The sequence below is a fragment of the Camelus bactrianus genome, chromosome 15 (assembly GCF_048773025.1).
Source record: "Camelus bactrianus isolate YW-2024 breed Bactrian camel chromosome 15, ASM4877302v1, whole genome shotgun sequence".
Taxonomy (NCBI): Eukaryota; Metazoa; Chordata; class Mammalia; order Artiodactyla; family Camelidae; genus Camelus; species Camelus bactrianus.
Window position 1 is genome coordinate 60078211 of NC_133553.1, and position 144179 is coordinate 60222389.

Genomic DNA, 144179 nt, shown 5'->3' on the forward strand with positions numbered 1-144179 from the left:
ATAAAACACATGTATGGCACAATCCCATCTATGTGAAAAGGAACCACTGTATTTCTCTTTGTATGTGTGTGTTTATAAATACATGAATTAAAATCAGGAAGGATCAAACTGTTAACATTGGTTAATTCTGAGGAGTAGAATTGGGGCTGTGTAAAAGGGGGTTTCGCTGTTTCACTCACAAGCATCCGGACTGTTTGGGTATTTGGGGGCAGGGGTGAGAAAGGTAAGGAATGTGATGGTGGAAGGCACCCTTCTGTCTTAAGAGGCTGTGATCTGCAAACAAGGCTTTGCCAAGGTCTCGTCTCAGCACTTACTTGTCGAAGAACCTCATGTGTGTCCTTGGGTAACACTCACTGGGCTTTCTCACCGTGGGTGGTACCGTTTTTAAGGCACACACTGCATGCCCTCCTTCTTTTGTTTAGTGGCCTTTCTTTCCCCTTGGCCAGGGCCACCTGCCTGAGTTGGCCCCAGCCAGGGACTAGCCCAGTTCAGGCTCCACACCAATCTAGAACCCAACTGAGAAAATCTGAAGAGCTGGAGACAAATTCTTTGAGACCCAGCATTAGGTGAGGCTGGTTGCATTGACCAGAGTTTCCTAATTCTGATTGCTGGGGTGTTACAGAGCCCCTTTTCTCCTTTTTCCTTTCAGTAATTGAATGCCCCTGTAGTAGTCTGAATAATCCCCCAGACCTGGAATATCAGGTCCTAATCCCTGGGACCTGTAAATGTGACCTTATTTGGGAAAAAGATCTTTGCAGATATAATTGAGGATCTTGATTGTCTGGATGGGCTCTAAAAATGCAATCACATGTATATTTATAAGACAGAGGTAGAGGGAGATTTCACCCAGATAGAAGAGAAGGGGGTTGGGGAAAAATTAAAAAAGAAGACAAGGGGATGTGACCACTGAGGCAGGGATTGGAGTGATACCGTGCGGCCACAAATCACAGAATGCTGGTGGCCATCAGGAGTTGAAAGAGACAAGGAAGGGATTTTCCCCTAGAGCTTCTAGAGGAAGTACAGCCTTCACAACACCTTGATTTTGACCAAGTGATACTGATTTTGGACTTCTGGCCTCCAGAACTGTAAGAGGATACATTATTGTTATTTTAAGCCACCAAGTTTTTGATAACCTGTTACAATACTCACAGGAAACTAATAGAACTTTCCTGCCTGAATTTTAGCTAGACACATGATCACATTAAGTAGAGACTACATTTCCCAATTTCCCTAACAACTGAGAGTAGCCATAGGACTGGGTTTGGCCAATGGGTAGAAACAATGTGTGTAACTTCTGCTTCTTGAGTTTCAAATAAAGTTTCTTGCCCTCCATGTTCTCTTTCACCCGTCCTACAGGCTGGACTCCCACATGGTGCTGGTAAGCCAGCTGCCCCAAGACAAGTGGATAGCAGGAGCAATAACCTCAGACACAAAGAAGAGAGCAGGGAGCAGAAGATGGGTTCCTGGGTTCCTGGACAACCTCTTGGAGCTATGGTTTCCCAGTGTTGCATGAGAGAGTAGTAAAATTCTATATTATGTAAGCCATGTTCCATTCAATCTTTTTGTTGTAGCAGCTATACCCAGCTACACCCTAACTAAAATGCTCAGTTTCTGTCTTGTTCTGATAATCTCAGCCTCTACCTGCCTATAAACCCTCCCTACAGCCTATGCCTGGGTCCTGGCTCCTGCTGACCTATCTCCCCAGTGTAGACCACATGTTCCTAGATTTCTGAATATCACCAACTCCAGGATTATCGATTGTCATACTTTGCCTGTCTGTTGAGACACCCCCACTGCTCTGCATAAAACTGCCTATTGTTAATTCCTTGCTGGCACTATCAAAGTTTGCCTGCAACCATACCCTCTGATGCCAAGCTCTACCATTACTGCTCCTTTGGCTGGCTGTGTCTCCCCAGGACCTGTCCATTCCAGGAGGGAAGTTTGCTTCTAGCTCCTGATTCCTCGTTGTCCATCCTGTCCAATAGCAGTTAAAAAGGCCATGTCTGGCTCTGTCCTGAGATACGTGGGAAAACGGTTGCCGGGCTTCTGACAGGAAATACACAATATGAGTGCTGAGTTTCCCCTGACACTTCCTTAGCTAGCACCGATGCCAGCTAGAGTGTCTGTTTAAACAGCAGTGTCCAACCAGCAAAGGAGATATATTTCACTGATGACTTACTTCGTGTTTGTTTTCCTTCACACAACTTTACCATCGATAATGTGTCATCAGATACTAAGGTTGGCCTGAGGATGTGTACTGCTTGAGGAACACACACTTCAAATTTGGAATGTGCACAGGTCTGACTTCAGGTAAAGAATTACTTGGACTCCTAGTGAGAAATGCATTTGATTAATCCTGAGCTGTGCAAGAAAACTTATCCAGGGTCCCAGATTCAGATTTTACTTACGTAAAACATTAAGACAAAGTCATTAATGCCCCCATTCCTGGTAATTGTCTCAGAAATTGCATCCCCTGGCCTAGCAATTAGTTTTATACAAAGCAAGAAGATATTTGAGTTAATAATCTTGAGTTTTTGTAACTCAATCAATTTTGGGGTTGCTGTAGGCCGCTTTGCTACTGTAAATTTTGAATACAGTGCTTGTAGGGTATATAAATATTTAGCTAACCATTGAAACATCAATTAATGAAATCATTTCTTCCATCCTTTAGTTTAAAAGGTATCATTATCAGTGTACTAGTGTGAGGTGTCTATTTTAGCTCCTATGATAGATTGGGAAACTAAATTGCTATTGTGCTGTACGGTGTATTATTTTGCCCCTTTGCATATCTATACTGCAAACATCTCTTTTAGATGCATCTCCTTTAATTAGATCTTGAATAACCTAGTCACTTGCTTCAGATGATTTTGACCTGATTTTAACTTTACAGCCATGCTGCTCTGTTTTAAGATTTGCAATATCGTGTGTGTGTGTGTGTTAATATCACAGATGTACTAGGAGTCACAACCAGCACTGATTACTAAGCCCTTCCTTTTAGAATGTGATGACTTTAAAAGAGACAAAAAAAACCTGTATAATCAGAATCTAAAGCTATAACTATTAAATACAAAAATAGTCAAGTAAAATGAAGACTTCTTTCAACTGGCTGTTTTGTCTAAATCAAGGTTTCCCAAAATGTGTTCCTCAGCATATGTATTCATGGGATGCAGAAAGGATTCTCTTTTGTTTCTATTTGGAAAGTTAAGTGAAAAAAAAAATGTAGTCAATTTGGTTATTAGTCTCTTCTCAAGCCAAGAGACATCTTGAGCATGAACGCCTAAGCATCCTCCATCCTGTATTTTTCAGGCTGAATTATTAAGGGGGTCTTAACTCTTTAACAGTGTCCCAAAAAAGAACTATCAACTATCATATATTTTTCTAACATATGATTGCTTGATACTGGCACTTGGCTGTAAAACTGAATCAATATAACAAGCAGAGAGTTCCCAGGGTCTTTACTAAAAAAAAGAGAGCTCTGATTTTTTTTTAAAGATAATCAGGGACATTGAATATAAACTGGGTATTAAGTTATATTAAGAAGGTATTTTAATCTTGTTAGGCATGATAACGACACTTTATGTAAGAAAATCTCCCCCTTTTTTGGGAGATGCACACTGAAGTATTTAAGGATAGAATAGCATGCCGTCTGGAGTTTCCTTTAAAATACTTCAGTAGAAAAAGAAAAGGGAAAAAAGGCGGACATAGATGAAACAAGCAGGAAGAGTAGTGATGGTTGTCAAAACTGGGTGATAAGTATGTAAATGTTTTTATAGTCTCCACTTTTATTTACTTTCAACAATTTTTATAATGCAAAGTTTAAAAAATGTTCTGTGGTCAAATAAGTTTGAGAAATTCTAGCTTTAATAAAATTAAATTAAGCCTGTTTATTCACGAGAGGCCTTCTTAAGGCCTTTATATGTTAGTGTGTATGTGAATCTTTTTTTTTTTTCTTGGCTCAACATCTCTAAAGACTGATATTCTGCCAAATATTCTAACATGTTTTAAGAAATATTTGCCTAAATTCTACCTAACAACCAGTTTGGATTAAGTTGCCTGAACTGACCACTGTTGGACTTTGTGATCAAAGTGAATGGCTAGTGTTTTTCTTCCGATCTCATCCATTTCAGTCCCAGGCAGCCAAGCCCTGGGGTGGAGTTTTAGGGACACCAGATGAAGTGAGGTTCAGTCTTTGGCTCAGTCACTTACTAGGTCTCTCATCTCAGGCATGTCATTTAACCCCTTTGCCCCTCTGTGATTTCACCTGTAAAACAGGGATAATCATAGTACCTACCTCACAGAACTGATGTATAGAATAAAGTAGATACTGCCTGTAAAGCATTAATCTGACTTATGATTGTTATAATTCATTCTTTAAAGGCCAGCTTAGGTTGTATCCTCTCTATGAAGCCTTCTGGGTTTCTTTCACTCAGAATTAATTCTCTTTTCTTCTGTATTCTGGCAGTTTATATCTTTAATGTGTGATTAATTGCAAAGGCCTCAAAGATAGGGACAACACTTCATTCAGCTCTGTATTGCACCAGCATTTAGCAGCCCAAAACAGACCACCAAACCCAAAAGCATGAGAAAAGGGCTCATCCCAGCAGATGTCTTCTTTTAAGTCCTTGAAAGACCCACAGAACATCATTTACTTATCATTGCTTAGCCACATCTAGCTGCAAGAGAGGCTAGAAAATATAGTCTTCATTCCATACCTCCCTTTGTTAAGGCAATGCTCTATCTATGTACATATCAGTCTTCTGTGTATGTATGTTTCTATCTGTCTGTCTATCTACATACCTGAGATGAAGCCAAAGGGTATAGGCTAGTCCTGCAAAGAGCCCATTGCCTGCCCTCTGGTAAGTGGAAAACACTCTCCCTGTCTTTAAAATAGTGATTTCAGGATGAGAAATGTTATAAAAATATCATTGGATGTTTGTCACACTAGAAAACATCTTTTGTATTGACACATTTGAATACTATTTAGAAAAAAGCCTTCAAATCAAGGGAAAAATAACACAAATTCCTCTGTAGTAGTAATATCCCCACTGAGGCACAGTCAGCATAACACTGAGCATTCTGACAGGAAAACATGCAGATATTTACTTTGGCAACACTCAGATGTCACAGTTACTACTTCCCAGATTTAAGCTATACAATCATACTTCTTCCAAAAGAACATTCAGGTAGCAAGGTGATACCCGGGATTTAATCAAATTATACCTGTTTCTTTAGCATGAGCAAGCTCTCTGCCAATTTATAAGCATCTTTTCATTTGATTTTCCTGATGTGGTATGTAAGTGAGAAATCAGATTAATCCAGTAGTGAGGACATGCAAATGGCAGAGACTTGATCAGAATAAGCTTTGAGCAGACAGAGCTTAATTGAGTATCTTTTCGTTTCTAGCTGAGGTAGAAAGAAGCTAATACAATCAAGAACCCACAACTCTTCATATCCCATGGAATAGCTAACTAATTCAGGGAGAATAACAAAAAATCCACAGATGATCTAAAACCATCCTACTGACTGTCAGATTTCACTTTCTCCTTTGATGAAATTTCACCCAACTGGCAAACAAATGTAAATGATTACTTGTCTACTTTCCCTTTGTCCCTCTTTCCTTTATCACTTAGGACATTTTTTTCTTACTAATATTAATAAAAATATATTAAGTGAGCACTTGCTGTGCAACATGAGAAAGACAGGCTATATGAGGGCATTGCTCTTAGTTAACAGTCCAGTTGGTTTTATATATAGCATTTGTTCATTTTCAACACAAAGTATGGCATGTTATATAACTACTGTGTACCTTGGACTTTTGCTTATATATCATGGAAAGGGTTCCATATTACTATAGATAGAAATATCAAATATATAGAAATATGGAATATTCTTACAATAGGAATATGGAACAGTCCACATATAGGAATATGGAATTCAAAAGAACTATCCCATTCTTTTTTTAATAGCTACATAATATCACAATGTATAAAAATACCATAATTTACTTCACCTGTCCCTAAATGATGCAGATTACATCTTTTCCTGTTACAAATAATGCTACGATGAATAACTGTACATTCTGTTTCCCACCTGGGCAAATATATCTGTAGGATAAATACCTAAAATTTGAACTGCTGGGTTGGATTTCAGAGAGAATGTGCTCTTGTGATTTGGTAGCTATTGCAATCGAATAGCTATTGTCAAACGGTCCTCCATGAAGGAAGACAATTTGCATACTCCACAAATACTCAATTGTTCACTCTCACATATTTAGCACTCACCATTGAGTGCCCTCATCAAGAGAGGAAATTACCAAATTTTACCAATTGGAAAAATAAAAAAGTCACCTTATATTTTAAATAAATTTTAAATTTACTTTACTGTGAATGAGGATGAATATTTTTCACATAGGGAAGCAGGTATTCAGGTCTATTTCTGTATTCGGGTTCATTGATCTGCCTGTTATTTGTCTTTTTCAGAATTAAGAAGGATGATTCTTTAAAAAATGATAGAAGGTATACCTGTGCTCTACCAATGACTAGCTATCTCAAATGAATCCCTTAATCACTTTAATCTTAGCTTCTCCATCTGTAAAAGAAGAGTGTTTCCTCCCTTAAGTTGCTTTTACTCAGTGTATGTTTGCAGAGCGTTAGGCTCTGTGCAGAGGATGCAAAGGAGAACCAAAGATGCCACCTCTGCCCTCACAGAGTTTACAGTCATTGTGGGGAGGAGGCAGATGCTATTCAAATCCTGACACAGACCACTGAGAAACCCTAGCAAAGGAAACAGGAGATGTGAGGGAGGAGGGAGCAGGGAAAGGGCCATAGAGGTTTCTTTTGGAAGGAAGTAACACGGAAACTGAGATCTGGTGGAAAAGGAGTTAGCTGAGTAAAGCCAGGGGGAAAGAGTTTTCCAGATAAACTTTCTGACATGTGGGGAATCGGCATGAATGAATGATCTCTCTACTGTAGCTGGAGATAGAAAAATGATGGTAAAGTTGGAAGAGGCTAATAAAGTAAACAGAAATCCATCCACATAGAGTCCTGGGTAGATATTTTGGTCTTTCTCCTAAGCATTTGTCTTGCCTGGGACCTGTTTCAGGAAGTAAAGTCTGAGTTAAAGACTAAAGTAGTAGGTGGGGTGGGTATAGCTCAGTGGTAGAGCACATGTTTAGCAGGCATGATGTCCTGGGTTCAATGCCCAGTACTTCCATTAAAAAACAAAACAAAACAAAACAAAAAAACCTTGGAATTATAACTAATTCCAGATTAAAAAAAAAAAAAAACAACTACAGTAGTGATACTCTGTTGGGAGTGAGACAGTGAGAGTAAGGGAAAACGGAGGAGGCGAGGTGAGGTGAGACAATGCAGTACTGTGTGTTATCACTCTGGTCACTGGGTCACAAGGAGCAGCAGCTGCAAAGAAACACAATTGATCAATTGCCAGGTGTGTTGTTGTTCAGCCCACAGGGTTTCTCCAGGAAGCTTACAAGGAAATCCATATTTCAGAGTGATTCTTAGTAGGGAGAAAGGAGGGAGTCATTTATCTGCTTCATATTCTCCCATCTTTTCTTGCCCGTTGTTCACATTTACAGCGCAGAAGACTAACTCCTCTGCACTACCAGAGGGCATCACCCAGCCCCTCAGTGGTCAGGCATGAGGTGTGGCGCTTTATCTGAACCTGGAAGTTGAGGTGTGGGTGGAACACCAAACAAGAGAAAAAGAAGGATGACGCAGTCAAGGGAATCCGAGAAGAACATGGAGTTTGTGTCCAACACAACAATAAGGGATCTCCTGCAAGAGAGTGACATAGTCTCTCAACATGGGGAGAAGAGTTTAAAGAAAGTTGATAATGGATATATGGAGACCAGCTAGGAAGCAATTGCAACGGTCCAGAAGAGAGCATATGGTGTCTAGGGTTGGGAGTGGCAGGTATGGAAGCAGAAGTGAATGAATGTGAGAAATTTTAGGAGGTAAAATTGCAGAGACTAAGGGAATGGTTAGATCTGAGAAATAAGGAAAAATATCAAGGATGTCTGGTTTATGACCTGAGCAACCCAGTGGATGGTGGCATCATTTGCTGACATAGGAATCTGAGATAAAAAAACCAAGTCTGTAAACAACAACTTTACACTGTATAGCATATTCAGTATCTTGTAGTAACTTATGGTGAAAGAGAATATGAAAACAAGTATATGTATGTTCCTATGTGACTGAACTATTATGCTGTACCCCAGAAATTGACACAATACTGAAAACTGACTACTCTTCAATAAAAATATGTGTAATAATAATAATAATAATAATAATAATAATAATAATAATAATAATGAAAACCAAGTTGGAGGAGGAAAGATCCTGACTTGCAGCTTGGACTTGCGCCTATGAGAAACCCCACTGGAGATTTTGAGTAGGCAAATGAATGTATGAGTCTGGTTGTTGGAGCTGTATGTGTGGATGGTAGGGGCTGAGTATAGAATAAGAAAGGGAAGCTTAAAAAACTTAAACATTTAATAGCTCTGTGGAGAAGGCTGGGCTTGGAAAGAAGAGAAAGAAAGAGCAGGCAGAGAGGTAGGAGGAAAGTAAGAAGAGCTTCAGGTCCTTGAAGCTCAGGGAAGAGGGTTTCAGGAGAGGAGTCCCAGGAAGGTCTGGGGAAGTGAGGACCAAGCCCTTGGCTTGACCAGCAACGTGGTGCTCACTAGTCATTTTCGCCAAAGTGATGGGACTGAGGAGTGAGGGGAGCTGATGAAAAGGAAGGGGAGTATGTACAACGTATTTGAGAAGTTTCACTGGGAAGGAGAGAGGAAGGCATAATAGCAGAAAGGGGCTGTGAGCTGAGACAGGTGTTTTTGTTTTATCTTAAGAGAGACTTGAGTGTGTTTAAATGTCAATGGGAAGGGTTCAGATTCCAGGAGGGAAGAGAAGGCAGGTTATAGTGTGAGGCTCCAGAGAGAGCAGGAGGGCTGGGATCCAGGACATGGGGCCTGACCTCAGGATAGGAAGCATCCGCCGGGTGATGGGAGGAAAGGAAGGGAGGTGGCGCCAGGGAAGGTGGGGCTGTAGCAGGAAGTTGAGGGTCTGGTTCAATGGCTTCAATTTTTTTAAAGTAGGAGGTAGGTCATATGCAGAAAAGAGGCGGGGGTCAGGAAGGAGAGCAGAGAGGGTTTGAAATAGAAGAAACCTCCAACTTAGTGATTTTGAGAGAACTTCCCTCATGGGCAAGTTGGAGGAAAGATTATCAGGTGGAGGGAAGAGGGGAAATGCAGCTGGAGGAAGGAGGGAAGGGGGTCAGAGACAACCCTCCCACTTCTGCCTCCCTGCTTACCTTTCAGCCAGTCTTGGCCCTCATCATCCAGCTCATAAACAAGGAGGCAAACCAGGTGGGTCTGACAGAGCAACCCACAGCTTTTGGCTTCCAGATAACTGAAGTGGAAGTGGGTGTCATTTTTATGACCCACCAATATTAGCTTAACACAAGAACCAATCCAGTTTTGAAAATTCTCCTTTTATTGTGGCATCACTGTGATACTTCCCAGTGTTGACACTGGAAAATAAAATATTGTGAGCATCCACTAAAATGTTAATACAGAAGTGTGTTAAAAGTCTTTTGTTCCCCAGGCTTTTCTTTTCGGCTAGAACAGGACCTGACTGTTTAACTTGTGGTTAAGGATTATTTGCGCGGGGCACCTTGGTAGGTGAAATGTAGTGGATTTGGCGTTTTGCCCGCGGAACACTGGGCAGGAGCTCCAGTTACAAATTGCAGCTGTATAAAATAACAGGAAATGTGGGGCTTTGAAAGATTCCACTGGAAAGATTAATTATTTGGAAAAGAGTTATGCTGCAGCTTCATGTGTTTTTGGAGAAAAGGTGGCCCACGCCATTTTTAATAGCACAAAAGAAAATTCTGCGACTAGGTGAAAAGAGGGGAAGAGAGAAGCTCTTGTTTCCTGGAAGGGCTCACATTTAGTTTTAAAACCATTTTATTCTCTTTGTTGGAAGACAAGGAGTTAGAAATGAAAGCCAGATGGAGTCTCAAAAAGATCTGAGGCTTAGAAAAGAAAAAATTGAGATTTCCTAATTCTCTGAGATGACCTCCTTGTTTGTTTTTTCCATAACTTTTCTCCCTCCCAATCCCCCACCCTGCCCCTCAACATCTAATAATTTCCTATACATCAGTCCACCATGGACATTCGTTTTCCTGCAGGCGTGAGAATGTTATTCAAATAAACTCACAACTTCTGGGGGGACATTGACTGGATTTAGGGATTCTGTGATGCCCAGAAAGATAGACCAACATTTACTGCAAGACTGGGACAACCCCAGATGATCAGACAAGCTAACGCACAGGTAGACTTGAGCAGTTTTCTGAGAACAACGTATTTCTACACATTTGAAGTAAAATAATTGTCTTCCCAGTGTACTCTGACTGTGAACTGCCAAGAAATTGTAGGGGGGGTTGGTGTTTTGGGAAAAAATAGCATTTTTTTCAAGTTTCTAAGATATCCAACTATAAATGTCTATGGAAAAGGGTTATGTGTTTTCTTCCAGGTTAATCAGTTTGAACATCTTGAACATCATTCATATGAAGTCAACTCTGGAGAGATTTATTTGGCTTGAAGGTTGACTTGAGCAATGGAGGGAAGAAATTTTCTCCCTCTATTTCTACATCTCTCATAATTGAGCCTGACCACAAAATATGTGAAATGTTTGCTATCCGACATGATGGGAAATGGGATGTTTAGGTCAATTAACTATTTGGAGTCATAAAGAGCAACCACTTGATGGCTCTGTGGGCAGTAATATATTCTTCATACCCAGTTCTGAAGCTATGAAACTCAGGCTTTCTGAGACAACCAGGACTTCAAGACTTTAGAATCTGTCAGTGTCTTGGGTCATCACCACAGTCAGTCTCATGGAAAGTAGGTGGGTGGTAAACTGGGCATTTCTAGTTAATAGAGGGCCAAGAAAATATAGCTTTCCCTATAATTCTGTTAAGTTTCTAATTGAATTTTCAAATCAGAGAAGTGTGGTTTTGGAGAGATTATGATGGAAGTGCATGGTTTCTCCTCATTCCTAAAATCTAAGAGCATAGTCTTGTGGCTGTCTCAGTAATAAAGGGAGAGGAGGAGCATGAACCTTGTCTGCTTATGCATCATCTCCATTTTCTGTACTCCCTCCCCACCCCCATCCTCTTCTGTACACCTTGACTCTGGTACCCAGGATCTCTCATCCTCTTCAATAATAAACTTTTGGGGGGGTTATAATTAGAGTTATTTATTTATTTAATGGAGATACTGGGGATTGAACCCAGGACCTCGTGCATGCCAAGCATGCACTCTACCACTGAGCTAACCCTCCCCCAATAATAAACTTTTAATGGCCTTTGTGCTAAGGGTTTAGGATGAGAAGAGACACAGTTGCTGCCTTCAGAGGACATTCATTTTATGTGGAGAGTCATAAGCACATGTCAATCCAGGGAGGCGGAAGCTTGGAGCAGAAAGCACAGCCTTGGGCAGGCTTTCCTGGCCAGAGCCTGGAAGGAAATAAGCTGGAGAGGGAGAGAGCAGAAGCAGCACTGCCCGTCACCCATCCAGCTGGGCCCAAGGACTGAACTCTGGAAAAGGTTTTGTTTTTGTCACATCTGCTATATTGGTTCCCCCCAGCCCCCATCCCAGATGATAGCAGAGCACAGATACCAGTGCTTTTCCAGCCTTACTTAGGTGTTACTCCAGAGCCTCCTGCCTGCCCAACCTGTCAGTCCCTCACTCTCTCACGTAGTTTAAAGCTTCTTTGCTTCTCCCAGTCTTGGCAATCCTAAATGTCTCACATTTTTCTATCTATTCTTCTGTTCCTCCTCCAGCCTCTGGTTCCTCCAGGACGGGGTATGGGTAAAGAACAGGAATTGTCTCCCTGACTGGGGCCATTATAAAGAGCCATTGGGAAATGGTGCGGGTGAGCCCTCAGGATGTGTTGGGTTCTTCTGAGACCCCCGTGGGGATGGGGGGCAGTCTGCATGCGCTCAGCTTTTCTTAGAAAGGGCTATACCCCTACAGCCCACCACTCCAACTCCCTGGCTCCCACTTTGGTTGATACAGCATCCCCCCAACACACGCCGCCCCTACCCCTATCCCGTGGTTCATGTGCCCTGGCAAGCAGAGCTTAACCAATCTTAAAAGAAATTTGAAAGCAATTCAAGTCAATTCTTTTTTCACTGTGTCCATTCTGGCTCTCTTCTGCTGGAGAGATCCTCTGAGACCCTCGGTAGGACACACTGTCCCTCTGCAGTGCTCCCCTGGCTCTGAGCACCTCTGCTTTGAACTCCTCCAATCTCCCCTGAACTGCAGGAATCCCATGCCAAGCACACTGGGTCTATCTCTTGGGTCCCCTCCCTTGGCGAGAGGGGGAAAGAAACACCCAGGACTCCTGGGCAACTCTGCTTGGTATCTGCACCACTTAGAACAAATCCTTTGAAGGTGAGTGAGTGACAGGCTCAGAAAGGTGGAACTCAGGTTGTGGTTTTTCGAGTTGTTTCTGTTTTCATTTTGTTTAAATTTAACAACTCCTGTCCAGATAGTTTAGCACCTTCTTTTTAAAAAAGCATGGTCTTGTGAACTATTTCATCAATTTAGGGGACCTCAACTGTGCCTAAAGTAACAAGATAAGTCCTGTACTACCTTTCTGTTGTTCTTAATTCAAGAAACATCTAAAATTTGTATAGTGCTTTCTCAGGGCACCACTAGACATTGTGTTCCAGGTGGACAGCACCCCCTGGAGTTGTGTAGCGGACAGCTTGCACAGCTGAGCTGGCAGCCTTGTGATGTGTGGTTTTCCTTTAAGAGCAATAAACCCTTTCACATACATAGCAGTAGTAATTATCATAGCAAGCATCACTACTGTGGAGCCAACTGGCTTCCTTCAAAGCCCAACGACCCCCATTCCTGGGCTCTCAGATGTCTGCCTGTGATCCCTCAACAGATAGAGTACATTCTTTACTGGGCGTGTTTGCCCTAACAAACTAATAGCCGGAGGCAATGTCTAATCTTACAATAGTTCAGGCTGGCTTATTTCAGCCCACCTTATCAGAGTCATAAACCCCACTGCCCTTCACAGATCCTAAATTTCTTACCTCATCTACAACCAATTTGTGCACAAACTGATCAGCTACCTTGTGAGCCAGCCGTATAAAAGACCCCCAACAACCGACCCTCGGGGCTCACACAGGCTCCTCCCGTGTGTGTGGCTCGCTGTTGTCTATGGCAGCGTAATCCAATACGCTCCTTGTCTATCTTCATCCTTTGCCTTCAGTAAATTCTTTTTCTTTCTCTTTTTTTTTTTTTGGTACTAGTTTTATTTATTTATTTATTTTTATTGATGTATAGACAGTTTACAATGCTGTGTCAGCCTTTGGTAAATTCTTTTACCAACCTGCATCACCGCCCCACCACTGCATTGTGTCCCACAACCACCACCATGTTTTTAGCACATAGCATGTACTAGTATATATTATACAGTATAGAGTACACGTTACATTTAATCTTCAAAGAAGCCTGCTTTCAAATGAAGAAACTAAAGCTCAACTTTTTCCCCAGCACTACGCAGTCAGGATTTGAATCTGTCTCCCCAGGCCATACTCTTTCTCCTCTGGGATCTGATCACCTATTTTACAGATGAGCAAACTCCAGCTCAGAGAGGTTGCACAGCTGGCTTTGAGTCACACAGGGTCTTCCACTTTATTTCAGACGATGTATCTGCAAGAATGTGACCCTAAAGGAGACTCTCAGGGAGAAACATAAGAATATTGAACACACACAGCGAAGACATGGCTTAAGCTCCCTTGGCATTTTTCTGTTCCTTTTTCTCTGTCTATAATTGTCTGGGCATCTTGAGGGAAGGTGGCAGGCAGATCCTAAGAGGGGAGCCCAGAAAGTATTACCTACAGACAAGTGCTTGGTTCTCTTAGCTTGGATTAAAAAGAAAGAAAGACGTTAAATGTGAGGTGGACTCAGTAAAATTCTGTAAACCCAATACTAATGTGTTTTCAAAAATTAATATTTACTGATTTTTTTATGATTAAAGATAAGACATACTCATGTAGAAAATTTATGTGATATTGCAGAGTTGTTACCAAACAAAATTCATGCCCCTGGTGCACAGGGAGGCCAAATTTCCTACAAACAAGAAACATGTAAAATCGTGCTGCCCAAAGATTAATGGGGTTCCTTTATTATTTTAAAGCTGACAAAGGGAAACTGCACGTTTATTCGCTCCTTGCGACTGTCCTACTGAGGCTGAGTTTACAGGCATTTTTTTATTCTTCTCAGGATGTAAGCCAGAAGACAGAGAAGACTAGAACTCATGTTGCATCACAGAGAGAATGGCCTACATAAACCCGAATCCAGTGCTATTCTTAGTCAAAACTACTTTTTCCTCAATCTTCAGTTAAAAATCAGTCTTTTCTCCCTTAGTTCAGTACTAAAAGTGATTTACAGACTGGAAAAACAATTCCTCCATTATATTGAGGGTTCAGTAAACGCTCTGAGTTGAAACGGAATTAAATGGACAGTGGGGGCAGGGACCATTGTCTCAGAGTTTATAAAATCTGGTCTGATGGAGGAATGAAAGCAAATGCATGGGTGGGTCAGACGGATCTTGCTCTGCCCTTCCTAATTATTTGACTTTGGGCACAAGGTTCCACATGTGCCCAAATGGAAGTTGGCATCAAATATAAGGCAGCACTAAATTTTCCAGCAGGAAAATCTTCCCCTAATATTTTGGTCAACCTAAGCACATAAAACTTTTAGTGAGATAGGTGAAATCATGGTGTAACTTTCAAAACATGAATTCAGTTATATGTACATATTTAACACCATTTACACAATATAATAAATTAATTCATAAATACTGTTTTTTCCCCCACTGTCATATTCCATTAAAAAAAATCTATTTAGTGGGGAAGGTATAGCTCCGTGGTAGAGTGCATGCTTAGCACGCACAAGGTCCTGGGTTCAATCCCCAGTACCGCCATTAAAATAAATAAATAAATAAACTGAATTACTTACCCCTCCTCAAAAAAATCTGTTTAAATTCTTCATATACCTCTTGGTCATCAGGGTCCTCACAGTCACTAGACCCATTTGTTCGGCATTGTCACTCCCATCTGGATTGTTGGAGATTCTCTTGGACCCTTTATGAGATGCTTTCACTGGAAATTTTATCCCAAACCACAAAGTGCCCATTCGAATAGCATTAGTCAGTTCATGCTTTCACTGGTCTCTCCAACATAACTACTCACTGTTCTGCTTTTTAAAGTGATCATAAAAGTCTTGTTTATAGCAACTTCCAGCATTGCATATGTGAAGTCACATTCCCAGGAATAACTAACAATTCTGTGCTACATTTTCTCACCTCCTTTTGTACTGAGTTGGTGATCTCCCTAAGCTTTCATAACTAGGAATTCAGAAAGCATTGGTGTAACATGAGAGGCATTGCAAGGACCCTGTGATATTGTGATTTATGTTAAGAAATATGTGTTTGGTCTTTGTTCCCATTTCTGGCTCAGAGCTCCTAAAACCCTTGGAATTTCCTAAGTGATGAGAGAGAGCCATAAAGGTGAAATGGGTGTCTTTTGTTAGTCCTATAATAAACCCCTTTCAACCACACCTGAATGTGTGTTAATGAGCTGATTTTGGGGAAGCCCCAAGATAACCTAAGGATGGGGGCTGGTTGCCAGGGGAACCAACCTTCTGATTACAGAGATGAAACTTTCACTCCCACCAACTTGACCTCTGGGGAGGGGAGAGGAGCTGAGGGCTAAATCACAGACAGCCAGCGGTTGATCAAATATGTATATGTAACAAAGCCATCCATGAGTGGCACGCCCAGAGAAGGCTTGGAGGCTCTGGTGCCCCTTCCCATGTAACTGGCCCTGTGCACCTCTCCCATCTGGCTGTTCCTGAGTTTTATCCTTTTATAATAAATGAATAATCTATTAAGTAAAGTGTTTTCCTGAGTTATGTGACCCACTCTATATTTTTTTTTTAGGTTTTCTTGGGGGGGGCAATAATTAGGTTTATCTATTTATTTATTTTTAGAGGCAGTACTGGGGATTGAACCCAGGACCTTGTACATGCTAAGCATGCACTCTACCACTTGAGTTATACCCTCCCCCACATGACCCACTCTAGAAAATTAATCGAACCTGAGGAGGGGTCATGGGAACCTCTAATTTATAGCCAGTAGGTCAGAAGCACAGGGGACAGCCTGGATTGTGATTGGCATCTGAAGTGGGGGCAGTTTTATGGGACTGAGCTCTTAAGCTGTGAGAACTGCTATCTCCAGGTAGACAGTGCCAGAATTGAGTTGAACTGTAAGCACCTAGCTGGTGTCACACAATCACTTGATGTGTGGAAATCCCACACATCTGGTAACCAGAAGTGTCAGAAGTATTAAGTGTGAGGAGGAAAGGAGGCACACAAGAGTGCATTTTTCCTTTACAGACCCCAAAATAAAGTACTTCCCTCTTTTCTGGGCAATAATTTTAGGGGAAAAAAAAAACTTGTCTCATTGGTAGACATATATAGAGGTTAACATCTTTAGAATTTACATGCCCAGGTATAAAATGTAGGTAATAACTATTATACTGCACTGTGGGCAGGGATTTATTCCTGCATCTAATTTATTAATCTTTATCCTCTGTGCCCAGCACAGCGACTGGCTCATAACAAATGCTCAATTACATATTTCTTAGACAAGCAAATGAATCCAAAAGCATTATTTTGTTTATAAGGCACACATCCACTTCTACCTGCAAGACCATCCTAACCTCAGGCTCTTCTCACAGGTCTGAGGGTGGGAAGTGGCCCAAACTGAGTGATTATTTAGACTAATGTGTCACACCTGTGACTGTAGTCCAGCGCTCAGGCCCCGCTGCCACATGGCCTAGACTGGAACCCCAGCTCTCCTGCTGACCAGCTGGCCAACCTTCGCCAGGTTAGTAACATCTCTGCTCTCAGTCTCCTACCTTCAGGTGTGGACAATACCAGTACCCACCTGGTGGAGTGGTGGTGAGGATTGCATGGGTGGATGTATAGACTGGTGGGTTTAAGAGCCCCAAAAGTTTGCTGCTTCTCCCATCAATAATGGAGTCTCTTTTCCCTCCCCTTGAGCCTGGGCTGTCCCTGTCACTGATTTTGACCACATGATCAGCAGAATAATGGCTCCCCCAAGAGAGTGTAGAAGTTGGGTGGCAGTTTCATGGATGCAACAAAACCTCCATAGAGAGAAATCATAAGAAAACTTTAAGACCTAAAAAGGACATGGTCAGAAAATCAAAACTGAATTTATAGTCACTTAAATAGGCATTATTCCACCACCTGACAGCAAGGCACTGGCAGATTTGGTGTCTGGTGACAGCCTGCTTCCTGGTTCATGGATAGCTATCTTTTCCCTATGTCCTTATGTGGCAGAAGGGGTGAGGGAGCTCTCTGGGGTCTCTTGGGTCCCTTTTATAAAGGCACTAGTCTCACTTATAAGGCTCCACCCTCATGACCTAAACACCTCCCAAAGGCTTCACCTCCAAACACCATCTCATCGGGGACTGGGCTCCAGTTATGGGTTTGGGGGGACACAACCGTCTATAGCAACAGGTGTTACCCCATCAGTAATAGTTGGGATTATTGTTGAGCAATATTCACTCCTCCCCCCTCTCACTGAGCTCAGAGTGGACTTGGTCTTGTGACTTGATTTGGCCAGTGGGATGTTAGCAGTGATGATACCAAACCAAACTTGCTTGCCTGCGGTGAAGCCAATCTACTGACCCCAGGGTTGTGGTGAAGGAAAGTGCTGCGTTTATTGCAGGGGGCCACGCCAGGAGTCCAGGGCAACTAGTGCTCAAAACGCCTGAACGCCCCAGTGGGTTTCAGGAAGGCATTTTTAAAGGCCAGGTGAAGGAGGGTTGTCTCAGGGTGTGTGATCAGCTCGTGCAGAATCCTCTGATTGGTTGATAGTGAAGTTAGCAAGGCGGTGTCACATTATCAGTCCTCAGGCTCCAGTAGGTCTGGGGGCTATGTGCTCATGGTCATCAGGTAGTTAATTTCCTCCATTTGGCGGGGGTTTTAGCATCTGCAGAACAGCTCAGGACACGTGCATCAGATACTGTTATCTAGGTACTTGAGAGAGGAGCTAAAGCAGAGGATGTGGGGGAGGGGCCTGTCCCGGGAAGGCCCCATAGGTCCCACGTGGTTACAGTGACACAGCAGAAGCTTTAAATGTCAGCTTGGGCTTCTGCCATCACCACAAGATGCCCAGGAGGCCTGTAGGTCTCAGAAGAACAAGGGGTGTGTGGAGCAGAGCCGCCCTGCCACCCCACAGACCTTCGAGTGTGGTAATACAGGATCGTTGTTTTATGCCACTGAAATGTGGGGCGCTTTTAATGCGGCAGTAACTGACTAATACACAATTTTTAGGTGATAAAATTAAGGCTCAGAGAGTCTTGTGTAAAAACAAGAAAATCTCATGGAACTGTTCCTAGTAAAGGAAGCTTTTTAATCTGAAGGGTTGAATGAGGGTCCCTGAGTTGGTTTCCCAGGGCTGCCATAACAAAGTGCCACAGACAGTGTGGCTTAAAGCACCAGAAGAGGACTGTCTCACAGTTCTGGAGGCCAGGAGCCTGCAACCAAGGTGTCAGCCCGGCCATAGTCCTTTGAAGGCTCTAGGGGAGGGTCCTTCCTGGCCTCTTTCTAGTTTTTGGTGGTTCCCGTCAATCCTTGGTGTCCCTTTGCTTGTACGAGTATCCCCAGCTTTTCAAAAGTTCACTTTATGCCACTTCACTTTTACGGAAGACCTATATTAGTACTTGCTTTCACAAACCTACCTGTTTTTGCAAATCTGAAGAAACCTGAAGAGGAATTTTGCTTTTACCAAAAAAAGGCCAAAAGCAAAAACACCGTTCAGCAGTGGTTTTGCAGGGGCTGTTGTAGAGGGAGCACCCGCCCCCACAACACACACACCAAGCAGTGACAGTGGCACCGTCCAGCTCCTTCCCCAGGAACAATACTCAGCATCTCGGCGTCAAACCACCATAGCTTTGCACCGTGTCTGTGAGCATCAGTGCTTAATCACAATTTATTTTGTGCATCTGTTAACAAGGTGTGTCCTGAGGTAATTGCTTCTTTGCTTTACGTGATCTCAGCTTACGAAAGGCTTCCCAGGAACTCTGTACTTCAGATGGGGGGAAAACTGGTAGCTGCCTCACTCCACTCTCTGCCCCCATCATCACATGGCCTTTTTCCTTGCCCGTGTCTATATGTCTGCTTCTCCTCCTTTCTCTTAGAAGGACACCAGTCACTAGGTTTAGAGCTCAGCCTAACCCAGGATGACTTCACCTTGACTAATTACATCCGCAAAGACCCTATTTCCAAATAAGGTCACATTCTGAGGTTGTGGATGGACATCAACTTTGGGGGGACACTACTCAACCCAGTGTAGTTCCTCTGTCTAGCACTAGAAAACTAGCGATATCATTAGGCAGACTATGTTCAAAAGAGCTTCAAGCAAAAATTCGGAGAAGGAATAGTTTAAACCTTGAGAGGAACAAGTTGGGAAGACCTGGGGTGGAAGTTAAGGCTGAACTTCTACTTAGACATTTCATAAATTGGTGACAGTTTTGGAGCTACAAAAGAACAATGTTGAGGGGTGCATATAGCTTAGTGCTAAGCATGCACGAGGTCCTGAGTTCAATCACCAGTACCGCCATCAAAAAAAAAAAAAAAAAGAACAACAATGTTGAGTGCTATTGCTCTAGGTCATGTGAAGGTGAGCATTGTTCACTTCAAATAAAATTCTCAAGCCATTTTAGATGCTCACAAGATGAGGTGCCATTTTCCATCCATTGGTTTCTCTGTCAGAGCCTTTTCTGATGTGCTTCTGTCCCGATGAGCCCCTCTCTGGAGGAGGGGAGCCCTGGATGCCACCTCCCTAATACCTGCTGTCCTCTGGGTGATTAATTTATGGAGGAATGTATTTCAGAAGTGTGGGAAAACAAACGTACTGTGTGAGTCTTGGCAAGAATACTTTTGAACATCTACAAACTAGCTATTTCAAAATCAAATCTATGTGTGGGCAAGACAAAGCTTGAAGTCCTTGGCTAAGACATTGTGTGTGCCAAGTTCAAAAGTAGAAGACACCACTTCTCGGGCTAGTTGATCCAAATGCAAAACAGAATGCAAAATGTTACTACTATCTCAAGTCCTGCTGGCTTAAATTTTCTTTAACATGCACGGGCTCTGGGGTCAGGCAGACCTGGGTGCAAATCCCATTTCTGCTCCGCAGGAGTGATGAGACCTTGATGTGTACCTGCTCTGAGCCTCAGTTTGAAACTCTCTGGAGTGGTCTTAATACCCATGTCAGAGAGCTGCCGTGAGGAGTAAACAAAAAGGGCCTAAAACAGAACAGAGCCAGGTCCATAGTGCCGAGGGCCAGGGATGTGACACCATCACTGATCTCAGGAGAGTCCCCAGGGGTCAGGATTGTTCGTCCTTCTCTTCTACCACCAGACTTTGTCTCGGTGCGTACAAAGGGCTGAAGCAGGGAGACTCGCCAATGCAAGACAAAAGAGACACAAAAGCACCAGGGAAAGAAGTATTTGTTTCTCCCCTGGTACCTGGTGGGCTTTTTGTCCCTTCTGAAAGGAGGCTGAGGCAGTGATGGTCCTGTGGAGGAAGAAGGGAAGAGTGAAGGCTCCCTGGCTAAGGCGGCAGGCTCAAGGAAGGGGCGGGAAGGAGTCTGCAGAGACTAGAAGATGGGTCGGGCATCGGGTGGAAGAGCCTGGACTGTCCCCTCGGGCTGAGTCGGGAGAGCAGGGCAAGTTGGAGGAGGAGAAATAGAGTGGGGACAGAGCTAATCTGGTCCCTTGTAACAGGAAGTGGGGCCGCCGTGTCGTCTCTGGCCACCTCACATAATTAGAGCTAACATTTACAGAGCACATGCCATGGCTAATATCAACGCCTTTACTCCACATTACAACTCAATGAGGAGGTTACTGAGGCCAGAGAAGGTGTGGTTGCCAGTTCCCAAAGGTGATCCAGTGATTCTTACCTCCTGGTGTGACAGCCCTGAGGATTTCCCCCCTCCGCTGAACCAGGGCTACCCTGTCCCTGAAACTTACCTGTGACCTGGCCTTTGGGGGACATGTTTCTGCAGCTCAGCTTTGGCACCCCTGTGCGCAGGCTGGTGGCATTTGCCCCTCCGCCAGAGGAAACACATACTGAGATGCTCCTACCTCACCCTGAGGTCCTCAACCATCCAGGCCTGCCCCTTTCTGTCTGTCGTCAGGGCTGGGAGAAGACAGGCATGACTCTGGTCCTGAAGGAGGACAGTGAGAAGATTGACCCAACTCCTGAATACACAACAATTTCCTGCTGTCAGGAAACTGAAAAGTCTTAAGGAGGCAAAGCTTTTTGTTCTACAATTATGGAAGGTAAGAAATTTAGGGGGGTGGGTACAGCTCAGTGGTAGAGTGCATGCTTAGCATGCATGAGGTCCTGGGTTCAATCCTCAGAACCTCCATTAAAAAATAAATCAAATAAATATACCTAATTACCTTCCCCTACCGAAAAAAAAAAAAAAATTGAAGGGCAAATACCACTAGGAGCAAGCAGTAGGCACTGACTTGAACTCCCATTAGGTCTAGACGATTCTGCGAGCTGAGTTCAGAGCAGGAAGAGACCAGAGACTGGGGCTGGGTTGGAAGTGAGGAATGAAAAGAATCTCCAGACAGAAGACAAGGCAGGCAGAAAAGGAAGGCTTGGTTTAAGCAGAATGTACAACAGTTCCTCAAACAAAACCGCTGTTGAGGTCCATTTCCTAAAATCTCCAGATTTCAGCCCGGACAATGCTGGCCAAGCAGCTGACTAGAGGAAGGGGGTGGGTGAAAGTAGTTGGATTCACTCACCGGACACAGATCTGCCAGAAAAGGAAGTAGGGGCGTCAGGGACATGCTTTCCACTTCCTGGATACACGTTCAAACATGGAACAACTGAGTCCTAACAATCGACCACCCCGGGTGGTACCACACCCAACACAACTCAGAAGAGAGTAAGAACTAGTAGTCCTATTTTTAAGGCTACCAAAGAGCAGTGCCTAGCTGCCACCTTAAATCTAAAGGACAGTAAAGATACCTCAAGAATACTTTTTTAAAAAAAGCCAGCTCTGAAAAGGTTGGACACAACCTCTTTGCCTTTTAATAAAATTAAATAAACATTCAGACAATGGAATACTATGTGACTTCTCCAGAAACAGGGCTGTTTTCTAGGTAGTGGCATGGAATGATCATCACCATACATCTGAAAAAACCCAGGGGCAGAGCAATCTGGATAATCTGCCACATAGTGTGCAAAATACATTTTGCTACATTTGCACAAAATAATAACATATCCGTGTTCTTGTATATGCATAGAATGTCTCTAGAAGAACACACAAGAATGCATATGAGCTTCTAAAAATAATGCTGGGTTATAAGTCAGGATAGCTATTTTCCTGATGTGGGTCCTGCAGGGGGCTTTGGGATGCCGCTAATGTTCTGTCCTTGACCTAGGTGCGGCTTACGCGATGTGTTTGGTTTGTGATCACTCACTGGTCTGTACTTACGATTTGTGCACTTTTCTACATTGTACTTCAAAAAAGCTGAGGGGAAATTTTTTTTGAATAACAAATAAGTAAAGTAATATAAAATAAATTTTAAAATAATGTTGAGTAATAATGAAAACATAACTTCAAAGTCCAGCAATGCAAGAGGGCCTCAGTGCCTTTCCCAGCAGATTAGTCCTGACTGTCGCCCGCCTGCCCGATTCAGGACAGAGGATGAAAGAGGCTCACGTGGCAGCGGTCCCCAATCTGGCCTCATTTACTCTTCCTTCACGCTGACCTCAGCCTCCTGTTTATCAATTGCTTCAGGACTTTTTTCCCCCCTCAAAACAGATTAAGCCACAGTTGTTCATCTGTTCAACAGAGCCAGCCCGCTGTGCCGTCTGTGGCTCTGCAGGGCTGGGGTGTTGCAGAAAACCTGCTGGCTGTGAAACAGAAGGGGAGTTGTTTTATTTCAAGCCGGTACTTTTCAGTGTGGGCAAGCATATTTCTTGTTTGAAAAAGAAAAAAGAAAAAAAGGCCAGGGGAGGGGATGGAGATGAAGACTTAATTCCTTGATCTCTTAAACTGAAGAGAAAGAAAAAAAAAAAAAAATACATTTTTCCTACTACAGGGTGGGGATCTTTTTCTTAAAAGGGTCACAGATTGTCCCAGAAAGAAAAAAAATCAAGTGCTCTCCAACCCCACTTTCAAATTTGATCCTAGCCATTCTCTTTGACGAAGTTGGGTGTCTGCTCAGGAATTTTGGAGTAGGGGCCAAGATTCAAACCTGGGATATGTAGCCTCCTGGAGAAGGGGCAGGATGGAGCCTGGCATTTACTGAAGACCTATTGTATGTCGGGCGCTGAGCTTGGCATTTCCACCCTTACTACATTCATATCACAGTAACTCTAGAAAGTGGATACTGCTATTTTGCCCATTTTACAGAGGAAACTAAACCTGTGAGTGGTGAACTATCTCACCTGAGGTCATACTCTATACACACCCCAAAATATAGTGGCTTAAAACAACACTTTATTATTATTGCTTATGGTTGGTTCTCTGGGGCTCAACTGAATGGGTTTCACTTGGGGTCTCCCATGCAGCCATGGTTACTCACTGATTGCGGCTACAGTTATTTATCTGAAAGTTCCACTGAGCTGGATGTCCAAACATAGCTTTGTTGGACAGACGCTGGCTGGGGCTATTGCCCGGAGTGCCTCCACATAGCCTCTCCCAGAACGAATGTCTCAGGAACATGCGTGCTGACAGAGCCAGGCGGGAGCAGCAGGTCTGCTTCCATCCCAGCATCACTTCCACTGCACCTTCTTGGTCCACGGAAAGGGGGCATTGGGTCTGTCTCTCCGTGGGAGGAGAAGGAAAGAATTTGCAGCCATCTTTAATCTACCGTACCTGAAAGTGGTGAAGCCAGGTTGGCCTGACCCCTTCCTTCACAGTCACCTTCAGCTTAATTAACTCCTGGAAACGGCCATTACTGGTTCTGGTGTTTGAAAAGTAAGATAGGTGGCAATGTCAACACCACTTAGATACATCTTGTTGAAGATGCCAGTGCAGGCTGCACCGCGCTCTAACAAGAAAGGCCTCTGTCTTCCCTTTACCCACAGGCAGCTGCTATCTTCTTACAGGCGGAGAGCGTCTTGGGGACCATTGAGCCCAATGCCTGCAAAGCTTCAGAGATGCCAGGCTTCCACCATTACATGATGCGTCCCAGTTGAACCTGGACACATCACTTAGGGGTTCTCTGGAGGCTCTCTAATAAGTGCTATTTGGAATCCTCAGCAAAGATCTGTGAGCTTCAAAAATAACTTTTTACCATGGTTCCTTTTAAAACAGAGAGCCCTCAGCCCATTCCCCTGCCACCCATCCTTGGCTACTGTCCCCAGAGTAACCCAGCCTCTACACAGTCATCTTTGCTTCATCTCTGCTGTGGTGTCTGATGCTTCTCTGGATTTTTCTGTGCTGTCTGGCGCAATGAGACTCAGTTTCCAGTAGGCTTCTCCGGGGAATCAGACAAGCCCAGTCAACCTGGGGCACCAAGGTTCAGTCAAGGTCAGTCAGAGAAGGACCTTCCCTGGGAAATTGAGGTTCTCCCAAGAGTGCCTGGACAGGGTGTTTCATTCCTGCAGCACCCCTGCAGCTGTTAGTCACTCCTCAAACACTTTACTGGTGCCTGCCCCTCACCAGGCACTGCTTTCACCCACTTCTCATCCTATGCACCTTTTCCCTGACCTCACCTACCTTCGCTCCTGGGAGAGGCTCCCAGGCCCCACCTCCAGCGCAGAGTCATCTGCTTCAAGCATTCACTGAATAAAGAAATTCACTCTTAGATTTTAGAAAAAGATTTTAAAGTTGAGGAGACGAGGTAGCTTAAAGAATCTGGATGCTGCAAATTGGGGAATTCAAAACCTTATTATTCTTTAGACGTGGATCTGGAAATGGCCTCAATCAATATTTATTGAATGATTAAGCAAGCTTTACATTCATACTGTTAGTAAATAAAAGTATTTTTCTAATAAGCTAATCATTAGACGAGACTGCAAGAGGGAGTTAAACTTAATTATGAGGATAGTTCCCGAACCTTTTGTTTTATCTACTCCAAATAATAATGGTCTCCTTACAAATTTCAAGCGCTTCTTAGGTATTTGTTAAAGAAAGTCTAAGACTTGTCTTCATTAGACAATATTTCATATCAGTTAGTTTGTGTTGGAGCTTAAAAGTAATAACAGTCAGTAGCTTTTAAATAGCACTTCTAATTTTTTTTTTAACCAATTCAAAATGATCTTTAAACCTTTCACCCATCCTACACCAAAAAGTGTCCTGGCAAAATAGATCTTAAGAATAAAGTTTAGCATCTCCATCTGTCAAACAGAGATAATAATGGCCACATCACTACTGCATCATTGAGTGGTCATTGAAGCTTACATGAGAGTGGGGCAGAAAAATATTTTTGAAAAATTTACAGATTTCCCCCCCATTTCCTGGTGTCCCTTGCCCTACTCCTGGTTCAGTCTGTAGTCTTCCCTTGAAGTCAGTAGCATTTATTGCCTCAGGGGAGGAGTGTGATAAGGCAGGAAAACCAGAAAACTTAGGAGTGGTAAGAATGAGGCCTTTTGAACTGCAAAAATTTAACTCTTGAATAACTGAAGCATCAATTTGTTGCCATAAATATTAGGACTAGAAAAACTGAGACCTAGGCAGATAAGGATTATCCAGTCTCTGGAAGAGGGGAGAGAAGCAGAGGGGAGGCAAAACGGTGGTAGTAGGTTTCTGAGACAGGGGCTTGCTCCCCGGGAGGAGGGTGAAGGTGCCCTCCCTGGAGGCTGAGCAATTTGTGAGGCAGAAGGGCCCAGCAGGGAAATGGGGGTGTGTGTGTTTCTCTCCAGGTGCTGGGAACAGTGGCTTGTTCTCGGTGTGAACGAAAATACAGCAACCATATCAGTAAACAAAGAATGCTGAAACTAAGTCATCAGCAGCTGCCGCCACCCCCCAGTGAGGACAAGCCTGCAGCCCAGCCTCTGCAGCCACTCACAGTGGTGCCCTCTGAGGGGACTCAGAATAAGAGAGGACAGGATACTGGCCCTAGATAGCTAGATGCTTGTCAAAGGAATGAATTCAATGAGCCCAAATGTTTGCTTCGTCCCATACATAGAAAAGCACCAAATTCTTTAACTTGAGATGCCTGGTTTTATTTAGATAACAAGCAATCTTTTATTGTTCCAACTACCTGGGCTTGTTGTAAAGCTCCTATGTATCCTAGCTCTTCCCCTACCTCTTCGGAGCAGTCCCTCAGAGGGTTCTGAGGGGCTGTCATCCTGGCTGGAGTCCTCCCGCCAAATAAAACCTAATTTTCAACTTTTAGGCTGCACATTTATTTCAGTTGACAGTTTTGGTGACCCAGATGGGACCCAGAGCAGACTTCTCTCCTTTGCCTGAACTCTATGAGGAACCGGAGCCTTGGCACCAGCATTGGCCCTTTGTGCCCATCCACCTCCTCAGGGATTCCAGATGAATTTGGGTGAGTCTCTCCTGGTTCTCGTATCTCCCATATTGGTTGATGATCCTGAGTTTTATTTGGCGGTGTATCCAGGTACCTGGCCCTCCAGGTGAAAGATACCGGAAAATACCCACCTTGAGGAGACGTCCGAGGTGGGGCTGGTTGAGAGATACCAGGGAAATACCCACTCAGTGGAGACATCCCGGGTGGGGCCCGGTTGAAAGATACTGGGGTCTGGACTGAGTGGTTAGGTAAGAGTCTGGTCTAACGTTTTCCTCAATTTGGCTACCTCCATTGAAGTCATTGGGATAAAAGTAAAAATCTTAATAGGAACCTTTCAACTCCAAAAGTGGGACCCTCCTCCTGGCTGGCAACAGCTTTCTCAGGTGACTGAGAAACTTGCAGGAGTGGTAGAGGCAAAGACCTCATGCCGTGCAGCTGTCCCTGCAGGAAAACCTACTAGTGATTTTATTCTGACAACCCAACCTTAGAATGGGAAATAGAACTCTCAAAACAAAAGAAAAAGAAATGACAGATTGCCAGCCTCCAACTAATACCCCAGCCAGGTTCATGTACGTACAAAATTTACAACTTTAATTGGGAATTAAAAAAAAAATCTCACCCTGAAAATAACTAGCCAGGCCCGATGAAAACATTTTTTGGAATTCTGACCTTATAAAAACGAAAGCCCCTTTTGGGGGAACTTGGATTTCTCTTCCTGTGTCCTTGAAATATAAATATTTTATCTTTCTCTGGGCATTTTATGTGTCTGTATGTATGTATATATGTGTTTCCTTTTTTTAAAAGAAAACTTGGATTCTGCTATCCAAAAGGTACAAGTATTGTGTACATATGGCGGCCAAGCAAATAAGATGGGATTCTCAACAATCCTTTGATTGTACCAATTCTCAGGCATTTTGCCATCGTAACCTTTGTTGCATCAGCCTGGACCACAAAGGCCTTTACCTTTTGGGGAGTAAACTTCTGAATTTCATTTAGGCAACACCCCCCACTCTCATGTGGAAAAGCCTCTTCATCTTATTGGTTTAAAATCACTATATATATATATATATACACACATACACACATACATACATATACACACACACACACATACATACATATACACACGTAAATATTACTGATGGCCGTATGATGGATCCTTTAATTTGGAGAAACTTCTAAATTGGTCAAAGTTGAGAGCTCTCATTATAAACAGCTGTTTTATTGGTACCTATTAAAATCAATCAAATTTAAAGGTGGAAAAATATATCTAATGGTTAACCCAAGAACTTAGTTTAAAAAAAAATAACTGGTTTGGAAAGCTACATTTGTGTCTTCCCTTTCCCCTCAATGGGTTTTAGAGATGCTAATAAAAACATTAGAATAATTAATGTTAATTAGGTTGAGTAACTGGAAAAAGGAATGTAAAAAATGTTGAAAGATTTGTTTCTTAACAAGAAAAAAATAAGGGACTTACCCCAAATGAATAAATATTTTTAGATGGTTATTTTGAATGGGATAAATAAAATGGACATTTTTGGATTAAGATACAAGGTTTTGATACTACACTATGTAAAGTTAATTAAAAAAAGGGCAAAGAGATCACCAACATTGAAGTTCAAACAAGTCCGCTTTATTTACCCCAGCTTAAAATGTATATATTTATAGAGCTGGAAAAAATATATATAGACTGAGATACTTGATCAATGATTGGGGCAACAGACAAATTAAATTAAAAGTTGACAAGGCCTAAGTCCTTTGGCTCAAACTTGGGGATCCCAGAGACTTTTATATAAAATTAGATAAAGTGGACAAGAAATAAAAGCAAAAGGCTTCTAGCACTCCTTCTAGAAATAAGACTTATTGATTAAACCTAATAAATATTAAAATTAAAGGTATAAGAGTTGATAAAATTGAGATAAATTTTGTAAAATTGGTATATTTAAATGGGCTTTATATAAACCTCTTTTGCTAAATTATGTTGTGGCATAGATATGTTTCAATGGAAAAACACTTTCCCTTCTTGGTATTATAAGTCTGGGCACATATCTGTCCCTCAGAAAATATTAATTAAACAAACTAAAGGAAACCTGAGCCATCCAATATAAAGTAAAACTAAAAACTAACATTCAGGGGCTAATAAAAAAAAAATAGTAAGAGATTTACCCTGGGTTTAACTTATAACTCAAGGAAAAGAGACCTTACTAAATGCCTTATGCAAGCTTTTGAAGACATGATAAAGTAAACCTTAAACTTTTAAAACATGGAAATCTTTGTTTAGAGCTCTTCTCACTGATACAGAAAAGCAAATTAAGAAGATACAATTGGGCCTAGGTGACAGACCAGTTCTTTGGGGAATTGGAAGTAGCAACTGTCTTTATCTTGCAGATCAGAAATGTAAATACAGCAAACAATGATCTAGGACTTAGCCTAATTAGCTCAATGAGATAAAACTTAAGGCCAAAAAATTTTTGGCATCTTAGAACTGAGAACTCTGACAGGTCCTTCAGACTTTGTCAAGAACTCTTAAATGTCTTTTTCATAAATAGTAAGCCTTAGTGATTTGAGCAAGCAAATGCAGCTTACTCCAACTGTTGTATATAAGCAGTAAATTTATATTGTAATACCTAACTCATAAGTAAGTTGTAAAGTGAAGCTATGAAACCTCTAGCTTTTGTCTGTTTATAAGTCTGTGTACACATTATAGATATGAGATATTTCTACGCTAAAAAAAAAAATCAAAATTAAAGCGCTCTGCTTAATTGACTTAAAAATAAGAACTTACAAATTAAATATTTCTAAAATAAAAACTAACCAAGTTGACGTTCAGGTTCATGTGAACTGGAAAACATTCAATATTAAGTTCATACGTGGTATTAACTTTAAGTTTGTTCTAATTAATATAGACATCTTTAGAGTCATCAATATTAAGTATAATACCTTTATTGTAGCTAGGTTTAATGAAAGTCAAATAAGATCCTGTTATATCTGTTGCAGATTTGTCAAAAAAACAATAGTAATGTGGTGTGATAAAATTCTAAGTAAATTAAATGCAAATGAGATGAGCTTTTGGGTAAATTCTTTAAAAATATATTTTTAGAAATGTATGCTTAATGGAATGTATAATCTCTGTAAATATCTGGTATCTTTAAATTCTAGAGTTGTGCTAAATTAAGTTAAATGTTGGGAGTTTATTAAATAGCTATGCCATTTTCAGATAAAATAAGATTGAAATATTAATTACTTAACATTTGACTTCCTGTTACAGAGAAACTAAAGGTGTTTAGAAATATTAATAAATGGTTGGTGCTGCCCTAAAATATTCTCTACTATTAAGGGAAACATCTCAGTATCCTAGGAGAGTAAGATGAATGTGTAAAGAAAGATATAAGGAATGGAATTATATTTTGTTAATGGAAAATAGTGACTTTGTCCTGAAGCTGGTTACTTCTGAAGGGAAGAGAAAATAAGGGACAAAATAATATGAATATAGAAAGTTGTGGAAAGCTTGTGGAAGAGGAACCCTGAGGAAAGAGTTTTGTACATGGTCGGGATTGGCTAAGTTTAGAATACATTTGGTCAAAGTAAATGAATCTTAGAAGTAAGCCAGTACAAGACTAGATTTGGTTTTCTCTCTGTTAAGAGGACAAAGTTTTCTTAAAATGTTAATCTGCCTTCAGTAACAGATTGTAAAGCTTCTTATACCCCTTAAGTGATCTGTTCTGCCTTTACCTTTGAAATATTTTCTTATTAATGAATAAGTACTATTTCACAGTGATCTATACTTTTATGTGACCAAGTGTTTTGAAACCTTTTAATAAGCTTCCCAAATACCAATTTCTGATTAAAGTTCTTTTGACCTCCATTTAACTCTGGGATGCTATGAGGGCCCCTGAAACATTCCAAAGAGACATTTTAAACTAGTAAGTTTCATTTGGTATGTTAAATAACAAGGGAAGTATTGTCAAATGAATAATAAATCTTCCTAGGTTATATTGTATGAGAAAATATTATTATAGATATTCTAGAAATTGTATGTAATCCTTAAAATTATGTATACCTGAATGTTATATCTGAAATGTTACCAGTCATAATTCTGGTTATTGTGACCAGGTTTCTTTATTGATTACAGTGTAACTAGGTGTTTAACCAGGCTTTTAAATCTTTTGCCATTTATAGACAGTTACTGTTTTATTCTGATGATTTTGCAAAATGCTTCTCTTCAAGGAGATTTACTGGTTTCTAATAAATTTCAAACTATAACACCGAACTAAATTGGGTAAGAAATTTTAAAGTTGTGATGAAAACTCTGATTTCATAAAACTGTTAACAAAAGGATTAGTTACATGGGACTGAGTAAACTGATGAATATGGTTATAATTTTGGATTTTGCCTGAAATATTACTGGCTTTTAATCTGTTTCCCAGACATAAACTCTTCTCCTTAGGCTAATTATAATTCACAGCAATTTGATAAATTATACCTATGTAAGCAGACTTGGAACAGTTATCGATTCTCTCTATCTGATCCCTCCAGAGACTGGAAACTCTTAGGTCCCCAGTGCTCTATCAGATAAATTAGGAAGATCATCTCCTAACAGGTATAGAAATGTCAAGGTATTTTGAGGACCTTAAAGAGAAAAGAATTTACCTAAATCTGTAAGGCAAAAATCTATGATAAGCCCTTGACGTGGCTTTCCTGGCCTTAGAAAACCTTATTAAAATTCTAGCCTGAGACTCCTTATTAAAAGTTCCAACACAGCCAATTTAAAAGAGCCTATATGATTAAATAATCAGACTTGTAAACAAATCAATTTTGATTTAGCTATATTTGATAAAAATGAGGGTAACTTTAGAGAGAAAAAGATTATATTTTAGTGGATATTAAATTCTAGTTTTGTTAATTGAGGTCTATATTTACTAAGACACTTCCCAGATCATTTCTTGCTGTTACATTGCTGCAAAGTTTAATTGAATTATTAAATGGACACTCTAGCTTTGTTTCTGAAGCTCAGTAATATTTCCTTGGATGAAGGTCTGATGCCCCATCACCTGCAACCAGGGGATTATACATATTGGAACAGGCGTGACTTAAAGAATTATCTCCAACCTGAATGGAAGGACCCTTTATCAAATACTCTTAACTAGACCATGCATGGCAAAAGCTGAAGGAAACGGGCTTTTGGATTTGTTTCCAGTCAGAAAGAGCCCCTGCAGTGGAGTAGCCTATAGAGTACTGCTCACCTTAAAACAGTGCTCAAATGGAGAAGAAGCTACCAGGCCAGGAAGAGAAGAAGATGACATCTGAGGTAGACAGCTGACCCAAGACATAGGACCAGGCCTGTATACCAATTACTTTGCTAATTGCGCATACCTTTGATTATGAACTAATCCAACTGTTAGGTTGATGGTAAATTACCTACATCTAGTACTTCTGTGTTACCTTGGTGGGTTTCCCTACTCCAAGGCTCTAACTAGATAGCCCTCAGCAAATTTATTCTAAAAAGAAATTACAGTTGTGTTTAGGCCACTATTGACATTACAAGGTGGGAGACCTCACCTGGCCAATTAATAATACCTGCTCTGAGCCTGACCATGAATATGAATTTTCTTATAAGATCACTCAAGCTCAATCAGAAACACAAACAAAATTTTAACCCCAAAATATAACTTCTTGACTATTAAATTCTTACGCGTGACTTTATTAACGTGACTAGCTGTATTACTGATATCCTGTCTATTTTATAAGATTGTTGTCTCTTACATTTCCCAGTGTGTAACTAGGCTCCAACAAGATTGACAATGGCTAAACATCTTGAGGATAAAGATAGAATTTATAACCCTGCATAGAATAATTGTAATAGTGTGATTCTAGGTATGGGAATGAGCAACAAGGGGTAAACATTTCCTGGATCATAATAGACTAGTAAGACAGGTGATCCAGAGAATTTTTAGTATCAATAGGGCCTGATCCAAAAACTAGCACTTTGAGTGGCATGTCAACAGATCCTTCACCTGATCTAGGAATGAGCCTTCCTAGCATCATGGGACGAAATTGGTCATGAAATGTCTCCCAAAATATTGGTCGAATTTAGGACCAAGGGGAAGCACTGTGAACGAAAATACCGCAATCATATCAGTAAACAAAGAATGCTGAAACTAAGTCATCAGCAGCTGCCGCCACCCCCCAGTGAGGACAAGCCTGCAGCCCAGCCTCTGCAGCCACTCACAGTGGTGCCCTCTGAGGGGACTCAGAATAAGAAAGGACAGGATACTGGCCCTAGATAGCTAGATGCTTGTCAAAGGAATGAATTCAATGAGCCCAAATGTTTGCTTGTCCCATGCATAGAAAAGCACTAAATTCTTTAACTTGAGATGCCTGGTTTTCTTTAGATAACAAGCAATCTTTTATTGTTCCAACTACCTGGTCTTTGTTGTAAAGCTCCTATATATCCTAGCTCCTCCCCTACCTCTTCAGAGCAGTCCCTCAGAGTGATCTGAGGGGCTGTCATCCTGGCTGGAGTCCTCCCGCCAAATAAAACCTAACTCTCAACTTTTAGACTGCGCATTTATTTCAGTCAATATCGGTGAAGTGGGAGGTGGTTTTGAGGTAGCAGAGAGAACCATGGCTTTGAGGTGTGGAGCAAGGGAGCAACCCAGGCAGAGGTCAGATGGAGCGTCAAGTCCATTTGGCAATTCGGATTGATACAATTAATTTGTATATCACAGACCCACAGGATGGAGGCCTCTCCAGGGGCCCCACCCACATCTCAAATCTCATCCTAAATCAGCTTCAAATCCTAAATCAGATATTTCCCAGAAACAAACGCCCGTCAAGGAATACTAGTATCTACCAATCACAATCTTCCAACTCAGCTTTAACCATCTCACCTCACCCTAGAAAACAAGACCTGCTCGCCTTTTAAGGAAGTCTCTGCCCTCCTAGTCAATCATGCCTGTCTCCACGCTGCCTCTTCTAATGTCTATAAACTCACTCTTGCCCAAACATCCTCTGGCAGAGTGGTCCCCTGTTTGGGAGGCACTGCACCCCCACCCCCACCCCCAGTCCGTGGATTGGTTTCCCTTGAGTAAAGGACATCAGACTCAAATTATTTCACTTTTGTCATTTGACAGGATATAAAGCCAGATGCCACAGGTGGAGAGATGAATAATCAGGATGTTGAGAAACAGCTACTTCCCATCACCTGGGAACTTAGACAAAACCTGAGACAGAGAAGGGGCCAAATCAAGTGAAATTGTTTCTGGTACCCAGCAGAATGGGCATGAAAAATAGAAATTGAAGCCTTTTATAGAAAAGGTAAATTAAATGGCATTATTCAATCCCACATATGTCATCCAGACCTTGAGATTTGCTCCCACTCTAAGATAATGGGTTTAAGTGCCTGACATATAAGTTGTGCTCAGTAAGTGCTAGTTACTATTATTGTTATAACCTTTGATCCCAGGAGAATACACTGAAAAAAGTCCTATTACCTTCTCTAAGAGAACCAAAGGAGAGGCATTCACTTTATTCCTGCCCAGGGATACTAGTAAGACTATGAACAGTCATGGTGGGAAAATGAACATAAACAGCTCAGAAGGACAGCACTGCAGAGTCTCCATGACCGATAGGGTATATTCCCTCCTTTCTTTCTCAAGATTAACTTGACTACTCATGGAATTATAGAGACTACTATGTATTCATCCAGATCAACCTCCTTTGGGGCACACACTGAAACTGTATTTGCAAACTTTTCCTGGAAAGTTATGAGGGACCACATGACCAATTCTGGCCAGTGGAAGGGGGCAAAAGTAAGAGATGCTACTTCTTGCATCCTCAAAGCCTCTTGTGTGATTCTCTACAACTGGAAGCAAAGTACTCTGAGGACCTAGGAGAGCCAAAGATGGGCAGAGCCTGGGTTCCTGAGAAGCCTTTTGGAGGAGAGCCATAGAACTAGGACACTTGGGTTGGATTGTTCCTAAGCGAGATAAACTTGGATTAAGCCATTGAAATGTGGGGCTGTTTGACATAGCAGTCAACCCTAACACACGTTGTATAAAAGTAAATTTCAGAGGGAGGGTACAGCTCGGTGGTAGAGCATGTGCTTAGCATGTATGAGGTCCTGGATTCAATCCCCATTGCCTCCATTAAGAAAAAAATAGTAGGTTTGTTGAATTCCTTTCAAACGTGACTGTGGCTCCCTACTTCTGTACCCTCACCTTTGTTCCCTGTCACGGCACTCAGACATTTTTAGCATCTAGCATCCTTCCCAAAAGTCAGAGAGACATGAGTGCAACAGCAGCTTACTTGCCTCCTAAATATTCTTTGGGATTTATTAAAAGAGTGAGCATGAGATGGTTTCATTTAAGAACTTGAAAATCCTAGGTTGAGGGAATTTTAGAAATGGAAGGCACATTTGTAATCTTCTGGTTCAACCATTAGAACAAGTGAGGAGGCTTGGGGACAAAGTAATGACATAAATCCACAGGCTGGATAGTACTGGAGCTAGAATCAGCACCCACTTCCTCAGAGCCCTTGTTATCATGCCTGTCCAAACATCTGGACGTCTAGCCCAGCATTATACTTTACTTACAACTCAAGCTTCAGAATGGAACCAAACTGGGTTAAAATTCTGGATCCCCTGCTCTTACCAGATGGACCATAGGGATAGCATTTGACATCTCTAAACAGCATCTAACCTCATCTGTAAAACATAGATAACAATAATAATAATACTCTCCTCTTAGCGCTGTTATATCAACTAAACAGATTAATGCATTTAGAGTGCTTAGCACACATCTGACCCTAATAAAATTTTATGATGTTAGTTTCTGCTGTTATTTAAAAGAACACCAAAGTTGTATAAACCAATGCAGTGGCCTTAACAGAACAGCATCCCACACAGCTTCAGGATTACTTCTGTCTTCTCTACTCATGCTATTGAAGGAGTTAAGGGCATGCCACCCAAAAATATACTGCGTTGGTATATTGATTATTTTGAGCTGAAGGCACTTGAAATGCAGGGAGAGGCTTTCTCTGAATTCCTCTTGTCTGCCTAAAGACAGATTCTCCAAAAGGAACTCAATTGTCATAAAGCCCCTCATTCAAGAAGATGTTTCATTAACTTAGGAAGAGAGAGCAATTCCTATCACAGGAGAGGAGACTAGAAGTCCACATCACACCTGGACAAACTTTGTCACAAACTATCCCCTCTCTCATCTGTTCCTTTAAGGGCCCATTCATCTTTCCTAAAACTCATTTACTCTCCCCTAAGAGACCTATATCCCTCTCCCCCTCCCCATAAGATGACACATAAGCTCTCAAGTCCTACCAATTTTGGGGGTTTTCACTTTTTTCCCTGTGATGCCTCTGTCTACATAATATTAAAAATCAATGTTTGTATACCTTTTCTTCCATTAATTTGCCTGTTGCCCATTTATTTCATGGACCCACCTATTGAAACTGCAGTAGAGAATAACCTTTGTTTTGCTAGAGGTTTACAGGGGCACCATGAGCTAGCCCACGGGGATACCTGCAGCAAGAAGATTACAACAATCAACCACACCCACTCCCTTATTTTTTGTATAAAAGGACCCTGTATTTTGACTAGAGCAGGATGGTTCTCCAAGACATTAGTCTGCCATCCTCTCGGTCTGCTGGCTTTCCGAATAAGGTTGCTGTTCCTTGCCCCAACGCCTCGTCTCCTCAACACCTCGTCTCCCAATTTATTGGCCTGTTGTGCGGCGAGCAGAACGAGTTTGGACTCGGCAACAAAACTAGGAGGGGAAAGGGAAGTCTTTCCTCCCATATTGTTCTGAGGGCATCGATTCATCACTTTATATGCCTGACTCTCTCCTCTACCAGATGGTAAATTTGTTGCCTCTCTCTCTCTCTCTGTCCCTCAGGGGACTTGCACAAAATAGTTCCTCCCTTGAAGCTTGTTGGGGAGCAGAGCCTGACATGGGGAAGATAAACTTAAGAGCTTCTGAGTTTCTTTTTCTTTTTTTTTTTTTGAGCTTGTGAGTTTCTAACGCCCCATTCTTGGCCAGGGTTGACCGAGCTCCATGCCTACCTCCCTCTTCAGGGCTCTAACTCCTGTTTTGATGAAGAGAAGGCAGCCACTCTGGAATAGCTGGATGGCCTTTATTAGAGAAGACCTTGACCTTGAAAAGCTTCTAGAAAAGGTGGTGGCCCCAGAAATGCCCAAACAGTTCTGGTCACTAGCAGGCAGACCTAATTTGTTGGGCTCTTAATGTCTAACAGCTTCATCCTCGGGACAAGAACTGCTTCATGCAAACCAGAAGGCTGGAAAGTCTTGACAAGTCTAACTCCTGGCTGTGGGGCCTACAATTCCCATTTTCAGACATCCTCCTCTAGCGAGTGCCTTTGCTTTCAGAATCCTGACCATTTCACTTTCTATCAGCAGCCCCTAGAGCAGGAAGTGCTGGGATCATGAAACTCAAATATTAAACTGATTGTAGCTCTGGGAAATGGGGAGATTTGAAACTGCTTTTCTAAGAATCAGTCTTGAAATGGAGCAGAGATCTGTAGGGTCCTCCCTGGTTCAAATCCTTTCCATGTCTCCTGTTTCTTGTTTGTAGGAAGTAGAACTCATTCAGCCTCCTTGACCTTCCCTGAGTTCCAAAGGGAAGATTCAAACAGCTGCTAATCAGAGAAGTGAGGGAATGCAGAGACAAAGGAGGAACAACCAAGAAACAACACTGCAGCCTTGTGGCAGGGTCCTGGTTCCTCCTTAAAGAGGAACCAATAATATCTCTGAGTTCTTCTGCAGGAACTAAGGTCCTGCCCAGGTGGAGGGTGGCAACTTGAGGCTGAGCACAAGATTCCTGGAACACCACCCTGTGACCTCACCACCAACCAATCAGAAGAAAGTCACACCATGCAGCCCTCACCCCAAATTTTGCCTTTAAAAACTCCTCCCTGATAACCACTGGGGAGTTTGTTTTTCCTGAGCATGAGCTTCCTGTTCTCCTTGTTTGGCTCTGCAATAACATTTATCTGCTCCAGACTCCAACGTTTTGGTTTGTTTGGCCTCATTGTGCTTTGGGCACATGAACTTTTGTTTGGAAACAGGGGAAAGGGTTTAATATGATGGGTACCACTTCAGTCTGGGATGCTTAAAAAGTTCTGGAAAATGGATAGTGGTGATGGTTTGCAACAGAAAGATGCTGGACCTTCTAAACAGGACTTATTAAATGAAAAACAAAAAGACCCAAGGCAGGGGTGGCAAAAGGCCCTAAAAACCAGAAATCCCCCAAAACCTACTAGAGCTCTGTTTTCATGATCCCATCAGGCATTCTGTGCTGCAGATAATAGGGAGAGAGTTGTCCTGGAGTCCTGTTCATTTTTCTCCCCCTCAAGCCAAGTGAGGGGACCCAAGAGGTGGACCCAGAGTGCTTGACATGGGTTTCCTGTCAAGGGTTGCACTGTCACCCCAAAAAATGCACTTTGGCATGAGAATTATTTTGAGCTAAAGTCAATTGAGATGAAACAGATCCAAGAAAATCTTGCTCTTCCTCAAGTTGCCTAGAAAAGTAGGATAGAAATTTGTAAAGGTGTTCCCTCCAGTCCCTACCGGGAAGGTCAGACGTTAATCAGTGGAGACAACTCTAGACCCTTATCAACCTTTAGCCTCACAAACGTTGCCAATACTAGTCCTTATCTTCTAGTAGTTTCCCCATATATTTGCCTTCCCACAGTTTGCCCTTTGAAGTTCAAAGTCCTTTCCCTTTGTCTTGTCACTTCTAGAAAATGTTATCTTTTATTCTTCTGTCATCTGAGTGCTCTACACGTATGTGTAATGCATGTGTTAATTAATGTGTTGGTTTCTCTCCTGTTATTCTGTCTTTTGTTAGTCTAATTTACAGAGCCACAACCAATGAACCTAAGATGGATGAAAGGAAAAATTTTTTCCCTCTCCTACACCAGCAGTTGGGAGAACCAGAAAAGTTTAAAAGAGAGGTGCTGGCTGCCCCGGCTTCTGATCTGATGGGCCCTCATCTATCTATCTATCTATCTATCTATCTATCTATCTATCTATCTATCAGAAAGGAGCCTTCAGAGGGGCTGGAAGCTTTCCACATTTTGAATATTGATCTCAGTGGTAGTTACCCAGGTGCAAAAATGCATTAAGCTTTATACTTATGATTTGTGTACTTTGCTATATCTAAATTATACCTCAAGGAGGGGAGGGTATAGTTCGTGGTTAGAGTTCATTCTTAGCACGCACACGTCCTGGGTTTAATCCCCAGTACTTCCATTAAAACAACTAACTAAATGAACCTAATTACCTCCCCCCACCCAAAAAAAAAAAAAAAAAAAAAAAAGAGGCAGGAAAATCCTCAACAACAATAAGTTATATACCTCAATTTAAAAATACCAAGCTTACCTTACTCCCCAGAAATTCTAGATTTAAATGGTCTGAGGCAGAGCTCAAGCATCAGGATTTCTAAAGTTCCCCAGCTAGTTCTGATATTGCAGCCGTCCCAGGACACACAAGTAGGGCCTCACAGCTTATCCTTGTAGGCCCTGGCTAGTGACTGGTCTATGCCTGGCTTTTGGAACCAGCTAGCTGTTGCCAAAAGATCAGCCCCCTTTTCTGACGAGTCAAACTGAAACTCAGAGACAGGGTCTTAGAGCATAGAAGGAAAGAGGCAGCTTTATTACCTGGCTGAGCAAAGGGGACTCACAGCAGGCTAGTGCCTTCAAAACTGTGGACCCACTGTGGGAATGGGGTCCCCACAGTGGTTATACAGCCATAGCTCAAACAGTAAAACATGGATAACAATCAACAGGATCATTTTCTTGTCATAAGACTTAGAGTGGCATCTTGGTGTCCCCAGGCGACAAGTTCTATAGAGGCCAGCAGTTGTCACTTTTTCCATCTCTTTATCTCATAAGCGCCCAAGGCGTGGTCTTCTTGGTAATTCAGGCTATTTTGTAAGGTTACAGTTCCATGACCTTCTTTCTGGAGAACAACCCAGAAACCAAGTATGATTATTACTTTTGATTACTGGAATAAAGCAGAAACAGTAAAATCAATAGTTTTATTTTAACAACAGGCCTGGAGCTGTGAGTAGCAACCGGTCAGTCAGGTCGGTTGACTGTTCTAAGGGCAGGCATAAGAATATGCAATCTGTTAGCCTAAGTGCGGCAATTTTACTAATTCTCCTTCATAGCCTTCACGGACTAAGTGAAATCCAGGGGTTAGAGGACAGCTCATAGAGTGAGGGAGAGGAGCACTATAATATGTGAACTCACACCAGTTTTCTTCTGTCCTTCTAAGACCTCCCTCTTGCTTCTCCTCATGCAAATCAGCTTTACAAATCCACCCTGCAGGTCACTGCCAGGGAATCCTCAGCTCTGCCTGGACATCTGAGCTGCAGTAGCAAGGAACTACCATTGTAAAAGCCATAAGTCCCAGGTTTCAGCCCCCATTGCCTCTGGCCAGAGCATCACCCCATGGTAAGCCAGGGAGCCAGAAACTTTTTACTGCAGGAAATCGGGGCCCACAGCTTCAACCTGGCATCTAGATACCAGGCCTGCAAGGAAGGAGGTACACAGTGAGGAGGGTGGGGGCGGCGTGTGCGCAGACATTTCCAAGGACCCTGGAGAAGAATAAATGAGATGATTTTGGCTGGGGAGCCCTGAGTAAATGCAATGTAAAAGCTTTGTGACTATGGCCTGGGGAATCATTGGAATGAGTATTTATGGTTGTATTTTTCATTGAGCTTGGCTAGGAGTCTTCAGAAGTGAAAGATTTTTTGGCACCAGAAGACTCGTGCCAACCAGTATATCTCTAAATTAAGTAGTGAAGCAGACAGGCTTTGAGTTACTGGACACTAATTTCGTGACTTGGCATGAGAATTCAAGCTTCTTAGAACAAGTTCTCGCAATTAGACATGTAAAAATATCTTACGAATACCAATGAAGAAAGAAAAAATGAAGTGATATCTACTCAAGTAGCTGCTTAATGGCAGAAAAAGAGAGTGTGGAGTTCACGGCAGGGCAGCCCACGACAGAGACCTTTTTTTCCCTTCCTTGAAGGTCAAAGCCACCCTAAACCATGCCCAGTTTTCCTGAAGAACTTCCCGTTGTCTCCTAAGCAGTGGGGATATATTTGAGACACTAATACTCCTTTTGACTCCTCTTGACCAATACTCATCTTTTTTTTTTTTTAATTGAAGTATAGTCAATTACAATGTGTCAGTTTCTGGTATACAGCATGATGTCCCAGTCATTCACATATATACATATATTTGTTTTCATATTCTTTTTCATTAAAGGTTATTACAAGATATTGAATATAGTTCCTTGTACTATATAGAAAAAGTTTGGTTTTTTTTTTTATCTATTTTTATATGTAGTAGTTAACATTTGCAAATCTCAAACTCCCAAATTTTTCCCTTCCCACACCCTTTCCCCCAATAACCATAAGATTGTTTACTATGCCTGCAAGTGTTTCTGTTTTATGCATGAGTTCATTAGTATTTTCTTTTTTCTTTTTTTTTTTTTTTTAGATTCCTCATATGAGTGTTATCACATGATATTTTTCTTTCTATTTCTGGCTTACTTCACTTAGAATGATGATCTCCAGATCGATCCATGTTGCTGCAAATGGCATTATTTTATTCTTTTTTTATGCCTGAGTAGTCTTCCATTGTATAAATACACCACAACTTCTTTATCCAGTCATCTGTCAATGGATATTTAAGTTGTTTCCATGTCTTGTCTATTGTAAATAGTGCTGCTATGAACATCAGGATGCATGTGATGAAAGAAAACGGATGTGGGGTGTGTGGAGGGCCATGTCCCAGGTCTTGGTTGAGCCCCTGGGATGTGCCCCGCCAAGTGTGGGTCCTTGGTTTCATGCAGGAAAGAATTCAAGTGTGAGCCACAGTTGAGTAAATTCATTTAGAGAGATGCATATTGCATAGAGTGTAAGGCAAGAGAAAGGCAAGGAAAGAGGTGTGGGAATTGGGTGCTCAGGTTAAAGTAAAAGTAGGTACACACTCCAGAGACAGAGTCCGGGCCGTCTCCAAAGAAGAGGGAGTGAAAAGGGGCTGCTAGGCATGGTGTTGCCAGTTTTTATGGGCTCAGTAGCTTCACATGCCTACAAGTGGGACCATTCCAACTATCCTGGGGAAGGGGCTGGAACTCCCAGAAATTGGGCCACTGCCCATTCTTTGGCCTTTTGCAGTTAGCCTTGGGACTGTTATGGCGCCTGCAAGCATGTTATTTATGTTACAATGAGCATATAATGAAGCTCAAGGTCTACTAGAAGTCAAACCTTTTAATCCTCAAGGCCAACTGAAAGTTGAATCTTCCACCATTTTGGTGAATCTTCCACCATTTTGGTGTTAAATTGCTGTCATTCTTTGAGTGGCTGTCCCCTGCCCCCTTCCCTCCTGTCTCACATGTATGACCAACACTCATCCTTACCTCAAACCCCAAATACAAAAGCAGCCCTTCCTCCCACTCCTCTTGGTCCTGCTCTTGTCTGTCAGCCCCAGCCTAGTTTCACTTCTCTCACCCTTACTGATTTTCTCCTTTCTTGTCTTCTTCCCTTTCCTTCTCCACATCAGTCCCCAATTCCAGTCATTTTGCACCATTCTCATGATTTTTGCATACCCTAATATTAACTTAATTTTTCTGACATTAGTGTTTTTCTCTTGACTCCCTTTTAAAAACTTAAATAAAATTATTATTTTTTTTTGGTTGGGGGTAATAAGATTCATTTTTTTTTTAATGGAGGTACTGGAGATTGGACTTCCTGCATGCTAAGCATGCCGCATTTTACCACCAATCTATACCCTCCCCCTAAATAAAATTACTTATAATGAAGCTTAGTATCAATGGAAAACCAGTATCCTTTGCTATAACAGGAGAAAATTATAAAGCAGTCAAATAAATACAATGAAAACAGAACAATGGTATGAAGTTCCAGCTAGATACTGTTGGTAACTGCAGGCTCTGAAGACAGACTAGCACCCTACTCAGGCTTTCGCCTTCACACAGTCGTGAGTGGCCAGGCAATAGCCTCATCACGTTACCCAACAAACTTTCATGTGCATGAAGCACAGTGAGACCAAACAAACGGAAACGTCAGAGCTTGGAGCATAGAAAGGTTTACTGCAGAACCAAGCAAGAAGAACAGGTGGCTCGTGCTTAAAAACACGAACTCCCCGATGGTTTTTGGGGAGGAGTTTTTAAAAGCAAAATTTGGGGTGAGGGGTGCAGGGTGTGTGACTTTCTTCTGATTGGTTGGTGAGATCACAAGGCAGTGTTCCAGAAACCTGTGCTCAGCCAGAAGTTGTCATCCTCCACCTGGGTTGGGGGCCTTAGTTACTGCAGAACTCAGAGGTATTACTGTGTCTACTCCTTGAGGAGGAACCAGGACCCTGCCCCAAGTCTGTACTATTGTTTCCTGACTGTTCCTCCCTTGTCTCTGCATCCCCTCCCTTCCCTGATTAGCAGCTGTTTGAACCTGCCCTTTGGAACTTGGGGAAGGTCAAGGAGGCTGAATGAAGCCTATTTCCTACAAACAAGAAACGGGGTCACAGAAAGGCTTTTGTGCCCAGGAGGGCCCCACAGGGTCCTGCTCGATTTCACTCACTGTGTTATTCGTGTAAAGCCGTGTCTTAGACCATTTTGTGCAGCCCAGAGGATCCTGGTGGGAAGACCACTCTGGTCTGATCTCTGTGCCTTCCCCTTTGCTCTCACTCTCTCATTTCTCCCATTTCCATTTGTCCCCTCACTTCTGTTGCTGAAAAACCAGCCTCTCTACCCCAAGAGCCAAACTGAGAGTCGGAGGCAGAGTCTGGGGGGGATAGAAAAGAACAGCTTTATTGCTGTGCCAGACAAAGGCAGGCACGGCAGGCTGATGCCTTAGAGACTGGGAGCCCGTCTTGGGGTAAAGGTCCTGGGGCTTTACAGGAAAATGGGAACAGGAGGGTGATAACAGGGTGTGAGCAGGGGCGACATTCCTTTCATCTTGATGAGAACTTGCTGTTGTTATGGAGGAATTTAGGAGGGTCTGCCCATTTTCTTGGGGTTCAGTCCATGACCTTCTTTCAAGATCTCTAGGGTAAAAGGCTGAGTTATTCTAAGAAAAGAGGCGCAGGGAGGGGAGCGTGGTGGCCATAAGACCAGCTTAGCTAGAAGTACAGGCTGAGCAACTCAGTGGCCACCTTGTTCATTTTCTCCGCTTTCGCTTCCTCCCTTCTCCTCCCCCACCTCTTTTTAGTGGAGTAGGTAAGTACTCCTATTATCTTCAATGTCCTAACTACCCATAAGAAAAAAGGCAGAAAAGAATTCCAATTTAGAAAAGATGACCCAAAGAGGCTTCCAGCCAGGCTATCTCCGTGCCGTGTGTAAGCCTTACTCCCAGGGGCTGGCCCTCTGCCTCTCTTCCAGGGCAGCCTCCTGCTCTCAGAAGCCATTAGGACCACTTCCCTGACAGTTTTTCGATACAGTGTTGATAGAGGAACACAAATGAGTGAGTGGGGATGCGGGGCCCAGGTCAGCCACCCCGGACCAGCCTACCAGCCGTCCCTGGACACACTGTCCCCCCTTGTAAACCCAGAGAAGAGTAGCTCTGGCTGGATTCATTTAGACACAGAAACAGACTCATCCAGCAGCTCCTTACGGGCTAACACAGTGGGATGGCTGGGTCTAGTGGACAAGGTATGACATTGTTATAAGGTAAAATCATGATTTCCATAAAAATATAAAAAAGACCACGTGCTAATTTACTTTGCTCAAATGATATGATAGGACCAGGCAGATAGATGTTATAATTGTTTCAAAGGAAAAGTCAAAACAGCACACAAATTTACGCTGAGTTCTTCTGTTGAGATGAATTGCAAATGAAGACAGAAGTGTTTTTTTTTTTTCCCTGCCAGCGGGGTGGGGGTGGGAGGAAGTCAAATCTCTACCAGACAGGACAAAATTTACAGATCTATCAATTACTTACAATTTATAGAGTTGAAAAATAGCTGAAAGACAATGGACAGAGCTTGAACCTCATAAACTTGGAGGATGTGCTATGCTTGATACAAACAGATGATTCAGTTTTCTGCTGAAACACAAAATTGTTTCTACATAAAGTTTTAACCTAAGGGAAATCCCATTCCTTTGGTTAATGCTTCCCTAACAGCAGCTCCTTAGCATATATACCACACTCACGGCCTCCCCACCTGGCAGGTGAGGCTCACTGGACAATAGATGGAAGGAGAGTGAGGGACTTGGGTTGCAGGTGTGACTCATCGCTAACTAACAGCAAGAACCGCACGGCCTCAATCAAGTCACCTGACGCACTAGGACTCTCCCTTAAAATGAGGGCTGACAGTGACAGGTGTTCTCTAGGTTTCTCTAGCTCTAAGTTCTAGAACTCCAGGGAGGAAGAAGCTGATGTTCATAAGCCACAAACTAGCCCAGGCTGATTGATTCATGTCCCCACCGTGTCAGTCACTGCTCTGGGGTTAACAGCAAGTAAGATACTATCCTTATGGTTCTTCCTTGGTTTGTTTGGTATTCTTACCCACCCCTCTCCCTCCACCACTCTGACAGTTTGGGGCCCCTGATCAATACTGTCCTTTTGACTGACTGAGAAGATCTCTTTCCCCTTTTCACGTGGTTTTCCAGGAAGTGAGTGGCTGGAGAGCAAGCCAGGTCTTTGGGCCATCTCTCATCCCACTCCAGATTCGGTGTTTTTCTCCAGCAGGGGCAGGCGAAACGACTCCAAAATGTGGTGTGGGGACTGGGAGACATCCAAAGAAACCTCAGACAGGCTGTGTGGCCGGCTCGGGGCTACACACCGGGTGAGCCCGGCACCACCCCAGGAATGACCAGGACATGTGCCACTTAAGGGGCGCGCCCAGCAGGCCCCCGCTGCTGTGCAGGAAAAAGCAGGAGTCACCCTGGGAGCGGGGGCGGGCGGGTGTGGAATGGAATGGGGGGTGGAATGCCCCAGGAGCAATGAACATGACAACGCTCCCCTAGCCTGTGTCGGTGCCCGGGCCGGTGGTGGGGAGCACCCAGGAAGCCAAGTTTGGACCCCGTTCCTCCTAGCCTGTAGTCTCCTGGCTGCAAGAGCAAGACTAGGAGAAAGGAAAAACCAATCTGGTTTCCAGTTGCTTCAGTCCTAAATTCTCCTGGAGACTGCCAGAAAAGATGCTAATGAAAGACCAATTGTGTGGCTGGAGTGTTTTCTTCGGACTCCTGCCCAGGCAACTGGATAGGAAGCCCAGAAGCAGGGTCACCAACCCCAGTCCTGTGGCAACATGGCCACACCTTTTGCTCACTACTGACCCCTCCTGGGAAGAAGGGGACAACACGTGGAGGGCTGGGATGCCGATCAGTTAGACCTGGAAACGACTGTTGGGTTCTTAAACCCAGCATCTGTTGGAGGATGAATCCTACCTGAACCTCAGGCCACAGATTCAGAGGCCCAGACCTTGGCAATGCCCTTTCCTTCAAGGGGCCCCCAGAACTTATACACAGGACTTTTCTTTGGCCTGAATCTTGTTTCTCCATTTTGTCCTGGGGAAATGGGGAGGGGGGAGGGCATTGAGGACCTTCAGGAGAATGAAGTGAACATAGTTAGGTGTTAGCAATGTCACCCTAGCAGTGGAGCCAAGGGTGGATTTGGGGGCAAGACTAGGGTCAGCCAGTCCTTAACAGTTATTTATGGGTGCCCTGCTAGGTACCGACTCCGGCAGGGGCTGCAGCGATGGCCCCACTGGAAGAGCTGGAGGGGCTGCAGGCGGACAAGGGCCGTGGGTGGAGAAAAGAGGATGGGGCCCCCGGTGGGTTAGATGGGGGGGGGGGTTGGGGCTGCAGGGAGAGAGACTAGCACCACCCTCCCCCTCCACATCCTTCCTTTCCCCGGAGGGTTGATTTTTCTGACGAGGTAAATATTGGTAGTCTTCTGGCAAAATGAGATTTTAAGCAGAAGGGCAAGTGTTGGGACACGGAAAAGAGAATGAATTTTGACTTGATTGTGTTGAAAGATGGGCTGATTGTAGTGGCTGAGAAGAAGGATTTTGGCATCAGTCTATTCAAAGTTTGGTTTAGCTGCTGCCAGGTGATGCTTTTTCTGTGAGCCTCAGTTTCATCACCTATAAAGAGAGAGTACAGCAACTACCTTATGGTTTTTTGTTTTGTTTTGTTTTTAATGAGTAAATGATTTTAATTGCCCAGTGCCTCACAATTCAGGAAATAAAAGCTTGGGGCAAAAAAAGCTGAGTAAAGGCAACTAAATGCTATATATATAAAATAATGCTATAATATATATGTATTAAAAAAAACACGTTGATTGTTACTATGAGCCAGACATTTTACTAAGCATTCTACATAATCTCATTTAGCCTTCTCAACAGCTTCATACATAAGGTAAGTACATTTTGAAATCTGGTTTACAATTGAGAATGAAGAACAGAGAGCTTAAGATACCTGACCGAGGTCATACAGCTAATAAGTGGTAGAGCCAGGACTCAGACCTGGATCTGTCTGACTCCAAAACCGTGGACCTTAACAGTCACACTGATGGCTTCATGGCATGTGGAGGTCAAAGCACAGAGGAAAGGTCCTGGCCTGAGCTGCAGACTGAGGAGTTGTGGGGATTTGATAATAGTTGAAACCATGATTACAGAAGGAATCATCCAAAATAAGTGTATACAGTTGAGAAGGAGAGAAGGAAACAGTGCAGACGGAGGAAGAGAAGCCCTAGACAGAGACTGAGCAGGGACAGCCAGAGAAGGAGAAGGGCATGAGGCCAAGGGAGGAGGGCAGGCTTCAAGGAGCGGGTGGAGGACAGGAATGTACTGGGCAGCTGTGGCTTGAGATGTGGCCCAGTAATGGGTCCTATGGGTCCTTGCAGAGTCTGGCAAAAGCAGCGGTGGAGCAGAGTCCAGGCTGAAGGGAGACTTAGGAAGAGACAGCAAGTGAGACCTGAATCATCATGGACGGAGGAGGAGAGCATGGTAACTGGAGGTGGGCGCAGAGGAAGGGAGAGGTGGCCTCTGGATTTCTGATGACTGCATTGGGATGGAGAGAGGCTTCCTCCAGCAGCAGGAAAGGAGATGCATTCTGAGCAAGCATGCAGGAGGGTGAGGGGCTTTGTGGCTAACAGTCTCTCTTTTCTCTGTGAAATTGGAAGTCAGCTGCAAAGGGAGTGTGGTGGGACCTAGGTAGGCAGGTTGAGAGCCATGGGAAACAGTTAAAACCAGCCCTGGGATGAAGGGGGTGGATTGTCCCAGGCTAGCCAGGCTGGGTAATAGGACTGCCAGGCTGGGTAAGCTAAGGTGGAAACTGGAAAGCAATGCACTGAGAATAGCCATTGACCACATTGTTGGGTGGTTTCCCTAGCAGCCTCACCAGCCACCATTTGGGTCAGCCACCATCCCAGTTTGCCCAGGATAGTTCTAGTTTTAGCATCTTAAAGTCTGGAATCCCAGGAAGCCCCTAGTCTCAGGCAAACCTGGACAAGACTTTGTTACTCTAGCTCAGGGCTGGGGGAGTAGCAAAGACAGAGATGGATGGACCTGTGGCTGGGGACTCACTGGGTCAGTATGCAGGGGCTGGTGAGGAGTGAGGATTGCAGGGAGCTGGCAAGAGAAGAGTGAAGGTGAACTACTGTGCAAAAATTCTGGGATGATGTGGAAGATAGTAGTGACAGGAGAGAGTAGATAGAACTGAAGAAACTGGAAGGGTCATGGGACTAGAGTTCCCAGTGAAAGTGGAGAGTGGGCTTAATGGGGGGGGGAAGGATTCCAAGAGCTGGGAGGAACAAGTGAGGATGCTTTGGGCTGCAGGTAACAAAAACCTGACTCAAAGCAACTTAAACAATGTGGAAGTGTATTAAGTCACGTAACAGGAAGGGCAGGGTTCAGGGTGGCTGATTCAGTGGCTCAACAGTATAATCAGAGAATCAAGTTCTTTCCATCTCTCTTCCCTGCTACCTTCATTGCTGGCTTCATCCTCAGACTAGAGGCAAAAGGGCCACCTCCAGATGTGACAATGTCTGGGGTAAGAAGAAAGACTATGTCTTCTTATGAGTGTCTCTTAGAAACAAGGACATTTTTCTCAGAGTTTCCCTAGTGGACTCTCCTTTACCACTCACTGGCCAGGACTGGGCCACGTGCTCATTCCAGAACCAATTGTTGGCAAGATAGGCCAGTCAGACCTACTCTGGAGCACAGAGTGGGGCCAGCTTCCCTTGAGGCACATGGCAACATCGGGGAATGAGTAGATCTTAAGTAAAATTAAAGTTCTGATAGAAAGACAGAAGTGGGGGTGATTGCTGAGTGCAAAACCAACAGTGTCCATTGCAGAGGCAGCAGTGGGCAAGTGGGATATGAATGCTATTATGAACACTCAACTTTAGTTCAACTTTAGTTTTTTATCTGCTCAAATTCTTCCTGGCTCGCTTCTGTCTATGAGATACATTACACACTCATTATCTTTAACTAATATTGCACTAAATCTATTATTCCTAAAAATCCTCTGCTCTGGCCAAAGCATGAACATACTGAGTATCTTCCTATTTCCTCACCTCTCCCAGTCCTTGGACTATAATCTCTCCCACCGCACCTGCCTCTTAGCAGATAGCCAGATGCTACCCATCCACCAGGGCCTCACCCAAACCCAATCGCTTAGTCTATAACCACATAATATTAGTGCCTCAAAGAACCTTCAAGACCATCCAGTCCAGTATCATCTGTCTTCAGGGGTGTCTGTGTGTAGACATAGCTCCTGGAGGGTTGGTCCATTTTTACACTTCTCAGGGGTCCTCTTGGCTCCCAGCACAATGTCTGGTACACATAACAGATGCTCACTAAGTACTTATCGACTGACAGATTAATCAATGACTGCTCACAGACTGAGTGAGTGTAACCCGCCCTGCTTTGAATCTGCAGACTGGCTCTCAGAAGAGAGAGCCGGGGAAGATGGGGAGGAGAGGCTGGCAGTGAGGTGAGGCGAGGAGGCAGTGCTGGGCAGCCCTGGGATGTCAGGGTGGGGAACAAGAGCGATTATAAAACTGAAAGGCATGGAAATTATCACTCCTCAAACCGGCACGTTAAATGACAAATTATAACCCTTGACTGTCTTCTAAGATACACTCTGGTATCATCTCTGCTAAAGTGAATGAGCCTGCTACCACCCCCATCACTGGCCAATTTTACTCCAGCCCTTAAGGTCAGGATCTTTGGTGGGAGGGAAATGAACACAGATCCTTGGAATGGCCCACAGAGACCTCCCCGTGAAAGCCGCCTTTCCCTGCCCTGGGAGAGGGGAGGAGGAGGGGAGCGCTGGGTAGAAAGGTCCCTTCTGTTCTTGATGGCAGCACAGCAGGTCTGGACTTCCCCTGATTATCCTGGATTTCCAAAGAGCCCAAAAGTTCCCGAGGGTTGTGGACCCACTCTAAACTTCACTGGTAGGTTTGAGGGATTAGTGGTCCTGGCCAGGCTCGTTAGTTTTAAGGGTTAATTAAACAGTGAGCAAACATTTATTGAGGGCCTGCTTAATGGGGAACAGCAGGACAAGCATAGGAGAGGATCCCCTGTGAGGAGCTCACCTGCAACCATTAGCAGATGATACAGCATTGATGATCTGTGCGGCTCAGACTGCCCTGGTCTTCCCAGCACCATCTTCCTCCAAATTCTATTCAAAGACGTCACCGCCTGTGAGGCTGAGGTGGTTGCCACCACCCAGAGGAGCTTCTCCTGGTTACAAGGTTGTAAGGGGAGAAGCAGTGAGCAACAAGGCCATGTTCCAGTCCTAGGGGGAAGAAAAAGACCTAAAGAGAAGAACATACCAGGGATGGAGGAATGGGGTCTAAGTCCCTAGTCCTCCAAGGCTCCCCAGGGCTGCTGGCTCTGGCTTGGAATTTCCCTCATATTGGGTATGACGGGGTTCAGGACATGCTACCCCCAAATATGGCACCTTGACATACTGAGTATTTTAAGCTGAAGGAGTTTGAGAAAACGGCAGAGCTGGAAAGTCACTCTGACCACCCCTCACCCCTTCTTCTCTGAAACAAGTCACAAAATCCTCATATGAGAGATGCCCTCCCTCTATCTGGAGGAAAGGAGCATCCTTATGGCCAAAGACAGAGGGACACCAAGAAGCACCCTAATAAACAGGCCTTGTAAATCCCCCCAGTTTGCTACATCGCCTCCTCCTGAACCTACCCTGTCCCTCCATGACTGTCCACTCTTCATCAAACCTAGCATCAAATGCTCAGGTCTAACTGTTCCTTTGGGTCTTCATTTCCTTTATGAAGGCTCCCACGTTATGTAAAACTTATATTAAATCAAAGTGTATGATTTTCTCCTGTGAATCTGACTCAGGTTAATTTTCAGACCTAGCCAGGAACCCTAAGAGGGTTAAGAAAACTGTTTTCCTCCCCTGCAGCCCCTGCAGTTACATGAGCCAACACATTCCCCCATCTTTCCTTTCCGTTAGTGCAGCCTGAGTCCCCACCTTTGTGCAGTCAAAAGACCCCCAGGAACGAACATCTAGCACTTGTGCAGCGAGGGCTGGAGTCATTCCAGGGGGCAGCCTTGAAGGATGGAGAGAAGATAGGCGTGAACAGGGACAGTGGCCAGAGAGGGCAGCAGAGGGTTCTGAGGGGATGAATGTGGAGGTTGGGGCCCAGCTGGGCAGAGTGTGTGAGTGAACCCTTGCTCTAGGGGTCCCCGATGGGGGAGTTTGGGCTTCTGCTCATGGAGGCAGGACCCTGACTGGCCAGCCTGGCCTCAGAGCTTGGCAGGAGGCCAGAAGCTGTCTGACTGGCCTCTGGCACACTTCCTCCGCGCGGTAATCCCTCTTCACTTTATAACGCAGAGCCGGGACTCCATGCTCAGCTAATGCCATGAATGACCAGCAACATCCTCCTCTAGCTGGCTCTATTTCATGTTCATATTTTGTCCTCATCCCCTCCAACCATTCTGTTCTTTCTACTACCTGCTAACCCTCAGCTTTTCTTATTTCCCATTTTTTAGAAGTCTGAAAACTTGCTTACCCTTGCTCTGGAAAGGAGTTAGAGCTAAAGGATCCTAATTCTTGACTCTTAAGAATAAAGTATTGGGCGCCCCAGTCAGCAGCTTCTGAATTTCAAACCAGACAAAAGCAAGGTTCTGGGTGTTCTCATGGCCACCCCGACGTACATCCCAGAAGGAGCTTTCTGGATCGCCAGCTGGACCCTGGGTGGGGCGGTGTTTGCATCAGAGGCCTGTTTGCCAGCCACCTCAGGGATCTGCTGGGACCTGAGACAGCCTTCCTTCTCCTCCCTGCCCCACCCAACCTCTGACTCTTCCCGACCTTGCTCCTTCCTGCTGCGCCAAGGTGGGGCCCGCTGCCCTCCCCAGCTCAGCTCTTTGTGACTCAGTGGCAGCCGGTGACCACTTCCCCCCACCCCACCCACACTCACATTCCGATGGCCAGCTCACTCACTTCTTGGCACCTGACCCACACGCACCAGGCCTCTGCTTAGAGTAAATAGTCCTTCTAACGGGGTGATTTACGACTAGGGCCAGCCCTGTATTGGACAGGGTCACGTGTATCTTAGCCTCTGAGTGCATGCCTTTCTCTACACAGCTAATAGCTGGCCTCTGGGAATCTCCCTTTTGACCCATGACTGATCTGGGATATTTTGTTTAAGGGAGCTAGAGACTTACTCTTCAGTGCTGTACCTAGCGCAGTGCTGGCTCAACATGTGTTTAAAGAAAAGAATCTTTTAAAAAGACAGATTAATAAATGGAGAGTAATTTAAGGGTCCTCTGGGCTTCCCCAGGACCCGAGAGATCCTACATAAGGCCTTGTTCTGACCAGGTTAAAGGTGGAGTTGGTGATACCTGGGCCGAAGCCCCAGGTCTGCCCCTCTGAGGTTTCAGGCACCTTGTGTGACCCATGTAAGTGTCCATTCCTCACCTGGCTACTGGGGATGAAAGTTCCATATTTCATCAATTCCAGGATGTGCTGTTTTTCACCTGTGAGTCTCTGAAATCAGGATGTGCCTTTCAATTGATATAGGAATAGGAAATTGTACTGCTGTTTGCTGCCGTAGCCGTCCCTGCAGGAGGAGCCCAGGGGTGGCCATGCTCTGGCCACTGCAGTGTGAAGGGAAGTGACGTATCACTTCTGGCTGAGCTTTAAAAGGATCACCTCAACAATGAGCAAAGTTCCAAAGGGAGGCTGCTCTGTGGGCCTGGATCTCACGTGTAAAGGTCGTGTGGAGCTAAGCTGTGGTCAGTGGGCATTTCAGGAGACAGGAGCATAAACCTTTCTTCTTTAGCCATTGAACTTTCGGTGTCTATGTTTCGACAGCACAATCTAGCATATGCTGACTGGTGCTGCATCTTTCAGCTGGTTGACAGGTTTTTTTCTTTCTTTCTTAGCGGTGCATAATGGTGCAACCTACAACTGAGAGCAGTGTGGATTCAGTGGAACCCAGTGTAACCTTTCCCAGGCTGAATGAATTAATCCAGGTGAACGACTTCGCACACTTGTCTTGAGTGTTCTATTCGTGTTGGTCATTGTTATATTTCCAGCCCTCTAGAAATATGACAGTGTTTGCTATGAGTTTGGTATAACGATCTGATGACACAGAAAGTTGGCAGCCCCCTCAGGTCCCTTGTGGAATGAGAGAGGGTATAAGTAAGTTCAAGTAAACAAGAATGTGGCTTGGGCACTTGCTGTTGGAGGCTCTTTGAGGGCGTAGGTGTTTCAGATGGACTTCCCGAAAGCCAGCCACTGAAAAAGCCACTTGTTTGGGTAGGTACCGAAGAATGCTGACTTTCTTCTGATGAATTAACAGTTTATTGTCTGGGATGTGACTACTCAAGTGTGAGGCGTCAAGTTTTTGGGGCAACGGAATGAAGATACACCAGGCTCTTTTAGACAGAGCAAATATAAGAATCTTAAATTTTTGCAGAATGAGGAATGGCTCATAGATCCGATCTGAAGATACCAGACTTCCAGCTAATTCTTTAACCTTTTGTAGTATACCCCTGTGCTTTGGAACAGCTCTCCCCAGGAATTTTACAGCCAGCCCCTGCAAACCCAAAGGCAGCAAGAGCGTTTCTGCACGCTGGGCTGGGCCGAAGTGCGATTGTCAGGGCCACCAGGTCTGTCTCTGCCTTTTCACAGCCACTGGCCCCCCCTTCAGCATCCTCTCCCCTGCAGCTCGTGCTCCTGGCCAGCCACCTCCTACATTTCCTCCACTTGGGAAGATGATGCAAGCCATTTATCCTAAAGTATTAGCAATATAAGCATTACTTTCTCAGGAGCATTTGTATTTTAAAAGGGAACCTAGAAAGTGAAAAAGAAAATTACAGGACAGTGTGTAAGGCTGTGTTAGAGGTCTGTTAATTCCAGGAAATAGAAACTCACTCAAGTTGGCTTAAGTTAGAAAAGGAAACAAGAAAAAAAAAAAAAAAAAAAAAGGACGTGCTAGAAAACTGCTTGGTTGCAGGTAGTGTGGCGTGGCCTCAAGGAACTGAAAAGTTCTCAGGCAACTGCTGTCTCCAACTCTCCACTCTCCAGGGTGCCCTGGTCTCGCATCTCTCCTGCCTGTGTCTACCTCAGTCTTTTCTCCCAGCAGCCAGCTTTCTCTGCTCTGTGCTCAGCTTGTGCACGGCCCCACCGTGGCTGCCCTGATGTGGCGGCCTCGGAGAGGTGGTGTTTAAGAAGTGGGTGTAGAGACTGGGCCAGAGACCCCTGTCATCCCACGTGAGCACACAGAAGGCCTATCCAGTCAGTGAGTGTTTTGTAGGTCTGGGGGTCCATTCCCTCCTACACTTGAAGCCAAAGTTGGTCTACATGTCTGTCCTCCCTTCTGTCCTCCACTTCATAATGTCCCTGACAGTGCTGACCTGACATGTGAGACTCACGGTCCACTTGGATGCAGCTCTCTCTTCAGCCTGCACCCCCACTTCCCCTCCCCACCCCACAACCTGCAATCACCCCTTATGCAACTACCTGAGAGCTCTTTCTAAAATGCAAAGCAAGCCTGCCCCTTCACTGTGTAAATCCATCTCAGGCCCCCTGACCAAGGCAGTGAGACTCCCTTCCCTTGGGGCCCCTTCCTTTATTTTCAGCCCTGCCTTTTGCCTCCTTCCTTCCCCCCAGATCCAGCCTCCAGGAAGTTTCTGCTCCCTGGGATGCCCTGCCTCCTTTTTGCCTACCTAGCCAACTCCTACTTTCCCTCCAATGCCTTGCTCAAAGCCACCTCCTCTGAGAAGCCTTCCTTGATTACCCACAGGCAGGGGCCTTTTTTCTTTCTTTTGTGTTTCTGTGATGCTTTGTTTACCCCTCTCTGCCAGCAGATATGTCTTTTCCACCAGAGTATGAACTCTTTCAGGGCAGGAACTGGGCTTTATTCTTGCCTGTGCCAAGAACAGAGCCTGGCATCAACTAGATATTCAGTGTAAGGCAGCTGCCAGGCAGAGAAGCATAATGGTTATGAGTACAGATGCTGGTACTACTCAACCTGGGTTCAGAGTCAGGCTCTGCTACATACTGTGACTTAACATCTTCATGCCTCAGTTTTTCTACCTGTAAAAAGGGGATAATGTTACTTCCTATCCCATACATTTTTGCTGAAGTTTAAATGAGGGAACATATGCAAAGGGTATGCCACTCATTGTGTGTGAGTTATTATTGTTATTTTTATTATTTCTGAATGGTGTTCGTGTAGAAGGAGGGGCACACAGAGCCTTGCACCAGCCCAATGATTTTGGTTAGGAAAAACTCTCTCTGAGACATGCAGGCTAATATTACTTTAAAATATTTTGTGGCAATGGCACACTGGCATGTCCTCTTCCTGGAGAAATTCAGGGAAGTTGCAAAATACCATCCCTTTCCTTGAAGAATCCTCCATATTTCCTCACCTCTTGTCCATTTGCAGGGAGCACATTTAATAACCCAAACAGAGTGTTGGAATAGACTTGGCTGGAAAGGGTTAATTCTGAAGGAACTGGGCTCTGGGGAAAGAGAGGTTTCTAGGGATGGTGGAGCATCAGGCTTTCCCGGGTCCATCTGAGGTGCTGGGAGGCATCACCATGGTGATGCAGAGTGGGGGTCCACTTTACATTTTTGTGGGGCTTTTTATTTCTTCATTTCTGGTGAGGTTCAGTTGAACTACATTATGGAGACAAGGGGCACAGAGAAAGGTAAATGCTTTGCTCAGCCAGGGTGTATGGCAAGTTATTGGAAAGGCAGGGACTAAGTCACTGAGTCATTCAATGTAGTAACCTGTAATGAAAAAGAATATGAAAATGAATATATGTATATATATGTATGACTGAAACATTATGCTGTACACCAGAAATTGACACAACATCGTAAACTGACTCTACTTCAATTTTTTAGCAACTCAATTTTTTATTGGAAAAAAAAATTCTATGGAGCCTGCTCTGTGCCAGGCTCAATTCCAGGTGTGGAGGACTCAGCAGAAAGCAAAGCCAACAGGATCTTTGACCTAATGGGGATACAAGCAATAGTCAACGAAGCAAACATACGTCGTATGTCACTGATTCTAAGACCCCCCCCCATTAAAAAAAAAACTCTGAAATCGAAGCAAATGCATCTTAAAACCAGTGGCATGTCTCAAGAACATTTTCCCTCTCGTAGTGATACATAAAATAATGCTGCGCCTTACAGTGGATGGCATCTGAGATTTAATGAAATATAATAATATGATTTAGGTGATGGCATTCTAACTCTCCTTGATACGGACTTATTTTCCTTCCGAGCGAGTTACAGTAAAATCCTGAAGCCTGAAATGGACAATGATTTCTCTGACTAATCTATTCTTGGGACTTTTTGAAGAAATACTCAGCTCTCTCAGTTGTATTTGTGTGAATCCACCTTTCTTTGAAACCAATAAGGATCCTGCCTATATCAGTAAAGAATTTGTTTAGCTGCAAATAAGAGAAAATCCAACCAACAGTGACTTACACTAATATGCATAATCCTAGGACTGGTGCAGCTGCTTAAATAAGTCATCGTGGTGCTGGCTTCGGCAGCACGTATACTAAAATTAGAACAATACAGAGAAGATTAGCAGGGCCCCTGCGCAAGATGACACGCAAATTTGTGAAGTGTCCCATATTTTTGGTAGATACTAACTACTATATATAAAGTAGATAAACAACAAGTTTCTACTGTATAGCACAGGGAACTATATTCAATATCTTGTAGTAACCACTAATGAAAAAGAATATGAAAAGGAAAATATATATGTATGTGTGACTGAAACTTTATGCTGTACACCAGAAATTGACACAACATTGTAAATTGACTATACTTCAGAAAAAAAAGTCATCGTGTATACAGGTTTCTTCTATCATTTTGCTCTACCACCCTCAGCTCATGATTAGTCCTCATGGTCACAAGATGGCTGCTGCACATTGTAGTCTCACATCCATGTTCCAGGTAGGATGAAGGAGGAAGGGCAAAGGGCTTGTCAGCATTTTTTTTTTTTTCAAAGTCAGAGAAACAAGCTTTCCTGGAAGTCTCACTTGGCTGACTTTGCCTACATCTCATAAGCTCAGTGTGCTGTCACATGCTCACCCTGAGTGAGAAGGTGGCTATGGAAAACGGAGTTGTGGATGGAGAAGCAACAGTGTCTGCTCTGCTGAGGAAAGAGAAGAATGCAGTTCCCATGTGTACATGTGTACAATGGGCTGGACAGTGGGACTCAGAAGGAGGAGAGAATACATTTCATTTACTACTCCTGCATGGAAATCGCTAAACAGATTTGTCTCACCTGAAAATGTGACAGAAGCCAGTTAGCACACATTGAAACAAAGCTGGGTTTCTTCACACTTGCCTCCAAATATCCAGCCAGCACAAGGAACAGGATGAGTTCATGGACACCGGCCACATATCACTAACCACTTACTAACACCCAAAATAAGGGGGAAATAAACATTCCACATCAGGATAATGAGCCCCCAGCTCTCAGAACAGAGCCTCCATTCTTCCCGGAGAGACTGAAATGACCCCCTTGAGAAGACGAGTAACTCACAAGGGAACAGGATTGCTAGACAAGGAGCCAGAAGATGCAGAAAGCCTCCTGAGCCACATGCCAGGATCCTGAGGACAGGGTTCTGGACTTGAGCAAGGTCCAGCCAGGTTCTCACATGAAGGGGAGGGGAGGTGGGTCAGGATCAGGAGAGGGACCCTGTGGAGGGGGTTGGCTGTTGGGGGAGCAAGCACATTAACAAAGGGGTCACCTTGTACCCTCATACCAGTCTGATGGTCTTGCTTTTCCAGATGTTTTTTTCATCCGAGGTTGTCAACTAACATGGCAACATAATTCTTTTTGGAAATGATTGAAAATTATATACACTCGGAGTTTACTGCTACCTACGGTGGTACATTGCAAAAATGGCCTTGATCCTTCACCTATCCCGACGCTTACTGCTCAGCAAGATGGCTTTGCAGCCCTTCCCAGCAAGCGCAGAGGCTGTTTCTCCACTCCTTGAATTCGGGCTGCCCCAGACTTGCTTGGCCCAGAAGAATGCCGTAGGTGTTACTTGCACAGTTCTGCGCTTAAGCCTAGAAAGAACATGCCTGCTTCTTCTCTCCTGGGAACTCAGGTGAATGGGCCAGGCCAGCCTGCCAGGGACTGATGGGCCACGTGGAGCAGAGGAGCTGCCCCAGCTGAGGCCACTGCACACCAGCCAGCCCCAGCCGTCGGGGCAGCTGACGGCAGAGCGTGAGAGGGCCAGCCTCATACACCCACCTGCAGAACTGTGAGCTAAATAATGCTGTTGTTTTAAGCCAGTAAGTTTTGGATGGTTAGTTAAACAGAAAGAGCTGAGAGGCTTACTATGCGCCAGGCACTGGCTGTGGACTTCATGTAATTGTCTACGTCTTTAAACTATATCAGTATCTATCAGTGTGTAGAATATGTGTTTGGGGGAGAAATAGCCCTCAGCCCACCCCTCAGTTTGCTTCTGCCTGAAATTCTGCTTGCATTTCCGTGTAGTCATTTGCTCCAAGGAGCTTCCAGGCTCTGACAAGGAGATCAGAACATTCTGCAATAATCCCTTCTCTTTCCTCGGTCTCCCGTCACTTAAAGGTTTGTGGGGTTACAGAAGTGGCACTCCTGTTGGAATCCATCCAACCTCTCATTCTGCCAGCAGCTCTTTGGGGAACTTTCTTGCTGTTTTTAAGCATATGTAGGTTCCTAGATGTCAAGGACCAAGAGATGATCCTTTAGTGCATTTACCAGACAGTCCTAGGGGAGCCAAGGGGAGAAGGCAGGCTGCTCAGTTCTTTCTATGATGGTAGCTTAAAGCCCTTGGCAGGGTGACAGGCACCAAAGCAGAGACCGTGGTCAGTGCAGTGCGGCAGCCTCATGCCAAGGAGGAAGGTGTGGCCACAGGTCCTGCCCGGTGTCTGTACTCTAGTGTGGATAACCCCGCTCTGGATCTTATGGTGGGATTCAAGGCACAGTTTGCTGCAGTCCCTTGGGGTAACAGACACTTATTTAAAGTCAAGGTGTCTGCAAAAAGAGAATAGCTTTAAACATAAAATTACAAATCATTATGGGTAATGTGATGCAAATTGCAACAGAAGCATTGGCAGTGTTTCCCTTTGATTTCTTTTTTGCTTTTCGTTCATTGCCAGCCTTGTCTAAAGTTGCTGCTGCAGACACCTTATTCACACACCATCTACCCTTCAGCCATGGCATTGATATTGTCCACTGGAGGAGGACATAGGCGGAGGCCAAGGGGACTGTGGAGGGCGTCTCCTTAGCCACACACACTGGGGTTCTTTCTAAGAAACCCAGAGTTAACTTTTTCATTGTTGGTTTCTTCATTTACCCTCTGGGCAGTGCCTGGACATATTCAATTTCCACTGGGAACTGAAAGTCAATTTTCATAGTTAATCCAAAGGGCATCCTTCATCAAATGCTTAAGTGAAGGCTTTTAAGTAACCAATGGGCTGGATTTGCTTCCTTTACCGTCTGTGGGCCTCTGCTGGGGGAAAGTCTTGGAAGCCCCTTAGTCCTGAAACTTAGTCCTCAGACTTACTCTTTTTTCCCAAGGGACATGGAAAAATTGAAAAGTGGTCATTTCTCAACTGCTTCTCCTGATAGCCTTCGGGGTGGGAGATATTGCTGGATTTAAGGTCTGTCTCTAAGCAGCAAAACCAGAAAAGGAAGAAGCAGCAAAAAAATCAAGAAGTGTTAAAACACTCTTTAAAACATTTTACATCAAATTTCTTCAAGGGAAAGGGGTTCAAATGGGTGGACCATTTAGTCACTGAGGGAAGCCCTGCCCAATGTACTCCCCCCAAAACCGTAGATGTCTCCAAGGGGTGACTGCTGAGAGGGTCTTTAATGAAGGTTTCCAGAGGCTTCGGGTTGAGAACTGCCTCCTGCCAGGCTGTGTGGGTCTCGCTTCATCTTCCTCTTTTTTCAGCTCCCCTGGGGCCACCTGTTTCCGAGGAGCTCAGCTCTCATAATGACAAGGAAACCTAGAGGCTGAAAATAGAGCAGATTTCCCAGAATCTCAGGTACCGAGAGAGTGGAGAGGGGTGGGGACTTCTTGTACATGAGCTCACATTAGCTGATGAAATGCGGCTGTCATGTGCCCACAGCTCCATCCAGCTCCTGGTGACAGGGGAGGAAACCAGTTTTGCTGGGAAATACTGCAGAGGTTTTCACCGGGTTTTCAGCGGGAAGGGCTGAGCTTCCTGCACGCTGGAAACGGGGGCCAGACTCAAAAGAACCTGAGGCTGGGACTGCTTTTTCTAATGAAAGTGCTCAATCAATTCCTAACCCTGGGAACTCCATTAGATCAATAGCCCCATAACTCTCCTTTAGATGTTTGTCACCTGAGCACTTCAGGTCACCTGTGAACGAGGTCTGTCAGCCCAGGCAGCTCCTCTCCGAGATCACTGGCTTCTGAAGCACACTTCTGATTGGTGTGAAACTCACCATGTCAGCAGAAGCTTTTTTAACTTGTCCGGATGGTCCTTAGCCCATTTCATTATGCACAACCTAGGAGCAAGGCTTCCTCAGTTAATACTGTTCACAGCCCACTTGGGTCAGAATATCTCCTTCCCCAGCCTCTTTGCTCAGGGTTCTGACCCAAGAAAATAATCATAGTAAACATTATGTGTTAGTTCTCTATCTCTGTTTAATAATAAATTATCCCCAAACTTAACTGCTTCAAACAATAATCACTTATTCCCACATACAGTTTCTGTGGGTCAGAAATTTAGGAGAAACTTAGTTTGGCAGTTCTGGTTCAGGGTCTCTCACGAGGTTTTAGCCAAGACGTCAGCAGACGCTGCAGGTATCTGAAAGCTTGACTGGGGCTGGAGGGCCCACTGCCAAGACGGCTCCCGCACTTGGCTGGCAACATGGTGTTGCTGTTGGTGGGAGGTCTCAGTTCCTAAACTGTGTGAAGGTGTTACTTTGACTAAATTTTTAAAATGCATAGTAAACTAAGTAAATACATAGTCACTAGGAGGGATCTAAAACCAAATTTCCCTACCACTGTAATTTTGTCTGCTCTGCTTCATGCTGCCTGTCTCCTCTGGGTACATGTCTATCTTCCCACTGAGCTGCATGGCCTAAGGGCCAGAAGCCTTGGGTGATTCGTATTTCCAGTGCCCCGCCACCTCGGGTCCCTGCTCAGCTCCTCTTCCTCTGTTGCCTAGGAGTTTGCACACCATGACACACTAAGAAGGCCTTCAACACAAAGAGAAGTCAATAAAATTGCTTCCTACCTGCAGTCTGTTCCATAGTGGGGAAGGTACTGACTCTGTGGAGAATCTCAAACCATGTTCAATTACACTGAGCAAAAACATGGCTCTCTATTGTCCTGGGTGGACCCCTCAAAGATGACTTTGGGGTGCCAAGAGTGGTTAGTGGTGGGAATGAAGGAACAGGAGCAGAGGCCTCAGTGATTCTTTTTCTAAGCTGGGTCAGGGGCTTCTCTTTGCTTACAGTTCCAGGCAGAGTACACAGTTGTTTTGTTTGTTTGGTTTTTTGTTTTTGTTTTCAAGGGGGGCATAATTAAGTTTATTTACTTATTTACTTATTTTAATGGAGATGCTGGGGATTGAACCCAGGACCTCGTGCACGCTACCACTGAGCCCTACCCTCCCTGCCCAGAGTGGACAGGTCTGAAGGTGGCTGGCCACTCTCAAACGTGGTCCCAGGGGCAGACCTGTGTCTCATCACAATGGAGAAAACTGATCCCTGGCAGAGCTGTGGGAGGCACAGAGTGAAACAAACCCTTCTCCTTGAAGAAAGAAAATGTGTTCTTTCCCACCCGGACCGTGCATCCTGCACAGGCGTTGGCAGGAAGGGGGCGGGAGGAATAAAAAGAGGAAAGAGGGGCATTTCCTCTCACAGACTGGGTTGCCAAAGTAGCTGCTCCAAGATTCCTCTTTTCTGTGGGCCTTCCAGACAATGTGGCCCTGCTGCTTGTCCAGAAAAGACTTTGTCATGTGGCACACCCATTCGAGACTGTTCTTCCTCCCTGCTCTGTTTCCCACGTCTCCGCTGCTCCTTGCCCACTCTTTTCAGGCCACTTTCCTCACTGCTCCCCATTTTGGCCAGGCTGGGTTTGTCTTTTGAAGCCTGAGTAAGTCAAGACACCTCTGGTTGCCCAGAAAAGAAACTCTCTCCACATTGGCTTAAACTAGAAAAGGAACGTATGGGCTTAGAATTACCATAGGACTCAGCAATTCCACTCCTTCGTATACATCTCGATGAACTGAAAACAGATATTCATACAAATACTTAGACATGAGTGTTCATAGCACCGCTATCCGTAATAGCCGAAAGGTAGAAGCAACTCAAGTGTTCATCAGAATGGACAAACAAAATGTGGTACGTATATCCTTACAGTGGAATGTTAGTCAGTGGAATTAGACAGTGAAAAAGCATCATGCTAAGTGAAAGCAACCAGATGCAAAAGGTCACATGCTGTATGACTCTATTTATATGAAACTTCCCGAGAGGGGGAGGGAATAGGGAGGGACTGCTTGACAGGTACGGGGTTTCCTTTTGGGGTGATGGGAATGTCCTGGAATTGGATAGAGGCAACGGTTGCACAGTATTGTGACTGTACTAAATGCCACTAAACTGTGCACATTGAAATGGTTAATGGTTAATGGTTTATTTTATGTTATGTGAAATTTACCTCCATTAAAAAAAAAAACAATGCTTAAAAAATAAAATCTAATGACAATTTGGGAGGGGGAGACATTTTTGTTGTAAACAAAAGTTCAGGATGAACCCTGCTGGCTTCAGACCTGGCTGAGTCCTGGGGCTCTGCAAAGCTACTGAGGTTTTTTCTTCTTCTCTCAGCATCTCTTTTATCTCGGCAGCCCTCACAGGATAGGAGGAGAGGGCCCCTGCCAGTTCTGGTGTCCCATGTTGCTCAGTGAGCAAGAAAGACTTCTTCCTGGGTTGGACCAATCACCCTGACCAGGGTCTGGAGACCTCTAACTGATCTGGCTCCAGTCATATGGCCACCCCTGCTGCCAGCTCAGGATGGCGGTCTGGGAGAATGTGTGAGGTTGGCACTACCCAAAGGTCGTAGGCCAAACAGAGTACTGTGGAAGGGGAAGGGTGATTCCCTCAAGGGAAAGATGCTGGGTAGCGAAAGTAACTTCCATAGACCCTTCACTGGCTTTCTCTCCATTTTCCCTGGAAGACCCTCCCTTTTCCCCCAACCCTGTGCCACAGCGCAGCTCCTTCCCAAAGTATCTTTGCTCCCTTGGCCCACTGGGACCTCCCTTGCCAGCAGTACCACATTTAGGGGCAGAATCCAGCCCTGTAGGTGGTCATTTTAATTTGTTCAGTCTTTACAGAGAGCAACATGGCATTGTGCACTAAAATTTGAATGTTCTTCTCTTTTGACCCTGTAGTTATACTTTTAGAAATATAGCCTAAGGATAAATCCAGCAAGAGTGCAAAAGTGTACACACAAAGGGTTAGCCTCTGGGTGACTGTTGATAACAGTGAACACGGAATAACATAAATGATCATCAACAGGGGTGGGTTAAATAAGTTACGGTAGAGAAAGGGCAGTCATGCTGCTGTTTAAAAGGATAACAAATATCTCCATTTATTGACTTGACCATGAAATTTAATTAAAAAAAAAAGGATATAAAAAGGAAACGTAGTATGACTCCATATTTAAAAAATGTCACCCTTGTAAATGAGAGGGGAGACCATAAGTTTCAGTCTCTACGTGGACTTCACACACAGCTTAATGGCCAAAATTAATGCAAAATAAATTCCATTGTTTAATTACATTTCCAGGAGAACATTAAGAGGGTTCTAGGTCGTAAGAGCCCATCTCAGAAGCCCAGTCCTCCAAGCCCTCTATTCCCTGTGCCCTCTGTGTCTTTTTTTTTCTTTATAATCATTTATTTCACTAGTATCAACACCTGAAGTTATTTTATACTTTAGGTTGTAATTCAGTGGTACAGTATTTGGCTGCTTAGTTCATTCTTGTTTTGGCTTTGGAGCACTTTCTACATTGTCTCGTGCTTTCATTTGACATAATTCCATTTTGTGTGTGTGTGTGTGTGTGTGTGTGTTTTTTTCCTGGGTACTTCTTCACAGTCTGATCCTTGAAGATTATCCTGGCTCATCTGTTTACTCTCTGAGTCCTCATAACAGCCATTTCTCCCCAACAGCCTCGAATGTGCTTCAGTCTGAACACTACTGAATTCTAGTCCATAAGGCTCTTCCCTCCTCTGGACATGACGCCGCCCACTGCATTCCTTTACTGTGTAGATCAATTTAGCTCTTCTCAGCAAGCAATAACTCTTCCTCTCTCTAGAAGAGACAAGTAAGGGGAAACCAGAGAGGCAAATTCAGGATTTTCTTCAGTGGGCAAGGTGAGGAAGAAAGCTAAGACACTCCGATATTAATAATAATAAATAATAATAATAATAATGATTTTATTTATTATTGTATTATTTTAATTATCATTTTTTATTGGGGGGAAGGCAGTAATTAGATTTATTTATTCTTAGAGGAGGTACTGGGGATTGAACCCAGGACCTCGTGCATGCTAAGTATGCGCTCTACCACTTGAGCTAGACCCTCCCCCAATAATAGTAATTGTATCTCATGTAAACATATATCTGCATGCAAAGAAAATACGCAGAGGCATACAGAAAAATATACCGAATGGTATCAGGACTATTGCTGGGTGGTGGATTAATAGGTGATATTTTGCTCTCTTCTTTATACTTTTTGACTGAAATTCTTTTTATAGAGCATGTTCTAGTTTTATATTGAGAAAGCTTTTTTTTTTTTTTTAAACAAGAAGCCTTCATGCTGTGGCATATTTCTTTTTATTTTTTTTTCTTTTATTCTTTGTTTTTCAAGATCCAGCAAAGGATAAAGAGAATTGAGACCGTGAATCCAACCTCAACACAAGATAATTTTTCTTTAATTTTAGAACATTTAAAAAGTAACCCTTCCTTCACATATTAACAAGAAATATGAATAAAAGAACATTCCTTAGTGGGTTTATAAATATTACCCATAACACGCTACTGTGCAGATTCATTTAAAGTAAGGTTACGGCCTGTGGTGTAAGGGCTGAGCTTGTCCCGAGGGCCAAGGTCAGTCCCTCCGCAGCCTGGGGCTGGGCTGGTCTGGGCAGTGGTGGGGGTGCTGGCCACCCTCAGCAGCTGCCCCCACAAACTCCTCTTCTGGAAACTGACCCCTGCAGCCTGGCCACTGCGTGTTGGCAACTCCACGCTGCCACGCTGGAGTTTCCAGAGCCCCTTGTGAGAGCCTCCAGAGGATCTGAGTGACCTTGGCCTTGAGTGAAGCCAAGCGAGACTTCTCCCCTCTGCAGACTTGCCGTGTGAGAGCTCTGGGGTCTGAGCAGGGTGAAAACGACCCCCATTCCTGCTGGGTCCCTCCCAGGCTCTTCTGCCACATCCCCTGGGTCCTCTCTGGCCAGCTCAATTTTTGTGTCTGGGCCAGGCCGGGGGAAAGCATTGGCTCAGCCCCTGTTTGTCAGGAGTCCAACATCACCCGGGGTCTCGCCTGGTTTCAAGTATTTCCCGGTGCCTTGCCTTGCTCCGTAGTCAAGTTTCTAGCCAGGATTTCTTGGCTCTGGGAAAGATTGAGTGCCTGTCGGAGTCTTCGAGGCCTGTGTTTCATTTGCAGCTGCCTGGCTGACTGGGTGACGGTCCTGGCCCTGCCTGGTTAGCCCGTCCCCTTCTGCTTGGCCAGCAGAGGAGGGCTTTTGTGTCGTCTGTCCTGAGTCTTAGGAGGGAGGAGGCTCCCAGTTTCAGTCCTCAGCCCTACAGGGTTTATTGCAGCTCCAGCCCAGGCTCGGGGGTGGCACTGCCTTCCAAAAGCCAGCATTTCCTGCCTGTCTGGAAAAAGCAAGAATGCCAACCCCAAACAGCCCTGGCTCCTAACTGTTTCTAAGTCAGACTAGGACCTGTTCAGCACCTGGCGCTCTCCTGCTAGAAATTTCCAGCTGTTCTGATCTTTCACACAGGGCTTGGCAAGGCTGAAAGGGTCTGGAAGCAAGTGAATTCAGGAAGCCTGCAGAACATTAGGCCTGGGCTGGTGGACGCCTCTCCCCCTCCCTGCTTAAGGACCCCCTCTTAGACTTGTCGATCACACCCTACCTTTGGATTCACCTGGGGCAGAAGTTGGGGTGCTGGCCCTGAAGTCCAAGTGCCAGGGAAGAAAGAAAGTTCACCATGTACCACTGTGCCCCAGGCAAGGTGCCCGAGGTTTGCCAGCCCAGTGTGGAGAAAGCGTGTGAGCCAAGGCTGTAGGTTTCAGAAGCCGACTTAGGAGCCTGTTCAGGACCTGGACATTGAAGCATAGAACTCAGGGGACCCCCAACGTGTCCTCATCTCGGTAGGTGACCCATGCCCTGCCATAGTGTGCGAAAGCTGTGAATGTTAAAATAATGCATCTTTGACAAAGACGTCTTCTCTTCCTCTTTTTTCAGACCATAATGTACTTCCTGAGCTCTTGTTTGCTTTTTTTGAGCGACCAGGATCAAAGGTACACAGACAAACACTTGCGTATTTGTAGCCTGTGGCAGGCAATCGTCAGGCTCAGGCGTGTGTCGTTGCCATCATGCGAGGAGGAAAAGTGCATTGTTGGTGAGAGTTTGTTCTTTACACTTCTTTCTCTCTAATAAGCGTACAGGAGATAAGATAGGCAGTTGGAAAGGCGCCCTGCCTGTGCTCCATCCTTCCAGCCCAGCGTATATTTCTCACTCCCTTCCCCCAGAGTTGCTAAACCCCACCAGCTGACCTCTGCCTTGGGAGTGAGGAGCTGCACCCTGACTGGGGGGGTTAAGGAAAGTTGTGTTAGGCGCTTCCTTGGAACCCAGGGAAGTCCCTGGATGGTGCATAGGTTGGTGGGTGGGAGGAGCTGCAGTTCTCACCTGCTGCAGGGCAGGTGGTGACAGGTCCCGATGACTTGGGTTTGGCCCATCATCTGGCTAACATAGGAGGGCCTGCACTGTTTTCATCTGGTTGGGCCCGCACACCACCCCACTCTGAGGGACAGGAACTAGCCTCATGCACAGATGAGGACACTGAGGCCCAGAAATTCCACGACTGCCCAAGGTCTTTCAGTCAGTCAAAACCTCCAAGAACACAAGTGTCCTGACTCCTGGGCTGGGGATGGGACCCGACTTGTCCTTCTGGAGGCCCCGGTTTGCGCTGATGGGCCAGTCCCTTGGCATAGCCTCGGGGCCTCCCAGGCTTGGGGCAGAGAGCGGGTGTGGCTGGGCTGGGCTGGGCGGGGGCGGACGGCACAGCACGCAGGGCACGGAGAGCACAGGCTGGGAGCGGGAGCGGGAGGCCCGGCCCGCAGACGGGCAGGCCTTCGCTCCCGGTGCCCCAGCTGCAGCCTGGCCAGGGTGGCGCCGGGAGGGCCCCGCGGCTCCCAGCGGAGGCTCCGGCCACGGCCATTGGCCACTGAGCCCTGGGTCGGGAGGGGGAGCGGGCCCAGGAGTCGGGTTACTTGGATCAAGCGGCTGCGGGGGAGGGGGAGGGGCGGCCACGGCAGCTGGCCCGGGTTGGGGGTGGGGGCGGGAGCCTCGGGCAGAAGGACCCCCTCCCCCTAGGATGGGCCCCATTCTTGGCCTTAAAGGGAAACCATTACTGCTTTTGTATCCAACTCTAGCAACAAACATTTGTGAAGCGCACATTACGTGTCAGGTGCTGTGCTGGACTTGAGCGCGTGCAAAATGGCATAGCTGGGGTTCTGCCCAAACTTGCGTCTAATTGAGGAAATCCAGGAGGAAGAAGAACGCTGAAGACATCAGGAAGTAGATAAGGCCTAACTGAGAAACATGAGCAACCAGAGTTTAGGGGTTCCTGGAAAAGGAAGTCTTCCCTGTCCCCCCTTCCACTCCCCTCCTCTCCCCCCAGGTAATCTGGGAAGCTTCCACAAAGGGGCCAGGTGTGGCCGACTCCCCCCCCCCCCCACCTCCCTGGGGTACTGGGCCATCAGTGCATATCTCCCTTGCAAACACTCTTAACCCAGTCTCTCTCCATTGCATTCACCTGGCAAAAACCCAACTGTGGTTAAATCCAACTGCTTACTTCACGCCTGCAATGAAGCAGTTGCACACTGCTGAAGAAAATTAGCCAGCTACTCTGGATGGACTCCTATCAAATTTATGGCCATACATTTTCAGTGTACATTTGAATTTCTGGGTAATGCTACGACCAGTGTTTCTTAGAAAATTCCTCCTTTCTCTCCATGGGCAACAACGTCACACTTTCTCCTCTTCTGCATATTTTCAACACTCCTTCCTCTTTCAGTCTGGCCTCGACTATCCTTAATAGAGAAAATAGGCACAGACAGAAGAAATACCTGTTCTTCCTCCCACCAAAGCCACCAGAACGCTTGCAGCTCTGCGTTCCCTCCGCCTATCTGCGGCCTGGGCCCTTTCGCCTTCCAACAGCGCAAATATTTCTTTCATGCATCATCATTTTCTTCCTCTTTACTCTACTAATATCCATCAATTTAAAGACATATTAGCCTTAGCCTCCTGACTCCTTCAGGCAATGCACTATTTTTCATTCGCCCCTCTGCAGAGCGAATGTTCGTGGGAGAGTTGTCCAAAAACTCACACTTCTCTTCCCCAACTCCCATTCTCACCTCCACCCACTCCAGCTGGCCTTTTATCCTTGCCATTCCCTTGTAATAGCTCTTAAGAGGATGCCAGTGACCTGTATCTTAACTAGATTAGTGGCCAGTTCATAGTCCCCATTTCACCTGGTCTCCCCTTTGGCATTGAACATGTTTGACCATTCTGTGGTAGACTGAATTATTAGACCTAATTCTTGCCACTCCTCCCTGAGTTCTTATTCTGTGTGACTCTGAAGTCCCTCTTTGCACTAGAGGTGGAGTATACATTCTTGCCCCTTGACTTTGGACATGGCTCAGTGACCCATTTTGGCCCATGAAAGGAGGAGGAAGTGATATGGCACCAATTCTAAGCCTAGGCCTTAAGAGGCATTTCCACCTGCCTCCCTATTTGTGCCAATGTTATCACCATTGAACAACCTGCCCTCACTGGCCTAGTGGTGCAAGGATGATGAGGGATGTGTATCTGAGAGCTGCCCAGACAAGGTCAGCATCAGCTGCTGAGCCCCAGCTGGGCCATAGATGCATGAGTAAAACAAATATTTACTGTTGTATGCCATTGAAATTTTTGTGGCTGTTTGTTACCTAGCAATAGCAGATTGATACATCCTCCTTCTTGAAACACTTCCTTTGCTCAGTTTCCTTAGAATCACCATCTTTCTGGTTTTTTCTAACTTCACACATTTTTTCATCTCAGTCTCCTCTGCTCGCTTTTCCTCTATCAGATCTCTAAATGTTGGAGTGGCTGCAGTCTCATCCTTCTCTCTTCTAGCTTTACTCTTTCCCTAAGTGGAATTATCCAGATCCACAGCTTTGAACACCATCTGTATGCTGGATCTCAAATTTAAATCCGAAGGAGATGCCCCTGAACTCCAAACTCAAACCTGTCCTCACACATTCACCTGACATCTGACAGGTCTTGGCATGGCCAAAACAGAATTGCTGATCTACCCACCCCTCCCCTCTGACATGGGCATCCTGTCCACTCAGTTATCCTACAAATGGAGGTGTCATCCTTGACTCTTCTGTCATTGGTCCAGAAACCTCACCATCGCCATAGCCACAATCCTGCTTTGACCTCCTCTTGCCAGGACTTCTGCAATCACATCTTCATTGTTCTATGTTCCTAGTCCATGCTCTGCCAAGCAGCCAGAGTGACCTTTCTAAAGGGTAAATGGAATCTCTTCTCTCCTGGCTTAAAATCCTCCAAAGTTTTCCCACTGCAACCAAAATAAAACCCACACTCCTTATTTTGGCCCATGAGGAAGTGATGGTCTAATCCTTGCCTGTGTCTCCAGAGCCCTTGAAATCTCCTTGTTCACATTGGTCCAACAACAGTGACCTTCACGTTGTCTCCTGAACTTAGCAAGTGCATTCCTGCATCAGGGATTCTGCGCTTACACCCCTTCTGCTTGGAGTATTCTTCCCACATCTTCACATGGCCACCTCCTTCCTGCCCAAGAGGTTTCAAAGAGACCTTCCCTGGCTAAATAAAGCAGTACTCAAAAGCCTCCCATTCCCACCACAATTCCATCACATTGATTAGCTCTGTATCAACATGTGAAATTGTTTGGCTTTATTCTCTTCTATTAGGCCATAAAATCCTTAAGGGCAGGTATTTGTCTTGGTCTCTGATATAATTCCAGGGCCAGAACATGCCTTGCACATAAGGGGCTCTCAGTAAATGCATGTTGACTGACTGAGGCCAGAAGTGAATGGAGAAGTAAATAACCAACTAGATGGGGAGTGTTTCCCAGGAAGGCAACCGCAGGGCCAGAGATAGGGAGCCTGGTGAATTCAAGATACACCAAGGGACCCTGAGGGGCCATGCTTTCTAAGGAGAGGATGCACTAGGGAGTGGGAGGAGCAAAGTCTGCATGGTGGGAGGGCTTGAAGACTGTCACCCCAAGTCCTTTGAATTAGTGGATGCTGCTGACAATTATGACTCAAGGAGGTATGTTCAAACGAAGATTTTAAGATAATTAATATGGTTGAAGGGTATACATTTCTGAGTGTCCTTAACTAAATGCTGTCGCATGGGAGCACAGAATTTTAGAAGACAAAGACATCTAGAATAATGTGGGAGCCTAGGGGAGCTGGAGATCTGTCCCCTTGGATCGAGGTGCAAGAAAAACCCATTTATCCAACCTTCTAGGGACTCATATTGAGTTCCCAGTTTTGGAAGGTCTCCCTGGGTAATTAAGGGTTTGCTGAGCTGCACGGCAGGTACTCATACACGTGTTAACGAGCTGGTGCCCTGTGTCTTAGGCTTCCTAACACCTTACACCCGCGCGCGCACACGCGCACACACACACACACACACACACACACACAACCAAATTGCTTTTTTTCACCCTGTGACTAAACACAGCTTCATCAGACTCCCACCCCACGGATACACCCCAGACCCAGCTCCTTGCCTTCCCAGCCCCCTCCACCCAATTCCATTGTCAGAGCGGAACAAAAGGCCCAAGGCATCCTGGGTTAAAGGATTTTAACTCTGCCAATCCCAGGAGGCTCCAACAAGCAGCAGCTTCCTGCAGGAGAAAAGTGACTGAGAAATCTCCCCAGGAGACAGGGAATTTTTTTTTTCCGGTCTGAACAACAACCTAGCCGTCAGTCCGACACTCCCCCCAGGCTCCCACCCCAGCCCCCACCCCGGGATTTGGCGCTCTCCCTCCCAGAGACCAAACGCGTCTTTAGGTTTCTTTGCTGATGACTTCTCTTTGTGGTGGTCAAGCTTCCACCCAAGCCCAAGGGACCGTCCCCGCCACTCCCATCAGGCAGGACTCCCCCTCTGCTCCCCTCCTCGTCCTCCTGCCCCTGCCTTCACCGTGTGCGGGTACTGCTGCCCCGAGCGCCCGCCCTGTTCCTCCTTCCGCGTCCCCCTCCCCATCCGCGGTCCGCGCGTCTGCTCCCCGGGCGCCGCCCCCCGCGCCGCGCCCGCCCCCGGCAAGGCGGGAAGTCGGGCTGGTAGCCCGCTCGGGGCCGCGTTCGGGCCGCGGGTGGCCACTCGGCCGTCCCGCCCGGCGCCCTCCTCGGCCACCAGCTCCTCCTGAACTTGGCCGGAAACAAACCCGTCTTCTGGGGCGGGAAGCTGCGGGCTTGTTGGTTGCTAGCAAGAGCATTTCCAGGGCCGAGGGTGAGTTTGTTCTCACGTGCCTCTGTCCTAACCGGGAAGTAGCGTCTGGGGAGCCCTTGTTGGCTGCTCTGCCCCAGTCCCAGAGGTTTCTGGAACAAAACTGCATTCGGTGTCAAACCCCTTTTGCTCACCCTGGAACTAAAGTTAAATATGCATTTCTTTTTTATTTCTTAAGTTTTTCACGTAGAAGAGATACCCGGTAAATTAGAAACATGTTAGAGAAAGGAGTGAGCAATCAATGCTGGCATTTAAACAACACAAAAATGCCCACGCCAGGCCACACGCCCAAGGCGGCCGCAAGCGCCGGGCGACGGAGCAGCGCCCTCTGGCGGCCGCATGGGGGATCGGCCGCCCCCACCCTCCACGATCCGGAGCGGAGAGAGCCGCTTCCCCAAGTGTGAGAAACATTGGGACAATTTGGGGGGAAGGGAATTCAAGGTGTGCGACGCCAAGGTCCTGAGAGATGATTTTTGCGGTTCTGGGGCTGGTGCCTAGGCCAAGAACCCCAAGAATGAGCCAACATAAAAGAAAAACCCTTGTTCCACTCTCAATGGCTGCCTCAAATTCTGTGAATACAGCGTCATCCCTTACCTTCGGGCTTTTATTCTTTGTAAAACTCAAATGCCTCAAGGAAGGGTAACCCTTTAAAACAAGGGCAGGTAGCAGGCAATGTCAAAAGATAACAGCGTCATCACCAAAAGGCATTATTATACCATAAGATGTACATTTTATACAGTGATGACATTTAGTAAGTATCATAGAATCTTTTTTTTCCCCTATTAGTTCTGGGGGCATTCTTTTGTACTCTGAACAGCTGTGTTATTTTAGGCTGCCCCACCCTCAGTGGCCATTCCTTTCATTTCCATTTGCTCCAAGATTTCTTGTCCCTGGTACATCCTAAAAGTTTCTCCTCTTCCCGCTCCTCACTCTCACAGCTGCTACTGGAGTTGAGGCTCACGCAGCGTGTTGTCTGAGTCGGGGCTGCTCCAATGGGAGCAGCTGGAGCCCGTCCACAGCACACAGGATCCTGGGTGCACAGGACTGTCTCGGAGCCTCTCTCTGCCCCACAGGCGACACCCTGTGTCTGCCAAGAGGCGGCCACCTCGAGCTGGCTAGGGACGCCCTTCCCACAGGCAGCAGAGTACGCCTGCTTGTTTCTTTTCTATCTGGAGTTTCTCTCCAGGAGAGTATGGCCACTCCCCCATCTGGTGCAAGCCGGAAGAGGTGAGGGTGCTGGGTTTCTGAGGAACCAGGCCGGTTTCCCCCTCCCCGCAACCCCCACTGTTCTTCCTCTGAATCTCTTTTCCCTGCCGAAAGGGTTTCCACTTATTCCTACTGTCTGGTGGGAATTCCTCCAACTTCATACCTTCCATCTCTCTGAGGCATTTTCTGCTGTATTTATTGCTACACAACAAGCCACCCAGAGGCTTAAAACAAGAAACACACTTTTAGTGCGCCTGACTCTGCAAGTCAGCTGGGCAGTTTCTAGCCTGGCTCTGCTGGGCTTGGGTATGTGTCTGTGGTGAGCTGGCAGGTCCCTGGGTGGTTTGGGACAACCTCACTCACACATCTGGGGGTTAGCAGGCTGGCAGCTGGGGTGAAAGGGCGACAGGGCCGTGAACCTCTCATTGCCCAGCAGAGGCAAGCCTACCCCCAGCTTCTTGCTGCAGCTGCAGGGGTCCTGGGATGGAAGAAAGCAGAAGCCACAAGGCTTCTTGAGGCCCAGGCTTGGCACTGGCCACCCTCGTTTCTGCCACGTTCTCTGGTCAGAGCAAGTCACGAGGCCAGGCCAGACTCAAGAGTGGGGAAACGGCCTTTAACTCCTGAAGGAACGAGTCACAGAGTATTGTGGCCATTTTTGCGATCCAGACAGTAGCCCGCTTCTTCCTTGGGCACCCTACCAGTAAAGTAAACACTTCAAGAGTATAAAGTCCCTTATAGGCACCTAGGACAGGCAGCGGAGCACAGCGCTGGAGCACGGCGCCTGAGCACGCCAGCCCCGCAGTCACCGCACCTGGGTTCAAATCTGGGCGCCCCGTGTGGCAGGTGCGTGACTTGAGAATGTTACCTTAGCTCTCTGGGCCTCGGTTTCCTAATCTTTAAAAATAGGAGTTGTTGTAAACATTAAATAAGTTAATCCATATTAAGTACTTATACAGTGTCCAATAAATGTCAGCTATGGTTGCCAAAAAACTGGCCTCTGTACCCCGATAGCCAAACTGAGAGTCAGAGGCAGAGTCTGGGAGGGATAGAAAAGAACAGCTTTATTGCTGTGCCAGGCAAAGGCAGGCGCGGCAGGCTGATGCCTTAGAGACTGGGAGCCCGTCTTGGGGTAAAGGTCCTGGGGCTTTACAGGAAAATGGGAACAGGAGGGTGATAACAGTCAGGGTGTGAGCAGGGGCGACATTCCTTTCATCTTGATGAGAACTTGCTGTTGTTATGGAGGAATTTAGGAGGGTCTGCCCATTTTCTTGGGGTTCAGTCCATGACCTTCTTTCAAGACCCTTAGGGTAAAAGGCTAAGTTATTCTCAGAAAAAGGGTGCAGGGAGGGGAGCGTGGTGGCCATAAGACCAGCTTAGCTAGAAGTACAGGCTGAGCAACTCAGTGGCCACCTTGTTCATTTTCTCCGCTTCCACTGTTGTGCCACGAGGTGACTGCTGGCTGCCCCCCCCCCAATTGCTGAGGTCCCCAGCACCATCTTCCACAGATGCCCCAAAGCCCCCTCCCGCCAGTGCCGACACCGGCAGCCCCGAGCCGCCAGCTCTGCTGGTGGCCCCTGGTGTGTACAGTGCCCCCCTGAGACGCTAGTGAAATTGCCCTGTCAGTTTTTACCAGCTCCTTCCATGAAGCCCATCTATCTCTCTAGGGCTATGATGGGCTAGCTATTAAAAAAAGGGCTCTTGAGTCAGACAGAACTGAGGTTTGCTTCCAGCTCTTCTTCCTGAGGGATTTAGAGGAGCAAACTCATCTCTCTGAGTTTCTGTTTCCACACTGTCTGCTGCAGAGCATCTAAGGCATAATAATATGAAGAACTGAAGACCCTGTGCTTAAAAAGTTGCTGGCACTCTCAGGACACAGAGCCGTGTTGTCCCCGAAAGTGCCCCTCCCATAGGTGCTGAGAAATTGCCATGGATGAATGGTTTTTCCCAGAAATCTCCTTAGTCACTCAGAATGCCCTCCCTCCCTCAGTCCACCCAGACGGGCCAGGATCCTGGGGAACAGGCAGAGTGCTCCCTGCAGCTGCTGGCTTAGTGTCTGGTCCCTCCGCTCTGCTTCCTGAGGCCTGACCCCTGTTCCATTTTCAGTGGTATCTCTAATACTTAGCATACGACTTGGCATGGTAGACACTCAATAAATATTTGATGAAAGAATGAATGGATGAGGATGTAGGAGAGGAAAGACTCTCCCTGTACCCTCCTAGGTTCAATAGCTGTGAAATAAACTTACAACAGGCAGATTAACAGGAGGAAAGATACACACATTCATTGATTTTTTTTTTAAATATGGAACGCTTCACAAATGTGCGTGCCATCCTTGCGCAGGGGCCATGCTAATTTTCTCTGTGTGGTTCCAGTTTTAGTATATGTGCTGCTGAAGTGAGCACGGCATTCACTGATTTTTAACATTACGTGGATGGGGACATCACAGGGAAAAAAGTGAATATCCAGAAAGGAGAGGAGATTTGAGAGCTTATATACCCTCTTGTAGGGGAGGGGCAGTTTAGGGGGAAGACAAACAGGCCCTTTGAAGAACAGACGGGTCACGTGATAATTTGTGACAAAGTTTGCCTGGGTGTGGGGTGAACTTCCAGTGTCCACTCCTGTGACAAGAGTCAGTCTTCCCTCGCTGGTGAAACTCCCGGTGGGGGGATTCATGATAATTGAGTTCCTTGTGGTGCATCTGTCTTTAGGCAGATGAGGGGATTTTGGAAAAAGTCTCTCCCTGCATTTGCTGTGTTTAAAAGTGCCTTCAGTTCAAAGTAATCAAAATAGCAAAGCAGCGTATTTTGGGGTGTCCTGAGCTCCTTCAGGAATTTCACTTCAAGGACTTCTGATAGTTCTTCTCCTTGGGTGAAACCAGCTTTTCTGGGATGACTTCTAAGCCAAGCCAGCTTGTTAGGTGGAAGGGATGATGTTCTCAAGAGCTGGGAGGGGTGGCCCTCCTCAACCTGGCTGCCAGGTGCAATCACAGAAGCCCAGGCTCACCCAGGGACTCGGGAGCAACTGGCATGGGACCTGCTTCAGTGTCCAGAACTGGGCATTAGCCCTGATTTTTGCACATTAATCATTTTCATTGAGTATCTCCCAGGATTGAATCTTCTCAAGCTGACAGTGAAGTGCCCCAAATTCCAATAATGGTTCTCACAGAGTTCAGACCCCAGTGGAAGATGGATGAGGCTAGGCAGAGGTTAAAAAGCCAATTCCATTCCTGAGTGTGTGTTTCTGTGTGTCTAGACACAAGTGAAAAAAAAAAAGTCTCTCATTGCAACTTGATACTTTAAGCGATTCATGAAATGAGTTAATATTCACTAACATGTGCCAGGCAGAGTAAATGTGAAAGCCAGGGGCAAAGGCAGAGGATGAGGATGGGGATGAGGGTGACGGTGAGGGTGAGGCTGGCTGCAGAGCTGATCCCAGGTCACGGACTGGCCTTAGGGAGCCAGGGTCCAGGAGTCTTGTTAGTAAGTCAGTGAGCCAGTCAGACAGGCCCCATTCAAACCCCTGGCCTGGGGAAGGGGGCAGGTGGAGAGGGAGCAGCAGCTCCTTCTGTGATGGTGGAACTAAAATATCCGCTACAAAATTGCAGGAGAAGGTGGGGGTGGGGCTCCTGGTATGAAGAAGGCTGAGTTCATGAGTTTTTTGTTTTTGTTTTTGTTTTTGTTTTTTTGCCTGCTGCACCTTTAGCCTGGTTCTTTTGAAAGACGGATGTGTACCCATCCGCAAACACATCGACCATGCCCATCTTTGAAGGATGGTAGAAAATCGTGGAGGAGGTGAGTGGGCAGCGCTTGGAGCCTAGTTGGAGCCTGAGAAGGCGAGGATCTTCTTGGGACACACAGTTCTGGGACGGGGGAAGAAGATTATCACCTTCATCAAATGAGACTTGTAAACCCTGGATCTTAATTTCGTTTCCCAGGAAGAGGTCTGATTGTTCAAAGGATAATGGAAGTGAGGCTAAGGGTGTACTGATTCTGAGCTGGGCCCTAAAGTTCCTTTGTGACACTCAGACTGTCACACAGGCTGCAAAACCCACCAGGCAAAGGGTGGTCTTTGGCCACTGACAGCAGAGTGAACTGGGCTGCGTGCTCAGAACTTGTCCCAGGACCCATCCCAGATCTGCCTGATCTCCAGCTACTGGGCTCTCTCGGGATTGAGCCAGGGACTCCAGATTTTAAATATGTTTCCCAAGTGACCCCAAGGTGCCTAAAGACTGGGGCCCTTGTAAAGTAGGTGGATGGGGGTGGAGGAGGCCAGCGGCTCCCAAGCCTGTCGGCTTGAGAATGGACCTGGAGCTTTAAGAGACAGCCTCCGCCCCTGGTTGATGTGAGGTGGGCCCAGGAATCAGTATTCTCATCCCATTCCTCAGATGATTATGATCATCAGCCAGATTAGGTATCCTTGGAGGGACCTAACTGGGAAGAAACTTTCCTGATCTGTTACTTGACTCTGGAAATCTCCCCACAGCATCTCTTCAGTGAGACTGCGACCTTCCGCACAGACCCCAGCGCAGGCTGAGGGCGTGGAGATGCTGGGGTCATCATGTTGTTACCCCTGCCCTAGGCTGATTGGGATATAATTGGCATATAACATTGTAGAAGTTTCAGGCCTCCCACATTTTAATACTAACTTAATGCAAAACGATTAAATTCAGAGTGTTAGCTAACACTTCTATCATGTCTCAGATTTAGTATTTCTTTTTTTGTGGTGAGAACATTTAAGATCTACTCTCTCAGCAACTTTCAAGTGCACAGTATGGCATTATTAACTGTAATCACCATCCTGCACAATAGATTCCTCAGGACTTACTCATCTTCCAACTGGAAGTTTGTTCCCTTTCATCAACATCTCCTTGTTTTCTTCTGTCCACTGCCCCCAGCATTCTACTTTTAGTTTCTATGCACTTGGCTTTTTTAGATTCCACATATATAAGTGGTGACATCCAGTATTTGTCTTTCTGTCTGACATCTCACTTAGCATAATGCCCTCAAGGTCCATCCATGTTGTTGCAAATGGCAGGATTTCCTTCTTTCTTGTGCTGTGTAATATTCTATTGTATATCTGTACACCACATCTTCTTTATTCATCTGTTGATGGGCGCTCAGATTATTTCCATATCTTGGCTGTTGTGAATAATGCTACAATGAACATGGGAGTGCAACTGTTTCTTCAAGATTCTATTTTCATTTTCTTTGGATACCCGGAAGTGGGATTGTTGCATCATATGGTAGTTTTATTTTTAATTTTTTTGAGAAAACTCCATACTATTTTCCATAGTGGCTGCACCAATTTACATTCCCACCAACAAGCGCACCAGTGTTCCCTTTTCTCCACATCCTTGCCAACACTTGTTATTCTCATCTTTTTGGTGATAGCAGTTCTAACAGGTGTAAGGTGAGTGGAACCATTGTTTTGAAATATTTTTGGATTGATAAAAACCCCAAACATAGCCTCAAAGTTAGCAGAGTATTTGAATCCCAAAAGCAAGGACTTCCCCAAGGAGAATCACCTTTTTCATATGCTTTTGGCCTCAGGAGAGGGCATCTGACCACCATTCTGCCCCCTGCAATTCAGAACAGCTGACGTGAAAAGCCAGCTATAATAGAGTTCTAACACACACACAGCACACGTGTCTACATCGGCGAGGCTCTGCTTTCTGGTACCATCAGCCATGGAGGCCGCATTTTGCCAGTGGGTGAACTTTAAGACAACCTGGCCTCAGGCCTCAGCCATCACCTAAGGCAACCTTCCTCTTACAAAAAGCCTCTCTATTTTATCCCAAAACAACACTGCGTGTAATTTACATTCTAATTAATATCAAAATGGACAGGGGGTCCACAAGAGGAAAACTATTTTCATAATAAGATGTCATTTGCCTTTTTCATTCTCATTTTCTCATGAACGTATGAAGCTATGTGCTTTGGGAAAACTCAGTCTGATATCACAACAGAGTGAGCTCAGAAGCAGATATGAGACTCCATCTGTCTTTTATTAAGCTAAACATTTAAAAAAAATTGCAGGAATGTAAAGTCGTGCCACCCTTCTCACTAACACTTTTTATTTTGGAAAATAAGTTATTTTAAAAAAACATGTTAGCAGAGTGCATTTATTATTGTAATTTTAAGTAAATAAATACAGTAAAAATTAGAGTTTGATTTCTACTATGGTAAATAGAAAGCTCTTTGAGGTCCTCAATAATGTTGAGTATAAAGGAATCTGGAGAGCAAGAAGTTTGAGAACCTCTGCCTTATTTCTTAACCAAACTGTAGATTGCTCCTTGGGCTTCACCCAAAGTTTTCAAGTGTCTAAGCTCCCCTTCTACACCAACGGTTGGACTCCACTTTGGTGACAGTGTGTCTCTCAAACAGCTGCCTCAAAGCTCCCTACAGCCCTGAGCGTCCCTCCTCCTGGTCTCCCCTCCCGCCTTCCAGGGTGAGAAAGCCATCCTTTGACCCTCAGCAAACTTAGGATGGGGACAAGGGACTCACGTGCAGTTGGGGGAGCAAGGGAATGAAAACACAGTCATTGACCTCAAGGGATTTCTGATTTTGTGGGCGATACGGACAGGTAAGCAGTTGCCCAGAAGATACCTGTCATTGCTGTTTGCCAGTAACACCCCAAGAGGAAAGCAGGTATTGAGCCAACCCTCCCGCCTCTTTCCCTCCCGCCTCTTTCCCTCCCGCAGCCCCAGGTTCGCGAGATCCCCGGCCCCGCGCGCCCCCTGGTGGTCGTGCCTCGTCTGCGCAGCATTTTCCCTCCGCAGCTGCAGGACGCGCACTAGGGTTAGACCTCTAGTCTGGTGGCGGCCGCTCTGGGGCCCCATCACTGAGGATCTACCTCGGTCCTCCGCGGCCTTCTGTCTGTAACTCTGGGCACGTTTACCCCTTGGTGACTAATTCCAGCCCGCTTCTGCCTCTTTCCCAGCCCTTTCTGAGTGCTAGGCATCTTGTGGCTTCCTGCCCCCCACCAATGCCATTTGTAGGTGACAGAGAGTATATGCCACTGTAGAAATGTTATGTGGTGCGGATTGGATCCAAGTCCAAGGAGTGCGATGCCAAAGTTTCACTTCTTACTGATATGCCTCACAGCAAATTATCTGATGTCTAAAGCAGCTCTGGATATCGGCGATTGTGGGACATTCTTTGTTGGGGGATTCCTTCAGGAGGGGGAAAGGGAGTCTGGACCTTCTGAATCTCATCGGCTTTGGGTGGATTCTTTGCTACGCGAAGTACATGATCGTACTTTCCGCATTCTAAGGTGGGCATCGGTACTCCAACACCTTCACCAGCCCTTAGAGGGCTTTTTTTCAGGGGCATAGGGACCCTCCTATTGTAAACAGGACTTCAGTGAGCTACTGTAAAATCCCCCAACACCTCAAAGTGAGTGTGCAGATGAACGCTTTGACCCTGGCTTGCTCAATACAAAATGAAACCCTAAAATCCAGGAATGAAACACCCAGGTGTCTTTCTTTTAATCAAACCCTAGAAATTCAGGATGAGAATATCCTCAAACTGAATAGTATTGGAGGTTGAAAGGGAGTTTCAGAGGCAGAAAGGTACCCTTGGGGACCTGCCTAAGGGCTCTCCTGCTGTTCTGACCCACAGTCCATTAGCAGGAACCTCATTGCCCCATAAGCAGACTCAACCATCTTACCTAGTGGTTTCCATGGTAACCATCAAAGACTGATCCCCTTTTCCTTCCTACAGATGTTTCTTTCCCCCCTCCCCCCCAATAGTCACTGTCAGACATGCCCTAGAACTGGAGTCTATTGAAATACTATTTGCAAAGATATTGTTTTCCCCTTTCCATCCATGTTTTAGGAAAGTAGAAACCGTTTCATTAATGTCCACTAAAATGCCCTTTAAAAATAAACCAGTAATGTCAGGTACATGGGGTTTATTTTATTATATTATTCTTATTACTTTTGTCTAATAATTTTAAATTTAAAAACTTTAAAAATTTGTTTCTAAAAAAATTTCAAACGAAGAAGAAAGAAACATTCCAAACGTTCTTCTTTCAACATTTCTGGGGAAAATCTGGTCTTTGTGGAGAATAAGAGGTTATGAAATAAATACCGTTTTCTACAAAAGGAACTCAGAGGTTGTAAAACCTCAGTCCTTATTAAGGGCATGGAAGATGGCATAGCTGAAGACTTCAGCTTTGAAGCACAAGAAGAATATAAATAAACCTTTAAAGGATAATAAAATATAGATATTTAGGGGATTTTTTTTTCTATTTTTTTAATTAAAATTTTTTTCTTAGTTTTTTTTTCCTTAGGGGATATTTTTAAAAATCAATTAATCACACGGTCCTTCCTCAGTCCTCTTCCCATCTTTTCCCCAGCAGTCTTCTTACCCTTCACAGCCTTTCAAACTTCCTCTCCGAGAAACCCAGCCAGCGTGATCACCTACTGCTTTTGTCCCAGACAAGGGTTGGGTAAACTATGGTCCTTGGGCCAGTTCTGGCCCAGGGCTTGCTTTTGTCTGGCTAGTCAGCTAAGAATGTTTTTTACATTATTCAAGGGCTGTAAAACAAGCAAACACACGAAGCAGAGCATGGACAGAGACTGGATGTCCACCCTCTGGCCGTGTCTGATCAGTGGACCATCTCTGCCGCCGGCTGCTGGAGTCCTGGTGAAAGGTGGCTTTTCTTCCATCCAGGCAGCAATGACAAGAGGTAGAGCCGAAGTTGCCATGCCGACAGGGAATTCAGTTCTTAAAATAGACGACTGTGCTCAGGCATTTTCGGGGTGGGTGGGTTTGGAGGGAGGGGGTTAGGGAGAGGGGTGGGGAGAGATGATCAACGAATGAGTCAGACCCAACTGGTGACAGCTGTTCCATCCTCCCTCTGGTAAGACGGCGGGGAGGAGCCTCTCTAAAACGAGGTCTGAAAGAGACATTTTCCTTTCAAAGGGTAGGGATGGCTCTGTTTCCTCACACGGTTTTCCTGCCTGGCAGAAGGAAATTCCCCTCACCGCCTCTCCAGCGTCCCCTGCCCCCCGCAGCCTCCTCCCTGCGGAGAACAGAAGTAGGAACACGCCCATCTCACAAAGCCTGCCCCGTCCCGCGATTTCGAGGGCCTGGGTGTGCGGGGCGCCAGCCTGGCCGGGGATGGGAGGAGCCGCTGTCGCGCGCGGCGGCCTCGGGGCTGCCTCCGTGCGAGGCGTGAGTCTTGCCATCAACTTCGTCATCAAAATCATCGTCATGGAACCAAAACTAGAGTGTATCACTAAAAGTGTGTCTTTTATCCGGATAGAACAAGTAGCCAGCAGTCGTTCTTTGAGAATCTCCTGTCACCCCTTTGCGGTGCCCTCAATGCTTCAAAAGGTGAACTAAGTCATTTTTTTTTTAAATTTTGGTAAAATATATATAACATAAACTTTACCATTTAAGCTGTATTTTAACCAGCAACTCAGTGACATTAAATACATTCACATTATTTTGGCGCTATCACCACCATTCACCTTCAGAGCTGCTTCATTACCCCAGATTCTGAAAGTCTACAGGAAACTGTGGGTTCGGTACCTGTCCCCCCCAGCCCCTGGCAACCACTACTCTACTTTTCTGTCTCTATGAGTTTGGCTGTTCTAGGAACCTTGTATAATTGGAATCGTACATTATTTGTTCTTTTGCGTCCAGCTTATTTCCTATCTTTAAGGTTCATCCATGTTGAAGCGTGTGTCAGAATTCCATTCCTTTTTAAGGCTGAATAATATTCTATTGTATGTATGTACACATTTTCTTTAATCCATTCAACCATCAATGGACATTTGGTTTGTTTCCACCTTTTGGCTACTGTGAGTAATGTTGCCATGAACTTTGGTGTACAGGGAGCTGTTCGAGTTCCTGATTTCAATTCTTTTGTCGGCCAAGTTCATTTTCAGAAAGAAACTAAGCCGATTGAGATTCCCACCCAGGGTGCACAAGATGCTACAGCAGCATGTTCCTATCTTTTCCATCTCACCCATTCAGGATCCATCTCTTATGAAGCCAGCAGCCCCTGGTCCCCTGTCCTCCTCCCTCCCTCCTCCAGGCTCCAGCCCACCTGCTCTTACCACTCATTACCATGAGATCAAGGCCCTGGGGACCTCTGGTCTCAGGTCCTTCATCAAGGGGTGGAGAACTTTAAGATTGATAGTTAGTTCCTTCCTATTTTTCACAGTTCAGCATCAACAAAGTAAAACTCTCTAGGTTTAATGCCAGTTGTATCTTTTAGCATCCTTTCAATGTTTTTGTGCTAAAGGCCTCATTTCCCACCAGGAGCAGGATGGGAAGGACTCGGTGGATAGGAGCTTTTTGGTTGGGAATGGGGTCATGGACTCAGTTGGCTCACCTGGGCTGAAAGGAAGGAATTTTATTTCATGGCTGGGCAAGATGTTCTTTTTTTTTTTTTCCTGGAGGTGCTCTACTTGATGCTGATCAAAAGAAAGTGGGGCTGTGGATAAAGCTCACACCTAGGGAGGAAGACAGAGCTGAGAGAATAGCAGAATGTGGTGCTAGAGTCCTGATCCTGCAATGCCTGACGTTTACTCTACTCCAGTTACCTGATAATAAGCTAATGAATTGCCTTGTATTTTAAATCTGTTTTGGTAGGGCTTTCAGACCCTCAGGACCAAAAACTTCCTTTGTTTCTTTACCTCAAGAACAGTGGGAAGTCATTATAAGGTGTAAGCAGGGAGAATCCGGGAAAGGGTGACATGATCAGATCTGCATAATATGATCACCCTGAAATCTGGTTGTAGGGTAGAAATGGGTTAGTGGGGAGCTGGAGTGGTTATGGTTAGAGTGGTGATGCTGGACTGTTCTGGTGAGAGGTTATGGAGAAGGAGAGAGGGGAGCAGATCCGGGAGATTTTAAGGAAGTTAGGTAAGTTTGGCAGAAGTTAGTAAGTTTTCTATATGAAATCACTTTGATACCAACCCCCCACCCCCAAACACACCAAACACACCCAGACACATAGATTCCAATGCCAATGGTTATCCAAAGCCCCCACCCCATTCCTACTAATTTTGGGGAGCAGGGGAGAAGTTTTCATTTCTCGGGGATGTTTCTGCCTCTTAGTCTCCCAAGTCTTAGAGTGGTTTCGTTGTTCTGCCAAGTCATGGCTGGTATGAAACTCAATTCTTCATTGGTTTCCATAAAAACGGCCCCTCACTTAGACAGTTGGGCATTTGTGAAACTTGTTCCGAAGCAGCCTGGCCACAGGCCACAGCCAGATCAACCCAGTGTCTTCAGGAGGACGAGAGGTTTAAGAGACACTGATTGATTGAGGCCTCCTTTGCGTAGGAAAGACTTAAAATGATTTCATGAAGGAAACATGCGTTGGGCATTTCCTGCGTGTGTTATGCAGTGGCCTGTGGCGCTGGGGCAAACAAAGATGAAATCAGCCCTCCGTCCTCAAGGGTCCCACTGTGGAGGGGAAGACCCACACACTGCTGACTGCTGAGCAGTGGACCAAAGCCACTGAGTCTGTGCTGTTAACTGAGTACAGACTACGGGTTCCCAGAAGGAAGGGATTCTTTTGGGGTAGGAAGGTGGGTTGAGTGATTAGAGGACACGACACTATTGTGGGCATTTGAGGCACAGTGAGAGGTGAGGAAGTGCCTGGCCCCCTCCGAGAGTGGAGAGTGGGGAGTGGTCAGCAGAGGAAGTGTGCCCAGAGCTGGGACAGAGGGGCGGGAGCAGGCTGGGCAGGTCTTGCCATGCGGTGCCCAGGAGACGTGCTGCTTTTCTGGAGGTGATGGTTGGGCACCCATCAAGTGTGTTAACTTGATTCCTTATGTCCATTCCTCCTTCCATCCACGCCAGGGAAGAGCAGAGGGCGGGATGGGTGAAAATCTTTAGAGTGCTTGCTTCCCTTAATCAGCCCAAGGCTACCGACCTTCTGGCTCCTTGGAGTCTAAGAGAGAAGAAAAGAGTGGCTTAAAACTGAGAAAATACTTGCGTGAAGGATTAAAAAGCGGCTTCCAGTACAACACTCATTTGGAGGTGGAATGAATAAATGAGATAAAATTCTAAATAAATATCTTGCATGGTACTAATTGCGTTTTAAATGCTGCCACCGGAGAACAGATAAAACGATGCTGTATTTCATTAGTGGCTCCCTTAATTCTATGGTATTTGCCAGCAAGCCCTATTAAAGCACTCTGTAATTAAAGGCCAGTTCTGGGTCCTGTAATTTAGAGCATTATCAAAATATGGCAAGTGACTGGAGGTAAGGAAATGGAAACAAACACCACTTTCATAAGGTCTGTGTAGATCACAGAGTGTGAATTTTAAAAGCTCAGCCTTTGTACCGCCCCTGCCAGAGGGGTCTTGTCCACATCAGTGTTTTCCATTTGATGGGCAATCAGTTACATTTTTATTATCCCACAGGAGTGTATGTGGAGAAGTAAATTGGTTCTTTTATTGAAACAATTTTTTTATTGTGATATAATTCTCAAAATGTAAAATTACTACCTTAAAGTGTACAATCCAGTGGTTTTTAGCATAGTCATAGGTTTGTAAAACCATCTCCAGGACTTTGAAAAATTTTTTTATTTATATTTTTGGTGGGCGGGGGGAGGTAATTAGGTCTTTTTAAATTTATTTACTTTTGGAGGAGGTACTAGGGATTGAACCCAGGACCTTATGTTTGCTAAGCATGCACTCTACCACTTGAGCTACACCCTCCCCCTTAACTCTAGGATATTTTTATCACCTCCAGAAGAAACCCCATACCTGTTGGCAGTCAGTCCTCATTCCCACCCGTCCAGCCCCTGGCAACCACTAATCTACTTTCTGCCTCTATAGATTTGCCTGTTCTGGGCATTGCGTGTAGATGGAATCAGAAGTAAGCTTTTGTGACTGGCTTTTCTTAGAATATTTTCAAGGTTCGTCTGTGTTGTAGTATGTATCAGGACTTCAATCCTGTGTATGGCTAAATAACATTCTGTTGCTTGGATATTGCACTTTGGGTTATCCATTCATCTGCTGATGAACATTTGGGTTGTTTCTACTTTTTAACTGTAATGAACAATGCTGCAGTGAACATTCATGTACAAGTTTTTGTGTGAACCTGTGTTTCCAATTCTCTCAGGCCTGTACCTCAGAGTGGAATTGCTCGGTCATATGGTAAATCTATGTTTAACCTTTTGAGGAGCTGCCTGGCTGTTTTTCCACAGCAGCGGCACCATTTTATATTCCCGAAAGCAGTGTATGAGTTTTCCGATTTCCCCACGTCCTCCCACTTGTTATCATCTGTTGGCTGTTAGTACAGCCCTCCTAAAGGAGAGAAGAGGTACCTCTCTGTGGTTTATCCATCCTGTCACCATGAAGATAGCCATCCTTTGCCCCTGCTCCTGGTGGTGAAACACATAGATTCTCTCTGCGTTACCCCAGCAGGAGAGCCTCTGTGGTCCTGCTTCTCCTGTTCCCTCCATTGGGAACTGGCCCGGAGACACCTCCTGACCCACGACACTGAGGCAGAGGGGCAGCGGGAGCCAAGTGGATGGAATCCCAATCCTGGTCCTGCCACTTCTTAGCTATGTGACCCCGGGCAAGTCACCAAACCTTCCTACACCTCATCTCTAAGATGGTAATCATGTAAGGGTGCTGCTGGCTTTCAAGAACTCTAAGAAACAGCTCTCTCACATCTCACCATCTCTGAAATCAGGACGTGTCTTAACCTGCATGTTGGCCAGGCTGCACCCGGGATACACATGTCACTGCCTAGACATCACAGCTTACCGCCGGGCTTTCGGCGCCAGGGAGAAAACCCCAGAGACAGCAGCAGAGCGTCCTTGTAGCGATGCTGGGTGACCTGCGTCAGCGGCGCTCTGGGTTCACTGGAGAACCCAGAACCCAGAAGAATGTGGGGAAAACGCAGGCCACCATGACTCTGAGTCCCGGGGTGATGGGAAGCGGGACTGCAGATGTGAGGAAGCTGGAGGATACCCTAACCAATTTATTACTCATATTTTCCTTTTTGTCTGTGCACAGGAGTGACGTATGGCAAACATCTTTAAAGCAATCGAAGAGAACCCTGTCAATAAGTACAAAATAAAAACTGTAAGTACTAAGAAACTCTTGTGTCAATTAATTGGCTTTTTTTTTTCTTTTTTAGGGGAGCATAAAGTTACAACATGGGTTATAATCACTGATGAGATACAAGTACCTACTTCCCACGGTAAGAAGCTGTGGAGCAGACCAGATGGGACAATGTGAATGAAACACTTACAACAGGGCTTGGCCGGGAGTGGTGCTGTTACCAACAATGATGTTAAGAGTGTTATGGGTGGGGAGGGGATAGCTCAGTGGTGCGGTTCCAGCCTAGCATGCTTGAGGTCCTGGGTTCAATCCCTATGTACCTCCATTAAAAATAAATAAACAAACTTAATTATCTCCCCCACCAAAATAATAGTAGTAATAATAAATAAAAGGGATGAAGAGAACTTGTTTTTTAGAGTGTTATGGGTACCAGTGTATCTAGTTGGTTTATCTTAGGATGTGTGTAATGATTACTCAGCTTTCTACAAGTGACCCCCTCTTCTGAATGACCCCCTTCACTGAATGACTAATCCTGGAGGAGGGAAAAGCCATAATTAATGCTTATTTCTTTTATAGATCTCAGAAAAAAAATCAATAAAATCAGCTGGCCTGAAGAATACAACATTTAAAAAATGTTAGGCAATGACTCTAATGGAAGAGGCTTACTGTGTACCATTTGCAAGGCTGAGAAGTGACCCAGAGATGTTGGCTTCCTCCTCAGGGTTGCCCATCTGGCACCGTCCAGGTCAGTGGTGCCCAGCAGCTGATTTCTGGGCCCTCAGGGGTGCACGCGGTTCAGCGTCTCTCTCTGTGAAGCCCGCTAACTCTGGTCCCACGTTGTGTGAATCTCTTCCCAACGCCCGGTCAGTGACTTCACGTCAGTAGCTTGAAACTGGCTGATGCCTGAGTATTGACATGACGGGAACTGGCAAACACCATGTATCAGGACTTTTGGGAAAGCTAATTTGCTAGCATATCACTGCGTCAAACATCCTGAGTTCTGGGGGTGGAGGTGCTATCTGTAAACTCAGACCCAAACCACAAGTCGAGGGCCGCTCACTGGGTCAGCAAGGATGTTTGCGCCTTTGAGGAGTTTCAGCACCACAGGCATTTGCCCCACTTCCCTGGATACATATTCTTGCAACATTGTCCATTTCCTTGGGACCATCTTTAAGGTATGGGTGACCCGCTAGAAAGTTCATCTGGCTCCTGTTTGTGGAAGGAAAGTCAAAATAGAGTCAGCATTGCTAAGAGGGTTCTCTAATCGGAGCATGGGAGCCACTGAGGAGGTATGCCTTACGCACGCCTCAGCCTGGATGGAATCTGAACTTTGAATGCTTATTGTCTTAACACAGGCATCTGGAACATCTGCCCAATGCTCCAGAAACTCCAGATACTTATCGGACCCTTACCCTAAAATAACCCATGACAACCTGTCCCCTAAGGACAAAGATCTTCTAGTTCTTCATCACCACGGTCAGTCCTAGTTCTTGCCAGACAGCCTAACCTGTGGCTTTTACCTCTGTAAGCCCCTGACTCTCTCTCTTCCTGGAACACGCTTTCGGTTTTACCCGAAGCTGTGTCTCCTGAATTGCAATTCCTAAGACCCCTAGATAAGCTCTTGTCTAATCCTCAGCCTTCTGCGTTTCTTGGTTGACGTGTTTCAGCTGCAAAACATCTTCCAGACACTGGACAAGCCTCTCCTGGTTTCCACGTGGCTGGAGTTAGGCTGAGAGTTCAGGCTTCTGAAGACTGAGTCGGGACTCAGAGTGGAACAGAAAGAAAGGCCCAAGGAAAGGAGACAATAAGGCTTATTTGACAACTGGGAAGAGGATGGAGACGGGCTTCCTCTTAATTCCTCAGTGTAGGTGGACTCAGGGAAATTATTAGTGTGGTTGGAGGCACCGATCTCCTGCCCTGCTCCGACTCCCCAAAGGGAATTCTGTAACTGCCAGCTGTTTCTCTACCCCTTCTCTCAACTCCCCTCAGGAGGCTTAGAATATGCAGTAACAAAGACCAAGGAAGAGAAGCATGGTGAGAGGAGAAAAGAAAGCCAGGTTGCCTGGGGCCTGGGGCAGGTGGGGTCAGCGAGGAAGGGAGCACGAGGAGGGGGAGCTGGAGAGGAGGGAATTAGATGGGGGGAAGGAAAGGGAATCTGACTATGATTTGATTATTTTTTGAATAGGTGATACATGCCCAAGGTACACGATCACAAAAATCTCCCTCACCCCCTGCCTTTGGCTCCAGCACCTCATTATTTTCCCTGGACGTTAACCCCTCTTATCAGTTCTTTGCATATCCTTCCAGAAATTCTCCAGGAGAGAAGTTCTCAAACTCCCGGGCGGATGAGAATCACCTGGAGGGAGTGTGAAAACAAAGGCTGCTGACAGCCGCCCAGTTACTTTTCTGATTCAGAGGCTCTGAGTGGGGCCTGAGAACTTACATTTCTAACAGGTTTCCAGGTGATGTTGTGCTGCTGGTCTAGGGAATCTCATGCTGAGAACCCCTGTTTTGTTCTGGGGGGATTCATAGGAACTCTATCTTTTTTTCTGGAGTACTTTGAGTATCTGTTCCTGGCAGTGGAAATGTCCCTAAGATACCATTGGTGCAGCACAATTCCTGCCTGGGCACCTTCTCTATGCTGGTTTCCTCGCCTGGAATACTCTCATCTCTGACCTTCATTTACCCAAGTCCCAGTTCAATGTCTGCTTCCTCCAGGCAGTCTCTCTTGGTTCTTCCCCTGCATGGAAGAAATCTGCTCCTTTAAACTCCCATAGCAGTGTTTGTCCGTATCCCTCTAAGGGCACCTGTTATTTTATTTATTAGAACAGGATGTTAAATGGGACTCCTTCTGCTTTGGCTTTTACAAGTTTTGTTAAAGAGATATCAGACCTTATAGTGAGTTTGAGAGATCATTAAATGCAGAATTTAGATTTCAAGACCTTTGGACTTTCCCTGGTTACCTTGGGGCTATAAAATGGTTAATAGGACTTTTGGGGACTTGCTGGGAGAGGGCTGTGCTGGAAACCTGGAGACAGGAAGATGAGATCAAATGGGATGTCACTTCCTTCAAGCCCAGAGAGATGGGGCTTCAGTGGCTGCTTGAGAGCTTGTATGGGCTCTTGGCAGTTGGGAGCCTCTCAGGACCAGGGCCAGATTCCTGCCTGCCTGAGAGAGCTGAAAGCAGCCTGGGGCCAGGCAGAGACAGGAAAGGAACTGCCCTCCATCCAGGGCAGAGCAAGGGGAGTGTCGCTAAGGAGACATCTTAAAACCCACGCAATATGGCCAGGATGGTAGGGGGCTGCTGAAAGGAAGGGAGAGGTGACCCTCCAGATTCTACGATCTGCAGTGATGGAATACTGGCAACTGAGGGTAAGCCCCTGGTTTGGGGGGCACCTCTGAGGACCACCCAGAGTGCCCACAAGCACCAGAGTTACCTTTACCCACCACCCTTTGGAGGACCCAGCGTCTGGAGACAAGGGCATCTTCTTGGATTCTGCCCTTTCACTCTGTGGGCAGGGACCCTGTCAGCTTGCTGGTGGGAAAGGGGAGGGGGAAGGAGAAAAAGCCCCTGACCTCCCTTCTCAGGCAGCCAGGGAGATGGAAGAAAATGTAAGGCCAAATCAAGTTCAGAGTTTTGATTATATTGGACTGGACATTCTAATCACAGGTGATATGGTTGTGCCTTAAAGGGGTAGCGACTGTAATGCTGCCAATTCCCTGGAGTGGCAGGACAGTCCGTCCCTGCTGGAGTTTCCATCTGGGACTGGCAAAGTTGTCCTCTTGATTGTTTATGCATTGTGATTGTTTAAAATAACACACACACACACACACACACACACGCACACTACACAATCTTTTTACCACTTTGCTATAAACTTCTTGATTCATGGCTTATAACACCTTCATGACCCTTTGGCGCCTAGGCACACACTAGGCACACAAGGGGTGTCTGCCCACTTAAACTCCGTTATTCTTTTATTCAACATTTTCTGGAGAACCCATGCTTAGCACTAGTGACAGAGCAGGAAATGAAATGATGGTGCCTCTTGTCTTTCGGGATCTTGCCGCCTGCGGGGGTGGTTTAAGAGAAGCCTATGTACAGCTCACGCCCCTCCAGGGCAGCTCCAGGGGGAGCAAGTGCAAATCCCCGAGGGGACCAGGCAGGTTCACGCACCTGGGCAGGTATAAGACAATAGGGGCCTCGGCAGCTTCGGTGGGACAGGACACCCACCGCGCCCCTCAGAAGGCTGCAGCTGTCCTTTATTGCCTTCTGAGGATCCAAGCTCATTTGTTCAAAAGGAGTAAGAAATCTGGGTTTTTATGTGACATGTCCCCAAAGAAACACATCTGTGGGCCAGTTCAGTGCAAAGGTTGCTGGCTGGGGCCCCAGTGTCGTGGGCACTCTCCTGGTTTTCTCCTGCAGGAAGAGGGGCTCCCAGTAATAGAGGACCAAATGCTGCTTCTTTAGGGATTAATAAGTCAAGGTTTGGAGAAGCTTTACACAAAGAACTTAACTTTATTAAAATACTCCTTTGGCCCAAAGAATAAATATTTTAAAAATCCCCACCCTAAGTGCTTAATCTGCTAAAATGTGCAGCAAATAAAATGAATGCTTTAAGAAGAGTTTGCTTCCTGTTTCAGAAGAGGCCCCACGGCTCTACTGTCTGATTACAGAGGAGTGTCCTTTCCTGCCAGGGGTATGACCAGAAGCCACAAACAGACCAGGCCACCGTTTGAGAGGAACTAGTCAGCAAGCTGCATTAACTGCAATTTCATTACCTTGAAAAGGATTCCATTAGTTGGAGACTTAGTGACAGCTTCTGGGGCTGATTCCTCCTTCTGGGTGCCATCCTGTGCACCCTGCCCTGGGATCACAGGGTCCAGCAGCCAGGCTGGAAGTGGAGCTGAGGAAGTTCTGGGAGACAGTGCATAACAAGGCAGGCAGCCCAGGAGAGACAGCTAGCTGGGACGCCTGCTGTCCGAGTTCTGTGTCCTGCCCTGGGGACAGACCCGGGGTAACACTATACAAGTGTGATGTGTGACTCCTTCTGGTACAAATACAGTCACATTTCTTATTTTTTACCATTAATAACTCCCATATACCTTTATTAGCAGGAGACCTATTCATTTACCTGTTGAGCCGTCCCTTTAAACTTTCAAGAATCCTATATCCTTAGTTCAAAGATGTCAGTGTTATGTCTCAAACCAGGTCACCAGGGCTGTTGTTTCACTTTTCACCACAAGGTGGCACTGTTGAAGCCTGGTTTTGCGCCGGCCAGCACACACTTGCTCTGTACTTTGGTGATGCCCTTGCCTGTATAGGTCCTTGCCAGCCCTCAGGACTGCCACATGCCAGGTTTTAAGGTGGAAATACTTTTAATTAGTACACATGTGTATTCCCAAAGCCTGACCCTGTGCCAGGATGAGGACTGCCTTTATGTACTGGTATGGAGGTCACCATCCCAGACTCCCCATAGCCTCCTGCAAACTTTCCCTTTGTGGCCCTGGGGGTCCTTTCCTGCTATCAGTCTGGTCGATGACATCCCAGAGTTTTTGTAAATTGAAATCTCACTGAGCTTGAGGTAAAGGATTCTCAGTTGCTTCCCTCCTTTAAGACTCTGACATGGCTCTGAAACGGTGTCCCTCCCTTTTCAGAAATCCACATGACAAGGGGTCTTAGCGAAGGACTTCCTTGCTAAACAAGTGAAAAGTCCTGTTATTCCTTTTAATTGTCAAAGATAGGGGTCTTCTACCCAGGGAAGGGGAGCTGTTGGCAAAAAAATTATTTTAACTCAAGGGGGCAAGGGTTTCTCTCGTAACAAAAAGGCTGATCCAACATGACTCTTCTGACTACACAGAGGGGAAGTCAGTAACTTCTTAAAAATTGATTCAGACCTTGCCTCGCTCTGCTCCCTATTCTAGGTTGCTGAAGATAAGAAGAGACTGAGACTCAAGGGAAATAAATGAATTGCCCAAGAGCACACAGGGAGTGGGAGAGGAGCCACGAGGAGACTGAAGTCCAGGCACTTTCCACTTCCTTTCCCGAGAGGTTCTGTAGAAGGAAGAAGGAAGGTAACCAGAAGTCAGGGTGGTCAGGAAAGGCTTAAGAAGAGATCAAGTCTTGGCCTGAGCACAGAACTAGGGAATTGGGATTCTCCCAGGAGATGGAGTGGGGCATCCCTGCATGGACCACATTTAAGAGGCAGGAACAGACCAGACAGCTGGAGAGGGTCCCCAAGGAAGCACCTCGTACTGGAGCAGCCCTAGAGGAGCCAGAGGCTGTTGTGGCCAATCGCTACATCCATTCTACCCTAGTCCTTAGTTCAAGGCTTCCTGGAATAATGCTTACTTGTCTCAGTCTCCCTTTCAGCTCTGTTTTCGTGTGGCTTGGTTTTGGCCAATGAAATATAAACAGAAAACTTTTGTAGAAACTTCTGGGGAACCCACTTAAAATAGAGTAAGTTCCCCTGTAACCCTTCTTCCTCCCTTCCTACATCCTGATGTCTGGGAGATGTATGTGATGGCTGGTCCTCTAGCCATCATCTGAGACCATGAGTCCAAAGGCCACACTTTAGAAATGATGTGGTGGTGAACCTGTAGCCTCTGCAGCTATCTGGGGCTGCTGTACCATGCCTGGACTGCCAATCTGTGACCTTCATTTAGGAGAAACTTCTGTCTTGTTTGCATCGTGGCTATTTGGGGTTTTCTGACACATGCAGCTGAACTGCCTGCCTAGATTACTGAGAAATCCCCGAATACCTGGCCAAGGAGTCTGGACTTCATCCTGTGGGTCAATGGGAAGCAAGAGAGTGACAGGACAAAAGCCGTGTTTTAGTAACAGTCATTTGGCCACGAGGCACAGCATCCATGGTGTGAAGAAAGTGAGGGCTGTGGACCAGCTAGATGACTGTTATTGTAACTTGGCTGCTGGGAGGGTGAGCGAATGGAGGCTGTGTCTAACCTAGTTTCTCAGCTGGTCGCTCTGAGATATCAGGCCGGCCACCAAAAATTTTGATCCCATAAGGTCTTCATAGCTTTCCAGAGGGGCAGCAAAACTGTGGGACTGACAGGTCCTGACACAGCCCTCATGGGCTGAGACAAGGCAGTGGTTAAGAGCAGAGTTTTGGCATCAGATCTACCTGGCCTTCAAATTCTGGCCTCTCTTTTGGTAGCTGTTTGATTTAGGGCAAGTTATTTAATCATTCCTGACTTCGGTTTTCTGATCTATGAAATAAGGATTAAGATATCTATTTCACAGGATTGAGAGCTAAGACATGTGAAAAGCTGAGCATGGTCTCTGAGCTGGCCTGATTCACAGCTGAAATGGCCATTGTTATGTGTCTTATTTGGGTCTCAGGTTTCCTGATTTTTTTTTTTTTTTTAATGGAGCTACTGGGGCTTGAACCGAGGACCTTGTGCATGCTAAGCATGCGCTCTACCCCTGAGCTATACCCACCCCCCTCCATCCTGATACTTTTATCAACGGGACCTATTTTTTTAAAACATTTTTTTATTGAGTTATAGTCATTTTACAATGTTGTGTCAAATTCCAATGTAGAGCACAATTTTTCAGTTATACATGAACATACGTCTATTCATTGTCACATTTTCTTTGCTGTGAGCTACAAGATCTTGTATATATTTCCCTGTGCTATACAGTATAATCTTGTTTATCTATTCTACATTTTGAAATCCCAGTCTGTCCCTTCCCACCCTCTTCCCCCTTAGCAACCACAAGTTTGTATTCTATGTCTATGAGTCTGTTTCTGTTTTGTATTTATGTTCTCTTTTTTTTTTTTTTTTTAGATTCCACATATGAGCGACCTTATGGTATTTTTCTTTCTCTTTCTGGCTTACTTCACTTAGAATGACATTCTCCAGGAACATCCATGTTGCTGCAAATGGTGTTATGTTGTCAGTTTTGATGGCTGAATAGTATTCCATTGTATAACTATACCACATCTTCTTTATCCAGTCATCTGTTAATGGACATTTAGGCTGTTTCCATGTCTTGGCTATTGTATACAGTGCTGCTATGAACATTGGGGTGCAGGTGTCTTTTTGAACTAGGGTTCCTTCTGGATATATGCCCAGAAGCGGGACTACTGGGTCATATGGTAAGTCTATTCCTAGTCTTTTGAGGAATCTCCACACTGCTTTCCACAGTGGCTGCACCAAACTGCATTCCCACCAGCAGTGTAGGAGAAAGGGACCTATTTTAATTTGATAACTACAGAATATATTTTGGCTTGAAACTTTTGGATGAATTGGACACTTTGGATAGGCCACCAACCTGTTTTATATTCTTCTTTTAAATGATTAAATCATACAAAAAAAAACCTTTTTATTTTCCAACTGTATTCAGGGACGACCTTGTGTGGTACTTGACAGAGCAAGTTAAATTGTTTGTGTCTGATTTTTAGCTCTTGTGCCTTTGGGCAGCACAACACGACAGCTCTGGGAAGGATGCACGGTCCACTCTCCCACCTCTGAACACTTACATAAACCCACCCAGCTTCCCTCTCTTACTTCTCTCTCCACAGAGGACCTCCCCTGCTGCTTTGCTGAGAAAATAGACGTCAGTAGGAAGGAACTGTCTTAACTTCCATCTCCCAAATCTCAAGTCTCCTGTGCCCAGACCCCCCACATCCAAGTCCCCTTGCCTGAGTGGAGCGGTGTCCCTCCAGTCACCAAGGCCAGGCCCCCCCAGCTGGGCTCGAGACCCCCTTTGATCCTGGTGACAAATTACATAGGGATACAGATTCACTTTTGCAGATCATGCCTTCCAGGGAAGACTGTTTGCATCCCAGAGTCCACAGCAGAAACTGTCAGCCTCCCTCTGGCAGGACAGGGTTTATGAAGGAAGCTGATCATTACCATGTCAGGGCTGTGCACTTGGGCGAGGTCAGAAATAGGCATCCCTGTAGCCTGCTGGGCTCCTCAACGTCAGAGGCTGTTGGGAAGGAGGAAGGGAAAATGCAAGCATGGGGAGCAAGCAGGAGGAAGCTGCTCTATCCAGGTGCATTGTTTGGATCCCGGACCCCTCCTCCTAGCAGCTGTGGCTACTGGGTGTCCTGGGAGAACCTTCAAAAGGCAAAGACAGAGCAGGGTATAGTTCAAGTGGTCGAGCACATGCTTAGCATGCAGGAGACCCTGGGTTCAATCCCCAGTACCCTCTCCAAAAATAAATAAACCTATTTACCCCCCCACCAAAATAAAATAATTAAGCAACACAATAATAAATAAAACATAAAGCTATTAAAATTTTTTCTTAAAAAAAAGGCAAAGACAGAGCCAGTTTGTGGTAATTCGGGAAATTTGGACATGCTTATAAGGCAAAAGACATTATAGGTGACAGCAATGCCATGTCTGTCCTCATCTCCAGGAAGTGCACTGTAACCCAGATTGGCAGCGGCTGTGACACCCTTTGACCAGGGCTGACTGCTCCTGGGTCCCAGGCTCTGCCACTTTCATGGTCCCCTCCCATCATAAAAACTGTTATATTTTATTACAGTTGGTATAAACATGATCATTTTAATATTATGTATTAAAACATTTTGTCCAACTTAAAAGTTTACTTTTTTTCTCCTAATTTAAAAAAGAAATTAAATTTCTCTTCTGGTCGTAGGTGCTGGGGGAGCCTGAGGCTTCCGTGCAGACACAGCCGGGTCTGAGAACCACCCCACGTGCAACCCGTCTCACAAATGGCACAGACACAGCGTCAGGAAACCCTGGTCACAAAGATCTGAATCTCTTAAAGGAGTAGACCCAAGTTCCTGAGAAACACGCGCTTTGCCAGGAAGCACGAGGTGGGTCAGAAAAAGATGCAGGCCCGCAACTCCAAGGTCACGGCCCTTGTGAAGCCCAAGGGCAGAACGGAAACTCAGATCTCCTCCAGGGCTGCACATTTTACAGGCAAGGTGGGGGCCTGGCAGAGAAGTCCTTCAAATAACTAGTTGGACTCACCCCAGTGTGGAAAAGAGAGTGTTCTGTGCAATGTCCAGGCATCGAAGCTGTGGTGTCTCAGCCCAGCTGTAACCGCTGTTAGTGAGTGAGGAATGGGGAGGGACCCTAAAATGCTCTCGACTGTCAGCACACTCTTTAATATTAAGCCTCTGTAACCTTGAGTGGGTTCATCCTTTTTAAAAAAATGTAAGCAGTCGGTGTAGGTTAGGTTATGCTATGGTAACGAATGATGCCCAGACCTCAGTGCTCAAAACAGCAAACATTTCTTTTACGTTCATTCCACCTGCCCATCTGGGGGTGGCTGGGGCTCTCCTCCGTAGTCCTCATTCAGGGACCCAAGTTGATGGAGCAGCTGCTGTGTGGACTGGTGACAACAGTCGTGGCAGGAAGGAGGAAAACGTGGCCAACTGTGGATCGGTTCATAGAGTCGGCCGCCTGAAAGCCACCCAAGTCACTTTCACCCGCTGTGGCTTCCCAAAAGGCCTCCCTGCGAGGGTGGGGAGGCGCAGCTCCGCCGTGCCTCCAGCAGGGGGAGAATGAGACCGTGGGTTCCAGCCTTAGCGATCACTACAATGCTGTTAATCCTGTGGATTTGTTTTTTCATTGAATTCACATAAAACCTGTAATGGTAACTACTAGCTCCTTTTTAGGGTTGAGGAAACAGCCTGGGTCCTTGCCATCCCTGGGGACAAGAAATGCATCTCCCTGCCAAGCCGCAGGTGACATCTTGTAGCATCCAAGAAGCTGCCAACTCCCGGGGCGGGTGGGGGGGGGACAGGTTTCCCTGCTTCCAGGTGAGACTCACCAGCACTGGCCCTGCCTGCTGCTCTGAGAGGCAGGGGTTGAGGGGTTGGGGTTACAATAGGTTATAATAGGGCCGAGGTCTCCAAGGGAGGGAAGAGAGGGCTTCTCCTGATAAGCTTCTTGGGGCGTGAGGTCTTTGAAGAGTGAAAGGAATGTGGCCTTGCACTTTGTACACCCAGCCGGTGTGTGGCACCGTCATGTGTGGCACTCTTCATGGGACTTTTGTGGACGTGGTTGGGAAATGTAGATAATGATGTTGCACCAGGTCCAGAATATAAGCTAGGTGAAAAAAGCAGGCTACAAAAAGTACGACTAGACTGCAGTTTTAAAAGTGAGAGTGTGTATGTGTAAAGCAAGTATGAATCTCAGCCTGCAAACTATATGAATGAGAAATATTTAAGTCCTTTATTTCCTTTTAATCAACTTAATTTTGCCTCCAAGCCCTCACTCGTCCTGGTGGGAATTTGCCCTCAGTGACTGTCAGGTCTCCCTGTCACCACAGTTGTGCTGGGGTCCCTGGTCCATAGCAGCAATACGCCAGTATGCTCCTGTGATTTTTGACCGTATATAAGCACAGGTCCCAGTGCAGCCTTCCCCCCCTCCATTTGGTCCCTTTGGGCTTTATTGCCTGGCCTGGGTGCAGGAATCTTGGAGAGCCTGGAGACTCGCTTCCTCAGACCCACCCTCTGAAGCATCATCTCTGAGGTCTTGCCGCCTCCCTCCTCACATTGCTGCCTCTCCTTTCTCCCTTCATCCCTAACTCTCTCTGCCGCCTCAAGACCTCTCCCCTTCCTGCCTTCTTCAGGACACATAATCTCTTCAGTGAGTCTAAGTTTTTCAAAAGAAAGAAGTATTTTAGTGCTGCAACAATACTTGAATAAAGAGATGGTCAGCAACATGGGGATTACATGATTTGAAAACTATCCTACAATGAACTTCTAGAAATGCTGAGCTTTAAGAAGAAAAACAAAGAAAGAAACCTTCAGGTACCAAGTTCTACAGCCAAGACTTCACCATCCTTCAGGATGCAAGAAGCAATGGTGAGTAAAGAAACAGATAAACCAGTGGGTAAATCTAATAATAACAATATTATTATTAATAATAATAAACTAATTTAAGATATGTAGGAGTGAGATAGAACTAAAACACTAGACAACAGTAATATATAAAATGGGAGGGTAATGATCTGATTTAATGTATTAATGTCATTGAATTGTTAAGGAGGAGAATAAACACACTGATTCACTTTATATTTCATAATATCAAATATGCATGTTCAAAATTTAGGGTATTAGTAAAATAATGAAAATTGAGCAAACATCTTCCATGCAGGAAGGAGATTCAACAAAGCGGATTTCCATCTGAAAGAGAGATGGAGGGAAAATACAGAGACTAATATATGAGTTGATTCAGGAAAAAAACACCTGCCACATATATGACAGACAGGAATTACCCCCCAGGGCTACAGTGATCATTTAGAGAGTGAGGGTCCAGGTGAGTTTATCTTTTTCTCATGCTTGTGATGTGCAGCCTCCAGAAAGACCCCCAGTGTCCCCCACCTCCTGGCACTCACACCTGTGCAGTCCTCTCCCACAATGCAGTGGGGCTACTGTGCGACCAACAGAAAGCAGCAGAGGTGATGGTACAGCACGTCGGGCTGAGGTTATGAAAGTTCGCAGCTTTCTTCTTGGGCTTTTTCTCCAGTTCTCACCATTTGCTCTCGGGGGAAGCTTGTCATGAGTAGCCCTACTGAGAGGCCCACCCCTTGGCCTCCTGCCAACAGCCACTGTGAGTGACCTTGGAAATGGGTCCTTCAGCCTCAGTCAAGTCCTCAGGTTCCGGCAGCCCTGGCCACCTCCCTGGAGTCCCTGAGTCGGGATCACCTGGCCAAGCTGTTCCTGGTAACTGTACAAGTGTTTGTTGGTTTAAGCTGCTTAGGTTTTGGAGATAATTTCTTACGTGGCAATAGATAACTAATACGATACTTTTGGTGCAATTTTCAAATAGTATGTAATGTACATAAATGCCCTTATAACCAGAAAAAAACAAGTTTTTAAAGATCACTTAACTAAACCCTTCATTGAGTGTGATAAAGGACAACCTGTTTGGTCATCTTGTTACCATCGGGGCCTGGCACACCTGGACCAACTGACATTGGTCACTTCTCCTGCACAAAGACGCCAGCTACACTGGGGGCCTGAACAGAGCTGCCCTTAATTTTGGTTTTGCCAGGAACCCTGGCCTTGAAAAACATCCATAAAAGGAAATGATTCTTTTCGTGTGCTCCAGGTCTTATAAATATAGCTAAAAATCAGTTAATTTCCTTAGGAAGCTGGGCAATTTTTATACTTGGTTAGCTGATTTATATGTTGTATAAATTAACATTTGATTTCAATATATTATTTATGTTGTGCTCACAAAGGAGTTTCTAAAGTTGGGAATGTACATTTTTCTTGTGAAGGCCAGCAGATTTAGAAGGAGGTCTGGCATGGTGGAAAGAATGCTGGAACAGCTCTGTGGCTCTGGGACAAGTCACTTTGCCTCTCTGGGCCTCCATTTCCTCATATGTAAAATGACAAGGTGGCAGTGTGTTAATCTCACATGACTGAATATCTGTTAATCGATAGTCCTGCTTTAACTTGCCATGGGATTTTGGCTCTTCAATAACAAGCTAGCCTAAGCGCCCCTCATGAGGGACCCTGCTCCATCCAGGCTGGGAGACCCTAGCCACAGGTGGGCTGTTCACATTTAACTGAAGTTAACTCGATGTAAATTTTAGTTTCTCAGTTGCAGTAGCTGTATTTCAAGTACTCGACAGCCACAGGTGGCTAGTGGCCAATGTGTTGGACAGCACAGGGTTAGACTCTTGCATGTTCTACTGGACAGCACCGCTCTGGGATCTTGCGTCTCAGTGTGGTCCATGATCCAGCATTAGCATCACCTGGGGGCCCTAAAAATGCAGTCCCTACTCAGATCTGCCTGAATCAGGATCTGCATCGTGACAAGATCCCCAAGTGCCACCTGCACGTGTGATTTGAGAAGCACGCATTCCCCACGGGGATGGGGAAGCGTGTTGAAGAACAGAGTGGTGCTTAGTCATGTGGCCTCTGTATAGACTCCGGGAACTCCTAGGCTGGCTCTCTTAGCAGTTCTGTAACCTTATCTACCCAGCGTAGGAAACCCTGAGGCTATAATAAGATAAAGCAACGATCACCCTAACACGTAGTAAGTGAGATTTATTTTATTTATTTGTATGGAGGTACCGGGAATTAAACCCAGGACCTCATGCATGCTAAGCATGTGCTCTACCACTGAGCTATACCCACCCCCGTGAGTGCGCTTTAAACGGACGGACTTGGGCTGTTCGAATTTGATGAGGTTTGAGATTCCCGCCAACCCTGAGCCCAGTGCAGACCGCGGAGCCGAGCGGCTCTTTCTCTTGCCGCCACAGGGTGGCGCTGTGCCGCTAACGTCCTTCCCTCCGCGACAGGTTTCCGGCTCGCTCCCCTCAGGAAGCCCGAATTTGTCCTGAGGCTCCCAGGTCTCTGTTTCGGATTACCAAGCACGACCGGGCAGCCCGGACACCAATCCAAGCATTCATCTGACAGATAATGAGAAAACAGGCCTCCTCTTTGTGCCCAGTTGGAATGCGAAAGTAAGGTCGGTGCAAAGAGTTGAATAAGGACTGTGTGAACCGACGTCGCGGTGGAGGCGAGGGGCTCCTGCTGGAACGCTAGGGGGAGGGGCGCCTTGCTTCTGCAAGTCAGCTTCTGAGTGACCCCGGCTCCCGTCCCACAGACTCAAGCTCTGGCTCTTTGCCAGTCAGGGGTGTGTGAGAGAGAGAGAGAGAGAGAGAGAGCGCGCGCGAGAAAGATGAGGTGGTCCCGAGTGGGCTCGTGAGGGATTTTTTTTTTATTAAGGAGTCATTTTCTAAAGTTTCTCAAACTTTAGCCCACAGCACAGTCGACCCAAGGGCTTTTTTAAAGCGCAGATGGCCAGCTCCACCTCCCAGTCAGTGGGAGGTCTGTGGTGGCCTGACAGTTTGTATTTTAAACAAGTTCCCTGTGGCACTGAGGCTGCTGACCCAGCGACTGCCCTTTGAGAGCCACGGCCCTAAACTCCTGAAAAGCTCAGTGGAACAAATGATAGAAGCCGGGTTCTAGAGAAGGACGTTACTCCAAGGGAAATCAGTCCAAATCCGGACCCGCCACTGCCTCCGAGGAAGCCCCCACCCCTTCCCAGGATGAGTCCTGTGCGGTCTGATAACCTTACAAAGTACCCTCAGGCCGTGGCAGGGTCCTTGCTGGCCAGAGACCCGGTGTGGTCTGAAGTCTGGCCTGGAGCTGGGAGCCAGGGCTCCTTTGCAGGTGTGTCCCTTCCCGTGCCACCGACTCATAGCTCATAATCCTTGCTCTGCCCAAGAAGGGTGATTAAGACTCTCAGACCCTGCTTAGTCCCACTTTGAGCACCAAACCTGCAGAGACCACACTCCTTGCCCTGGTGCCACTGTTACCGAATGCAAGTTTGTGTGCCCAACGCACAGGGAGGCCAAACAGACCGATTGGCATTTGGAGCAGAGAAAGGCTTATTGCAGGGCCAACAAAGGAGAATGGGTGGCTTATGCTTAAAAACCTAAACTCCCCGATGGCTTTTCAGGGAGCAGTTTTTATAGGCAAAAGTTGGGGTGAGGGCTGCAGGTTGTGTGACTTTCTTCTGATTGGTTGGTGGTGAGGTCACAGGGTGGTGTTCCAGGAACCCTGTGCTCAGCCTGAAGTTGACACCCTCCACCTGGGCAGGACCTTAGTTCCTGCAGAAGAACTCAAAGATATTTTTATGTATACACCTTGAGCTGTAACCAGGGTCTTGCTTTAATAACTGCACTATTATTTCTTAATTGCTCCTCCTTGGTTTCTGCCATCCCTCACTTCTCTGATTAGTAACTGTTTGAATCTGCTCTTTGGTATTTAGGAAGGTCTAGGAGGCTGAAGCTTTTGTTCTGCCAATAAGTAAGGCCTCCTCCCTCCCCCACCCCGGAAAGGTCTTTGTGTCTAGGAGGTCCCCACAGGTTTCACCACCAATTCAAGGCAGGGTCACTTCCCCCTAGAAATAGGTGGAAATGGCAGGGACCTGGATTTTGATGGGGGTGTTGGATGTCTCAGAGGAAGTGTAAAAAAATTAGATGGGCTTCCCAGTGGTTAATATGGGCTGACTGGAGTCTTGTCACCAGAGGGGGAGTCATAGGAAAGAGCCTGGGTCCCTCCTCTGCATTCCTCAGGCACCAGAGCCTCTGTAGAGGTGGCACTGACCACTGCCGACTGGTTATGAGTTGTGAACTTTGTTGTTTATTCAGAAAGGGTGTACAGAGCACTTGTGATGTACCAGGCTTAACACATGGTTTGACAGGCTGAAGAGCTGAAGGCCCTACCTCGTGGGCTTGTGCCCACCAGGAGCTCCCATCTTTGAAACCTAGCAGGACCCTGTGGGACCATCCCAGGTACAAATCCTTTCCATGTCCCCCATTTCCTGTTCGCAGGAAATCTTTATTCAGTCTCCTAGACCTTCCTAAATACCAAAGAGCAGATTCAAACAGTTACTAATCAGAGAAGTGAGGGATGGCAGAAACCAAGGAGGAATGATCAAGAAGTGATATGCAGCTATTAAAGCAGGGTCCTGGTTCCTCCCCAAGGAATACACATAACAATATCTTTGAGTTCTTCTGCAGGAACTGTTCTCTGCTCTAAAATCGGATGTTTTGGTTTTGTTTGGCTTCCCTGTGCACTGAACACATGAACTTGTATTTGGTAACAGTTTTGATGATCCAGCCTAGGAGCCTTGCCCTCGGCAGGTTGACCCCTGGCCAGGAGCAGCCCCTTCCCTGAGCCCCCAGCAGCAGCCCTAGCTCATTTTCCTCCAGGGAGATGGGAGGGACCGGCTACCCTAGCACGAGGTTGTCTGAAGCCAAGAAGTGTCCAAAGCTATGGTCCACATTCAGTGTGGCTTGGGGGTGAGTCACTCCAGCTTGTGCAGGCTGGGAATTCTCTCACTCCATCTGGGCTCATTCCCTCGTGGGAAGTGAGCCCCTCTGGGCTCAGTGGGAGCCACTCTGGGTCCATCCTCTTTTGGGAGCCAGGCCACCCTGGAAGCCTCCATTTGGGAGTGCAAGTGGAATTTTTGGGCTATACTTCATCTATTCTTTTGTTTGTGGGACCATGTTTGTTCTGGGGGTGTTTCTTTCTTTGTTTTTTATGTAAAAAGGGTTTAATTGTAGGGGGTGGGACTCTAGTCAGACAAGCACTTCCCATGTCATCGTGAGACTCTTCCGACTCCTCCTTCTCCTCTGTTGCTGCTGGGGCAGAACCCGCAGCAGGAGCCGCAGGTCCTGGGGCAGCGGAGACGGCCACAGCCCGGCCAGCTTGCTGGTGCCCTGAGCAGCGACGTCCCCCATGTTCATTCCATTCAGCTTACTGATGACCTTTCTGAGCCAGTCATCGTCCGCATCAATGCCCACATTGTCCAGGGTCTTCTCGATGTCCTTGGCGCCTCAGCAGGTAAGAGGCGACGTAGGGCATCTCCACAGCAGCGGAGTGGCCTCGAGTGTGTAAGCTCAGCGGCGTCAGGGATGGAAAGCTGTTGTTTGTATTTACGTGTGTATCAGTACTTTCCTTGGCTGGTTGCAACGTCTCTGGTCTCTTGACAACACCAGGGTATTCTTCCCTACGGCAGAGGCTTTGCCTGTGGCAGAGCATTGGCTGGGAATTTCTTTCCTGCGGCTAGGGAACTGTGACCCTGAGAGACGGAACTGTGACCCTGAGAGACCGATCTGTGTTGCACTGGTTTGCAGTTTGTCTGTGAATGATTAAGCTTGAGCTCTGTTCCATCTTATGGTCCCCCAAGGGGTGTATTTTGCAAAACTGCGAGATCTCTGTGTCTATATAGATATACGTCTGTCTATATGTACCTTATAAACTGAGGCGTCTGCCTTCAAATGGCATTGCCAAGATTGGTTTGTGAATGAGCTCTGTTTAATTGGCTTCAAAGAAATTAAGCGCCTATATAAATTCTCAGAAATGTAAAAGAAACTGGCCAGAATGAATTTCAGTTTCATGTGATCTGGGAAATATTTAGTACTGAATTGATATCTGATATTGAAGCCAGCTTAAGCTTGTTGGTTTGATTAATATAAACACGTCTTTAGCGTCATCAATGTTAGGTATAGTGCTGCCATTGTACCTAGGTTTACTAGAGGTCAAATAAGACCTTATTATATCTGTTGCAAATTTGTCAGCAAGGAAAATAAGTTGATAACTTGAAACTAAACTAAGCTGAATGGCGAGAATTCACTGACTATCTGGGTCATTTCAGATAGGATGAAATATTGGAACACTGATTGCTGGGCAGGTCTGAGTTTACCTGCCTTTGCCTTCTTAGGAGAGGAAGACTAAAGCGTAAGTTTTCCAATCAGGAAATGCTGGTATGACAGACTGTTCACAATTGCTTGCACCTTGGTTTTTGCTAGAGATTAAAGTTTTTAAGCATTAAAATTATAGTATATGTAATTAAAGCTACTAAAATAAGAGAAACACTTCAATTTGCTAGGAAAGTAAGGTGTGTGCTTTCAGTAAAACAAGGTGTGTGGAATGGAATTGCAGTTTCTTAAGGAAAAGAAAGTAATTTTACCCTAGAGTTGGTTGTTTCTAGATGGTAAAAAGTAAGGGACAAAATAATGTGGATACAGAAATTGATGGGAAATTTGTGGAAAAGAAATCCTGAGAAAAGAGCTTTGTACATGGTCAGGATTGGCTAAGATTGGATTACATTTAATTAGAAATATCAATTTTGTTATTGAGAGTAGGCTGGTCTAAGACTGGAGTTTGGTTCTTTTTAAGAAAACAATGTTTTGTTGGAATGCTGCTTTTGATAACAGATTGTATGAGGTTCTTTGCCGTTAAATGATCTGTGTTGGCTTTTGAAATCTTTTGTCACTTTGGTTAAGTGTATTTAAGTATTATTTTACAGTGACCCGTGATCTTATTTGACCAAGTGTTTTGAAACCTCTTTGATATTTTTGACAAACTTCCCAAATATCTAATTCTAACTGAAGTTATTTTGACCTGCAGCTAACTTTGAGATGCTTCAGAGGAACTTGAGGCATCTGAGAGATGCTAAATGAACTAGAATTATTTGGTACGTTGCATTACGTGGGAAGCATTGCCAAATGAATGACAAGCCTTCTCAGGTTATACGGCATGGGTAAATGTTATTAATACAGATGTTCTAAAAATTGTATGGAATTCCTAAAAAATCTGATACATCCTGATAAAATGTTACCAGTCGTAATTCATTCCTTTATCAGTTACATTGTAATGAGGTGTTCAACTGTGCCTTTTAAAGTCTTTTGTCATTTATAGACCGTTACTGTTGAACTCTGATGCTTTTGCAAAAGTGCTTCATCTTAAGGAAGATTCATAGGAAGAACTTTTTGACAACTACAGGTCTCTGATAAATTTCAGCTAAACCTTTCTTTGCTCCAAACACCAGCGTTTCGTATTGTTTGGCCTCGCTGTGCATCTGGCACACGAACTTGCATTCAGTAACATCCTTATAACGGAGGGCACACATAGTAGAAGTGTATGTAAGTGGTCGTCCCCTTGCCTCTCGCTGCTGGCACCTCTTTGCAGTCAGTGGTCTCTGAGTCTTGTTCAGATTTCCCTTGAAGGGGATCAGACTATGCCACCCCAAAATATGTCGCTTTGGCAAGGATTGTTTTTAACTGAAGACAGTTAGCTCTCTGTGCTCCCAATTTCCGTCTAAAAGCAGGGCATTCCTGTCCCTTTGTAAAGGTGACGCGGATCTTCTAGGAATACCAGAAAGAGGAGGAGGACCCTTCATCAGCAGAGAGGAGACAGTTTATCGGTGGAGAAGGCACCAACTGGAACATAGCAAACCTCACTAACTAACCCTATTTTCCGTTATAATCCATTAGGTCCCCCCATTTATTTACCTCCCCACAACTTATGCCCTTAGAAGTCCTGCCCCTTCCTTTGGCTAGCTACTTCTCTACAGTTTCTTACCCTTTGTTAAAATGGTATACAAGTCCCCAGGTCTAACCACCTTTTTGGAGTTTCCACTTTTTTCCTGTCAGGCCGCTCATATGTATGCGAAATAAACTTTTCTCCTATTAATCTCTTATCAGTTTGATTCACATGACCCAGGTACTGAACCTAAGAGGATAGAGGGAAGGGTTTTTAACCTTCCCTTATACCCTGAGACAGTCTTTCCCAGAGTGTGCGGTGAGTCCCTCTGGTGGCCCATGAGATGAGTCAGGGAGTTCAGGGGCTAATGTTTTTGATTTAAATAGTTAAAAAATGTTATTTGTTTGAGATGAAGATGAAATGAATTTGGTGACAGTGAGTTGTTTTAGAGAAAAATAATACGTCATGGAATAGGTGTTTATCTGAAGTTGGGGAAACACAGGCCCACGTGATCCACTTACACAAAAGCATCAGTGAGCAGTACAGAGTTGGCAGGAGAGTTCGTGGCAGATGACTGAGAGGGCCTCATATAGATAGCACAGGCCAAGCCCCACACGGTCGTAAAATCCCACAGGAAACGTTTGTGTTCTTCCCAAGTCACACAGAGGCAGGTCGCGCGGTCACTGCATCTTTGGTTTTTTATGAAACACAGTTTCTACCATAAGGGCTCAGATTCCTGGCTCCATCTGGACCACCCAACCAGTTCTTCCCTTTTGTTATGAGAAGTTACTTCCCTCTCTCTCAACTCTCACCCTAAATTCTGTGACTGAGGAAAGTTTATATGTAGTGATCGGTGAATACCAGTAAAACCATTAAAAAAAAAAAAACTTACTAAGATAGTGAGGTGAAATGGTGCAAGTATTCTGAAACTAGTTTAGCACTTTCTTAAAATGTTACACACACACCTACTGTATGACCCCAGGCATTCCACTTCTAGGTATTTATTGTTTTTACCCATGATGAATGAAAATGTATGTCCAGACAAAGACTTATACATGAATGTTCATAGCAGCTTTATTTGTAATGGCTAAAAACTGAAAACGACCCAAATGCCCGTCGACAGGTGAACGTATAAACAAATTGAGGTGTATCCAATTCAATGAAATACTCTCAGCAGTAAAAAAAGGAATGAACTATTAATACATACACAAATGGGTCGCAGAACAATTTGAGTGGAAGAAGCCAGACAAAAATAGTGCACATTGTATGATTCCATTTATATAAAATTCTGTAAAGTGCAAACTAACTTGTACCAACAGAAAGCAGATCGCTGGTTGCCTAGGGAGTGGGTGTTGGCAGGAAGGGTAATGGAAGAAAGGTTATCAAGGCGTATGAGAAAACTTTTGGGGTGACGGATATATCCATGATCCTGATTGTGGCAATGGTTTTATGGGTAAATGCTTATACCAAATTTATCCAACTATACATTTTAAATATGTGTGATATATTTCATGTCAATTAGAATCAATAAAGCTCTTAAAAATAGTGATGCAACTCAATCATAACAAAACAGACAATCCAAAAAAGTGTGCAAAAGATTTGAACACTTTACCAAAAAAGATAGTAAACAAATTAAGCACGTGGAACAATCCTCAATACCATTACTCAGTATGGAAATTCAAATTAAAACCATAATGAGGTATCACCACACACCTACCAGAATGGTTACGATCAAAAACACTTACCATGTCAAGTTCAGGTTCTGGACAGGATGTAGAGCTGCTGGAATCCTCATACATTTCTTTATGAGGAATGCAAAATGGTACTGCCATTCTGGAAAGTAGTTTGACAGTTTCTTATCAGGTTAAACATGCACTTAGTCAATGACCCAGCAATCCTACTCCTAGGTATTTACCAAGAGTAAGTTATATTCATGTAAATACCTGTACCTGAATGTTTATGGCTGCTTCATTCATCATTGTCAAAAACAGTGAACCACCCTAATATAGTTCAAGAGGTGAATGGTACACCGCGTCCGTCATCCAGTGGGATACTGCTCAATGATAAATGATTAGTTGATCTGCTACAGGGTGGGAGGCACAGACCTCCCCTGACTTGGGGGTGTGGGGGTGTCTTTGGGGAAGCCTGCTGAGCCATGGCAGAGGCTGACTCTTGTCAGGGTGAATAGTACCAGTGCCAGTTTTCCAAGGTGAGAAAGAAAATTTTTATGAACACAGAGGACTGTTTTTAACTCTGTTCTTTGAGAATCTAAGGTGTGTCCCCTTTGTCTTTTTGTGCATTTATCTTTTTTGTTTGTTTGTTTTTTGGGGGTGTAATTAGATTTGTTTATTTATTTTTAATGGAAGTACTGGGGATTGAACCCAGGACCGCATGCATGCTAAGCACACACTCTACCAATGACCTATACCCTCCTGCTGTGTGGTTATCTTTTAAAACTCCCTTTGTTTTGATATGGAGTCTAAATCATGGTCTCATGGAAGGTAGCATTGTGGAAAGAGCCGAGCTCTGTAGTAGGGCAGAATGGGCTGGAGTCACTTGACCACCTGGTGACCTTGGGCAAGTCACAGCCCTCCCCTCTTGGATCCACAGGCTGGTTGTGGAGGCTAGTACTGGAGATGCAAATACCCGATAATCAGCAGCCGCTTGGTAAGGTAAGTAATTCGACCATTTGAATCCTGTCCCTTACTTCCTGTGGAGGCCACTGACCTCAGATCTAAGGAAAATTAAATCCCTCTCTTGGGAGGCTTCCCTGAGTGGCTACTCAATGGATCTTGCCAACAGCCTCCTCCGCCCCCCAAGGCAGCTGGGCCCCTCTCAACTCTTTCCAGTTCAGCACCAATGAACAGCCGAACCTTGCTGTGAAGTCTTGGCTAGCAGGGCCCGTTTTGATTTTTGTTCTCCGAGCCTTTCAAGTGGCCACAGCCTCAGTGATCTCTCTGTGATGCCCAGTTACAAACCCTGGCCACTTCCCTGAATGTCTGCCAGAGGCTCCTGTCCTTCTGGAAAGAAACCCAGACCCCTGGGCCACTAGGGTCAGCCTTGCCTTTGTCTCAGGGCTCAGCATGTTTCACCAGGCTGTTTAACAGCTACACAGATAATGGCTAAGGGGCGTGGCCAGGACACCCTGCCTAACCCTTCCCTACCTTTCCATCAGTTAACAAATATTGATCATCCCTGCTCTGGGCGAGTGGGGAGCAAAACCCTACACGTGCTCTCAGGGCTTTTACAGCCCAGCACTCTTCCTTTGTAGGTCACCAGTAAACAAAGCGAAGACAACCTTTGCCCAGCCCCCAGTGCTAATATTCCTGCCGATATTTAAACCAGGTCAGTTCTTCCAGCCTAGTGCGCCATTTAACTCTTGCTGTAGCTGGACTGTTTGATGGTTCTGGCAGCTCAGTGAGGGCTCTGGAGGGCAGGAGGTTCTGGAAGGAGACCCAGACACATGGGCTACTAGGGTCAGTCTTGTGTTTATCTCAGAACCCTAGGCCTCAGGGCTCAGAACTAAATATATTGAGGCAAGGCAGGTGGCCCTGCTGGGAGCTCACCGCCAACCAGGTGTGTGGCCTTCGGATAAGTCACTGTTTTCATTTGTCATTTTCTAACTTGTGTAAAAATAAAACCAGAGTCTCAGGATACTTTGAAAAATGACTTCTGTAGTCTACTAGAATTCTGCAGGCAAAAGCGAAGGGAGGAGCCAGCAACCTAAAAGTGCTCACTATTTTTTCTCAGTTTTTAGCACAGCATTTTATGAGCCCTCATTTACATGAGAGATCCCTCCAGAGTCCCCCACAGACACCCCTACCCCTCACACCCACTTCCAGAAATGGTGTTGGGATTCACAGAGGAGAGAAGTCTTGTACTTACAAAAGGGGTCATGATCATGAGAGAATTTCAAATTGAAACAACAGGACACCACTACACAACCATTGGAGTCCAGAGCACTGACAACACTAAATGTTGGTGAGGACGTGGAGCCACAGGCACTCTCACTCATTGCTGATGGGAATGCAAAGTGGTGCAGCCGCTTTGGAACACAGTTTGGAGGTTTCTTACAAAACTAAACCTACTCTTACCATATGATCCAGCGATTGCAGTCCTTGGTGTTTACCCAAATGAGTTGGCAACTTAGGTTTACATGAAAACCGCACACACATGTTGACAGCAGCTTTATTTATAACTGCCCAAACTTGGAAGCAACCAAGATGTCCTGCAGTAGGTGAATGGATAAAAAAAATTGTGTTCTATTCAGTCAACAGACTATTATTTGGCTCTAAAAAGAATTGAGCCATCAAGTCATGAGAAGACATGGAGGAACATTAAATATGTATTTTTAAGTTAAAGGGGCCAACCAGAAAATGCTCTGTATTATAAGACATCCTTGAAAAAGTAAAACTGTGGAGACAGTAAAAGGATCAGTGGTTGCCAGGGGTTAGGGGAAAGGGAGGGATGAATAGGTCGAGGGAGCACAGATGATTTTTAGGGCAATGAAACTATTCTGTGTGATATTATAATGGGGGATACATATCATTATACAGCTGTCAAAACCCATAGTATGTACAACACCAAGAGTGAACCCTGATGTAAACTGTGGGCTGTAGGTGAAAATGATGTGTCAATGTAGGTTCATCTGTTGTAACAAAGGTACCACTCCGGTGGGAGATGTTGATAGTGGAGGAGGCTGTACGTGAGTGGAGATGGGGCTGTGTGGGAACTCTCTGTGCTTTCTGCTCAGTTTTGCTGTAAACCTAAAACTGTTCTAAAAATAAAGTCTGTTAAAAAAGAGCAGGGTAGAGATCATGATATTCATTCAAGTTTTTACATTATCTAATATCTGGTACAAAGTTATTTTAATTATGGTGGGGCGGCTTACTTGTTTTCGTCATCACTGTGTCTTGAAATACTCTTTTGAAATACTGTTTCAATGCCGGCATGAAATGCTAGTGTGTAAGTGTACTGTGATTTATTGTTTTCCTAATATGGGATACTTAATTTATTCCCTTTGTGTGTGTACATTGCTATTACAGACAACACTGCATTTATAGTGAATACTTACCCAGTGCTACATGCCAGGCACTGTTGTAAGTACTCTGCAAGTATTAACAAATATTTAACCTGGATAACAGCCCTAAAACATTTTACGATGCCCATGTAAACAGATGGGGAAATTGAGGCCCAGAGAGGTCGAACAGCAGAGCCAGGATTTGAACCAGATGGTCTGGCTCCAGCCCCTGTGCTCAGTTCCAGCATGCTGAGTTTAAATGCATTGCTGGTGATTCCTTCTTTCGCTGGAAGAGGGACTTCCAGATGAAACGAACATGAACATTCTTCTGGCAACACTTAATGCATGTGTGCAGGCTTCTCACCAGGGAGTGGCACCATTCACCCTCCTTCTGCAGGGCTGCAGGGCCAGACTCATCCCAGTGTGGCCCACACTGAGTGTTGTATTGGTCCTTAGTTTCTGTATTATAGGGGAAAAATGAGATTTCATTATTGTTTGAATTTTGATTTCTTTCCTTTCTAATGTACTATATGGTCAAGTGGGTCCAGATGGCTGTGCCCATGCTCAGCGCATCACCTGCTCCACCAGGCCCTGCTTCACTCCCGCGACTATCCAGTCCTCTCAGTTAGAGGGCTTAATTAGTCCCTGGTAACTAATGAGCCCGCCTGACGTCAATTCCTGCTATAAATGGTAGCCTCCTTCTCCCTCGAGTAGAAAGACTGCTGCTCTGGCCTGCCTGCCGTCTGCACATGGTGGGGAGTCGCTCCAGGCCCCTTTGTGTGAGAGCCTCTGTCCAGTAAACCTCTGATGTCTCTGTCACTGCCTCCGGGCTCTTTCTTAGTCTCGAGGCTGGGTATCGACAAGGCATGTCGGCCTAGGGTGGGGGGTGCAGCCCAATATGGACCTAGGCATTTTTCTTAGATTTGCCAGTCATTTTTATTTTTCCGTTTCAGCAAAAAGCTGATGTGTCATTTATCTTTATTTTCCGTTAAGATGTTTTTCTTAGAGAGTTGAGTAACTCTCTACACATTAAGATTAGCAAAGCTTTGCGTAGTGTATTAATTGTGACTGTTTTTCTCAGTCTATGAAGTTTCATTTTATTCAAGGCATCTTTTCATGTCCAATAGTTTTTCATTTTTGTTCAGTAAAATCTATTGATTCCCCCATCCCACATGCTTCCTTTATTCCATTACTCCTTAGAAAGTATTTGGGCTAAAGAAGAACAGCTTTTCTTTGGATTCAGGGCTTGTGAAGCAGATCCATCCTTCTTCCTTCTCTGGACCCACAGGTCCTCCAAACTCCACACTAACACACACGTCTCTTCCAGAGGTTTCCACGGCAGCCTGTGCTCTGGTGGCAACAGTGAGTTAGAGGCTCCCTTGCAAGTCCTGCTTGTGAGTGGGAGCGGCCTGTGTTCTAGAAGGGTTTTAACACGGATCATTGACACAAAGAGGCACTTCTGTCCTCTGAGGACTTGGGTAGACGTGAGCGTCACCCACTGTCCTCACTTCAGCATCACCCACTGTCTTCACTACAGTGTCACCCAGTGTCCTCACTACAAGAGAAGCAGCCGTGACCTCAGTGGCGGTCTTTGCAGTCCACCCAGCGATCTTTGCCTCCTCTCTTGTTGGATGGGATTTCCCAAGCCCAGGGAGGGAGTTCAGAGGCTGGGCGGCCAAGAATTCAACAAAGGAACCTTACAGCAGAAGGTCAGCCAATCAGTGTCTGGAACTGGGCTCACCGGGGTCTCCAGGAGGCAGGTCAGAGAAGCTAAAGCTGTGTCCATGTGATTCCTAATCAGGGACAATTTGGGCAGCATCTGAGGACATATGGGGTTGTCACAACTCGGGGGAGGGGAGTATCCGGTGGCTAGAAGCCAGAGACGAAGCTCACCACTTAGCGGTGCGCAGGGCAACCCCCACCCTAACAAAGAATTATCTGAACCAAAATGTCAACAGTGCTGAGGTCTAGAAACCTGCTTTATCTAGAGATCCTCACAGGTCACGTCAGCTCACCAGGCATGTCTGTTCACAGGACAGCAGCCTGGGCACTTGGTCTGAGTTCAGAGCCGGACTGCACTCCTGCAGCTGGGACAAGAGAAATGAATAGTGTTTGGAAATGAAGGTGTCAGGAAGTCCCCTTCCTAAGAGACTGGAGCTCCCGGGCAAAGTGGGATGACTGAGACTCAGGAATGAGACTGGATAGGAATTTGGTTGCTAACTTAACACCATACAAGATGCTGGCACAGGCAGATGCGAGAGATGGGGTAGGGTGAACCAGGGGCTGGGGCTGCCTGGGGCCAGAGGTGGGCTGCTGTGACTTCAGCTCCAGGGAGGAAAGAGGCAAGAGGTAAGCCCCCGGGTGGGACTGCTGGTTTCCAGACAGACCTTAGAACCAGCCACAATGCAGTCCCTGAGTCCAGTCTCAGATTAGAATCTACTTAAACACATCATGGGGGTGGGGCCACCCATGGGGGTAGGGGAAGCAGATGGGGGTCTCTAGAGGGGCAGGAGTTTGCATGATTGGGAAACAAGACAAATACCTTTCCTTTCACAGCACAACAGGCAGAAATGAAAGCTCAGCCTTGGTTGGTGGGATATTGTTTAAAACGTATAGAGAAACTTGATACAGATTTAACTTCTCCAAGTTGTCTCTGGGTTCAGATAGGTACCCAGGTGGTGCTAATTTGTAAAATGCTTTTTTTACAAATGCTTTCAGGCTTCTTGGCAATTTTGAGCATCTCAACCATCCTGCCAGGTGGGTGCCAGCATCCTCATTTGACAGGCTGGAAGCCGATGGGTGGGAAGGCCAGGCAGCTCACCCACCTGACGGGGCTGGCTGGTAACTGTGCTCTCTGCCCCTCATTCTCCTTCTATAAGACACATTTGTGTCAATTCGCACGGGTTTTGTGGGACCCTCAGGCCCTGTGGCCTGGGCGCTTTCCCCTTTTTGTGTTTTACTTTGTGGTGAGCATGCTCTTCTCCTCCTGGCCGCCCTCTCCTGCTTGGGTTTGGCACACTTTCCTCTTCGGGGAAAAACAACCTCTTTGCAGCCATCTACTTACAATTTGTCTCACGAGGCCAGAAGCTCATTGTTAGCAGCTGCTGCTCTTCGTGAAAGGTCAGATTAAACCACAAAAGGAGTTTGCCTTAGACATGATGATTCAAGTGTGGGGAGAAACCCCAGAAACGCCTCCCTTCAACGAGTCGTAGCCTGTCCTAATCTTCATGGTACTAAATTGACGCTAATTGCTGTTGTGAACATTTGTTTCATTTTTTTTTTCTTTTTGGGATATATTTCTCTTAATCCTAGGTTTGTTGCTAAAGTAATGTATAATCCTTGTTTGGAAATAATAATCCATTCAAGACTATTCAAGGGGCAAATATTTTAGCATTGGAAAATACTTGTATGTCTCTTAAGGGTTTATTTTTCTGGATGCAATTATAAAATGAGAACTACAAGAAATAATTTTCCAAACAGTAATTGTACATTTATTCTTATTCTTAAAGAGAAGTTATTTCACTAGTTTGGGGTGTTTAGGCAGTAAGGTGACGCATTTCACATCTAAGTCAGCAGGGTTCCTTTTTTTCTTTTTCAGGTTCCCTATTTTGCAACTGGTATTCCTCAAAGCTGAGACTCTCAATCTGCAAAAATAATTTTTAATAGCTTTGTTAAGGTATAATTGGCACACAGTAAATTATGTATATTTAAAGTGTGCAGTTTGGTCAGTTTTGGCATATGTGTACACCCATGAGACCACCACCACTATCAAGACAACGTGTCCATCGTCCTCAGACGTTTTCTCAAGCCTATTTGTAATTGCTCACTCCTGTCCCTCTCCACCTCTCTCCTTACTCCCTAAGCAACCACTGACTTGCCTTCTGTCATCATAAGTTAGTTTGCATTTTCTAGAACTTTACATAAATGGAATCATGTGGTATGTACTCTTTTTGTCTGGCTTCTTTCACTCAGAATAATAACTTTGTGAATTATTCACGTTGTTGTGTTGTATCAGTGGTTTATTCTCTTTTATTGCTAAGGATGTGACCCATGGTATGGATATACCCCAGTTTTTTTATCCACCCTTGTCCTTGTTGAGGGAGATCTGTGTTGTTTCCAACTTTGGGCTGTTACAGTGAAAGCTGCTATGATCACCTGTGTACACTTCTTTGTGGGGACATATGCTTTCCTTTCTCTTGGCTAAATACCTAGGAGTGCAATGGCTAGGTCTTTAACATTTAATGTTTTAAGAAATTGCCAGAAAATGAAAAAGGAAAAAAAAACTGTAAAACTATTTTTCCAAACATTTTACATTTCCATCCACAGCGGGAACACCAGCGGAGTTCTAATTTCTCCACATCCTTGCCAAAACTTGGTAAGACTGGTTTTTAAAATTTTAGACATTCTGATATGTGAGTAGTAGGAGATCATTGTAGTTCTAATTTGCATTTCCCTAATGACTGATGATGTTGAGGAGCTTCTCATGAGCTTATTTGATGAAATGTCTGTTTAAATATTTGCAAAAGTAAAATTTTGTGCAGTGATTTGGTGCCCCGTGTGATTGATTTATCAAACACCACAGTGCTGTGACCTGTGCTCCACTGATTCAACTAAGTGTGCAGTCAACATCCTTGTGTCCATAAAATCTGACACTTATGGGGTACTTATTACATACCAGGCACTGTGCTGTGTGTTTTACGCATGTTAATGCACTTAATCCTCAAATCTGGCCCAAGGTCACACAGCCAGTTTGGTGGTAGCGCAGGGCTTGAGGAATTGTGTGGGGAAGTGGGAGAGAGGAACAGAGAGAAGCATCGGTGGGGAGCATTGAGCGATCATCTAAGGTTTCTCTAGGGTCTTTGCTTAGAAGGGGGACGTCTTTACATGTCTCCCTTCTGTGTAAAGACTCTACAGAAACCTTAGATGGGAATTAACCTAGAGTCCAAAGTTTTGCCAAGGGCAGAGGACCAAAAGGTATGATATTGACTGAGTCGGTTGGAGTGGTTGATGAAGCGGTCTTGGCTGGATAGAGATGGGGGTCAAGACAGAAGGGAGAAACAGGAGCAGTGAAGATATTGGGGGCTCTGAAAGGGCAAGCAGATGCTGAAAATGTGAGCAATTTGGGTTAAAGTAGGATGTCAGAATTTGGGAATTCGGAGGTGGTGAGGTTTCTGGTGCTGATGGTACCCAGGGCACAGGAAGGTTGGATGATAGGCATCAGGAAGTCTCAAAAGAGATTTTCGTTTGTTCTCTTCTGGAGAAAAAGACTGAAATTTTGATGTATTTAGACTATTTCCTATTTTTGTATTCATATGTTATTTTTACTCAGTGAAATCTTTCAATTTTTTCCTTTATGGTTTAGGGTGATGAACCATCCCAGTTTGCCTAACTCTGTCCTGGTTTTGGCACTGGAAGTCCCATATCCTGGGAAATCCCTCAGTTCCGGGCAGATCGGGACAAAGGAACCCCAGAAACCATGGACTCTCTTGCTTTGACAGCTACAAATAGCCTCCCAAACAGTCCTCTCATTTCGTTCTCATCTCTCGACTTCACTGAATTCATTCTGAAACCCAGCTCTGATTGTTCCACTCCTTGCTTTCTGCACACAAAAGAACAAGCTTCAGAGACTGGTAGGAACCTACATCTTCCATCTAATCCCCATTACTCCCTTCAGGTAGCCAACGGTCCAGCCAAATTGACTTAATATCATTCCCCAAACGCTCCCCACTCCTTTCCTGTCTCAGGTATCTGTTCAAGGTCTTTTCCTTCGCTGAATTGTCTCTCCTTTCCCAGCAAGTCTACATCCCATTTGTCCTTTCAGATCCCTCTTTGACGCAGCCCGGTCCAGGAAGGCTTTTGTGTTCTGAAATTTTCCTCCTTAGATAGTCATAACACTTTGAGCTCCTCTGTTAATTATAACAAGACAGTGACAGGACATCTGACACCAGCTGGCTCACACAGACAATTGAGCAGAAAGCAGTCTGTGGGTAGTTCTACGTTCAGGCATGGTTGGATTGTAGGGACTGAACCAAATCTAGATTCTGTATTTCCTCTTCCATCTCTCACCTCCAGATGACCTGTCTCCTCCAACAGGCTCTCCCCTTGAGGCTGTGAGACAGCACCAGCAGCTTTTTGGGCTTCATTATTCCAGGGGTTGGGAAACGAGGGGGCCATTGTGCCCACATCCCCAGAAGCCCTGAAATGCCCTCCGATCAAATCACCTTGTTTCATCACTGTGGCCAGGAGGACGTGCAGGGCCACGTGGCTGCACAGGTTGTGCACTGTACAACTCTAGGTGGCGCCATTCCCAGAAACTGCACTGATAGCTCTGGGACCAAGAAGGTGGGACCTTCACCTCTCTGGGTCTCAATTTCTTCATTAGTCAGGTGAGAGCTGCAGATCTCTGAGGTCCCTTCCAGTCCTACAAATGTACCATTCCAGTGTTCTGTGACTGTCTCAGTTGAAATAGTGTTTTATTGGCTTGGCTTTCTTCCCTCAAAGAGCTCATGCAAAGCCTCTTAACCTCTTTTTGGTTTCCGATCATCCTCTTCCAGAAAAGCAAGTGGGTGTGAGGTCTTTTTTAAAAGAGGAAGCAGAGAAACCCCCAAAGAAATTGAGATATGAAAATAATACGTTGTGAAAATTCTCAGTTCCATGCGGTCACTGGTTATATCCTATGCTGGGCAACAGGTTATGATGCGGCTGCCATCTGCTGAATGTTCATTGTGTGCCCGGTGCTGAATGTTCTCTGTGCATTATCTGATCTAGTTTCTCCCGGTGACCTCTGTGGAGTAGGTAGTACTGTACTTGTTGTTCCCAATTTATAGTTGAAAGAAAAAAAAAAAAAGATCTGGAAAGGTTATGGAAGTTGCCTGAGGCCACACATTTATTGAATATCAGCATCTGGATTCAAACCTATGTTTGCTGTGCTCCAAATTTTTGCTCTGAATCAATATGCCAAATCAGCCACTGGCCGGAATCTATGCTGGACCTCCTCGATTCTCAGCCAGAGTTCTTATCAAAAAAGTACAGAAAATAAAATTCAATAAAATATTCTTGGCAAAGGGAAACTGCAGATGAAATGTGCTTCCCAATGTATCAGGATCTTGGGCGGGGAGTAGCCTTGAGATTTTTATGTTAATCTAAAGAAGTCATTGTTTTTTTTAATTGAAGTATAGTTGGTTTACAATATTGTGTTACTTTCTGGTGTACGGCATAGTGCTTCAGTCATACACATATATATATTCTTTTTCATTATAGGCTATTACAAAGTATTGAATATAGTTCCCTCTGCTGTACTATAGGACCTTATTGTTTATTTTATGTATCGTAGTATCTGCAAATATTGAACTCCTAATTTATCCCTTCCTACCCCCTTCCCCCCAGGTAACCGTAAGTTTGTTTTCTATGTCTGTGAGTCTGTTTCTATTTTTTTTTTTAATTCTTATTTTTTATTGCAGTACAGTCAATTTACAATGCTAGTTTCAGGTGTAAAGCAAAATAATTCAGTTATACATATACATACATATATATTTTTTCGAATTCTATTCCATTACAGCTCATTACAAGAGATTAAATATAGTTCCCTGTGTTATACAGTAGGTCATTGTTATTTATCTATTTTGTATGTAGTAATGTGTATCTAATAATCCCAAACTTCTTATTTATCCCTCCCTTCTTTTCCCTCTGGTAACCATAAGTTTGTTTTCTATGTGACTTTGTTTCTGTTTTGTAAATAAGTTAATTTGTGTCATTTTTTAGATTCATCATATAAGTGGTATCATATGGTATTTTTCTTTCTCTTTTTGGATTACTTTATTTAGTATGACAATTTCCATGTCCATCCATGTTGCTGCAAATGGCATTATTTTCTTCTTTTTTTTATAGCTGAGTAGTACACCCCACAACTTCTTTATCCAGTCATCTGTCCATGGACATTTAGTTTGTTTCCATGTCTTGAATATTATAAATAATGCTGTTATGAACATTGGGGTGCATGTATCTTTTTGAATTAGAGTTCCCTCCAGATATATGCCTGGGAGTGGGACTGCTGTATCATACGGTAAGTCTATTTTTAGTTTGTAAGGAATCTTCATATTGTTTTCCATAATGGCTGCACCAAACTACATCCCACCAACAGTGTAGGAGGGTTCCCTTTTCTCCACACCCTCTCCAATATTTATCATTTGTGGACTTTTGAATGCTGGCCATTCTGACTGGTGTGAGGTGATATCTCATTGTAGTTTTTGATTTGCATTTCTCTGATAATTAGCAATATTGAGCATTTTTTCATGTGTCTACTGGCCATTTGTACATCTTTGGGGAATTGCTTGTTTAGGTCTTCTGACCATTTTTGGATTGGGTTGTTTGTTTTTTCTTATTAAGTCGTATGAGCTGTTTATATATTCTGGAAATCAAGCCCTTGTCAGTCGCATTGTTTGCAAATATTTTCTCCCATTCCATAGGTTTTCTTTTGTTTGTTTATAGTTTGCTATGCAAAAGCTTATAATTTAATTAGGCCCTATTTGTTTATTTTTGCTTTTATTTCTATTGCCTGGGTAGACTGCCCTAGGAGAACATTGCTGAGATTTATGTCAGAGAATGATTTGCCTATGTTTTCTTCTAGGAGGTTTATAGTGTCTTGTAAAGAAGACCTAGTTTTTCTAAGTTAAGAAACACAAATCTATATAGTTATTGCCAGGTTTTACTTCCATCACTGCCTGTGTTTTCCTGCAGTCTCTGATTTGCTACTCAGGGCTGTGTGTACTCTACAGACCTTTCACAGAGAGGCCTGGTCGATGGGAGAGCTGGCTAGAGATTGCAGGGGAGCCTGGGCTCTGGGGGCATCAGCATGTGGGCTGTGACTCAGGCAGCCTCTCCTCCCAACCTGGCTTTCTGAGTCTTTATTCAACCCTGGTGTGACAGGAAGCACACAATGCAAAAATGATCAAAGAGACCTACCTCTGGGTCACCTCAGGAGACAAGAGCTTTTTCATCTGAAAGCATCACATTAAGGAAGGAACACCATGAGAGTCAACGGTTGACTATTCCCGTGGCAAAGAGGGACCAAGCTAGTCCACATCCCACGCATGGGACACCATCACTTGGTGGTGATAAAATCATGAACAGTGTTCTAATTCTAGCATACTGGTCAGTGGGCGGATCACAGATTTCTTTATTTGCAGGGCTAGATTTTTCTGTGTAAAAATGAAGACTTTAATCTGGCCTTGGTTTCACACCTATTCGAATGGCCATAATCAAAAAGACAGGTACAGACAAGTGTTGGCAAGGATGTGGAGAAATTGGAACCCTCATGCACTGCTATGCAAACGTAAAATAGTGCAGTAATTTTGGCAAACAGTCAGGCAGTTTCTCAATAGGTTAAACATAGAGATACTGTGCCACCCAGCAATTCCACTCCTGGGTATGTGTATGGCAGAATTATTCATAATAGCCAGGAAGTAGAAACAACTGAAATGCCCATGAACTGATGAGTGGATAAACAAAACGTCATATAGCCGTACGACGGGCTATTATTTGGTCGTAAAGAAAGGAATGAAGTGCTGATACTTGCTACCACATGGATAAACTTTGAAAACATCATGCTCAGTGAAAGCAGCCAGGCATAGAAGACCACATACTGTATGATTTCATTTATATGAAATGTCTAGAATAGGCAGATCTATAGAGACAAAGTCAGTTGCCAGGGGCTGGGGAGTAAATGGAATTTCTTTATGGGGTGATGAAAATGTTCTGTGAATTAGTGGTGATGGTTACAGAACTCTGTGAATATACCACAATCTACTGGTCAGCATACTTTAAAAGGGTGAATAGAATGGTATGTGAATTTTATCCTAATTTTAAAAAATGACATCCTCCTGATCCAAAGCACAGGTGGGCACTCTGTGTGGGAGGCTTTTCTAGCTGCAGGACATTTAGGTATTCACGTGGCATGTATTATTAGAAGCTGACAATGAAAGGTAGTGATGAATTCTGCAGGCAAGAGTGACCAGGTAGATAGCACTTCTCCAGAAGATCCCATTTGTCAAAAGAGCAGCTTGGGGCCTCTCAGGAAAGGTCGGTGGGGAGCAGCCCAGGCCTAACCTCTCCAGGTACCTAGGAGTTGGATTCAGTGGCTCCTCACCTGAAAGTCCTTGCAAACACACCCAGGCTTGGCTACAAGGCTCTGAAGTCTGTTTCTCATGTGGGCTGAAGGGGAAGGCAGGTGGGCTATTGCAAGTGGGAGGATAGCAGGAAGCACAAAGCCAGACCAGCCCACACATCAGCTACAGTGAACTCATCCCCGGAAATTCACTGGCGACCACTCTGTAACTAAGCCGGTCAGGGTGAACTCACCCCTCTTTGCGCATTTCCCAGTGCCATGCCCTGGGGTGCCAGCTATCCTCAAAGTGTGCTCCCTGGTCACCAGCATCAGCTGGAGGAGGGGAAGGATAAAATCTGAGTTTTAACAAGCCCTCCAGGTGACCCTGAGGCATACTCCAGTTTGAAAACCACCAGCTTACACACCATCTGTTCTCATCGTCTTCCTCGTGACAGAATCCTTGTTTTGTTTGAATTGACAGGTGCGTGGACTGTCTTGCAGCTTGGGTGACCTGTGACGTAGTTCTGCCTAGTGAGATGCAAACTAAAGTCACTGAGTGGTGTTTCTGAGAAAGCTCTGCAGGCTGGTGGCTTTGATCTATTGCCCTTCCCCCTCCTCCCTGTTGGAGGGCGTGCAGCTATCTTGGGAGCATGAGACTGAGGGCCACATGTTCAGGATGGGGGACAGAAAGACAGAAGGTGCCAGGGCCATTGAGAACATGGAGGTTTGCTGCACCGAGCCTGATCTGCATACCTCTAGTCTAGACTTGTGATGGTGGGAAATTTAAACCCTTAATTTGTTTAAGCCACTGTTTTCCAGGTTCCTGTTATTTGCAACTGAATCCAATCTGTAACTGGTGTACCTGGGGACGAGGTTGTGGAAATACCGAGTTTGTCCTGGTTGAAAGAGTGTGAGACTTCTCTCTTGCTGAAACCAAGTAAAAGGCTCATTGTATAGGTGAGGTGCCCGGGTTAAGAGCTAGATTTCTGGTTCAGTTTCTCTGTGGGGCTGGGGCTGGCCAGCTAGGCCAGGCTGTAGTGAAGTGGGTGAGCTTTGCCCTGGGGCCCAGTGCCCTGTCCCTTCTGACTGAGTCTTGGCCACTCTCCTATACATCATGGCAATTGGCAACTCTCTCTTGGGACAAGAAGTGTGGGCCTGGTGACTCCAGGGTCAGTACAGTGACTCAATTATTATTATAAATAATAATCATCAAGGACTTCGGCTTTTTCTTTTAGTTCATTCATTCATTCAGTAAAGAGCTGTTGAAAATCTACTAGGTGCCAGGCACTATTCTAGGTGATGGCGGACTGAACAGAGGGCTGCTCTCAGGAAGCTCATGTTCCTGTGTGTGCATGTTCATGTGGGTGGGTGAGTAAACAAGTGAACAAATAAGTCCCTGAAGCGTGAGGTGCCGACATGGGCTCCAAAGAACAATAAAGCAGGAAGAGAATAGAGTGATGAAGGATGAGGTGATAGCTAAACAGAACTGAAGGAAATGAGGGAACAAGCCAGGCATTTGGCTGAGAGCATCCCAGGACAAGCAGAACAACCAGGGCAAAGGCTCTGAGGCTGAAATGTGCTGGAAAGATTCAAGGATCAGTAAGGATGCCAGGGGCTGGCACGGAGGGAGAGAGTGAGTAAAAAGATGGAGCCAGAGGGGCAGCAGGGACCCAGATCATGTGGGGCTTTATGGGCCAAGGTAAAACTTGGAAATTTATTCCTAGGAAGCAGAAAGTCATTTGAGGGCTTTAAGCAGAGGAGCAATGAGATCTGACTTATGAACAGAATCACCCTGATTACTGTGTGCAGAATACACTGTAGGATACAGTTATCCTCTGCTCTGCCAACCTTAGTGTGTTGGCTTATCTCCTAGACTTCTGTCCTCATGGTCACAGTATGGCTCCATAGCTCCAAGTGTTACATGTAAACACCACTCATGTCCAGGTTGCTGAGATCTGTGAATGAAACCAGATATTACTACTGATTAATATCACTATGAATCACTGACCCCCAACCTCACCTAGTCCCTCAACATTGCCTGGAAAGCCCTCTTTATTTCCCTAGAAAAAAATTTTCCCTTTCTCCATAGCAGGTATTTCCAATCATCTGCATTCTCTTCAAACCTCCAACCTCTCTCCTCTGCCTCTCAGTAGATGGCCAACCTCCTACCTCACAGAGAAGATAGAAACCATCAGATGGAAATCCCCTTCTCTGACACCAAACCTATAATTATGATCATGTGTGCCATCTCCCCCCAAGCCCTTCTCCTTCCCTCTGTGAGATCGCTGTCTGCCCACTGGTGTAAAGGCAGTCCATACCAGGCTCCTCCTCATCCCATCCCTTCCAGCACATTCTCGGGGTCACTTTCTGTTGGTTAGATCCTCTTTCTCTCCTGTGTTATCAGCATCTTCCACCTCTACTGGCCCAATCATCCCCTCAGTCTTAAAAAGAAACAAACAGATGTTAAGCAAAAGAAGCCAGACACAAAATGTCACATAATGTATGATTCCATTTATATGAAATATCCAAAATAGGTGAATCCATAGAAACAGCAAGTGGATTAGTGGATGCCAGGGGCTGAGGGGCTGGGGGGAGAGTGACTCCTTTTGTGGGCGATGGAAATGTTTGGAACTAGACAGAGATGATGGTTGCACAACACTGTGAATGTACTCTGCCACTGAATTGTACACTTTAAAATGGTTAATTTTATGTTGTGTGAATTTCACCCCAATTTTAAAAAAGCAAAAAAGAAACCAAAAAGACTCTCAATCTCACATGACCTTCAGACACTTCAAACCCAACATGTTTAAAACTCATCACATCCACTGGTCCCTCTGTCCCCTATTTCAGTCTGTGGTGTCCAGGCCACTGTGTGTGTGTGTGCAGGGTGGGCCATGCCCCCAGCCAGGAGGGAGGGTGGGAGATGGAATCCAGCTCTTCCACTCACAGGCCCTCACCTTGGCAACGGCTGCATCTGCCCAGAGGGTCCTTTTTTTTGTTTTCACAAAGGTACCTGTATTAGTCAGTGTTCTCCAGAGAAACAGAACCATTAGGATGTATACATATGTGTAGAAAGAAATGTATTACAAGGAATTGGCTCACACAATTTTGGAGGTTGAGAAGTCCCAGGAGTTGCAGTCAGCAAGCTGGAGACCCAGGAGGGCCAGTGGTAAGTTCTAGTCTGAAAGTCATCAGGCTTGAGACCCGAGAAGACCCAAGATGTTTCAGCTGGAGTCCAAAGGCAGAAATAGACCCATGTCTCAGCTCAATCAGTCAGACAAGAGTCCCCTCTTATTCATAGGAAGGTCAGCCTTTTTGTTGTGTTCAGGCCTTCAACTAATTGGGCAAGCCCCACCCATATTAGGGAGGGCAATCTGCTTTATTCAGTCAACTGGTTCAAATGTCAATCTCAGCCAAAAACACCCTCACAGACATACCCAGAATAACATTTGACCAAACAACTGGGCACACCCTGGCCCAGTCAAGTTGACACATAAAATTAGTCACCACGGTACCTTATAGGCTAGAAGTGGGCTGGAAGTGGAACTGAATGGCCCCACCATTCCCCTGCCAGTCCAAACCTTGGGCCTCATCCTTGACCCTTCTTTGAGCACACAGAACCGTCACTCCTGACCCCACTGTCCACTCAGTTACTAAGTTCTGTCACCTCTCTGTCCTCTTCTCTCCAATTTAACACCACTACCCTGGCCAGGCCACCACCTGTGACAGGGAGGAATGCTGATTTCCCGTCCTCATGCTTCTAAGACAAACACCTCTGGCCCCCCACCCCATTACCCCCTGCTTGTGGGATAGGCGTCCATGTTTCCCTGTTGAGTGGAGCTAAACAGTGAAAAGACTGATCACAGTGAGAGCTGGGAGTTCAGCCTCTTCTTTCCCTCTGTCCACACCATGGACCAATGTGAGGCAGTGATTCTGCAGAGGAGACCCAAGCTGATGCCTGGCTGGGTTGTCTCAAGGCTGAGCCTGGAGAACACGCTTGGGCAGGGAGTGCTAGGGAAGCTATTTGGTCCACATGGCCAAGGCACATTCTCGAACAGCTTCATCTGAAATCACGGTGATGTCTGACCTCTGCTAGTAAACCTCAGGTGTCTGTCTCTCAAAGTGCTTCAGAACAAGGATGGAGAAAAAATGATCCCCTAAGAGCCTGGCTGGACTGCTGCTCTGGACGTCTAACAGGGTGGGATTTCTGTCTTCCACACTGTGGCCAGAATGACCCTTCTGACATGCAAATCCAGGCATTCTACTCTCCCTGTGCAAAACCATACTATGTCGTCCCCGCTACCCTCAGGATAAAGCCCAACCTTTTGATAGGGTCTGGGAACCCTTTGGGATCTGGCCTCTGCTTGCTTCTCCAGACTCACCCCTCCTGCTTCCTCCCTCGCCCTCTCTGCTTGTTGGGCAGTTGTGGAATCACACCACTGAGATCTGTTGCTGCTCCAGCTTTCCTAAACTGTACTGCAGTCTGAGACTCTTCCTCCAACCCTCCTCCTTTTCCCAGCTCCTTTGACCAGTGCAGACCTGCATCACACTTTGAAAGGGCCCCCTGCCTCCTCCTGCTCCTTACCCTTTATCCTTCACAGGAATTTTCTCCCAATCAACCTCTTGCATGTCTAATCCTGTCTTGGCTCCTGCTTCTCAGAGGACCTGAACTAACACACTTGCAGTGCTGAGTTACTTGCTGCAGTGTTCTGCTCTCCACCCTGGCCTTTGCACATGCTGTTCCCTCCATCTGGGAGATCTTCTCTTCCCTCCCTGATCCTTTCTTGGCCAACCCCTATTCATCCTTCAGGATCCAGCTTATAGGTCACTTCATTCATCAGAGACATTCATCAATGGCTCACTGTAGCCCAGACATTGTTCCACACCCAGGGGATGCAGTAAGGAATAAGGAGAGGATAGATCAAGTCCCTGCTCTCATCAAGCTCACTTTATAGTCCGTAAATGGCCAATAAACATATTTTCTGAAGCAGATCCATAGTATAATGGTGGAGGTTATAAGTATTGTAAGGAAAATAAAGCAGGATAAGGGTATAGAATAATGAAGGGGGTGGGGTGGATGGGATTATTTCAGGCAGAAAGTTTATTGGAGGACACTTGGCGGCGGGCTGGTGATGAGGGTTGGTAAGAAGAATTTGCTAAGGACAGGGGAAAGTTTAAGAACAAAGGAAGGTTTAGTAGGTTTGCTGCTACAGGCAGCAGCGGGTCACACAGACAAGAGGTGCCTGCGTGTCTGCCGGGATGAACATGCAGGTTCTGTAATTGGGGGAGGGGCTGTGAACACAAAGGGATGGTGGAACAGCCTTCTGATTGGCTATAAGTGAGGTAAGGGGCTTTGGTATATGAGAGGATGGTGGATTTATGACTCCAGTAAGATGGAGACGTGGGCTGACACAAGCAAGGTGGGAGAATTTATGATTCCAATAAGGAGGAGACATGGCTTGAGACAAGTCAGCCTGAGCTGCGGTGAGACTAGCCATTTCCCAGGGCTGTTCATTCTGCTCAGGCAAACACGTTAGGAAAGGGTGTACTTTATTTTTTTGAGGGATTGCAGATGGACACCTGAGAGCCCAGGAATGGGGTCGCAGGCTTTGGCAGGCACCAGTTGGCACTACAGAGATCAGGGAAGGCTTCTTGGCAGAAGGTAACATTTGAGCGGAGTCCTGAGTCAGTGAGAGAATAAGTCATGCCTGTATTTGGGGGATGATCTTACCAGCTAGGGAAGAGCATTCCAGACAGCGGGAGGGAGGCTGCTGGGGTTTGGGAATATCAGCTCTGGGCCAGGTGCTGCTCCTATGCGCTCCTGCAGCACCCCCCGCCTCCCTGGCAGAGTACATGTGTACCAGTTAATGCATATGGGTTAACTTGTCTGCCTCCCCTGCAGGCAGTAATTCTGAGGGCAGGGCCAGCGCTTGCCAGGCTAACAGTCTAGCACTGTATCCCCCACCCTGGCCCGGTGTTGGGCACTCAGCAAGTACTGACAGCAAATGTGTCACTATGGTCATAGCTGTCAGCAGTTGAGTACTTAAGTGTGCTGGCTCTGTGCTAAAGGCTTTACTGGTATTTTTTTTTTTCACTTAATATTCCTAAAAGCAAAGTAGGTGGCATTACCATCCCCGGTGAATGGGGCCACAACGGGCCCCATCACGTTTTCTTGGCAGGCATGAGGAAACAGGCACAGAGCATTTAAGTCGCCATGGCTATATGGCTGGAAATGCATAAAATATGTATTACCAAGCAGAGTGTTCAGCCAGCAGCCCTGACAGCCTCTCCCATTTATGACATGAGGCAGTGCTGGAAAAGCGCACCAAGGCACTCAGCTCGGAGGCAGGGAGCACCCCTAGCTTGGAGTGATTTCCAAGACTGGGTTCTAACCAGAGGCTCCTAGAACCACAGGATCAAGAGGAACCTTTAGAAGATCCGCCCCGCCCTTCACATACAAGGAGGCTGAACCGGAGGGCTCAAGGCCACCTTGCTGTTTGCTCTTTCTTGCTGTCTAGCCCAAGCTCAAGCTTGACAGTGAGGAATTGCAAAAGCCATTTGATCAGAGGTCTGGCGATCAGAGGCCTGGCACCACCCAACTGGGGAAACAAATTGCCGTGAAGATGGTTATGTAAAGAGAGGATGTGGTTCTTGGCCTGGCCCTGCCCTCGCCTGGCTGGAGCCCTGCCGTGGTGACTTCAGCAGCCTGTCCACACAGGCAAGCCTGGCTGGGCTTGCTTGCCCTTTGCCTCAGCATTGCTGTTCTGCTTGCTGGGATGCCAACTGGCTCCCGGGTGCCCACCACTCCCTGCCACCTTGGCAGTCTTTCTGATGCTCTTGGCGGTGCCAGGCACTCAGTCGTGGTACAAAGGACACAGAGGCCCTGCAGTGGGAGAGGCTATGTCCAGCCCTATCATTTTACAGAAGTGGAAACTGAGTCCCAAAGGGATGCTGTGACTTGCCCGCAGTCCCAAGGCTAGTTGGTGGCTGAGCCTAAGCAAGACCCCTTTGTCCGTGGTTCCTTCCTCCTTATCTGACTGCTGCCTCCTACCTGGCTCCCTTCTCCAGTGCTCTTCCATGCTGCTGCCCACTCCAGACCTGGGAGCCATGTCCCTTTGCTAAGGTCCCAGCACTAGCCCTGCCTACCCTTGCTCATGCTCAGCCACCACAGCGACCTCGCAGATGCCTCTCAGCCTCCACTCCTGCCCCCTCCAATCCATTGTCCATCCTGAAGCCAGAGGGACCTTTCCAAAAACCAAGTCAAGTTATGCCACTGCCTTATTAAAACCCCTGATAATTCCTGTGTACTTGGTGGCTAGATCCTTAGCGTGGTATCTGGTCCTCTCCAGCCCAGTCCCCACCTCCCCTGCAGAGTCGTTCCCAATGCATTCCTAATGCACACTTGCCCTCCTAGCCACACAGCTCACCTAACTCAAAGCTGCTGCGAGAATTAAATACCAGCTGGTGTGCGCAGCACCTGGAACATACGAATTGCTCAGCAAACCTGGGCTGCCCTGGTAGGCTGGGCACGTCCCCTCCAGGCTGGCTTCTAGAGCCCACCGGTGCTACTAATGGGTGAGCTCTGCTCTGCCCTGAGAGCCAGGGGCATGTCCTTGGCTGTGACCACAGCCAGGCCCTCAACTCCCCAGATCCAGGTTATACCCCACAATAAAATGGTAAAATGAGGAACTCCTGCCCTGCCAACTGTTTCTCAGGGACTTTTTTTTTTTTTTTGAGGGAAAAAGATGAGATGGTGCATTTGGAATGGGCATACACACACAGTTCATTATTATCTCCTGTCCCCTGAGAGCAGAGGAGCCACTGTCCCCTTGGCTCAGGACCGGGGAAGGACCCTGTGCCAAGGGAAATAATCAGTAGCATGTTCTTTTTGTGTTCTAAGTACTTATTACCACATGTAGGTTCTTGTAGTCTGACAGGCAAAAGCACAAGGGCCAGGTTTCATGAGTGCATTCTATTACATCCAGAGGGGAGCAGTGAGCAGTCCAACAGCCTCAGGGGACCACCTCTGTAAGCCTTCACGATGAAGGCAGATTTCAACTTTTGCCAAGAACCTGGCAGCCATAGGTTCATTGGGTTGTCTGCCCAGCCACCCACCCATCCATCCATCCATCCACTTACCTGGAGGACATTAATTTTGCTTCTCCCCCTTGTTTGTTGCCTAAAAAGACACTGTTGAAGAATACTATGAACTGAATGTTTGTGTCCCCCCATATGTTGAAGCCCCAATCCTCAATATGAGGGTATCAGAAGTGGGCCTTTGGGAAGTAACTAGGTTTAGAGGGGGTCATGAAGGTGGAGCCCCAAGGTAGGATTAGTGCCCTTATAAGAAGAGCTTATAGTAGGGTGGTGGCCCTCTGCAAACCAGGAGGGGGACCCTCACCAGACGAAGACACTTCTGGCACCTTGATTTTGGACTTCCCAGCCTCCAGATGGTGAGAAATAAATATTTGTTGTTTATGCCCATCAGTCTATGGTATTTTGTTATAATAGCCCAAACTAACTAAGGCAAAGAACAAGGAAAGTCAGAAAACAAACTAGCTCTCCCAAACTCATTGTGACCCTTCTTTCCTCCTTCCTTCCCCTCTTTCTTGTACCTGAAGGGTGTATAGGGAATCGCTAAGATGATAAGTTACAAATAAGGTAAACTCAGTCCTTTTTCCTTTGATTGCAGTTCATTTTTCAGCTTATGAAGTATTTCAAACATATGGAAAATTACAGAGAGTAATGTTAAGTCACCCAAGTACCCATCCCCTACTCTAATAAACATTAACCTTTCGCCGTATTTACTTTGAGATTTTTTTCTTTTTTCTTTTTTTAAGATGCCACAGATCCAGTTTAAGTGTTTGGGCAGGTTTGGGGCTTTTACTATCTAGGTATAGCTCCATAAACAAGGCATAGTTTTTGTAGTTTCGGATTTTATACGGATGATATCATACTGCATGCATCCTTTTGAAATTTGCTTTTTAATTTTATTGGATTTTTAAAAAATTATATATGTAATACATGCTGGTTGTAACAAGTCAAGTAACACAGACATGGATAAAGAAGTTTAATCATCTCCATCTGCCCCCTCCCACCACACTGCTCGAGGTAACTACTGTTAATAGGTGACCGTCTTTCTGCAACTTTGCTTTCTCTCTCACAACACACACAGGGGCTCTGATGCTGAGGGAAGAGTCAGGAAAGGTTCAGGACAGGCTGGAGCAGCCAGGGGTGCCACAGGAGCGGACCCTGTGCTGTAGTGCAAGGGGAAGGCTGGCAGAGGCTGCGGAGGGAGGTGTGCAACTTCCCTGGCCGTTAGCCCACAGCCTGCTGGTTTCACCACCCACATCGTATCACGCGAGGCATCCAGGGTTGGTTAACGAGCAGTGTCTTTCTATTAAGTGTCTTTAGGCTGGGACAGGGGGAGGGTCTCCCGCTGTCCAGCTGAGTGACTAGCAAGCCGTGTAACCTCTCTGACGCAGGGATAAGACCTCTGCAGCCCTTTCCGACTGATGATGGTCACCCAGATTGCTCTAGCCCAGCACTGACCTGCCTGTGGGTCCAAGATGTTGAAGAAGCCTTTGGGAGGCCAAGCTGGCTTTCGCTGTAACCAAGAAGGCGTTCACAGATACGTGTTTTCTGACTGTTCCATGAACCTAGAATGAGGACACAGAATGCCAAGAAAGTTTCCAAGTTTTTTGTTGCTGTTGTTGTTTTTTTTTTAATCTTTTTAAAAGTAAATATTAGCAGACATGTTATGCTCAGAGCTGGACTGGAATTTTTTTTTTCCTTGCCAAAAAAAAAGAAGAAGCCCATAATTAGCGCTTACATTTTTTTGTTTTGGTTTGGTTTTCAAAATGAGTTTCATGTCACGGCAAAGCAGTAAGAGAACCCGCACATGAGACTTGACCCATCTCCATTGTGACGGCCTGCTCAGCTTTTCTGCCCTGGAGCTGCAGCAGTTTGAAGAGAGGCACAAACGTTGCTGGGGCTTATAAAGTGGGATTTGAGATTTTTTTTTTTGTTCCCATTCATTCATCCAACACATTTTTCTGAGTGCCTGCTGTGTGTCAGCCATTGTTACCAGGACTGGGGTATCAGTGGGAGATCAGACAGACCCCTGTCCTCATGGAGCTCAGAGCTCCTTACGAACAACCTCAAAACACAAAGACTTCCACTCTGTGTCAGTATTCATTCACTCATCTTTCAAAGTAAATTTATTCCCACACACCCTCATGCTAGGTCTTCCCAGCCTCATTTTCCAAATGGGCAGCCCAAGCTCTGATAAATAGGAAAGAAGAGCTTCATTGTGAACACTGCAGCCTTTAAGGAAACACAGAGGTGGAACAGCCCCGATTTCACTTCCTAGAACCTCTGTCTAGCTCTTCTCACCTGCTGGGAAAACTTGAAAGTGCACATCTTCTGAATTAATCCCAAGAAGAAATCTTAGTTTCCAGACCTGACTCCAGAGCAGTTGGTGAATTCTGGAAAATGATACTTGAGTAAGAGAGGCGAGGATTCCTGACTCCCTGAGCAAAACAATGCTCCCTAACTCTGCTCCATTTCTCCAAAATGTTTGAATCCCCATTTGACATCCTAAAAGCTGGATATGACCATCTCTTTCATTCTTTTCTTTCTCTCCTTTTCCCTGGCCTCGTGTGGGCCCCAGTGACACCAACTGGCAGCACCCATCCAGGCTGGGGCACTGTGCGTCCTCAGGCCCCATGAAGGGCCATGTGGTCATGCATCCAACAGCTGAGCCAGTGTTAAATTGCCCAGTGGGGTTTTTATAGGGCACTTAACAACTTACCATGGTTCCCCTAGCTCCAGACTCCCGGCCAAGTTTTCCAAATTGTTTTCATTGGCGACGAAAGGCCTTCTTAGCCTTGCAGCGGAATACGGCGGCTCTTCTCTCTTCTCCTTGCAGGGCTGGGAAGTCCCTCTCAGGCTGCTCTTCTCTCCCAGCAGAGATCACCCATCAGAAAGTGTCCAGTCCCATTTGTGGATCTGCTGGGTGAGAGGGTGGTTCCCAACAAACTCCCCAGGAGGCTTCAAGATGATCTGAATGTATTCTGTTCCTAAAAAATGCACTAGAGATTTTAGGGTGGCAAGTGTCTATATTTCATTAGTTAAAATGGGGAAAACGATAATGCATTCTCAGCCTAACCAAAATCCCCAACCAATAGCCTCTCAATACACAAAACACTCAAATACTTAAAAATAATCCACTGAGGAGTTCTAAATAATACAAATCAGTGCTCTCTCAAGTGCGGTCTCCGTCCAGGACTCATCGGCATCACATGGGAACTTAAAAATGTAAATTCTCAGACCCCATCCTAAACCTACCAAATCAGAAACTCTGGGATGGGGTCCAGCACTCTGAGTTTTAGGGGATTTTGATGCCTGTTAAGGTCTAGGATCCACTGGTGTGAAGCATTTAATGATGAATTATTTAACATTTAATGAACTCATCAGTGTACCTTTGTGTGCAAGACAATACTGGATTGGATTATTAATATGAATTACATTTTACCTCTTCATCACAACAAGGTAATATAAACTAATAATGAAATGACTTGTTTAAGATTCAAAATTAATGGGTCAAATGCACAGAAATAAACTGCACACATGATCGATGGGATATGTGCCTGGCTATGTTTATGTCTCTTATATTTTCACCTCTCACAATGTACTTTATCACATCTCAGCTTCTTCTAAGTTATGGGTTTTTTAGATTTCTTAGGCTCAACTACTTAATTCCCAGGCTTTTCCTTTCTTACAAGACATCTTCATAATATGTATGAACAATGCAGTCAAGAGAGTGCTTCTGCCAGGCGAAGAGCTGAGATGTGTCTGCGGCACACCCTCCACCTGGGATTCTGGAAACCTCAGCAACATTGTTGGAGCAACAATGATTATAAATGGAATAATTTTTTTTTTATTCACATAGTGAATTTTGAGTAAAAATGTTGCCAAGTCTTTATTGCAAACACTTGAGATGGATAGCTTACGATGGAGAGAAACACTGGGTCTCCATTGTATACATTTACACTGGCCTCAATTCCAGTCCTGCCCGGGGTCCAACAGGCTCATTTCAGGAGCTCACGCCATACTCCCTGGAAGGGTTACAGACACTCCCAACCCATTTATTCACGGAATCTCCCTGGCAGTTGTGACACTCTATCCTCATTTCAGACACAAACATCACAAGTGCTTCCTCCCCACAGGTCTGCAGGGAAATGGCAGGCAAGGGTTTTATCTTTTATCTTGACTTGGACACTAAAATGAAGTCAATTCACCGAGTCATTATGGAGTCCTGTAGTGTCTGAGTGTGGGAGGAAAGAGGCAATTAACACTGGGGTCGCTGACATTTGTGGGCTTACACTTTTGAGAAGTTGGAATAGAAAATTTGAAAACTCAAGTCTTTTGTCTCCTGGGGAAGGCTGTACCCACTATACAATGCCTCTCATTTATTATGAGTTAAAACAAATGATAAATATGATTTAAAATTTAATCACCATAATCATTATAAAGAATGCACTGCATTCTTAGAACGCTTTTGCTTTGTCCAAAAATCTCCCACGTTCACCACTTCCCATAGGAAGCTGCATGGTGAGGGGGTCCTCACCCTGACACTGCTGCTGTCAGGAGACCTCTGGGGGTGAGGTTGTCTGTGGGCTCTCCTCATTCGCCGTCTGTGGTCTGTGATCTAAGTGGATGCCTTTCTCTCCTTTTTAGGTGGGAAAACTCTGAGAGGTTGTGCAAATGAGTGGCACATTTCTCGGCAGCTTCTCCCTCTCTCTTTTTTTTAAAATGAGGGAGCGGTAATTGGGTTTATGTATTTATTTATATGTAGAGGAGATACTGAGGATTGAACCCAGGACCCCATGCATGCTAAGCATGTGCTTCCCCACTTGAGCTATACCCTCCTGCCATTGGCAGCTTCTCTTGATAAGGAAATCAATGGTTTTCAGTTTCCAAGGCTCATTGTGGAGTAAATTGTACCCACCTTTCTGCTTGCCCCCAGCCCCATACCTACATCCTGGAGCTTTTCTTGCCTCGTGGGACAGTTAATAGGCCTTGCCTTTCTTTTCTTTTTCTCTTTTCTTTTTCTCTTTTCTTTTTCTCTTTCTTTCTTTCTCTCTTTCTTTCTCTCTCTCTCTCTCTCTCTCTCTCTCTCTTTCTTTCTTTCTTTCTTTCTTTCTTTCTTTCTTTCTTTCTTTCTTTCTTTCTTTCTTTCTTCTACAGTAGATGTATTTAGAGAGATGTACACGAGGTGGGGTGTTTGCTTACAGTAAAGGTTACAGTAAAGGTAGATACACACTCCATAGACAGAGTGCGAGGTAGGCCTTTATTTTCCAAAGCTCAGGGACAGGTAACAGTGGGGTGAGGTGAAGCCATAAAGATTAAAGCGGGTGGGGTGCGATTTGACCTTAACAGAGGACAGACAAGTGCTCTGGAGATGGGAGAACTCTGGGGAGGAGGGGGTGCCACAGTAGTGAGGCCTGCATGCACCCCCTACAGAGCCCTGGGGACCTCAGGATCTGGGGGAGGTTCGTTGTGAGGCCCATAAGTTGTGAAAGTCTGCTGGTGCCGTGTGGAGTCTGTGAGATTCAGAGAGAGTGGGGCCAGCGGCCAGGGCTGTGGACTGACGACTTACTGAGCTCGTGAGGGTCAAACATGGAGCATCTACTGTCCCCCAGGGCTGGAGCTCGACAGAGGGCTGAGCTGGAAACAAAACACTCCAAGAAGACCACCCACTTCTTCAGACACTGTGATTGAGGTAACAGGCTCTCTCATGACCGAGAATTTGGCTGTAGAGGAGGAAGAAGTGACCCTGACTCATCTACTGACCACATAGTTCATATCACTAAACTGTTCACTAAACTGAATGTAACTGGGTGCCAAGAGCTTGAGGGAAGAAGGTTATCTGGTTTAGTGTGATGGATATTCCCAAATGTTAAGACACTGTTTGAGGTTTATGCTCAGCCCTGCTTCTCTCAGAATTAGCCATGTTTGCACTGCTCCTTGAGCACTGATTGGACCAGGGGAGGTCACCTGACCCAGGACAGGCCTATTGGCTTTCCTTTCTTGGGAATATGGAATTGGGAGTGAGAGACTGCAAGTCATTCTTAGCATGGGAGTATAACATGTCAGGTAAACATGGGAGCCATGGAGAGAGGAAGGCAGTGAACGTATTCCATCCTGCTGGCCACAGAGACAGAGAAATAGGGTTGTAGAGAGAATGAGGATGAAATAGAATCACAGAGAACAGCGGAAACAAGGGAGGGACCCAGTGACCTTCCAGTTCCTGGCTGTAGTCCTCCAAGATCTCTTAGCATTCCTGCCCTTGGGTTCTGGGATGCACCCATGCATTCCTGCAATTTTCCTTTTTTTTTCCCCTGAAGCTAGCTGTTATTGGTTTTATATCTTAGACCCAAAGAGTCTTAACTAACTCTGGGAATAATACATATCAAACCAAGAATGTTAGTGACTCATCATATTCTTTTTTTAAAATCATGGTCAAACATACATAAAATGTATCATTTTAGCCATTTAAGTGTATAGTTCTATGGCATTAAGTGCCTTCAGTCTGTTCTACAATTATCACCACCATCCATCTCCAGAACTTCTTGCCATTTTCTTAATCAGGGTTCTCGTGATGTAAGTGTTGATCACTGGTTGCAGTTGACAAGCATGGGCTGAGGTGGTGATATACGCCAGCACTGTGAGGTGGCTTTGAGTTTCACTCATTTCAGTTAATTCCTAATTTGAGTTTATTGCCAGGGGACTTGCTTTTCCCCATAATTTTAGAGTTTAGAAAAAAAAATGTGATTACTTGAGGGTGCTGGATAACCTAGTGTTCATTATAAAAATTTTGGTGGTGGTTTGATAAAATTCGTTGACAATTGCTTTGATTTAATATCCTTTTGCTAAACATCATAAATAGTCTTATACCTAGATCTATACCCAAGTGACCCCCATTTTACATAATACCTTCTCTCAAAGGAGTTTATAGGCAGTCCCTTAATTTTATCCTCCTTAAAACTATGCTAAAATATACAAAATTTATGTATTTCCAGGGATTTCAAAAGTATATACAAAAATAACAAATATTCCCAAAGATTTTTAAAGTATGTCTCTTGTCTTTTGAACATAACTTTGGAGATACATTTTCACCATGTGTGATGGTTAATTTTATGTGACAACTTGGCTGGGCCATGGTGTCTGGATATGTCATCAGAAGTTGTGCTGGGCTTTTCTGTGAGGGTATTGTTGGATGAGATTAAAACTGAAATCTGTGGACTTTAAGTAAAGCAGATGTGGGTGCGCCTCATCTAATCAGTTGAAAGTCTGACTAGAACAAATGATTGAATTTCCTTGAAAAAGAGGGAATCCTGCCAGCAGATGGCCTTCAGATTTGAACTGCAATATTGGCTTTTTCCTGGGTGTCCAGCCTGACAGCCTTCAAAGTTGAACTGCAGATTTTAGACTTGCCAGTCTCCATGATCTCATTAGCCATTTCTTAAAATAAATCTCTCTCTCTCTACACACATCCCATTGGTTCTGTTTCTCTGGAGAACCCTGACTAATATACTATGTTATACATGGGGTTTTTTTTCCCCCATTTTTTTCTTTTCCTTCTCAGTTAAACCCAAAAGTTAACTACCATAAATAAAACAAATATCCAAAGCAAGGTTAACTATTCTTAGCGTTCAGCATACCTAACAATCTCCATCTTTGTTGTAACTGAATCAAGTTTGAGCTCTTCATTATTTATCAGCAGGATGAACATTTTCATTTTTCCACTTTATATTTGTGTTATAAAATAAGCATTGCAAATATAATAAAATATTTAAATAATTGTCCCCAAACTGCCATGCTGACAAAAACGGTGAAACAGCAGAATGGAGCTGTTGGCTGGGAAACAGCTTTGCTGAGTGGCAGCTGGAGATATTTTTTTTTTATCAGCTGATGCACACAGTTCTGAATTTGGCATGTAACTCTCAGTTTGGGATTGTTGGTTAGAATATAAAAAGAGTTTAAGTTGTTCTAAAACCCAGCCATTAATGTGGAGAACAACCTATGCTCTGTCGTGAAGTATAATAAGTACACCGTTAACTCTAAAGCTGAATTTGACAAGTGACCGAAAGAGAGACAAGGAAGAACAGTGAGAGGCCAGAGCAAGGTCAGCTTATGTCTGCTTTCAGGGGAGAGGTCCTAGGGGTGACGTCTGGAATGGGCCTTACAGGATGGAGGAGAAAACTTTGACCCAGATAAGGATTATTGGGGTTTTAGGAAATCAAAGAAATAATATCCCTCCCCACCCCACCAAGTTTTGAACTATTTAAGATGCTGACATAGGAGTCTGGTAGATGGAAATGAAAATAATCACTCTATAAAGCCATTAAGATAACATGGCTACGGTCTGTGGCCAGTGGGTTTACGAAGGCTTAACCTCTAAATTAGACGTATTCCCCAGTCTGGGGCCCAGTTGGGTGAATGCTTTATACTGCACAGCAGACATGTTGAGCAGAACATAGGCCTCGCCCAAAAGGGGAAGGGGTGGTGCCAGCCTCCCCAGATGTCACTTGTGAAAAGGAGGCTGAGGGAGGTAGAAAGGCTGGGAGTGTGCCTCTAGGGAGATGCTTTCATAGGAAATATGAGTGAGGAATAGGGGCTTCCGTAACAGTATCCAGCTGTTTCTTCTCCCAATGCCTTGGGTTTCTTGATCAAGTCTGCCATCAACTAGGGATGTGACAACCTCCTGCAGGAAAGAAGAAATGGCAAACTAGCTAGATGGCCTTGCTCCACCTCCGATGCTGAGCATCCTTCCAGGACTGCTGACAGGCAGTGTACGTTTTACCCCCAAAGTCTCTGGAATGGATCAGGTGAATACTTCAAGTCAACCATGTTCTAGTTATCTGTTGCTCCATAATAAAGCACTCCAAATTGAGTGTCGAAAACCAACAATCTATTACTATTCTCTCCCATGGTTCTGAGCTGACGAGGCTCAGCAGGCAGCGCTCCCTGGGGGTCCCTCACACAGACGTCGCTCAGACAGCAGCTGTGGCCAGAGGCATCTCAAAGGCTTCCTCACTCCCACGTCTGGCATCTGCACTGGGAAGACACAGCTGGGGCTCCTTGGGCACCTCTCTCTGTCTCTGCATGTCCTCCCCACATGGTCTCTCCCGCAGGTGGCTTCTGCCCCGCTCAGGGCCATGCAGCTGCGTGTCGAAATAAACAGAAACCAGGCAGAGGCTGTACCCTCTTATGGCTGAGTCTTGGAAGTCACACAGCATCACTTCTGCTGTCCTCTGCAAGCCAAGGCTGTCAAAAGAGCAGTCATAAGACAGAACACAAAAAGTTCAAGGAGCGGACGTGTAGACTCCTCCTCTTAATGGGAGAGTGACAAGGTTCTGAAAAAGCACATGGGACTAGAAATAGTGCTATAGGATGATTTTCTTTCCTTTTGTTTAATTGTGGTAAAATAGACATAACATAAAATTTAGCTTTTGGATCACTTTTAAGAGTACAATTAGCGGCATTAAGTACATTCACATCGTTGTGAAACCATCACTACCATCCATATTCAGAACTTCTTCATCTTTCCCAAATTGAAACTGCACCCATTAAACAATAACTCCCCATACTCTCCTCCTCCCAGCCCCTGGTAACCTCTCTTCTACTCAGTGTCCATATAAATTTAACTATTTTGGGTAGCTCATATAAGTGGAATCATACAATATTTGTCCTTTTGTGTCTGGCTTACTTTGCCGTGGGGTCATTTTTATAAAATATGATCTGCCATGTGCTCCAAAGTCAAGTTGTATCCACAGCCTGAAAACTTTGACCCACCAAAGTTCGATTCCCCATCTATTCTATTTCCCATCTAAAATTAGGTCCAGCCACGCTGTCTAATACTGTCTATCAGTTTCTGCAATGAAATTAAATAATCATAAAAAGATGCTGCAATAATTAAATGCCAAAAAATAGAGAGAGCCCAAATTTGAATTAAACCTTCCTGGCATTATTCATCTCCTGGGTAAAAATAATTCCCTTTTAATTTTTAAATTAATTCATTTAATTCAGTCCAATGAACCTAAGTCTAAAATTAAGTTAAATTCTAATGGAATTAGAGTCTAAAATCAAATCATTGTGCCCTTGTGAATTAAAGTCCAAAATCCTTAAATGAAATCAAAGTTCATATAACTCTCTCCTCACTTTTACATTCTGCTCAGAGTCATTCAAAGAGGTCCTTGATGCCTAGATAAAGCTGAGGTTTCTTTGGTCACTCCAGACACAGATGTCTCTCCCAAGAATGGACCCTTAGAAGTTAATAAGACACAGAGGATTATTCCAGGACCACCTGTAACACTTTGGGCTTTCAAAAATGATCCCAGGCAGAACCCTCCTACACTGCTGGTGTGAATGCAGTTTGGTGCAGCCACTGTGGAAAACAATATAGAGACTCCTCAAAAGGCTAGGAATAGACTTACCATGTGACCCAGGAATCCCACTCCTGGGCATATATCCAGAAGGAACCCTGCTTCAGAAAGACACCTGCACCCCAATGTTCATAGCACTATTTACAATAGCCAAGACATGGAAACAGCCTAAATGTCCATCAACAGATGACTGGATGAAGAAGATGTGGTATATTTATACAAGGGAATACTATTCAGCCATAAAAACAACAACATAGCGCCATTTGCAGCAACATGGATGTCCCTGGAGAATGTCATTCTACATGAAGGAAGCCAGAAAGAGAAAGAAAAATACCATATGAGATCACTCATATGTGGAATTTAAAAATAAAAAAAAAAAAGAACATAAATACAAAACAGAAACAGACTCATAGACATAGAATACAAACTTGTGGTTTCCAAGGTGGAGTGGGGTGGGAAGGGATAGACTGGGAGTTCAAAATTTGTAGGTGCTAACAGGCATATGTAGAATAGATAAACAAGATTATACTGTATAGCACAGGGAAATACATTCAAAATCTTGTGGTAGCCCACAGCAAAAAAAAAAAAAAAAAATGTGACAATGAATGTATGTATGTCCATGAATAACTGAAAAATTGTGCTCTACACTGGAATTTGACACAACATTGTAAAATGACTACAACTCAATAAAAAATGTTTAAAAAAATGTTCCCAGGCAGAATGATGTTCCCAGTACCCAATATTTGGTAGAATTTACTCAACTACTTTGTCAAAGGCTAGGGCAGAAACTCAAGGTGTTCTGGGGAAGAAGGGTAAACACGGAGAAGGCCTTCTTGGGTCAGCCTTGCCAGGATGACCCTCAGTCATCCTGGACACTGATACCCCATAGACGGCAGTGGCCAGACTGTTAAGTCAAATTATTTTCTTTAGATACCTGCAATCAAGTATCTATAGACAGCAAGGCTCTGGGTGATATATTTGATGCCATAGATTATTTTAATAAAATAAGGAGTATAATGCTTCTAACTGGGTTGGAAAACATAGTGAAAGAACATGATGAGCTTGGGACTACAAATTCCCAGCTCAAGGTCTACATAAAGGACCTGGAAGCTCCAATGACTGGCCCTACAGAAGTCCTGATCTCCTGTGGCCAAGAAACTAAATCCAAAATCTAATCCCATGGGTGGCTCAGTTACAACACCAATTGAATTCCCAACAATGTAGTTCCTCTTTCGTTAAAGTGAGGCATTGACTGGGATGGAATGGGGCCCTGAGAACTGGGATGGGGGATATATGAGCACATTCCAGTGAACCCGGGGATCTTGAACCCCAAGATTCTGCAGAGCCTTCTTTGCCCTAGTAGCAGTTTTTCCACCATCTGAAAGGTTAACCCCCTGTTGCCTGAAGATCCTGCAATAATCCTCCCAAAAACCTATCCTCCACCTTTCCTTCCTATACTGATAACTACACTGTAGTCCCCCAAAGCCCCAGAAAGTGAGGCACAAATTATGATCTATGAGGATGTATGATACACAACAACAGAACTGCATGATTTTGCCAATTTATACTGACAGAAATCTAGGGGAAATGTGTGGCAATGGATCTTAAGGGTGTGGGATCAGAGTGGAAGGAGTATATAGTGGAATCGGGTTGAGTTTATTGATATGGGCTCAATATATAGAGATTCCAAATTCAGTATTAGCTCGAGGGGCTGGGAATAGCATTAACAATTTGCTTCATTGGCTGACTGAAATATGGACTAAACTGTTGCCTACACAAAATAGGTTGAAATGGCAGAACTTCCTTGGTATGGTTTAAAACAGGGATAGGCAAACTTTTTTTTTTTAATAAAGGGCTTGTTAATAAATATTTAAGCTTTGGGGCTAAGAGGCAAAATTGAGTATATTGTGCAGGTACTGATATAACAAGAGAGCAAATTCCTGTCCAGCCCTTTTGGTTTGCCTGGGGTGAGCCATCTCAGTGGTGAGCAGTTTTATGCCCTTTGCCTGTTCATTCAACAAAGACATTCTTGGGAAGAAGAGCTGCTGGCCCAGGAGGAGGAGTGTGCAGCTGCTGCCTTGTCAGTTTCACTCTGCCGCAGATCCCTGCCTCTCCCGGAGCCTGGCTTTGTCACCTGGGGCACCTCGCTGGAGATGAGGCGACTTGCCGAGTCACTGACTCCTGAACTGAAATTCTACTGCTTCTTGCCCAGTAATTACCAACAATAGAGTCCCCAGTATATAGGTGGTGATCAGAGGGCCCCTGGGTAGCAAAGTGTGGCCACCAGCCAGAGGGGCAGACTCTGGGAGTAGAGGGGGAGCAGGAGCAGGGACGGATGCTGTGCTCATTGGCTCCAGCAGCCTCCACTGGTGAGGACAAGATTTGGCACATGGGCTGCAGTTTGCTGTGATTTGAACAAGTTAATTAATCTCTCTAAGACTCAGTTTTCCCACCTGTAACATGATGATTATAAAGGTGTCTGTCACATGGGATTGTTGAGAAAATTAGGGCATATAAAACTTGATTCCAGCAAGGAGGGTATAGCACAGTGGTAGAGTGTGTGCTTTAGCATGCTTGAGGTCCTGGGTTCAATCCCCAGTACCTCAATTTAAAAATAAATAAATAGACCTAACTACCTACTCACCCCCACCAAGAAAAGGGGGAAGGGGGTGCGGGAGGGGAAAGGAGAGAGACAAAGGTTAAATGGCAAAATGTTTATTGTGGTTGAATCACACTCAGGGGTTCAAAACTCTCTTAAAAATAAAAAACTTGATTCCTTGTACATTGTAAGGACCTGATGAAAGCTGGTCATTATTATTAATAGTTTTGATATATGGGCCATGTTGGAAAAATGGTTAAGGGTTTGCTGTTTTAGGGACACATGAAATAGCAAATGTGGTAAAATAACTAAATAACAAAGAGAAATAGGTTAAGATGGACCTTTAGTCAAATCTTCTTAAATTATTATGGGTAATAATCGGATAATAGTTGAAAAATATTTAAGAAATGGTTCAGTTGAGATTCCTCAGGGGGACTAAGAACCAAATATCAATAATGGAATTCAGAAAATTATTGGCTAAAAATGCCATCAGCATTTTGCTGCTGCTAAGTAAGGAAATATAAGTAAGGCCTGGTCACCATAATACTCCACTTGGACTCACATCCCCTCATCAGAGAGGCTGATATTATTAATGATGACACTTTATATGAAAAGGAACAAAATACAAAGATTTCTCTCCGTTCCTGCACAAAGCCCCCTACCCCAGTGCAAGCTGCTTCTACGTGGGCCAGGAAGCCACACAAGCATCTGGAACAGACAGCCGCAGAGCACTGGGGCTGAAGCAAGAGCTTGCTAAGCCTTGAACCCCAAACTAGACTGAACTCACTGGTGGGCTGAACCCCGAAGCCCACCGCAACCCCACCATGCCTCATTTGCCTCTCATTTGGGGAGGGGATGTGATGTGAGATGTAATTTGGATAGTCGAGTTTACTCCTCGCAAAGCCCTGAAGCTTAAAAAGAAAATTCAATCATTTGGATGAGTTTTTTGCCCCTAAAATGTCTTGCTTATTTTCTTGCCATTTAAACACACCGTAAGACGCCTATTCACTTTCTCGCTGGTGTGGATGCATTGTCACCTAGAATGTCTGTGCTGTCAGTATAGGA

General features: G+C 45.3%; 2 long non-coding RNA genes and 2 other non-coding genes across 8 annotated transcripts; 2 read left to right on the top strand and 2 right to left on the bottom strand.

Annotated features, from left to right (window-relative positions):
• Positions 1-39290: 39290 nt before the first annotated feature.
• On the bottom strand, positions 39291-52212 carry LOC141573409 (uncharacterized). Of its 3 annotated transcripts, XR_012499101.1 has the most exons (4): positions 52094-52188; positions 51145-51223; positions 50237-50384; positions 39291-39625 (listed from the first exon to the last, which is right to left on the bottom strand). It is a non-coding gene; the product is annotated as an uncharacterized LOC141573409 (long non-coding RNA). The 3 variants fall into 3 exon arrangements; XR_012499099.1 differs by lacking the exon at positions 51145-51223 and having other exon boundaries at positions 50237-50439; positions 52094-52212; XR_012499100.1 differs by lacking the exon at positions 51145-51223 and having other exon boundaries at positions 52094-52195.
• Positions 52213-56674: 4462 nt separating this feature from the next.
• On the top strand, positions 56675-56780 carry LOC123619381 (U6 spliceosomal RNA). The gene has a single exon (XR_006727972.1). It is a non-coding gene; the product is annotated as a U6 spliceosomal RNA (small nuclear RNA).
• A 7691-nt stretch (positions 56781-64471) lies between these two features.
• On the top strand, positions 64472-100252 carry LOC123619371 (uncharacterized). Of its 3 annotated transcripts, XR_012498985.1 has the most exons (9): positions 64472-64551; positions 66183-66553; positions 66648-66804; positions 76857-76945; positions 87273-87335; positions 87773-87941; positions 93122-93271; positions 96828-97008; positions 98749-100252. It is a non-coding gene; the product is annotated as an uncharacterized LOC123619371 (long non-coding RNA). The 3 variants fall into 3 exon arrangements; XR_012498984.1 differs by lacking the exon at positions 64472-64551 and having other exon boundaries at positions 64867-66553; XR_006727952.2 differs by lacking the exons at positions 64472-64551; positions 93122-93271 and having other exon boundaries at positions 64867-66553.
• LOC123619382 (U6 spliceosomal RNA) lies at positions 75450-75556 on the bottom strand. The gene has a single exon (XR_006727973.1). It is a non-coding gene; the product is annotated as a U6 spliceosomal RNA (small nuclear RNA).
• Positions 100253-144179: the final 43927 nt, after the last annotated feature.